The sequence below is a fragment of the Choloepus didactylus genome, chromosome 5 (assembly GCF_015220235.1).
Source record: "Choloepus didactylus isolate mChoDid1 chromosome 5, mChoDid1.pri, whole genome shotgun sequence".
Lineage (NCBI taxonomy): Eukaryota > Metazoa > Chordata > Mammalia > Pilosa > Megalonychidae > Choloepus > Choloepus didactylus.
In genome coordinates, this window is record NC_051311.1 from 129,692,553 (window position 1) to 129,836,731 (window position 144,179).

General features: G+C 36.9%; 2 protein-coding genes across 2 annotated transcripts; one reads left to right on the top strand and one right to left on the bottom strand.

Annotated features, from left to right (window-relative positions):
• Positions 1-18,472: 18,472 nt before the first annotated feature.
• Positions 18,473-21,250, bottom strand: LOC119535440. Its single transcript, XM_037837792.1, has 5 exons — positions 21,224-21,250; positions 20,931-21,165; positions 19,980-20,776; positions 19,575-19,682; positions 18,473-18,731 (listed from the first exon to the last, which is right to left on the bottom strand). Exons 1-3 carry the CDS (start codon positions 21,248-21,250, stop codon positions 19,980-19,982), a joined length of 1,059 nt encoding a protein of 352 aa, XP_037693720.1. The 3' UTR covers positions 18,473-18,731; positions 19,575-19,682.
• A 432-nt stretch (positions 21,251-21,682) lies between these two features.
• Positions 21,683-112,580, top strand: ITGB8 (integrin subunit beta 8). Its single transcript, XM_037836870.1, has 14 exons — positions 21,683-21,830; positions 53,482-53,567; positions 59,232-59,406; positions 74,051-74,297; positions 75,625-75,790; positions 76,340-76,498; positions 87,553-87,648; positions 90,829-90,918; positions 94,142-94,276; positions 96,658-97,063; positions 99,361-99,586; positions 100,739-100,845; positions 110,915-111,078; positions 111,179-112,580. Exons 1-14 carry the CDS (start codon positions 21,704-21,706, stop codon positions 111,299-111,301), a joined length of 2,307 nt encoding a protein of 768 aa, XP_037692798.1. The 5' UTR covers positions 21,683-21,703; the 3' UTR covers positions 111,302-112,580.
• The last annotated feature ends 31,599 nt before the right edge of the window (positions 112,581-144,179 follow it).

Sequence of the window (144,179 nt, forward strand, 5' to 3'; positions counted from 1 at the left end):
TTAAGTAATGGAAATGGAGTTTCTTAGGAACTAAAATGTTTACTTTCCCATTAATGTATTAGGAAACTACACCAGTTGACTCATATTCTCTTCAAAGTCTTTCTTTATTAACATCAACCCACAATCTTCCTTCTCATCTTTCTATTACCCAGAACCAATTTTTGGATTTTGTTTAGTACTTTTATCTCGTTTCTGTTCTCTTGCTCTGTTTAGAAAGCTTGTCAACTCTTTATGTACCAGGGTTTCCTTTCACTTGTTTTCTCTCCTCCATGAGGCTGGGTGTGCATACAGATGACACTACATAAAAGCACTTTAAGTGGCCAAAATGGTACTAGAAACTAGCTGCCATGACATATACCACACATACACCACCCAATGGGCTGACTTAACAACAGTAATTTATTGGCTCACAGTTACTGAGGCTAAAAGGTTTTCTTCCTCTCAAGGTCAATAATGTTCTGACTGCCTGATAAAGTTGAGGTATCTTGGCTCTCCTGTCACATGGTGATATCCTCCTCCATTCTCTTCCAGGTTCCAGTGACTTCCCGCTTCTTCTCCTCCACATGGTTTTCTCTTCATAAATCCTCCAGTAATCAGATTAAGGCCCAATCTCATTCAATAATGTCATAACTCAACTAAAAATAACATCTTCAAAGAGTCCTATTTAAAATGGTTCACACAGACAGAATGGATTAAGATAAACAGCATGTTTTTTTTCCGGGGTACATATAATTCAACTGACCACAAATTTCATTACAGAAGCCCTAATTAACTGGAAGCAAATATACAAATTTAGTCTATGTTGCCAAAAGCCTTGTGAAAAGGTGTATTTTATGAATACAAATGCTACCAGAATTATTCATCAATGGAAAACCTTTCAAATAAAAATGTCTACAAAACAATATCTAATACTGATGCTTAAAATAGTTTCTTCTAGCACTTCATTGTATATTGAAGAGAAGATCAATCAGGGAGGAAAAATAGCGCATGCTATCAAAAAGTCTCTATGTCTCTTTAAAAATATTTCATATTTCCCCCTTTTTCTGGAACTGAAAATGACATATATGGTGGATTTGGTCATAAGCTTTCATTTGAAAGAGCAATGAAAGAAGAGATGAAGACACACCAGTATTCTAGGAAACACAGCTTCTGGCAGATGTTGCAAGAATGAATTAGATAATTGACCTTTTTCTGGGGTTTTGTGTCTAATTTGAGTGGAGTTTCCAACTGCACAATGAGTATTTAGACAGTTCTGACATCTTTATTACACTCTCTGAGTTCTTAAAATGCTACCATTTTTAAAAAGATATTTTCTCTGAAGATTAGAACAAGATTAGTTATGGGACTAAGAGGAGTTAGTCCCATAACTCAACATCAATAAAATTATCTTCCCAGATCTAGTTGCCTAACTAATAATTCACAATCAAGGAACCTATTGTTTGATCAAAACTAAGATTTGATTGTTTATTTGATATTAACATTCAAATCCATTTCTTTCTCGGTCTAATTTTGTATCTTGTATTTGCTTTTGTACTGAATTACTGTGGCTTAAATAGCCTGTTTAACAGGACCACTTTCAAATAAGATCATAAATTCTCATAAAAGCAGGCTAAAGAATTCATAATCATAGCTCTTGACCGCCACCTAAAGGTTTCTTTTTTGTTTTTGTTCTACGTAAGACCTACTGTGCATTCCTTTTTGTAATAAAATTAATGCCTTAATCATTACATTTTTCTACTTAAACTTAAGGTAAAGAGATTTATTTCAGCATGTCTTTTTTTCACTTTTGTGTATTGGCATTAGCAGTCTATAAAATTATATCCACTTCTCAATCTATTTGGTACAAAAAAGCAATTTAAACTGAGTCTTCTGCGTGGCCTGAGACTTGTCAGTTCATTCACAGGTCCTAATTACGGATTCCTCCTACTCTTAGGCCTGTCTTGGAAACAGACAAATACTTAAGTCATGGTCTCTGACTTCAAGAATCATTTGCCAGTTACTGATATAGTAAGAAACAGGCTTCTCTTTTGTCATAGTCTGTATTAGATTGTTTCTCTTTTCCAACTTTCTAAGGTAAACTCAGTTAAACTTATATTTATTGAACCATGGCTGAGTGCAATATATATATTCAATTCTTCAAGTTATGTACAGAACAATAATAACAGTTGTAATCTCTTGATGATGCCTAAAAGTAAATGGGATATCAGAATTAAGGACTCCCTACTCCATCTCTTATTCTCACTCGCTTTATTTTCCTCCTAAGAAACACTTGATTGAGTCAAGCTATGTATCTTCAACCTCCTGCTTGGACTCTGAAACCCCATGTTTGGAGAACGGAATCAGTGTCATCTGTGATAACACAGTGTTGGGAAATGAATCATGCCCCCCGCAAAAGGCATGGTCAGGTCCCAACCCCTGGTCCTGGGGATGTGAGCCCATTTGTAAATAGGAAATTTGATGACATTATTAGTGAAGGTTGTGCTCAAACTGAGTGAGGATGGGCCTGAATCCAATAGGGCTGAAGTCCTTATAAGCAAAGGAAATTGGATACAGAGAGAGAAAGCCCTGAGGAATGGCCAGAAATTGGAAGTCAACAGAACCCAGAAGAGAAAGTAGAAAGTGCCAACATTTGCATTGCCATATGACAGAAAAGCCGAGCAACCCAAGGATTGCTGGTTCTCTAGAATACTACTGACCCTGGAGAGCCAATAGATTCCTGTTGTTAAGCCAACCTATTGCGTAGTATTTTTTTTTAACAGCTAGGAAATGAAAACACATAGAAAATATGTTTTAGTTATGATCTCTACAAACTTCTCATTTCAAAATCCATATGCACAGAACATTATGAATCACCCAAATTCTTGTTAAACATGTAAATTTGTTGCATTCATATATGCAGTTGACATAGTAGATTCCATGTATTTAGTCCTTGATTTATTTCTATGACCACCATTCATTCATTCATTCAAAAATATTCATAAGGCACCTACTACATACCAGGCACCCACCATTGTCAGTGTTCAGTAAAGCTGATATGGTTTTGCCCTCCTGGAGCTTATAAGGGAAACAGAAAATAAATAAAACACATTATGATATAGGCTATCAAGGTATTTAATACTGTACTGTGATAGAGAATAATTCTGAGAAAGAACAACATTGGGTAGGGGAGTCAAGAAAGGCCTCTTTGGGGAGGTGATATTTAAGCTTAGACTGAAAAAATAGAGGCAGTCCAGCCAAAAATAGAGAAAAAGAGGCAGAGGGAATTGCCAATGCAAAAGCCAGATGCTAAAAGAAGTTCAGGGGAACTAGAACGGAGTAAGCACAGGTGAGAATATAGTGAGATGAGACTGGAGAAGTAAGAAAAAAACAAAATCACGCAGGGTCTTGAAAATCACAGTGAGGGCTTTGAGTTTTATTTGAAATAGAATAAGAAGCCACAGTAGCAGATTGAAGAAGGAAGTGACTTTATCTGATGGTTGTATGGAGAATAGATTGGAGGCAGGCAAGAGATAAGGGTCTGTTGCAGAAATATAGATAAGCAAGATGATGGTGATGTGGACAAGGGTGGTGGCAAGAGGCAAAAGGGGCAAAGAGAAGTGGACACATTTGAAATGAGTTTTGGGGCTAGACTCAACAACTCTTGATGGAAGGCTAGATGATTCTCTGGTTCTGTTGTTCCTTTCCAGCTTGTTAGTATTGTTGATACCAACATACAACTTTAAAATGCTTTTATAGTTTTCATATTTGATTTAGATTTCCATATCCCATTTCATGGCACAACTAAGCTTTTAATTTGTTAAAAAATGTAATTTTAAGGAAATATCTTCATAGAATGACCAATGTATATGTCAATTATCTAGCATCCTCTGTCAATGGGGTAGTCTACAAAAAATAAATTTATTGAGAACGGAAGTTTGTCTCTTAAAAGCATGTTTTATTTTAACCACTTTAAAAGATAGCCTTCTAAAATTATTAAATATTTCCCCAATCTCTTAAACAAAATAAACTTAAAATAAGTTGAGCTTTTCAAAATATTAGGCTCACTATGATGAAATGCAATTGCTGTACCACTGTAATATAGCAATAGATTTCTTCATCTCTGAAAACTGCAAACTAATTTGCTGTAAAATAATTATTTTTTTTTCATTGCCTCAGTTGCTTCCAGTTCTCACTGTCTTCTATTAAACTTTCATGCAAGTTAATAGTAAGTAGATCCCAAATAAAGGATATAAACTTTTATATTCTATTTTACTTGTACAGAAGCCTTTTTTTTTACATTCTATTTTCTCAAACATATTTTAGGTTATTGAAGTTGCTGAATCAGCAATGTTCAAATGCTATACTAGCATTTAATTTCCCATATTTTCATGATGCTCCTTGGAAACGGAATTCACATTACCCATATACATTATCATTTTGAGTTTCTAAAATGGATCCTTCTTCAAGAAACAACTTTAATTACATCATTATGAATGTTGGATTTTCATTTGATACTTAAACTATATTTTCTAAGTGTAACATAAAAGCATATAAAAGTTGATCATAAAACTAGGCTAAAAAAAATCCCGTTTCTTGACTTGGAGTATAATATCTCTTCCCTTTTGTCATTTTGACATGTCATGGAAACTAAAACAAATCAAATGTCTACAGAACTGCAATCAGCAACACACTTTCCAAGTGTCTTTTGACAAGTAACATGTGCATATTACAAACACAAAGTAAATGTTTGAAGAGGCTCTTCAAAATAGCTACATTCCTCAAAACTATCTCTGTATCACCACCTTGTTTCTTGGAAGAAAATGTGTAAATGGATAATGGAAATGTGTAAATGATTAAACCACTTGTATAAACAAAGAACGCTCTTAATGTGCACAAGAGTCATTTATGAAAACGGCTTATTGAAAAAGCAGATACCAGACTCCCACACTGACCTGCTCAGTCAGAATCCTTTGGAGAGAGGCCCAGAAATCTGCATTTGAAACTACTGTTCAGCTCATCGATACAGGTGGCCTTTAGAACAATTATTAGGTAGCATTGTCCTAGACTCCAGATAAGTAATCCTAAATCCTCTGCCTTTTTCAACTCTGTGGCAGATTTCATTTTCCAAAGATGATGGCACCAATACATACTGCCCAATAGGCTCTTCCTATAAGGTGACATTGACATCCCTCCATCAAGAGATGGAGTTTATGTTGCCTCTTCTTGCATCTGGGCATATTTTTGACTATTATGGAAGTGATGCTCTGTGAATTCCAAGATTACTTCATACAATGCAATACAGCTTCTGCCTGGTCCTCTTGGGATCCTCACCCTTGGAGTCTACATTGTTCGAAAGCCAAGCAGCCACAAGGAAAGACCACACGTAGGTCTCTCAGCCATAGCCCCAGCTGAAGTCCCCATCGACCCCACCAGCAAACAGATGTGTGATTGAGTGAGCTTCAGATGATTCCAGCCCCCGCTTCTGGGCCCCAGTAGAGAAAGACAAGCTCTCTCATCAAGCTCTGACCAAATTTTAGATATGCAAATAAAACTAACATTGTCAAGGCTATAAGCCACTAAATTTTATAGCAGTTCATTATGCAGCAATAGATGACCATAAGAAATTACAAATACTTGTATGGTTTCTTCAGCTCAAGTGTAAGTCCTCAGATATGCCTTTGTACATTCCAGTTTGCATTTAAGGATTTCTAATTCTATACAGCCACGTCCACTCCTAGACCCACTTATGGGGCCCTACTGTAGCTAATTGCCATGATCCATGGTTCTCAACGAAGAGAAATTTTGACCCCTGGGGACATCTGGCAATGTCTGGAGTCATTTGATCATTGTCACAACTGGGGAGAGGGTGCCCCTGACATCTGGTGGGTAGAGGCCAGGGATGCCGTTCATCATTCTACAATGCACAGGACAGCCCCCACCACAAAGAATTATGGAGCCCAAATAGTGCCAAGGTTGAGAAACTGACCCAGATCTGTTCCACAGCAATGAAATACCCCATCCTTACCCATTACTATCTTCACCATCCTATGAGTCAGTGGTTCTTATCCAAGAACTGAGCAAATTAGGGGAGAAGAGGGTAATCAGAATTATCTGTGAGGATTTCAAACTACACAAGTGAGATGGTTGTGTGCAATCCTGCCTTCAAATTAGAATCCTTGGCAAGTTTTTATTCCTTATTTTTAGATATCAGTGCTCAATACCTATGTTTAGAGATACTGATTTTTAAAAAAAATACTGTATGTATTTTTAAAAAGCTCTTTAGATGATTCTAATGTGTAGCCAAGAATAAGAAACAGACACATTAGCTTCTTCACCTGGAGATTCTAGCTCCTAATTTGGGGTGGGGATGGGGGGAATATTGGTGGGTAAAATTGGAAAAGCCCATCTAGCAATCCTGCTAGCACAGTTCACCCTCTTTGACCTACAGGCTCCTCTGCCCTTAGCCCGTCAGGTTCTGGGTTTTTCTGGGATGGAAGCAAACCCTAAGAGTTAGTTGATTCTTGTCAAGCCAATGGGAAGCATTTTGGGGTGAATGCTGAACAACCAGTTCCAGTGTAATGAGCTCATTCTGCTGTGAGCCTCTCCACCAATAAAGTCAGCACTTTTTACTGGATTTTCCATCAATTACCTGTGGTGGATATGAAAATATTAGTCAAAAGTTTTAGAACTTTACCTCTGATGTATCGAGCTATGTAAAATAATTTACACGATTTACATTGCTAAAGATGATGACAAAAGTTGCCAACAGGATGTTATTCAGCTGAAGTTCATCCCTTTCTAAATCAGACTTACCTTGCCCCCAAAACAATGATCAGACAAATGTATTGCCATCCACTTCGAATCCCAAGCAGATGCAAGCCCGCTCATTAAAAAGAGAAAAATAACTTGGGTGGAGAAGGGAAGAATGTGAAATAGTTTGTTATTATAATAATTACCTGGGCAAAAAAAAAAATGTATTTCATTCTTTCATGACAATGAGCTTTTCTGAAAGTGTTACTATTACATTACATTTGTGGTAAAGAGAAAAAAAAACTATTCAAAGTGATTTGTTTAAGAAAAACACCAATTTAATGAATTAAATTTCTCAATAATGACCAAGCTGTAACTTTTTTCTGTTTTTAACTCTTTCCCATTAAAGCCTGAACCAGACAGAATCTTGAATGTCATACGTGGGGCTACACTCTGTTTGTAGTCCATACCCTCCAGGAAACGGTCAGGATTAAGCGCGTCGGCTCTCGGGTCAGATTTCCTGGGTTTAATACTAACTCCACCATTCCCAGTAAGATCTTGGGCATGTTATTTTTATCTCTTGTGACTCAGTTTTCTTTCTCTGCGAAGGGGTGATAATAATAGTACTGAGGTCACAAGTGCCTGCAGGGATTGAAAGGGAAAATGAATAGGAAATGCTTAGCACAGTCCCTGGCACATAAGATGTGCATAATGAATGTGAATTTAATGTAACTATCATGCTGCTTTGCCACTAATCAGTTGAGCAGCCTTGATTAAGTCACTTGAACTCTCTAGTCTTCAATTTTTTCATTTGTATTATAAGGGACTTAATTCCTAAAATTCAATTTAATGATTATACATTGTGCCATGTTCCTTCTATCTCTGAATTTCCAAGACTCTGGCCTCTAAGGGACCTATTTTCCCTTATCAGATTAATATGAACAAAATGTGTTTTATTTTCCCTGTTACTTTAATATAACACAAAATTATTTTCCAAGGATCTCATTTCTTTACCAAATACTGAAAGGCTTGATTATGACATCAAGTTAAGTATGTTTTGACACTGGGGCATTTGAATTTCCCTGCCAAGTGTTACAGATGTTACATGTTTCCTTCTAGACTGAAATCTAAGATGTCAATACCCTACTTCTAGGTAAACTGAGGGCAGGGTAATTATCCAATAGACACCGCTTATATTGTAAAACCAAATAAAAGTTTCTATACAGATTAGATAAACACATTAAGTACAGTGGCATATAAAAAGATTCTTTTGGAAATGTGGAAGTCTCACATTCCAGTTGCTCTTTGATCTCTGTCGTTTTCTCCTCATCTCAGCACCCTAAAGATGTCTCCAACTTGGCAGTGTGCTGCAGTCTGGCCTCTAACATACCCTTCATGGAGCATGGTCTCCCCGACAGCATCAGTGACCTTCAGTGGAGAGTTTGGAGTCTGAGTGCCTTAACTGTTGATTTGGCCATCTGATCACCACCTCTTTTGAGAAATGTTTCAGCTCTCATCTTCTATCACTGAAACCAAATGCTCCTTGTTCTCCTGCCTCTCTGAACATCCTTTCCATTGCAGTGTTTCCCAGATTCCTCTTCTTGGCCTTATTCTGTAATTATTTTATAAGTTCTCCCTTGGATGCTCATGACTTTATGTACCAGCTACCATATTTTTACTCTTAAATCTATAGTGACAGACAGTACATATTTCTCCTTTAAGCTCCAGACCCACTCTGAAATTCCTGTAGGCCATTTCTAAATTATCTTCCTCATTCTACTTCTTTTTCCTCCTATGTTCCTTAACTAATCCTAAATATCTGTGAATCTATAACCTCCCCTCCATCACCTCTTTAGATCTGGGTCTTTTTTACCTCTCATCTAAACCTGTTCCAATCTCATCCTCTTGTTGACTCATACACTAAAACCACTGTGATGTATCCAGAGTGCCAATCTGACCAAGTTATCTGACTGCTGAAAACTTCTCAGTGACTCCACTTCAATTGTAGGAGAAGGTCTAAGCTCCTTGGTCAACAGACAGGGTCCTCCAAGGTCTACCTCTGCACACTTCCCTGGCCTTATCCTTGGCTACTTTCTTCCACAGACAGGAACCCATGACAACATTTAATATTTAATACCTTGGGGCCCTTGCACATTCTTTTCCCTTGCCCCCAAAACTCCTCCCTTCATTATCCAGTTACCTATTCCTTATTCATTTTTCAAACTCTGCTCAGTCTTCTCTCATGTAAAGTCTTTCCTGATTTTCCACAGAGTAAATTTCTACTTTTGCATTATTACCCTTTATGTTCCAAACATACTGCTCATATTATAATTATGTTTAAAATGACTGTCTATCTCAGTATACTATTAAGTCTTAGGATGTAGGGACTATGTCTTATTCAGTATGGTATCCTAGTGCCTAGGAGAAAGATGGCCATGCACCAGGGCTCCATATATGTTTGTGGAATTATTAATAGAATAAGAATTTACATCCACTCACTAATGATTCAACTCAGCATAAAATGTATAAGGATAAAGACTTAGGATAAATATTGCATATAGTTAAAACTATCCTTACTTTTAACTTTAGTCCTTAAGCTGTTCTCTCTCACTTAGACTTTGGCCCACTCTAATGTCAGCCCTAATCTTTTAAACCTGCTCACTTAGATGTTCCAGCCCCTTTGAGATGTTAGCATGACCAAGCTTTGAGAGAACTTCCTGTGTTGTGTTTAAAAGGCTTTAATCACTTAATCTAACCTGTTTTACCAATGATCTTACCTATGTGAATCCTGCTTAGTCTTAGGAATCTGATTCCTGGTTGGCAGAAATTATTTTTCAACTGTCTCGAAGCATAATAGGGTGGTATATGGAAATCCTGTATTTTATACATGATTGTTCTATAAACCCACAATTTCTCTAATAAAGAAAATGATAAAAAATAAAATAAATATAAACAAAAATAGATATGTATATATTCTAATATGTCCATGCATCTTCTGTCCTGAGACCTAAAATAAATGAAAGAAAACAAAGACAGAATAAGGTTTTTGGAGTGATTTTTCAAGCTCTGGTGTCCTTCCAAACTGTATGGAAATTATGTTTCCATTTGTTATTTCTTCTTCCCTAGCAATGTATTGCTGGCCGTTTTGGCAAAATATGTCAGATGACCCTTTCAGCACTTCAAACCCTTGCTATCTTTTAGTCTTTCTCCTAAAGAGTATTTTTGAATAATTTCTTAAAGGTGCTAGGTCTAATGTCTTCCTGAACACTTTACATAAATAATAAAATCTGAGGTTGCCTGGTTGTATGGCACATCTCTCTCCAACATCTCTCTAATACTCTCCCCAGTGTGCTTGATAGGCAGCCGTATCATTATTTAGTTCCAGGACCTAATACAAACTGGGGAAGATTTTATTTTTAATTGGGATGGTAGACAATGAGCAGCAGAAAGATATTGCTGGGTAAGGCCTATGTTTTTAAGTTAAAAGCAAATTGTCATAACAGGATTTGGTGAAATTTATACACTGGCAGAAATGATAGTTGTTCTTTCAGAAAGATCAGTAATTCACATAAGTAACACTTACTGAAAATTACTTTCTATTTTTGGAAAGATCACTTGTCAGGAAACATCAGTCTTATAGAGCTACACAAGGAATAATACAGTTTGGAAGATTCAAAATCATTTGAACATCAAGTAAAAGGGAGCTCTCAAAAGATAGGAAACTTTCAGTTTCATAAAAGTAAAACTGATTTAACAGGAGGGAGGCTGTTATTATTTGAAACCACTTCCTGTAACTGAATGAAATACAGAGAGAAAAGGTACAGTGGGGAGTGAGGGACCAGGACACACAAAAAGTAACAGACTACCATTATTTGCTAAGTGGAAGGACTGTCACTAATTTTATCCAGGCTGCATGCCATTTGCCTTAAGGTAGCTCCTGCTGCACTGGTGCTAAATGTTCAGCTGATCCTAAGGAAATAAAGAATCAGAGGCTGGGCACTCCTGTGTCTTTTGCCCATGAGCCACCAGTGAAGGGGTCTCAAAATTAAATGCCTGCAGGATTTGAGCATGTAATATGTATGAGTGAACCATGCCTGGGTATAAAAGCGCAGTAACATGATCTCAATGAGAAATGGTAACTGACTTTTGGGGGTACGACAGGGTGTGGTGAGGACTATGGCAAACTGGAGAGCCTGGATCTCTGTTTCCACATGCAGCACAAAATGCAGCTCCAGCTCAGTGTCTTGCAGAAATGCAAGCCCAGCTTTGCTAAATATTCTGATTATTTGAGAGATGCTGGAAACAGGAATTTATGAAATCTCCTGCCTTTAAAAATTTGGCAAAAAATCAATACATTTTTAAATCACTGTGTGGGCTGACACTATGCAGGCCAAACAAAACATGTCTGCTGGCCACATTTGGTTCATGGGCTAATTTGCTGCTCTGCACAAGGGGTTTTTAGAGCTATGCAATGGTCTTTCTTTTTTTCTCTTCCTTCATTTTCTCTCTTCATATTTGATTTGAAGGCTTGTGTTTCCTAGTCAATCAAAAAGTTCCAGCAAGTCCAAGCAAACAGTTAGGGGTATATTTGAAAGGAAAGGGACCTTAGCTAACAGCAATATGAAACATTTAGTATTATTAGGCAGATATATGAAATTTAGACTAAGGAACAATTTTTATGGTTTGTTCTGCTAATCGTGACAAGAAATTGTGAGGTGCCATTTCCTAGGTAGATTATGGCTATTTGATAAAACTAGACCCCTTCTACTTGGCCATTTGGTCTCTTGTAAAGCTACATGAGTTGCATATTTTCCATTTGTCCCTTCAGATAACCTCTCTACCCTCTCTGTGTCCCAAGAGTCTGGCCAGTGTAAACTGCATTAATGGACTACTTTGCTTTCTGGCTCCCGTTGGGTTTGACCAATCTAGGGCACGGGCAGGGGTTTGGAGGGCGGGAAGAAATCAAAGACAGAGTGCTTATTTGCTCTGCTTTACCCCTGTTGTTTCACTGATTGGCTGCCTTCTTCCTGTAAGGAGGCCCTCTGTATACAGCTCAGTGCTCATGTGCCTGTGAACTAATTCACCATCACTTGTTCTGAACCATCACTCGTTCCCTCGCTTAAAACCTGCCCAACAGACCTCAATTACCCAGGCTGACTGTGCTGTTTCCTGCCAGGAACTTGACTTAAGAAGCAATTTCAAAAGACACAGCCATTCCTCGGGGCTGGGATCTTAATACGGGTAAAGCTTCTCTCAAGTCCTTTAATTCTTGCTTCTCAGGGTCCTTTGGCTTGTCCTGTCTTCTTCTGCTGGTAATTCTTCTCCCTGTCAAACCCACCAAACAACCCCTTCCCTTCTTAGTGGTTGTCAGAAAGACTTTTCTGATTTTTACATTCCCTAGGGTTTAGGAAATAATAAAAGAGGTATTTTCATAGCTTTCTGGAGAATTAATTGGTACAATACTTTGGAAATGCAGTGTTTTTTCAGCAGGTGTCAGGGACTTTAAAAATATATCTAACTCCAGACCTAGTAACTTCACTTTGGAAACCTGTTCTAAGAAAAGAATCTCAAATTTGGATAGAGATTTATGCAAACATGTTATTAAAATGGTCAAAATTATAAACAATTCATTTCCCATCTGTGCTGGTTTGAATGTATTATGTCCCCCAGAAAAAGCCATATTCTTTGATGCAATCTTGTGGGGCAGACATTTTAGTGCTGATTAGATTGGAATTCTTTGAGTGTTTCCATGGAGATTTGCCCCACCCAACTGTGGGTGAGGACTCTGATTGGATAATTTCCATGGAGGTGTTGTTCCGCCCATTCTGGGTGGGTCTAAGTTGAGTCACTGGAGCCATATAAACGAGCTGACGGACAGAGGGAACTCAGTGCAGCTGTGAGTGACATTTTGAAGAGGAGCTACAGTGAAGAGGGACACTTTGAAGAAAGTACAGGAGCTGCAGATGAGAGATGGTTTGAAGATGGCTGTTGAAAGCAGACTCTTGCTCCGGAGAAGCTGAGAGAGGACAAATACCCCAAGTGCAACTAAGAGTGACATTTTTGAGGAACTGGAGAAAGCCATTTTGAAACCAGAACTTTGGAGCAGACACCAGCCATGTGCCTTCCCAGCTAACAGAGGTTTTCCGCACACCATTGGCCATCTTCCAGTGAAGGTACCCGATTGTTGGTTACTTACCTTGGACACTTTATGGCCTTAAGACTGTAACTGTGTAACCAAATAAACCCCCTTTTATAAAAGCCAATCCATTTCTGGTATTTTGCATTCCGGCAGCATTAGCAAACTAGAACACCATCCTAGGGTCAGTGGTGTCTTTTGGTGGCCCCACCAGCCTCCCTCTCCACTGTGCTCTCTGTCTGGAGATGCCAGCCCTTCTAGATGCCAGCTGCGGTTCTACTGGTCTCACTGGGATGGTTTGGCCAATGGGCGTGGCTTGACAGGAAATTAGAGAATGGGCAAAGAATGAAGTAGGGATATTTATTCTCCCTGCTCCCTTCCTGCAGGTGACCTCAGGTTGGCTATGATTCTTAAACAAAGGTGACAGAGCTTGTCTGTTGGCTCTCTTCAAGCAACTCAATCTCTCTGTGTTTTGGTAACAGGGATTATGCCACATATGTCTGTAAAAGGGGATGATGATTCTTAAGGCATACTTAAAACTTGATAATCTCTGCTACATTGGTTTGAAAAGGGTTAGAGTAACCTAACATATTGGTGCCATTTTTATGGCAATTATATATCATGCTGAAATGAACATCTTTATAAATATTTTCTTATATTTCTAAATCTTCAGAGGATTAAATTCTCAGAAATGGAATGAGTATTTTAAATATTTTAAAAATTTTCCTACATGTTGCCAACTATAAGTTGGAGCCAATTCACCATTCTCCCATAAATGAGTTCTTATTTCAACCCTCTGTTGCTAGCATTGAGTATTGTCATTTTTATGTCTTGGAGTGTTTGATACCAGAGTAAAAATGGTATGTTTTTTTTTTTTTTTTAATTAGCATTTTTTGACAAATAGTGAAGCTAAATTTTTCCCATTTGTTTTTAAGCATTTGTATCTCCTACCCCTGAATCATATGCTGGTACTCTGCATACTAATCTTTTGTAGACTTACTGTTTTCTTATCCATTTTTAAGAGCATGTTATATGGTAAAGATTTTTATCCTTTACTGCAATATTTATAAATGGCTATGGTTTAAAATAATTCATCATCAAATTTATTGATTTGTTCTTTTGAAATTTATCCAATTACTTTTACATTTAGAAAGATCTTACTACCAATGCCAGAAAAATATTAATGTATCTAGTCTCCTGGTTTTATATTAAGTCCTTTAATCCATCATGAATGTATTTTGGAATAATGTAAGTTTTTAAATTAATGTTGTTTCTTTTTCCAAATAGGTATAATTGTCCCAGCACCCTTTATTGAATGATTTCTCCCCTCTTTATTGATCTATGAAGCACGTTTTAGCTATATTAAATTATTACTGTCATTGGTACTTATTTCTGAGCCATCTTATTTACCAAAGCAGTCACCTTTGCTAGTAATATATGTTAATTTAAAAGCAGATTTTAACATCTTTGAGAAAAGAGACTGGGTTTTATTGATGTTACTCTTTTCCACAAGACTCATCATTTTACACATAGTCAATGTTCAATAATTATTTACATATTTATTAAATGAATGTTGAAGTTGATTTAATGTGCCCAACTCACCAAGAATTTCCTACATGTTCAAAGGTCACATTCTTCAAGGTGAAACATGAAGTAATTTCGAAATTCAAGAAGGGGGCTTGGAATGGCAGTATTCCAAGTGTGAAAATTCCATGTGAATTTGATTAGAATAATTTAAATTTTGCAGTGACTTCACTCTCCAGAGGCTATGTGATCATGAGAAAATGCTGAGGGGAAGAATTTTAGTCGTGGGCTCCCTCTGAGTTATTGACATTCAGAAGGGCCTTCGGCTGTGTAATCATGTGCAACTCAGTGCACATACCACAGTGGCTCCACAGATGAACTATGTCGATTGTGGAATGTCTTTACAATGTCCACTGATACCTCTGTTTGGGAGATCCCACTGTGGGTCCTAAGCATTGCTGTACATTTAGAGTATTGAGCAATAAAGCAATAACATTAAAAACTTAATGCACCTTATTACCTTCCTGGATACTTATAACTTCAAACATGTTAAATTTGAAATAAAAGGCAGAATGAACTATATGGTCCCTGTCACATACAATTAAATGAAGCTTTCACAGGGTCGTATATCAAACTGTACAAGGATGACTTCAGGCTGAAAAGATTGTGGAACAATTTTGTTTGATTAAGGAGACATAAAACTAGAATGTCATAAAGAATGCTAGGATTATAGCCTTCTATATAAAGACATACTCACTACATCTCTTAATGTGGGTAAAAAAATTGTATAGTTACCAGAAAAGGAAAATTCTGTATTCAACAAAGCCAATGATATCTAACGTTATTTTTATGCCAATATGCATGTCTTGAAATAAATATTCGTGTGTTTTCAATGTTGTTTATGTTGTGAAATTAAAATATTCCAAGTTGCTATTGCAAAAGCCCTCGGGATAATATATGGTGGATTCTAGCATGTCTCCCCTTTGATTCTCATGATAGTCATATTTGGTAGTTATTTTAATGTCTTTACAAAAAATGAGTAAACTGAGACTTGGACAAGTTAAATAATGTGCCTATGATTCTATAGCTCTTAAGTAGCAAATTCAAGTTTAGTTTTCCAATCTCCAAATCCCTAGTACTTTTCTTCTTTGGGTTGCTTTAAAGTTAGACAATCATAGAATGCAAGTTCACACATGCTGGACACAAGAGATTTAATTTCCAGCAACATTTCTTACTTGTCTTTGTTTAGGTACCTCCAAAAGAGGACCCTGAGATAAGAAAATACCAGTCATTAGGCAAATGAGAGAGGGAAAGAATGCCAATGCAGCATATGTTTGAATCCAGTTGTAAAGTGGGCAACTAGAACTCACACTTACAGAAGAGCTTGGGGAAATGGAGCCCAGTATTACTCAAAATGTTATGTGAGACAGTATCAGTCCTTAAGTTGTTTGAGACTAGTCCAGGACAAAAAACCCAAAAGTTAAAAGTAAACACTTAGAAACTTTTATGGCAATTTGACATTTTTGCAACATCCAGTTTTTAGTAATTTTAAAATTATATATTTTTTATAGAAGCAATGCATGATGGAGTTTTAAAAACTGATCCAAAAATAGTGCGAGAAATACTAGTGTAGAACACAAGGTCCAAAGCGATTCTACATGAGGAGAAGAGAGCTGGGGCATTTTTCATCACTTCCCGTCAGGTCAGTCCTCAATGGAGACAGCTTCCAAAAGTGTTCATTCCCTAGCACTTGAAGCTGTGTGAGACTGGAGGGACATGAGAAGGTCATTATAGCTTCTACTACAGATTTGGTCAGCAAGGAATTTCACAAAGCTACAAAATTAATTTAAATATTATCACATCCCCATGATCATTCTGATAATGTGCTAAAGCCTAAACATAAGGTTGCTACATGCTATAAAAGAAAAACAGAAAACTAGGATTAGACTTGCTACAAATAAAATGTTTCATTCAACAGCATCCCTGAAGATAAATAATATGGCCAAAAACAAAGCATCTGCTGGAGGGAAGTGTAGCAAAATTAAAAGCTGTATAATTATCACAAATCCAATCATATTGCAAAGCAGGTAGCCAGTGGAAGCCAGGATACACTCACTAGTAATGAGCATTTACTTTGGGCATTAAGGGGCTCTGTTCATCAACCTGAAACAATTTTGTTTCATCATGTTGGGAAACAAGTGTTATACTTTCCGTCCAAAGCAGGAGTTCCTCCTCCCCTCTCTCCACCCCCAGAAAGCCAGAGTACTAGTATGTGACTTAGTTGCAGAAAATTAGATGTTCCCAACCAGGATTCTGAATCTTAAGCAAGTGGCTTAAAGATGACAGGATGGTTAGAACGCTGTTTCTTGTGTGTGGCCACTCCCTCTTCTGCTTATAACTCCCTTGGTTTCAGGCCTATTTAATCCTGGTTTCCCAGCCTCTTGCTTAATCTGCAAGCTTCCAATAAATTTCATTTTTACTTATGACAATCAGAGCGTGATTCTGTTATCTGAAACCAAAAGTTGTCACTGACATGAGGTGATCACAAAGAATCAGAGCTCTGATTCAACCCTGCTCAGTAACTTCCTTGAAGACATTAAATGGGTCTCAAGTTTCCACATTTGTCAAATGAGACAAGATCAGCAGTGTGCTTCATGGAAAATTAGTCTGTGAGATATTCTCTGAATAAAGGGTTATCCCTTTGAGAATCCAACTGTATGTTGACCTATTTAAGTTTCTGGAAATTCCTCCAGTAAAGGAATTTGTTTAACTTTAACCTAGCATTTCCGTAATTTAATTATCCAAGTCTTATTTCAGAAAACATTAACATCTCATACAATTAATCATCCACAGAATATTTTGTGAAGAGACATTTGCTCCAGCAGTTTGTTTTTCTTTGGAAATGTACCTGACACTGGAGTCTGTCAACAAGCACTCAGGAGAACGTTACAGAAGCCTCTGTGTTAACCCATTATTGCAGGAATTCTTAAACTTTAGTGTGTATATGAATCATCTGAGGAGCTTGTGAAAATGCAGGTTGTTGGGCACCATACCTCATCTCCTAATTCAGAATCTGGGGAATAGAGCTAAGGAATTAGAGCTAATGAAGGAATCACTCAAGCATAGCTCTGTTGCAAGGCTGTCTTCAGTCCAGAGTATGAGAAACATTACATTATGTAATGCTTCAGTGAAAAGTTCCTTCCAGTGTCTTCTGCTCTTTCTCATGGGAAGAAGTTAGATGTCAATCACAGTGATATATCCCACTGGCCTCACCATTCATCATTTCCTATAAGATACAGATGAAACAATCTCATAGACAATTTGAAACTATCCACTCAAAACCTATTGAATATCTCTGATCCCGATTTCAGAAAAAATATAACATTAAAATGTGAATATGGTTTTAGCTACAGCTATAAAGTCATTTGAGCAAAATCTAGTTAAAGTCTCTATACTTAAAGGAGCAGTCTCTCAGATGTCTCTCTCATGCCTGCTATCTGCCTATAACTTATTTATTTATTGCCATAAACCCAAATAGTGATAAATAAAAGTTTAAGGAGTAGGGAAGAAAGTTAGTGCATCTAATTTTACAACTTATTAGAAACTTGAAGAATTTGATGAGAAGGCTGAAATTAAGAGCTAAAATGTTATTTTTAGACTATCTGTGAATTCCATTTACTCTCATTACCGCAAATGATGAAAAATTAGCTGTCAGAAATTTCAAAGCGAGACACCAGAGTATGAATTTATTTTTTTTTTTTTAAAGAGGAATTAATCAAGTCACGATCTTTTGGAACATCTCTTTTTTCTGTGTTAGAATCTCTCAGGTAATATGAAGAAGATGACAATAATGAATTACTTCACAATATTCCTGTATATCTTCTTACAGGAAAAAAGATGCATTGCGGTTACTACTAATATTTATTGGAAAGAAGCAAACTTGTTCCAGAGCCGCTATTTACATTTATGGTAAGAAAACCCCACAGGTGATTTTCTGGGTTTCAGTAGAATTCACTTTTATCTAAATGTTGGCCAAATTATACAAGTAATTTGTAAATAACTTGCAAGGATTACAGTCTCACATCAAGGATATTCAGTCTTATTTTATTTCTATGCCAGAACTAAACTTTTAACAACTGGGAAGTGGTAATAAATGGAGATGTGCTTCACTAACTCTATAAAACTGGTATCTTGACATACATCTACACAGGTCTCTTGAAACAAAATGTAGAAATCTTTCTTTCTGAAGGGCTTCAAAACTTTCTGAAACAGATTTATAAGCTTCATCGTATTCCTCTTGCTGCACAGGTGGTCTGGCTTAGTATATGGACTACATCAGCACCTAACAAAATAGAGTCACAAAAATTAATGCATACCTCATCAATATTACAAAAGTACATCCATTAGTATTTCTCTATATTCTATTTAATACTGTCATTGTCATTTCAAATCCAGCATCGAGAGTTCAATTTTAACGTATGTCATGAAACTCTGACATAATAATGTTTAGTGGATTAACAAACATTTCCTCCTGGGGAGTGTGGTTTAACTTTTTTCTTTATTGCAGCACTGCACTATCTCAAGGGTAGCTGTGTTCCTGAGGTCTGTGAAATAATCTCTGGAAAACATAAATGCTGCCCAAAGGAAGAATCCCTAATCAGAGCTGGAATGTGTTCATCTAGTGGTCCTAGTGTCTGGTCCTCATCCCATCCTAGCCACTTTCCAGGCCCTTCATTTTAAGGCCACCAATACAAAAGCACAGCTGCTCAAACATGGAACTAAGTAAAGAAAATAAATAATGAACTGGAGCTGGATTTAATCCTGTCTATTTACAGTACATTGCCTGTAGTGTAATTGTGTTTACAAGTGTCAAGTTTTAAGGTTTGGATCATGCATTTGACCTTTCTAAAGGATCTGATTCGTAGATCCTGGGCACTTTTAATTTTCCAACTGGGTTCCTGGTTTGCTTAGCTAATTCTGTGGGCCCCAATGTGCAGTCCACACCTGAAATGGGGGAGTTTTGGATGCTGTGGTTAATTAACCAGGTACTTTCCATTCGCTCAATTAACAATTAGAAAACAGAAAGAAAAAGAGAGCCTCCTACTTGATTTTTCACTCCAAATGTGGAGACGGAAACGATTAAACAAGAAAGAAGGAAGGAAATTCCCGCATATTTCACTTTCACCTGGCTGGACCGGTCTGATAACTGCTAAGAGGCGAGTGCTCTATTAAAGAGGTCGGCTAAGCTGCTGGTGGAGGGAAGAAAGGTCAAACTTTGCAACCACTGCTGCCCCTAGAGGACAAAGAGAAGACACCAGGTGGTGGTGTTCGGTCCCGGGTGGGGGGCGGGGTTCCCTCCCGCGGCCTAGCGTGGTAGTGACAGAACCGGAGGAGGCAGGCTGCTTTCCCACCAGTTGCCCAGCAGAACACCCATTCCCCGCTTTGCACCTAAATGTCTCGGCTGAAAGCAAGCAGCAGCGTCCTCCCACCTCCTCTCTTTAGCTTCTCTCTCCCCGCTCCGCCGCAGTCTGTAACGTCTTTGTTCCGTTTATTGGGAAGGTTTCGCTTAAGGTCAGAACACGCACTGTACCTAGCAAAAGCCCAAGGCCACCTCCAGACCGGAGAAGGAAAGCAGGGCTGTCCAGCTCATCGCCAAGGCTCCGAGTACAGGAGCCGCGAGAAGTTTCGCCAGCAGCTCGGGGTACAGCCCCTGCAGACTCGCCCAAATCTCCTGGGGAGACGCCGGACGGCCTTGGGTTGGGGCAGAGGGCGAATTCCTAACTCTGCAAGCAAAGTGGGGAGCGCGCTCCCTCGGAGCAGAGGGTGTTGGGGACGGGGAGAGACCCCTAGACTCTACTTTGTATGCTGCAGATGCGGGGCAGGGAGTATCTCCGAACAAAGGAGCGCACTGCGCGGGGGTGAGAGGCTGAGGTTTGCATGCAGCTGCCACTCGTGCTGAGCGAGTCTCCATACCAGTTAGGCGAGCGATAGGGTGCAAAGATTCCGGGAAGAGAGGGAAAGAGAACCCGGCTCGCGATTCCTGTTGCGCGGCTACACATGAGGAGTTGTTGCGAACGATGGGAATGGCAACTATCAGAGCCAAGGGGGTTAAAAAGAGCCAGAGTGAGCAAAACAAAGAGCGAGTGTGGGCCGCGGTGACTTCATGCCTCACCAATGTCCCGCCCACGCTGCTCGAGCTGTTGCTGCTGCTGCTGCTGCTGCTGCCGCCTGGGCCGTCGCCGCGCCTGCCGGCCGCCGGGGCAAAGCTCTGAGTAGCGTGGGGCGGTTTCCTAGCAACTCGCGGTCCCGAGCGCGCCCAGCTACCCGTCGGTCCGAAGACCCCCGGGGTGCCGGGATAGGACCACCCCTCCCCCACCCGTCGCCAGCCTCACCTCCCTAGCATCCTCGCCCAGTGCGCCCCAGAGCGCGCCAGCTGCGGGGGCCCTGGGCGGCGGGACCGTGCACTGGGGTCAAAAGGACGAGGGCACAAAACCCCCGCCCCGCGAGGCCGGGCTCCAGCACCCCTGCGGAACCTCCCCACCCGCGCTCACGGCCGTCCCCTCCACTCCAGGCCAAGCAGTGAGCTGCGATGCCTCGCGCTGTGCCGGCGAGCGCCGGCGGGCGCTTCTAGGGCGCTCCGGGAGCCGCCTCCCCTGGCTGCTGGCACCCCGAGCTTCCTCCCTAGCCAGCCAGGACGTCGCCGCCTCGTCTTTGCCCGCTGCTCGGCTGAGGAGGCTGCAAAACTGCAACTCTGTGCAGTTGCCCTCCCTGCCCACCTGTGGAAGAAGCTCGCGCTGACTGATGCGCCATCGACCTTTTCCCCTTCGGCCTCACCGGCGTCCCCTCCCACAGATGAAGCATCACCCAGTGAATGTACTTTAGGGTGGTATTTCCCCCCGGCTTCGGGCTTTGTTTGGGTTTGATTGTGTTTGGCTCTTTGCTAAGCTGATTTATGCAGCAGAAGCCCCAGCGCCTGGAGAGAAACAAAAGCTCTTTTCTTTGTCCGGGAGCCGGCTGCCGAGTCCTCGCTCGCGTCGCGGCCGAGGGCCATAGGCAGTCTGAGGAGGTGCTTCACGCGGAGACAGCGGGGGCCGCCGGGCCGAGCTGGGAGGGTCGCGCGGGCCCTGAGATGCCGAGCGGTGCCGGGGCCCGCGTACCTGCACCGATTGCTAGGAGCTGCGGGATCCGCCCGCCGGGCCTGCGGGTAACGTCCTAGCGAGTCTCGGCTCGCGGGCCCGGAGGTGCGCCCCGGAGGCGCAAGCGCGCGCTGGGAAAGAAGCGAGGCGGCGAGCGTGGTGCTGGCTGCTTTGCATTATGTGCGGCTCGGCCCTGGCTTTTTTTACTTTCGCATTGGTCTGCCTGCAAAACTGCCGGCGAGGTCCTGCCTCGGTTCTCCGGGGAACCTGGGTGTTTTCAGTGGTTCTTGGACTGGGCCAAAGTGGTAAGTGGTTTTTGTTTGATTGATTGTTTTTGTTGTTTGTTTGTTTTTGTTTCCCCCCTCTTTTCTTCTCCAAAGGTCTCTGGGCTGGCATTGAAATCTGCCTGGCCAGAACATCCGGGCCAAGTAAGTAGCCGGTGTCAACCTCGGTCTGTCCTGGGAACTTCAGAAGCGCAGTTGTATGGCAGAGTCCGCCTTTTCAAGCAGCCCAGGGAGGCCAGGTGTCAAGCACTTCCGCCCTGGACTGACAGCAATAACTAATTATACGAGAAGACACTGTTCTTTGCTCCTGGGTTGGGGAAGCAGTAATAAAATGGAAGTTTGGAAGGAAGGTCTTATTTGCAGAACCCAATTTAGGGAGTTCAGTCAATGCTTGAGATATCTGTACGGAATTTGCTCTTCATCTGTCTAGTATTTGGAACCACTAAACACTGTCTTGCATCTGACTCAAGGTTGTGAATGAATTGGCTCTCATTTTTTTAAGTCCACAACACAAAAGGATGCAGCTTACAAGTTTCTTCTACCATACTGCTCAGCCTGAATGAATTAAGCAAACAGGAGGCATGTATATTCTTGTTTTAAGTCACCATCTTTCAGGTGTTTTGCTTGTTTGTTTTGGGTTTTGGGGTTTTTGTTATTGTTGTTTGTTTGTATGTTTAAACTTTCCTAGGTAATTGATCCCTCACAGAGATCAGTCCCTGAGACTGAAGCGAACGAACCCTTGACCGGAATTAATGGCTTTCAGTTCAGACATGCCGTTTTGGTCAGAATTACCATAGATTCGGAAGTTTACCTCTTTATAAAGTTTATTCTCATTTGTAAAATGGGGACAATACCTTCTCTCCCTAAATCACAAAGGGAAGCTCAAGTGGAATAGTGTATGAGATATTTGGGACTTTTGAATTATATGCAAACATAATGTGGTACCATTGGATCATGAACAAAAGTAAAATATACAAGCAAGGGTGATAATCATCCATTTAGGATGAGTTCTTACTGGTTTTAAATATAGATCAAACATTTATTTTTCCCAATGCAGTGGTTATTGCCATGATATCTATCCATATATCTATCTATCTATCTATCTATCTATCTATCTATCTATCTATCTATCATCTATCTTTCTTTCTTTTTATTTAATTTGACCTTATCTGTGTTTAGTGGTCATTGAGTCTTTAAACTCTATCAGAGCCTTTCTTTGCTTAATAATTGCAGTTGCTTTGTATACTTAAAATTTACTCCTACACTTTAAATTGAAGTGCCAAGATTCTGCCTGAAGCTAATTAAAACACTCAAATCATAACTTTGTAAAGAAGGGCTTAAAATGGAAACACCCAACTAGCTCCACTTAATTGTTGCCTGTGTTTGTGTCAGGGAGATTTACCCATTTATGTAAAATAGGGGCAATTACAGTAAATTTTTATCTTGTGGTTATTTTGTGGCTTATATGTTGATTTCAAAACATGAAATTCAAGGCAAAGGAAAAAGTAGCATTCACTATGATGCATTTGTTGCAGCAGATTTTCTGCAAGCATAATCCCATTCTATTCAAGAACAGGTGACATGTTTTTCTAGATCTAGCAAACATGTACACATACAATAGTAAAATGATAGGCTTGTGTTAACAGTATATTTCGTACTCAATACATATGCAAAGGAAAAAATCCTACTTACCTCTAGATGTGTCTAATAATGATAATATATTGTTTTATGCAGTATATTTTGTAGATTAGTCAAATTCTCATGTGATAGCATTGTTTGCCCATCAAGTGAATACAAATGATTTGAAGCAAATATTATGAATAGGCCTCCTTGCACCTGCAGTTGTGAAAAGGGAGTGCTTATCTGAAATCAGAACAAGCCATCTTATTCCCAGTCTCTGTCAATATGCAAAGGTTTCTGATGTACACTGGTTTGCATTGTAGTTAAAACATGCAAAAAATTTAAATTATAGCCAGTACAACTCAGAAAATTAGAGATCAGCATAAACTGTTGTACTTTTGCTATATAGCTACAAGTCTAAAATTATATGTCTTCACAGTACAAATTAGATGCTTAAAGCAGAATAGAAATTTAGGTATCAGTTACAAAGGAAACCGTGTTCCCTTGCTCAGTAGTTTACACCAAGGAAACGTTGAAGGCAATAAAGCCGTACAAAAAAAACCGTAAAACGTACAAGAATAACATAACTTTAATTTTTGAAGTAGAATGTATAGGCCTCAAATACATAATGGACTCCTAACAACAAATATATACTGAGTAGGGAGGATGTTAGTAACAAAATCTGAACATTTCTGATCTAGGAAAAGGCTTTGGAGTTTGTTTTTCAAGGTTCCCTGGTGGAAATTACCAACTAGAGAAACAATAAAAGTATAAAATGGTTAATGAGTAACTGCAAAACACTGAAGAATACCTAGCTGGTTAATATTTAAAGAGTTAATGTAGCAAAACTGTTGTTTCCACATTTTCTAATTTTGAAAGATTGAAAACCTTTGTTACCTAAATTTTTATATAGCAATATGAATAACAAATTTCAGAAATTACCATTTCTTTAAAAAGTGGTAACATATACCACTTTGTAATATCTCCCATCTTTAAAAATAAAAATAAAAAAGACAAAGAGAAAAATTTATTTCTTGACTTCACATTTGCCTACAGCATTATTAAAATGAAATGTCACTTTCTGTGTATAATCAACCATTTCCACTTTTAAAATAACAGTCAACCAGAGTAGTGTTGTTTTGTGACTGTAGTGTTACTTTATCTCAAAAGATAGTCCATAGCATAAGACCTTTCTGAAGTACTTATGAATATATTTAAGATTAAGGACACTTAAAAGAAACCAAGTTCCATTAAAAACCAAAAATCCAGTCTTCCCAATTATTTGCAAGAATAGGCATCCAAATTAATTGTCTTAAAGCAACTGAAATATCTTCTGATTAGTTAAAGAATCATCTATGCCTACAGTATATGCTCAAAAGTCAAGTAGCTGATAGGAATGGAAGAATTCCAGAAAGATTCCTGTGGTTCCAAATGGCTCCTTCACCTATTACCAAATTCTCTGAAATGTCACCATATACTAGATTCTTTTGGGTTAAGCATGGTATTAACCCTATGTTTCTTTTAATTTTTTAACTTTGTATTATGGAAATTTTCAAATGCCTACAGAAGCAGAGAGAATGATACAAGGAATGCCATGTGCCTATCACACACCGTCATAAATTATCAGTTCACAGCTAACTTCTTTTATCTCTGTCCCCACTCAAACTTTCTCCTTCTCCAACTGGATTATTTTTTTTTCCTTTATTAGAGGAGTTGAGGGTTTACAGAAAAATCACGCATAAAATACAGGATTCCCATTTACAACCCCATCATTAACACCTTGCATTTGCATTGATGTGGAACATTTGTTGCAATTGATGACAGCACATTTTTATAATTTACTCTTAACTATAGTCCGTGGTTTATCTTAGGGCCAACTGGATTATTTTGAAGCATATTCTTCATGTCATTTTAACCTAGAATATTTTAATTTAAAATACTGCTGGAGGATAAACGCACTGTCATTAACCCAAAAGCATGGATTTTTTTTAGCTGATCACTTTCATAGAAATTTAGGGCCACAAAAGTGTTCACAATATATAGAGATGAATTACAGAAGACAGGGAGAAAAGGAAAGACAAACCCAACCCAACCATTTACTTCTCAATCATTCTATTATGGTTGTATTAAAAATATTTTTCTTAAAAGAATGCATATGTAACAATTTTTGTAAGCATTTATATAAAGAAGAAAAAATAATATGAATATATCTGCTTCCCCAGACAAAAGGTTAATTGCTCTATCCCAGTGGAAACACCATAGGTATACCATGTTTGAAGTTTCCATTTTAAGGATTGCTCCTCCTTTCACATCATCAGTTTTTCACCTCTCTGCTGGATCATTACATCAAATCCATACACATTGTAATATCTTCCATCTTTAAAAATAAAAAAGAGAAAGAGAAAAATGTATTTCTTGACTTAACATTTGCCTACAGCATTTGCTCTATTTCTTTCTCTCCTTTCTAGCAAAAATCCTTGAAAGCGTGTCCATGCTTGCTGTTTCCAATTCCTGTCCTTACCTTTTCTTTGAACCCATTCCAGTTAGGCTTTCTTTATCACCTCTCCAATTGTATAACTCTTTTGAAGATCAGTGACCTCCCCATTGTCAAATTCATTGGTCAGTTCTTAGTCTTCATCTTGCTTGACCCATCATCTGTCAGTGAGCAGACACTGTTGCCCACTTCCGTCCTTCGAAACGCTTCTTTCCTTGGCTTCCTGGACACCACAGTCACCTGGTTTAAGCTCCTCCATCTGGGATGTTGGTTTTTCTTCTTCTCCCAACTTCCTAATGTAGGATTGGCCCGGGGCTTAGTCCTCAGACTTGCTCTTCCCAATATATGATCACATCTACTCTTGAGGTCTTAAATACCCTTTCTGTGTGGATATCTCCCAAATACATATCTCTAGCCTCACCTCTACTCTGATCTCCAGAGGGTACAGCAAACTGCCAACTCACATCTCCACTGGTTATCTAAAGGCAGAGTCAACTCTAACACATTTAATAACAAACCCAGTTTTCTTCTCCAAGCCTGCTTCTTCTTTCACACTTCTTCTTTCATGTCCAGACTAAAACTTTGGAGGCATCTTTGATTCTGCTCTTTTTCTCACACCCCACAGTCCTTTCTCTACCTCCACTGCTACTGCTCTGGTCCATGCTACCATTTTCTGCTCCAACTATTAAATAACTACTTACGGGCCTCCCTGCTCCTCAGTGCAGCCAGACTTCCCCTTTTAACATGTGCATCAGCTGTCTTCACTGCTTTGCTCAGTCTTCCCTATGGCTTCTCATTTGTCTTAGCTAGGAGACCAAAGTCTTTACATGGCCTTTGAGATCTTATATGAGCTGCTTACTGCCTGCTGATTTTCTGTCCTCATCTCTTTACCCTCTTTCCCTCCCTCACTTTGGTCCAGCAACTCTGGTCCTTGCTGTACCTTGGATGTGCCAAGCATAATCAACCTCCAGGCTTGAACACACTGCCTGGAATGCTCTTCCCCAGATAGCTTTCTAACTTCTTCTCCCTTGCTTCCTGCAGGTGTCTATTCTAATGACCTTCCTATCAATGTTTTTTAGCCCCCTTACCCTGCATCTTTTTCCTTTATGGCCCTTAGCATCCTCCTCACATATTTCTTTGTTTACTGACGGTTTCACCTCTTCCTAACCCCACAACTAGAATACAGCTCATGAGGGAAGGCACTTTGTTCTGTTTAGTAGAAACATGCTGGCCATGTAAAAGGCCCTCAATACACGTTTGTTGAATGAATGAATGAGTAGATTTCTTTTCAACTTTGTCATCAGAAAGATTCCCTGTTTATTCCAAGACAGGGCTTTACTTACTTTCTCCAAATTTCTCTTCTTTTTGTGAGCAACAGATGAATTTGGAAAAATCAAGTTCTGTTATATTTTAGTAGAAAATAACAGATTCTTCTACCAGAAAAAAAATTTACTTCTATATTTAGTATAAGAATGCAAAACAAAGAGATTTACCTGATAAAGACAATTTTGCTTCACTTTTTTTTGCATATTTAGATATGATGAAAGTTCATTTAATCCTATAATCTATTTTTTTTAATTTTACTTGTCTTTATTAAAAAAGGAAACAAATTAGTTACAAAGGCCTTTGCTCCAAATAGATACTAATAACCTTGCAAATTTTTTGCTTGTTTTTGAATTTTAAAGGTTACTGTAGAAATTACATCTAATATCATAAATATATGATTATTTCTTCCTTGGAGGGTTAATTTTATAGTGCACTATTTGCAAAAACTGAATAAATGAAAATGACAATTTATAAATTTGTATCATTTAGGATATAATGTTAAACTTTATGTATACGGCTTAAATAATATTAAATGAACCTATTTAGGATTATAGTTTTTACAAGAGCAGTCAAACCTTTAAGAGACCATAGCATTCATTGCATATGCCTGACTGGCATTCACATGCAAAAAACAAAGCTATTTGTCAACAGAGACTTATTATTTTCGCTCCAACCAAGTAAACATGTAAGTAGAATTCTTATTTTTAATATTAAGCTTAATTAATTAACAGCTTTGAGGGCAATCTGCTTAAAATAAAAATAAGTTAAAATGATTGTATTTAGCACTGCAACCCAAAGCTAAGTAACCTATTTTTATAGGAGAAATGTGAAAAGTATAGGAAATTGTCAGGTGGTACAACTATGTAGAGAACTCTTAAAAGTGGGACTAACTAGATAGAAACAGTTTTCAAAATAATTTTACCAGCTGATAATTTTTAAATGTATGTTTAAGTTTAAAAGTTATCATTATTTACATATGCATATACCTGCCAAGTTAATTGTGCCTTGATTTGGCTGAAAACAAAATTAGTTAGCATTTTAATAAACCAAGTGAAATCAGGGGTGCTTAGGAGACTAGGGGGAATTTTTTAATAAGATTTTATACAGGTAACTAGCAAGATAAATATAATAATCAGTCTTCATTCCACTTTGACTTTTTCATGAGGCCCAAGAAATATCTTGAAATAACAATAGTCTTATTGCCTTTTCAATTTTTTAAATTCCATTTTGAATGAAACTCATTTGCAGTAAATAAAAGTATTTGGGATAATCTAGTCTTTGTTGTTTAACAGTTTAGAGTCTTTTCATCCCTCTTGTTAAATACAGTTTGTCCAATTATAAATATTTTGGTGTTAAATTTCCCTCTTTGTTCTCTGTCCCACCAAGACCATTTCATTGATCACCTGGGTTGGTGTCATAGGGTACTGTTTTGATTTAAGGTTCTTTAAACTTCAACAAATAGGGCCTGAGCATATGCAGAGACCATCCAGCTTTCTTGAAAAGTAATAAACTTTTTGCCTTGTGATGGATTCTCTTGTTTGTCCTTATCAAGCAAAGATACTTAAAGTATCCTCCTTGAAAAGTGCCTATAATGTAACATTCTCTATCATTCATAACACCTTTTGCTGGTTTAACAAATCTCCTAGTGAGTTAATGTTGTAAAAGTCGTGTTACTTATGACTTGCTGAATCTGACATTACCAAACTGACACAAGGGACAGTGTTTTTCTATGTTCATTGAATAATCTCACAACCTCATAACCAATCCTTATTATATTTGCACAGTCCTTCTTGATCTTCAAAACTCTAGCTCCTGTTGCAGCCCAACTCCACACATTTTGTTTTGCCAACACAAGGACTGTGAGTTAAGGTGCATAGTATCTTCTCCAACCATAAATGAAATATATGCCAAAGATACTATAACTATATGTTAATTACAAAATAAAACAATCTATAGGAAAATAATATTTTATGCTAATTCATACAGTATTTTATTAACTTGAATAATTAAATATTGAGTTTTTTAAGTAGATGACCTAATCATTAATTTCTAAAACTATAACTTTTTCAATGGCATACTAGAAGATGTCATTGAAGTATGGATTCCATATATGGTGGAAAGAAAGTGTAATCATGTAATTTAAGAAATACTTGCTTATCTCTCACCCTTTGCCAGGCACTGATCTAAATAATTTATAAATATTACTTTGATCTTCATAATGACACTATGAGAGAGAGAGAATATTTATCCCTGATTTAGAAATGAGGAAACCATGACAGAGAGGAGATAAGTAATTTACCCATAGTCAGCTAGCTAGTATTTAGAAGAAATGGAATTTGAACTCTAGTATGTTCCTTCGCAATTTCTTCAAAAATTTTCTTGGATGTCGCCCTACATTATACATTCAGCGTTACTCTCAGAGGTAGAGGGTCTTGCCACACACTTACCTGGTGATGCCTTGGCCCACCCTGGCATGGAGGCAATTGTGGGGAACTTGCTGCCTGCCCAGAGTAACCGCAGAAGGGGGAAGATACAGATTTGTGGATTGAGACATGGTCAAATCATACTTTCAACCCACCTTAAGATGCACCTCATTATGAATATTTTCATATCATACTGAAAAGGGGAGAGTAGATATGTGGTCTTAACAGGAATAACCCAGAATAAAATCCAGCCGCCACAGGATCTTCTATAGGCTGAAGATGTTTATGACTTGTGGTTATGAGAGAGAGAGAAAGTGGAAGAAATCGACCTACTAATTAGCTGGTAACAGCCAGTTCAGTCAAAAATGCTCAAAGGGATAAAATCACGGTACATGAGTCATCTGATTGATCCTCATGTGGGTAAACTGCATTCCTATTTGCTCAAAGCTACTGCTACTCTATTATAATTTGATGCTCTACACTATCTAATATATTCATATCACCTTTAGGCCATGCAGTTTTACTAAGTTAGGCTGGCACATATTTGCAGTGGTTAGCCATGTCTAGTAGTATTGGTCATTTTGAGCATGGTATTTCCCATTTATGCTAGGCTAAATGCATGTTCTACTATGCTTTCTTTGGGCAGCAGTTTCATGCTAAACTATCAAAGGCTCTGCTCTAAGCACTGGGAATACAGCAGAGAGCAAAACAAAGTGTCTTTCATGATGCTGACATTCTCATTGAGGAGGGCAATTATGTTTGCATATATATAAACATATATATTAGTGATAAAAAGGAAGAGTAAAGCAGAGTGAGGGGTCAGAAATTGATGTGAGGGGGCACAGGCTGCTGTTACATCTAGGATAGTCAGAGCAGGCACTCTTGATAAGGTGGCGTTAAACTTCTTAAAAGGTTTCTTTCTATGGTCCACTTAAGGCATTCCACAGTCTTTCCTCCTGGAAAAAGGGAAGAAAAGATGTGTTAGAATTTCCAAGTTGATAATAGTAATAGGAATTTTGTTATCTTTTGCTATTAAAGGCAATTAAATTCTCACTTAGGGCCAGGTAGAAAAGAGTTATAAGGCAAGGAAGTGGTGACAAGATAAATAAGTGGGTGATGCTAGGTAAAATGAGTAGAGGAAAACGGACATTTTCTTACCATCACCTCTTTGTGCTTAATCAATATAGCCCATTAAGGTAAAGAAAGCCTGAATTATCTTTCACTATATGAGCCTCCCAACCACCTGCCTCATTTCACCCCCTCACTCAGTGCCTTTCCGTGGCTCCCCGTTGTCCTCAGGCCCCTTGGCAGGGCGTGCATCCTCTCAGCGCACCCATGGGAGCCTTGTGTCTGTCCGGCCTCCCACTGGCCTGTGACCTCTTTGAGGGGAGGAAGCAGTGCCTGTCGTTTCGGTGTCTCCAACGTCTCATACACAGTGGGTCCTAATAAATTATTTGGAGCACATGACTCGGTGGATGACATGAGGACAGTAGTGAGCCAATAAGCCCTCTTTAGTTCTAATCCTCACTGGAATTGGGACTTAGAGAAATATAGTTTTCTTTTAATGGGTTCCCCTATAAAAGGTTCAACACTCTAAAGGACACTTGTTTTTGCTTTCCCAGTCCGCTCCAGACCATATATGCAAATCCTTAGCAGAGCTCAAAAGTAGAAACAGCAAGTTTTGCTTTCAAAATTTCTGAGAGTTATTTTCATTGTTCATAAATAAGTATGAAAAATAATTCCACACTTTACTCTCAGTGTGTATTTTATGATTGATTTCTATTTAGATTACAGAAACCGGAATTTGTAGTCATTTAAACTAAAGATTAAAAATAGTAATTAAAAACAATTAAACTTTTCTAATCCATTTAATCACTTATTCATTCAGGCTTTCTTTAAGCACTACTACTTTGTGACAGGTACTATGTTGGGTTCTGGAGTTAAAAGAATAACATGGGTTAACATTTTTTGTGAAGTATTTTCTATAGGCCAGGCACCCTGCTGGACAAATGGTAGGAAAATATCATATATCCTTTTAATGCCCACAACCCTCTGAGGCCTTGTGCTGTTATTATTCCCATTTCGTAGGTAAGCAAACTAATTGAAGAGATGTTGCTCTCTTAGTTAATGGGAATGAATCCAGAAATCAAACCTGTGCGGGTTTGACACCAAGGCTGTACTCTTGGTCGCCATTATAGACTGCCCCGGGCTCTGGGCCTTGGAAGGCACGGAGTCCCCAGGCGTGCTCAGCCAGAGCATGCCACCCCCTTCTAGATGCTTCTGGAAATCTCTGCCAAACACTCCCAAGCCCACTTCCATAGTAGATTGTTCCACCCATGTGCTGAACCCTAGGCAAGTGTGGCCAAGGGCAGCTCATGCGGGGGAGGCAAACAGAGCTTGGACATGCAGGCTGCAGTGTCCACACAGGTCAGGCGCTGGCTTCTTGCCGTGAAGGATAGAGCTAGGGTTGGGAAGGGAAGACAGCCAGTTGTGGGCTGGAGGGGCAACACGTCCTAAGCTGCCAGGCTCCCACCTTGTAATCTGTGGAGTCTGATATTCTAAATTCAGACCCAGCTTTCTAGGCCATTATGAATGTGCATTTATCAAGGCAGGAGGACAGAATTTATTTTAATTAACAGTTTCTTAGCCTGGTTTGGGATTTTAAAATATTTCATCTTGGTAAGGCCACCACCATTTGTACTTTTGCTCTTGTCCCTGAAAAAAGTTAGGGGTAGGCTTCTCTGGGAGTTTACATATTAATTGTGGTTGTGGTGTGAGAGAGATAAACAATTAAAGCACCAGAGACCACCTCATATCAAGGTGTTTTCATATTTTAGTAACTGAATCCCTTTTGGTAAGCTCCAAGATGTATACAGATTACACTGAATTCTACCGTCTTGCAAATAGTGTATTAGTGAGAATCTAGTATATGCATATTTTAAGTTTAGTTTTTACTATTTCTTTCCCTCTATTTATTTAAACATGTCACAGAAAAACCAAATTGGGTTGAATTATTTGTGTCTGGCATATATTTAACATCTATAAGTGAATGAATATGTAGAAAACACACTGTCATACTGCCTTCGTGGAGTAAAAAGGACTATTTTTCAATTTAAAAATCAATCTTAATATGACCTTCTTTCTGCTTTCACTTTAAGTAAATTACTATACTTTAAACATCAAAGAAAAAATGTTTGAAAGTCAAAATGGTTTCTGTTGGGATTTATAATTTAATTGCAACAATCCTACCTTTCAACAAAAGTGTTCGGATCAATTCTTGCTAAGAAACTACTAATATTAAACTAATATGATGTTAAAATTATCTTCCCTGAATTATTTTAAAAACCTCCTAACTAAAGTTAGTCTAGAAAATAAAAATAAGATCATTCAGTTAAAGTTTCATTGTGAAATTATAGTGGGTTTATCAGATCTATTCTGTGAAGATAATATTACAAGATGCTTTGATTTTGGGTCCTGCTAAAAAAGGTGTGTAAGACACACACACACATACAAAAAATGGATTTTATATATGTGAAGTATAGATATATTAAAAAGTATATATAAAATATGTAAAAAGTGTCCTTTCATGCTGACTTTTTCAATGAATCAACCATCATTACAACAATTGTTTTGAAAATGAGTCAGTTGTCTTTCCTAGATGATTTTTTTGTTGTTCTTATTTTTTAATTCACAAATACTGTTCTTACATTTGTCAAACACAGCATCTGTTGCCATTCCAGATCTTTATTGGTGCAGTTTGGTTTTTCTAGGGAATTGCCAAAAAAATCAAAGTCCCAGATGGTAAAGAGAAAGGAACCTGCATGTGAGTTGTTGTCAAAGGCTAATTCAAGCCAGTGTCGGAGAGAGACTGAGTTTGGAAGTGAAGGGAAGGGCAGGTAATGAAGACAGGAGGATGGAAGGCTAGAAAAGATTCCACCCTGAAGAATTTTGCCAAGGATTTCTTACTGGTTATGTGAGATGTCCAGTGGCTTCGTACCCAAGTTCCTTTTAGGATAGAAAGGGCTGATTTTCACCATGTGCCAGTGGTAAAATGCAGCCACGGCCGAGTACCACATACGTGTGATGCCAGCGTCGTTTCCTTGATATTGAGCCACAAACGCTTTCTCAAGTACAGGTGTTTTTCCTGATCTCAGTGGGGGCCACAAATTTAATCTAATTCCCTAGTATGTGTTGCAGGTACCAGGTAGAGGAAGAGGCTGGGAGGAAAGCTATGCTCCAAAGGATTTTTAGAATATTATGAGATCTGACAAAGAAAAGAATAATGAAAAGAAAATTCAAATTCTGCAAGGGCTGGGTTGATAGGAGGTACCTTAAGAAATGCCGAACTAGGGAATGTCTCTCCTAATTACCTGTTGGGGTGCAGTTAGGAAGCCAAGCTGTCTGTGCCTGGTGGGTGTTACTTGTTAGTGAATAACTAACTGCAGCAGAACAAAGAATGCAAGAAAGTTTTGGGGTGGGCGGGGATTGCTGTAGAACTGGCTGTTCTAGCTGGAAACAAAGAAGTCATTGTAGCAGACCTGTATTATTGGCAGAAGAATGTCCTCCTTTTTCTCTTTTGTTAGTACAAGGCGCACCTCCTAAGGTACTGCCCCATTGTATTTTTGTGCTTTTGATTTAGTTTCTTAGTGACGAATTGAAGACAAATGGACCATAATTTGCCAAAGAGAACCCTCTAGAAATCATAGATGGGGCCAAAGTTCCAAGACAATGCATCTGGAAGGTGGTGTCACTGAAGAACACTTAAAAAGGGAGTTACAGTTTCAGGCTTCCTGAGTTTGGGTTAAAAAGGTCCGTCATCCAGTTGCTTGTATATCATAGATGATTGTATGGTGTGTGAATGTATTTCAATAAAACTGAATTTAATAAAAAAAAAAAAAAGGTCCATCGTCATGAGTGTTTCAGCCACAACCCAGCTAGTACCAGAGTCCTAAAGTGAGGGCCAGTAGCCTGATCTCTGAAGCTGATGATGGGCATAAAAGGACTGAATGTTATCAGTACCAGCCCTTAGTTCCCAGGATGTAGCATGTTTGACGGCTTGTGAAGAATCCACGGCCGTGCAATGCTCAGTCACATCTGATGGGACTGTGATGGAGGGGGAGAAGGGGAGGGTGGCTCATGCCCATGCCTGGGCCCCACTGAAGGCAGAAGAGCACACTGGCAGGTGAGAGTAGCCCTCCCTATCAGACGTTAAGGTACCTGTCCAGAGCTGTCACTTGGCTACTTGGAGGACTGCATGGCATTGATGCCAGGTGTCATTGCTCTCTGAGATCAGGGGATGCAAAGTAGGTTTTCTGGTCATGGGCATGTTGGGGCAGAGATTCATTTATGGGCATGAGTCAGTTTGCACAATAGGAGAAGTGTTTGATTTTGAACTTAAAAATGGCAAGTGTTGCTTCTGACTGAATTGCTTGGCAGTGTAGAAATGTTTGGTCAGTGAGAACTATCACTGAATGCTACACACCTCCTCCTTCCAGGACAAGCATCTCAAATACTGACCAGAAGGCATGGAGTTCTTTCTCCTACATGGGGTAACTGAATCTCCTATGTGTGGAACTAGGGTTCATTTGTTTGCTTGTTTGTTTGTTTGTTTGACTTTCTTTTTCATCAAACTTGATGTTTTTCTCCTATGTTAAATTACCCCAGAATTGGGGCTCAAGGTCTGAAAAGCAAACAGTCTATAAAATAGTCATTCCACTTTAGAATATTCATTAGGGGTCATTATTGAAAAGTGGGAAACTAAATACCCAAAAAATCCCAAGAAATGTTTAGTTACTTGAACATTTGGAAGCCTGCCTCTTCAGCATAGTGTCAGTCATATACCTGAGTTTCCTGTGAAGAAACAGGGTTCCCAAGAACTTTACTGTTAATAGAGCAAACTCACCCTTCTAGAGCTTTGAGGATTCTCAACCATCATGTCCTAGGATGGTCCAATGAGTTGGTCATACAAGGCCAGGTTGTTGGATGTTGTTCACAGACACAGTGTAGCACAGAAGATCACACACGAACACTGGGAGACTGGTGGGGCATTCCAGAAGCTGAGAGAGCACTACCAAGAATGTTTATACCCTAGCATATTTGGAAAAAGGTCTTCTATTCATCCCCTTTCTAAATTTATTGCCTTAGGGTTGCCCAGGAGGCAAGGAATCAAAGGCACTGTGAGAGCACAGATGCCTAGGAAACACAGTTAGGAGTCTGGTCATCATTTCTTTGGGAATAGAGCAGAACTTCCAGGCCAAGGCGGGGTGGATAAACTCAGCTATCTCTACATACTCGGTGGATCTGCAACATGGGACTGTTGTTATAGCCTCACTTGCAGTGAGAGGGTATCTCCTATGTTACCCACTCAAATATAATTTGGTTGTATTTAAAAAGCAGCTTGGGGGCTCCAATGGAAATGAAGGGGTAGAACCTGGAAGGGGTAGTTTAGGTGTTGGAAGACAAAAGAGATCTGAGGTCCAGGGAGAAGCTGAGTGGAAAACTGGGGTTCAGGTATCAAAGATTGGACCAGGAGATTGGACCTCCTAACATTGCACATTAGATGACTTCATTTCTCTCAGCAGGTTGCTGCTGTTTCAGCCAGCTTTTACTGATCCAGCTGGATGGGCTCGCTCTCAACAGCAACCTAATGATACTGTTGATTTTTAACAGACAGCATGCATTTGAGAGCCAGACAGAATAGAGTTGCAATCATGTAATAAGAGGGCCCAGGAAATTCCTCAAGGCAGTTTTCCCTGACCCTCCCCCCACCCTATCCAGCCTTCTCTGTCTCCCATTTAGGTGGCATCTTCCCATGGCAATTACCTGAGTGACACAAGTAAACTCATCAGGTCAGAGAGAGAGAGCACCTAGAACATTTTGGTCAGTGCAGGGGAGTCGCGCATTCATCCTCTCATTCAACAAATAGGTATTGGTGTCTATGATGTCCCAGACATTGTTCTAAGCCCTGGAGATACGGCAGTGCACAGATCAGCCAAAAATATCTGCCCTTATGGAGCTTACATTCTAGAAGGAGGGGCAGAAAAAAGAAGAAATAAAGAAATAAAATATACAGCATGCTATAAGTTGCTATACGCCTAGCACCTTCCATAGAGAAAATCAAAGCCAAGTGGGGAGCAGGGGAATGCTAGGGGTGGGGGCTGCAGTTTAAATAGAGTGGTGAATAAAGGCCTCACTGAGAAAGTGGTATCTGAGCCAAGCCCCATAGGGGACAAGAGGTTCTGGAACAGTGTTCCACATAAAGGAAATGGCAAATACCAAAAGGCCCTGTAGAGGAAAACATAAGAGAGGAACAGTATGCTAAGTTGTTTTACAGCTACCTGATTTTTTTATTTCCTTACCATGCCAATTACTGATTATTTTCATGCTTGGTGCAGTAGGCTGAAAATAGGCCCCCCAAAAGATATCCACTGCCTAATCCCTGGAATCTGTGTATGTTAACTTATATGACAAGAAGAAGGAGGAGGAGGAGGAGATGGAGAAGGTAAAGGAGAAGGAGGGAAGGGGGGAGGAGGAGGGGGAGGGAGAAGAGTAGGAGAAGAGGGAGGAGAAGACGACGATGATGATGACATAACATATATGATTAAGTTAAGGATCTTGAAATGGGGAGATTATCCCGTATTACCCCATGGGCCCTAAATGCACTCACACATGTCTTTGTGAGAGACAGGCAGAAGGAGACGTGATACTCAGAAGGGGGAGACAGTGTGACCACAGAGGCAAACTGGAGTGATGCAGCCATGAGCCAAGGGAGGCTGGCAGCCACCAATAGCTGGGAGAGGCAGGGAGCATTTGGTCCCCAGAGTCTCCAGGGGTGCAGTTGACACCTTGATTTTGGACCAGTGATTCTGAGTTTGGAATTCTGGCCTCCAGAACTGTGAAAGAATAAATTGCTCTTGTTTTAAGCCACCAAGTTTGTGGTAATTTGTTCCAGCAGCCTCAGGAAACAAATAAACATGACTTACTTGAATATAGGCAACTCTTCTTCCTTCATATTTATGAAAGATTTGGTTATCTAGATTACATTAATTTATTTCTAGGTAAGAATCAAATATTCATTCAACAAACTTGTATTCTATTCCTACCCTGTTTTAGGCCTCAGGGAGGTAAATGGAAACAGCATAGCATATGTCACTTTCTAAAGGAAGCAAGGGATACTTTGACATTTATTATAGTGTAATAAATTCTTAAGCATAAGTAAAATCTAATAAAGTGCTAATCATTGAACACATATTTATTCAACAATGACTATATGGTGAGTACTGTTCAAGATGTATAAAATACTTTAGGAAATAAAACAGACAAAAGCCATTGTCCTTATCAGGCTTATATTTTGGGGTGAGGGGAGAGAAAATAAAAAATTAAACATGGTTATAAGTAATTATAAGTATGTTAGAAGGTGATAAATGCTATGGAAAAAGTGGAGCAGGGTAAAGGGGTGAGGAGGACTGGGGGTAGGTGGGGGTTGTCATTGTAAATGGATTCGATGGGGACAGGCCTCATTAAGAAGATGATATTTGAACCAAGTCCTGAGGAGGTGAGAGAGTTTGGCTTGGATAATTGGAGGAAGGGCAGACAGAAGAGAGGTTATCATGGGGTGTGAGAGATGTCTAATAGGTAGGAGTATCAATGGACTGGAGGTGACAGATGGTTTGTGTCCAGGTCTTGGAAACAGTGAGTCATTGGAAAGCCAGGAGATGGTGTTCAGAGAAGGTGGTGTGTGAAATTGAGATCAAAGCAAGGTTGCAGTTACAAGGTCTAAAACTGACTACAGGAGTGAGTAGCTAAAGCAGGGTGGAAGACAAAATCACTGGAGGAGAAGAGAAGAAGGAATGGAGGCCTCTAGGTATTGGGAAGATGATCTGCATATACACTGAAATTGCCAATAATTGAAATACGAGTAGTGTTGGGAGAGTGTGATAGTAAGCCAGGGTCAAAATCATCTGGAAATGGGAAGCATCACACTGGGGTCAACAAATGCCTACAACAATTCATGGGAGTGGGGGATGTGACCTGCTCTCCAGAGTGTCAAATGGGGGGGGGGGTGTTTTAGGGATGAGGGAGAATGCTCTGAAAGTGCAATAAGAACTAAGGAGACCTACTGCCTCCAGGCCCAGTGCCATGAGGGTTGTGGGAGAAAAATCAGTCATGGCCCCTGAGGACAGCAGTGGGGGCCAGGGAGCCAGGTCCTCAGGGGAGAACCAGGTTTCTGTTGAGCAAGAAGGTAAAGGGAATATTCCAAGAAGAGATTGAGATAGAGACTTTTGCTGAAAATGGACTGTGACTTCAAGAGAAGGCATGGGGGAGAGTTCTGGATTTGCAAAGGAGTAGGATATGGCGAGAGAGGCTTATAGGTTCGGAACACAGTGTGTGTGGGAGTTGAGGAGAATCTGGGAGGGCTGGGCTTCTTGTAGGGACTGGTGTAAACAGAGTAAATGAGATTGGTCTTTGTGAACTCAAGGTAGACAGTGGTGATGGGGCTGTAAGTGGTGGGGGTAGGGAAAGTGGGGGGTTGGGTTGTTCTTGGTTCCTACGGAAGGAGAGGAGGAAGTCTGAGGAAGCCTGACTTAGTTCCAGTGTGTGTGGATCACTGTACCCCATCTCCTGCCAAGGGGAAGGTGGACTTTCTTAGGATGTCTTGGGCTACTGTTGACCCCAGATGACAGAATCGATTGCCTAAGGAGGTGTACAAATACCTGAAGAATATACTGAGGGTGATATAAACCAGCAATGCTTTGGAAGTGAAGGGGTTTAGGGAAGACCTTCCAAACTACCTAACCAGGTATAAACTAAACATTCTCTCCTCTCTCAAAGAATTTGCTTCTTGATAAATACATTTGCATATGTATACATACATACACACAAATGACTAAGTAACATATATACCAATAACTAAAATTCAAGGCAGATTATTAGGATCACAATGCAAATTCTATAAGGATTCAGAAGCAAATTCTCTACGGATTCACCTTTACCTCAATGGCGCAGGAAGCAGGTCATAGAGGAGATGTTTTATAAGTGAGCTAAGTATCTAAGCTGGACTCTGAAGCCTATACCTGGGGGTGATATAAACCAATGATGCTTTGGAAGTGAAGGAGTTTGGGGAAGACGTTCCAAACTACCTGATGAAATAGAAAGGATGGGTTGACTTGTAATAGAAGGAAGTGCTCTGCAGATAGAGTGGGAGGCATGTATTTTGGCCATGGCATAGGGCATCCTGGGAGAAGAACAAGAGAGAAAGGTAGAGTTAAAAATAGGTAGATACATTTGACCTTTGCTACTGAAGTAGTGGGAAATCATCAAAGGTTTTTGTTTGTTTGGTTTGTTGACCTTTTATTGATAGTAATATAATCAGACTGTATCCGGAAGTGAAGCTGGCAACAACGTGTGTATTGATTTTTAGCAGCAAACACCAGAGGAAAGAAACTGTGAGAAAGCCATTACAATCAGGCAAATGACAAATAATGAGGTCCCAAACTAGGGTGAAATCGACGGGTATGGAAAAAGGGAGTGATGAATGCTAAGGATACTGAGGTAAAAGCAAAAAGTTCTTGATGACTGACAAGATGATTGTTGGGGTTGAAATAAAGAGAGGAGTCAAGATCAACCTCAAAGATTTAAATCAGAATAACTAGGAAAATAATGCAATTAACCGAAATAGGTCAGGCAGGTCAGGAAGAAATCATGATCCTTCCTTGAGACTTGTACAGTTTAAAGTTCAACTAATGAAAATCTAACTGGGATGTCCAGCAGAGAGTTGAAAATTCAAGACAGAAACGTGGATGAGAGTTTGGTACAGAAGATAATAATTTGGTAGGCATCTGTGAGGCTGTGGGAGCTCATGAAGCTATCAAGGTGTGTTTAGAGGGGTGTGAAAATAGCCACAGTTTTAAAAAGAGGAATAGATGGGGGAATGGGAAGAGTGAGAGTCCCAACCCACTTTTAAAAGGAGGAGGGCATTAAAACATTGCTAAATTTCAGTTACTAAATCTAATTAGGAAATTATTGTTTGCCTTTGAGTGAGCAAGTCACGGGACAGGTGGGGGAAATGATCTTGTCAAGGAAGAGAACTCTTCTTCCTCCAGAAAGAGAACAAAGACAATTTTGAGTTGAAAAGAAGGCAAGTTATTTAGATATTCTAGATAATGTTAGAAGTGAGGTTAGGGTCATCTGTTAAGTTTAAGAACTTGGCAAAAATACTTGGTAATTTAAGGGGAAATATTTAGAAGAGTGAATGTGAAAAAATATGATGGAAAGTCAACAAGAGATAAATAAAAGTAGGACTAAGCTGCTAGGGAGAAGGGAATTTGGAGGAGCCCCAATCCTCACTGGGCTCATAACAGTCCTCTGTAGAGGCAAATTCAAATACTAAGATCTGAGCCATTACTTAGGGTTCATCATCCCATTTGTGTCTGACCTGCTTCTGTTTACTTTCAACTTTATGTTTTAGAACTCTTGTCTCAGGAGCCCGCCTTTTGACCCATCTTCTAGATCCTCCTGCATTTGTCACTCTTGCCACTTCTTTTTGATCTTTTTGCTTTCATGGTTTTGTGATCCTGTGGCACCCATAGTTCCTGAGAGCCCCCTGCCGGAGTCCCTGCTCCCAAGGTTTCCCAACTGCTCTGTTCATGGTGGAAGCAGTGAGGTGCAGGGAGATTTGGGGATTTCAGGTGCCACAGATGATTTCATGGAATCAGAGGGGCAGAAAATCATGAGCAAGGTGGTGAATACATTATGGAATTTAGAAAAGTGTCTGGTGATGATTACAAATATGGGGAGGGACATATTGAATAAGATATGTGGACTTTGAAAGAACAGAGGTTGATAAGTGTTTGGGGGAGGGGGTTGGTGAGGGAAAAACCCCACAATTAGCCAGTGAAAGCAAGGAAATATCAGAGCACTATTTGAATATTTCCCCCAGGAATGATGCACTCTGAATAAAGCTGAATTTTGATGAAGGGGAAGCAGTAGCTGGACCATTTGGGGGAATTATGGAGAATATGGGATAAGAATTTCATAGAACAATGTGGACTATAGATTGGTTCACAGTACCGTGTCAATATTAAAATTCCTGAATTTGCCAACTCTATTTTGGGATTGTAACAAAATGTTCTTGCTCTTAGGAAGTACACACTGAAGTACTTTATGAGGTAAAGCATGATATATGCAACCTATTCTCAAATGAGGTGGGGGGGAATGATAAAAAAAAGTTTAAAATTATTTCAAAATAAAGGGTTTTAATAAAGAGTTTTGTGGGACATCACAGAAATGCATACATGACACATAAATGGGCATTGATAGAGTGAACCCAGGAAAAGGCAGGACCGAGCTGTGTGGGGATACTGGAGTGTAAATGATGAATAAGAAGGAAGACCTTATTGTTAGGGCAACAATTTGATGATAACCTCCTGTAGACCTGGGGTTTGACCTTACTCATTGTGAACTTGGGCATCTTACTTAATCATTGTTGGCCGCAAGTTTCTTCTTCTTTAAAATAAATATAATAATAGCTTCTGCCTAATAAATTTATTAGAATGACAGTTATGCACATAAAGCACTTAGCATGGTATGTATTTCACAATAATCACTAAAATTTCAGTTTTACAATTTTAAGTAGTAAGATTTTAATAAGTTGTGGGATTGGTTGCAAGAAAGCTTTTTGGGACTACAGAAATGGAATATAGAAGAAGGCAGAATAGTGGTCTGGAGAGAACTGATAGAATTAACCTACTCCAAGTCCACTGGAATTGTTGGTTTGAAGGCACAAGACTGTAAATATACACACTCAACTTCTGTATGTAAATTATATCACTTCCACAAGGATTGCAGGGAATGGCTAATGCTTTCTCTCTGAAACTCTGCCTCAGGGGTGGTTTTGTTAGCCAATGAAATAAAACGTCGTTAACTGATTCTTCATTCAGAACATTCTGAATTGTAAGGGAATGTGACTCCATAAAAATGCTGAAAGCATATTAAGGCCATTTAAGAGATTATGGGTCATATCTTAATGCATTATTTTAACTCGGGAAAATGTGTACTCTTTCATCTACTCATACTTCTAAAGCAGTAATTACCTTATATATTGAAAGAAGTACCTAATCAAACTCCAGCCAATAAAATTAAACTGTGCAATTATTAATTGAAATAATTTAAGATAATTTAAGAATTATAGGAGGATAAATATCTATCATATAAGATTCAGTTAGCTGAAAAGCCTTTCATTATAATTCATTATAATCCTTTCATTATAATTATAATTTCATTTCTTTTGCCCCAAGCCCAAAAATAAAATGGATTTTACAGAAGACATCAAAGTATTTAGGATCATCTCTGGTATTAAGATTAGAAGAGAGTTTACTGTAGACAACAGAATATAAGATATTCTGTTAATATGGATTTCAAACTAATTATATTAATATTATTAGTGCTAATAATAGCACTAGTTGTCAAGATACTTAATCTTACCTTAGCATCATTACCTTTTCCTTTCAATTGCTCATGCTGCTGGGGGTTTGCAAGAAATCCCAAGTAGAATATAAAAAATAATTTTTGAAATTAAAAAGATTTTTATCTCACAAGTGAGCACAGTCCATTTGAAGGAGCAACAAAATAATTTACCCCTTGATCTGAATAGATGATATATAAATACAGTGTAGGGATTATTGACTTTACTTAACCACAAACTGTTCTGTAAATCAAAAGACTGCATATAATGCATCACTGGTTTACTTTTTAAAAACCACATAAAGTAATTTAATATTTTTCCATACACTGTCAGAAATATATGTCTTCACTGTAGACTGTCCTTTATTTAACAAATAATGCTCCATCTAAGTTAATTTAGAATGCTATTTCAAATCAAATTTATTGATATAGTTTAATCAATAAATTACATTCATTAAACTGCTAACTGAAGGGTTTTGACAAATGCATAGATATGTGAATGTACCACTATAATCAAGATACAGAACATTTCCATCCCCAAGAAAGTTTGCTCATGCCTCTTTGCTTACCATGCTAAAACAAAACAGTGAATTGTCTGCATTGTGGACAACTCTTTGTATAGGGTTCTTGGTGGTCCTTTCAAATAAAACTTTCATATTGTATTATGATGGGCATCTTAAAATATTCACATAAATGAATAGAACTGTAATGCTGTAAAACAAACATTCTCCCCCAAGAATGGCATTTTACATCATACTCCATGCTTGGAAGTATTTTACAGCTCAATGGGTGAGCAACGAATGGACACAACCTGTTACAAAGAAGAGGAGCATTTCTTTATCTCTTGTGGGAGGAAGCGAAGAAAACCTCAGCAAAGTTAAATCATGAAGCCAAGGTCAGAGAATAGGCAGAGTTAGGACAAGAACAAGTTGCCTTCTTCCCTCTTCCAGATTTGGGCTTCAAGTGCCTCTGCCTAATTAACACGCAGCTTGGAGCCGTCCCCTGGCAAGAGTTTGGAGAAACACTGTTGTAAAAAAAAAAACAACTCTCCCCTGTGCTGAGAAAGTACCAACCAATCCAGTGCAGAGCTGACTTGGTGAGGTTTCAGCCTGGGGCTTTCAGGTTCAAACTCAGAGTTTCCTTGAACACAGAGATAAAATGAATTTCAAAAAGGGCACCGAAGCAGTTAGGGATATCTTTGGCACTGAGGATAGAAAGGAATCTATTGGGAAGAATCTAACACCTTCATCTTGAGTGTGGAAAAATGAGACGTCCTTAGCACTGATGATGGGAAAAGTTTTGACATACAATGTATGTATTATATTTAAAAGTTGTCTTGAGCTATATGGGGATTATGAGTCATCACTCGAGGGCTAACTAACAATGGTACTAATTAGCAGGGGTTTTTCAATCATACTTTTAACTAATTTTCTTTATATTATTCTCTATTCTGTACAGACAGTGTTTAAGAAAAAACACACACATCAAACCATGGCATTTGAGGTTTCACATGAGGTGCTTTTTTAGGTGGGAGAAAGGAAATTTATACCTGCCAGGATTTGGAGAGGAAAATAGGAAGAGCCCTGGAACTCCAGTGTGTTAGATTGAAAACATTATTTAGAGAAACAGAGTGGGAAACCGGTGAATATTTTGGCTTTTATAAAAAGGGAGTGTGCCTCATAAACAGGACAGTTGGAATGTATGGAAAAGTTCCAGTTAAAACAAGACAAAAAGCACATGACTAATATTGCTTTTCCAAGTTAGACAAATGCAGCTCTAACCAGAATTCGCCTCAGAGGGGCCTCTGGAGCCCTCCTTGAATCTTGAGATTTCAATCCTTTTTGAAGTTCCAAGTCTGAAGTAGGAAAGCTCTACTGAGAAAAGCTGTTTTTTGACCATCTTTCTTCCTGAGTTTCTCTCATTTCTCCCAAATTCCCACCAGGTGTTTCAGAAGAAAAACTGATTGCTAAGGTAAATGAGTAGCTGCGGTTTCTGAGGAACTATTCTCTTGTGTTGAATGAACGCTTGGCCCACCAAATGGAAACATTGTCTAGGAAATAAAATGAACTGCAAAGTTATTTTCAAATGCCAGTGAGAGAAGTTCTTTATGGTCTTTCATTTCCTTTCCATATTGAAGAATATATGTCAAGATGTAGATAGGATATAATCTAAAAACAATCAAGACACTTTCAACAATATTTCTGCATTTTAACTAGTGTTCAAAACCAGCTTCAGACACACTTTTAAGTTAAACGATTCCTTCATTACTGATTTGCGGTGTCATCACATTTAACTGTAATCTCAGCGTTGCTTCTTGTTTGTATTTCTCACTCTGCATCACCAAAATACTGTGCATGTAGGGTGACCTTGGGTCCCAGTTTGCCTGGGGAGTCCCAGTTTGCACCTTTGGCACCAGTGTAATTAACAAGGTCCCATTTCAAATGAAAACCAGTGTCCTGATGTGGAACATAGACTACATGGTCACCCAACATGCTGCAATGAGAATGTTTTCAGAGCAAAGATGATTGCAATGTGTGTAACTGAATCACAATTAAAGGCTCCAACATGAGGCCCCAAGATCTTCTCGTGATGCCCCATTTCAACACAAATGGGAGTCATCAGTGGCTTCACCACGGTGAATTCCATTCTTCTTGTAAATTCCATCATGAACTAGAGTTTTGGTTTATGCCATCCCAACCCACTCTAAGTTCTGACTCATGTTGGGATTGCCCTAAACAGGGCAGGGAAATTGATGGAATAGAATGAATTCTTTTGACTTGTATAGGCATTGCCCTAACATCTCATAACCTGCCTAAGTTTGAAAGTGGACTTTTATTTTTCCCTTTGCTTTCCAAAAATCTTTATGTTAGCATAAAACCCTATTGTAAATGCATGACTTTTTTACTATGTAACAGGGGAGGTTGAAACTTGTCCTTGAAACAAGGATTACAGATAATAAAATCCTAATAAACCTGGTTGACTGGAAGCAAAGATAATAGTGCTATTTCCAAACACTACTATTATAAGGAAGTTCTCCTCAGTAAGAAATTACTCATCTTTATCAGAGCAAGGGGCATTTGCTGAAATGAAATTTAATTTAGATCTGAGCAATAAGGAAAAATAAGGAAATTTTGTGTTTTTGCATCAAAAATGGTAGCATTATAAGATGTTATTTCAATTAATTATCATTCCGTCATATATTCAGAAGAGTTTTTTATGAAGAAAATAGCCTTGATTTAAAATAAATCAACAGAACAGTTTCAGAAGACCAAATGCAAAGGAAAAAATTAGTTCTTATAGGTATGTTGGTTCTTTGTTTTTCATGTTTGGAAACATCAAGATGATTTCATCCAGGTATCTATCATTAAACAAAAATAGTTATATTGCCTTTTGCAAGAAATATGTTTTGGAAATAAAGATTATTTTAAAATGTAAGTGATCAAGAACTACCAAAATCCTTATTAATTAATCTGCCAAGTTAACCTCAACATAGAATATCATTTGTTACTTACTCATTATTGAGTGTGTACCATGTTCTAGGTTTGGGGCACAAGAGCTACAAAGTAATGTCTAAATACCTGTCCCCAGGAATTCACAGTGTAATAATCCAACTTTTCAAATGAAATAAAACAAGCAAAACATGAAAAAATACATCTCCCTAGCATGAATGGTCTATGTCATAAAGTGATGTTTTGCTTAAAATTTCTTTAAAAAGTAACATTTGTATTAATTCTGCTCAAATCTTTCTCTTATTGATTTATCTTTCATAACTAGGGTAAAAATGAACTAGTGGAGTTTATCCATTAGTAAGAAGACCTTTAAAAACAGTAACCAGAGTAAGTTAATTTTCCTCTTACATCAGAATCCAGTGTACTATGAGGGGCTTTGAGAAAGTTTCCCTTAAGTATGAAGGTGGCTGCTGCAGATCCAGACATCACATCCGTGTTCCGGACAGGAAGAAGCAGGGCAGGCAAAGTGCAAAAAGGGGCCTTCCAGCTGATTCAGCCCCTTTTGAGAAGCTTTCACAAAATCCCATTCAGCAACTTCTGCCTCTGTATCAGTCAATAGAACTAGTCATATGACCACCATTATTGCAGGCTGGGAAATGTGGCATTTCAGTTTTCTCAATGCCATCAGCAACAAAACTAGGATACCATTAGTAAAGAAGAGCAGGTTGGCAAATAGCAATCTCTGCCACAAAATTCTAATCATTTATCACTCTCCAGGGGTACATCATTGTAGATGTACCCAGATTCTTTTACAGAGCTGGTGCCTGCATCCCAAGCTGCTCTGAGTTAATAGCTTACCGCTACCACTTTCTCAGAAGATTTGACCTCCACCAAATAGAGCCACAATGCTTGAAAATACCTGAGAGGTTGCCCCTCACCCCCACTCCCTCACCCTGCCAATTTCTCTACAGCCAGGGGAGCATATGTATCTAAAAGCCAGGTCCCTTGCTTTGGGGTGGGACAACTTGTGCTGTCATTTGTCCTCAGAACTCTGGGTGGCATCAAGCCAAGGCCAAACCTCAGCTGTGCCAACATCTTTGCTTAGCATCTTGCCTTGTTCAGGCCTTCTTCCCTCACTTCCCTTCTCCTAAAAGCATTCCTTCAGTAAATCACTTGCCAAGAATCTCCCTCTCAGGTTCTGTCTCTGAGGTGCTAAGACAATTATTTTTTCTTATAATGTCCTCATTCTTTCACCCTTTCTCCTGAGCCACTCTATCAGAATTGATCATTTTCAGACCACCTCCTTTACCTCCAAATACCCTTGGACTATCAAACCAAATCACGGGAACACTAACATGTTCAGTGAGAAGGCAAGAAAGAAAGGAATCCAAACGGTTTCTCACTCAACATAAATACTGGTGTATGTTTTTTCAAGTAAAATTAGAGGCAACATTATTTGGACAAAATGGTTTTCTCATAGAGATACTTATTTTCATTTTCATAGGCCAAATGCCTATTTGCTACAAGTTGGAAACAAATTAGGGTGGTAGAATCAGAAGGGAGGAAATTTCTAATCTGTGCAGGGCATTGCTGCTACAGGGTAGTAGTTTCTAAATGTAAATATAGCAGCAAATATTAAAGGGATTTTTCAACTAATTCTATAGGGGCAGAGATGAAATATTCATTTGTTGCTTAAAATGTATCTTAGTAACTGCACTTTGGCCACAGATGTTTTATAATTCTTTGAACACGATCTAAAGAGTCCTGCTCCTTTGTCTATTTCAATAGTAAAATTATGTTTGACCTACTCTGAATACTAAATAAAACAGCAAATGAAAAAGGTTGTAAAATAAAGAATGCTGTTTTGTATTATATGTATATGAAGTCCAAGGATCAACCTAGGGATAAAAGATAGTGGAAGTAACAGTTCCCTATTTTCTTACTTCCTTCCCAACCTCCACCCCCACCACAGTTTTGATGTGCCATTCCAAGCAATAATTTCCTTGTCTTACACGATGTAAGACAAGGAAAGATCTGCTTTTTCCAAAGAACATTCCATGATTCTCCCTTCTCTCCTATTCCCCTTTACTAATCCCTAATAAAATTTAACCAACTTTAATTTGCTGTGCCCTGAATTTTTAAGAGCTAAGCCTAACCACCTACTCCCTCCCTAAATTTTTGTAGGGGCCTTGGGGAAACCATTCCTCAACCAAAACTTGGAATAGCTATGTATTGGTGACTAGGTATTGACAAGCAATTTACTTCTTTGTTTTAATTTTTATATCAACTGATAGCACATATATTAAATCTCTGTGTAAAAGAAGCACTTTCAATAATCAGGTCACATATTTGGAAGATTTTTGTAACACGTACATGTTCCACGTGATATATATGTGAAATAAGGAAACATGACAAAATTATACTCAAACTTTACTCTATGTGTACTCAATTTGCCTGGATTTGATTGTTAACAAAGTAGTATGTGTATTCATTGTAACAGTTTGTTTTCTTTTTAGAGGAAGTATCTTTACATAATCATCCATGTTTAATTTAATTTGTATAGTAAATGCAATTAGGAAATGGATACTTCCTGGAAAACGAAAATCAACTCTCACAAATCATGCTGTCTACGAGTAACATGAGAATCTAGAATGATTGATTTTGAATATCAAGGACTACAGTCTTTATCACTTTTATTTGTTCCCTTTTCCTGATAACTCTGGGCATCCTTTAAATTTTGTTTTGTAGATATTAGAGCAGAAAAATACTACAAAAGTTTCTTGAACTTTTCACTTGATCTGGTCACTTGGCTTATGAGAAGATCCCAATCTGACATTGAAACTTCTCTTATCTTTTGGGGGAGGGGTGGATTGATCTGTTTTCTTCACCTTCTTACTTCTTTGTATTCTCAAAATACTATGAATAGTTCGATCTGCATCACCTAAACCAAAGAATATCTGAGTGTCATGAAAATGTAGTTTCCTGATTTTTGTGTACTCTCTCCTGTTGATGATGGATATTTTATGACTAGAGGTCATTTTGCATGCGTCACAAACGTTTAATTTGGGGAAAAAAATTTATTAAAAGTATTCTGTTTAAGTCAATGTTCCTGTTTGCAAACTAAAAAAGCTGAAAGTGTTTCGAGAGATTTTTCAGTAATCCAATTCACAGTCATGCCAAATTGTATTTTTAAAAGATTGGATCGATGTGTGTATATTTAACTTTATTGGCTTTTAAGAATAATTTTTAAATGACTAAAATAAATGCAGTACATTTTCACTTAATATCTATTTTTATATATTAACTTTATTTTTAAAACTAAAATGTGTTTATATACCCACATATAATTTGTTATAATATTAGTTATGATAACTTACAACAGTTACATTATTGCATGGTTTCTCTTCCCTAAAGTCCTGTGCTTGACACCCTTTGCCTCACTTCATCCTCATCCTCATTTTGATGTAGGTATTGTTAGCTCTGTTTTACATTGGAGGGAATGCAGACTCAGAGTTTAAGTAACTAACCAAGGGGCAAATAGCTAGTAAGTAGCAGTGCTATGGAAGTTTAGAAGTTTGTTCCTGTAACTACTTAGCAATGCTACCTCATCACATCTCTTACCACCAGTTGCAACGTACTGGTAAGACTATCAGCCCCTGCTCATAGATCAAGGAGTACAATAAATAAGAATGTATACACTTAGTGGAAAAATGTTTTTAAACCCTTTACTGATTTCTGTCAAGGAAGCACCTTTTTAATGGCTTGGGGTTTGTGAGGCTCTGAGGACTAGAACAGATGGACACAAAAGAATCTGAGGGTACCTGGTTTAAAACATTATCTTTTTGCTTCCACTGGCTGAAGAATTTCCATTAGGATCCATAAAACCTATCCTTTATGAAAAGGCAATGCTATCTCATAAAGAAGAAGGTGCTTAATGCAACATCACTGGACAAATAGCTGAACAAGCAGCTACCACAATCATTGAGCAGGAAGAAGAACCACTCTGACACACCCTCTAATGAGGTGTCAGTGCCGAGGGCTGCTAGGAAACCACTGCTGGAAGGCAAGGTTGAATCAGGGATGGGAGATCTGAGCAGACCTAGAAGCTGATGACAGCCAGCCAGTGTCTGTAAGCAGCAGTTATGTATTGTTGCATATGCAGCATAAATAAGATTTCTACACACACAGGTTGTATGGTGTGTGTCTGTGTGTGCGTTTGTGTGTGTGTGTGCGTGTGTGTGTGTGTGTGTGTGAGAGAGAGAGAGAGAGAGAGAGGTTCCTAGCACATGCTAATAGCCCCCATAGTAACTTGACCTCTCCGTATAAAGAATTGCTATAATAGGTATGATATTTATGTATTAGGTATTTTACGTACTTGCATATTTTGAAATTAAAAAAAGAAGTTCCTTAAAATTCTGCTTGCCAAAGTATATCTGGCTTGTCTTCTGTGAAGTCTAACCATGACACTCTCCAGCAAGAATGTTTGACACTGTTCCCATGGAGTTCAATTTATGGCCATCCTGGAGTTCTGTGGAACCATAAGGCCCACCTCCTCCATGGCCATTTATGGGATCGTTTTTCTGTAGTTACGTGGACTCTGAGAAATGTCAGCCCTGGAACCTGGGGAATTGACAGGACCAACGTCCCTATCCCTCTTGGTCTTATCCTTATGTGTCTGAGGTCTGGGAAGAGAGGTTGGCACTAGAACTTTTTAAGGAAAACAGCCAGAAAGCATAATACAAAGAAAAAAGATTTTTGCTTGTAAATCCTTTATTTACCACATGTACTATGGAAGTAGGAGTGAACTGGGCTTGAACCTGGGTTAACTTAGGACAGAGTCAGACAACCTTCAGAAATAGAGAGCAGATTCACAGACCCTGCAGCTTCCCTTCCAAGACTGCAACTTAACTGCCAGTGCAAAAGTCCTACCTGTTGAGCTAAAGGCTTGGACAAGTCCGAACTGAAATAGTGTTAATTCCATGTTCCAGTTTGGTCAAGGCTAAGAGTTGATAAAGGTAAATTTAGGTCTCCAATGTGCTTGATTTCTAGACCTAAATTGGTTTCCTTTCTCTGAACAGAGCTAAAAAGGTCACTCACTCTTCTGCATATTTCAGGAGTAGGCAAGTTTTACATTTTTGCAGGCTAAGTCAGATGGAAGGTTTTTAGGCTAGGGAGTCTCCATGGTTAGGTGGAGGAGAGTTGGGGCAGAGCTGAGCTGATAGCAAAGGAAGCCCAAAATATTAGGGTTATTTTTAGTCCCTGGAATTCTAGGCTAGGTCTGGAAAGACCAATGAACTTTATGAAGTTTGGGGTAACATCTATAAAAAGTTGATATAAAGCCAAAGACAGAGGGTGAAGGGAGATACAGAGAGGAGCTAATAGAACATCAGAGGGTTAAGGAAGCATGGTTTTGGATTAACCCCGTTGTGTGTCTGGTAAATACAGGGGAGGTGCTCACTGCCACCCTGGGTAGGGCATCTCTGCTGGATTTACTCCCCGGACTTCCTCCCTCCTTCTCCCCACTGCTAATGCCTCTCCCATGCCCCCTCCATATCAGGACTATTTTTACCCTGTATTTCGGAATGTTGGGGGAAAGTTGGGAGAGAAGAAAAAGGAAAACCTATTAGAATGGGCAACCAGAGATTATGTGATATCTATGGCCTTAAAAACTACCATGTCCTTGCATGCTTGGGCATACACACGGACATGCACACTTTTCTTTCTTTTTTTTTTTTTTTTTTTAAAGAGGTAAGCACCGATTAGGAGAAACAACATGAGATGGCAAAGAGAGAGAAGTATCACTGCCTCTCGGGGCCATCCTTATATATGCCATCTCCCCCTACTCCTGACCATGTTCCTAAAGCAGAGTGAGAAACTTCTTCCCACATTCCCATAGCATCCTGGTAATACCTCTCTTGTTGTGCTTGTCACACTAGATTTTTATCATTTGCTTACATGGTTCTTCATTTGCTTATATGAGCTACTCTGGCCTGTCTGTCTGCTTCATTTACTGTGTGACTGGGCTCGAGATGGAGACAGTGTAATGATTTCTGGTGTCCTTGGGACATTTCATAGTGAAGGATAGACTGTAGGAACTGTGTGATTGTTCCACTAAAAATTCATGATAAAATAATATATGGCTCATTCTGTATTATATTTTATGTATGAAGTCTACTTTGATGAGTCTCTCTTTAATGGTATGAGTAGTTAGTGGCCAGAAGAATAAAGGGAAATAGTTCCAGGCACAACTATGTTATTAAAATATCACAGCCAAGTATGGGAATCTGTGGAAAGTGAATTGGTCATGATCTTAAAGTGATCCAGTCTGAGAAATTAAATTGGGTCTACTAAAACAACTCATCCATTTTAACCACTGTACTTCTAAAATATTAAATTATGCCATTATGCCTGGTTCTGGTACCCTTTGAGCCAAAACAATCAATATTAACACAATCAGAATTCCCAAGTTAATTACTTTACTTGTCCATCAAGATTGTTTCTCAAAAAGTTCTTTCACGGTGACTCAAGATGGATTTACATGTTGAGATTGATGTCTGTGTGTGATTATTTTTACAGGAAAAACTCTGAACCAAAAACACCTGCTTGTTTCAGATAATATAAATACAGCAGAATTTCAATACGTTAAAAAATTAAAATTACATTTCCATCACCCTCCTTTCCCCCAGTGTTCTGAAATGAAATAATAAGTGTTATCCAGAAAATGAAGTCTCTGTTAATTGCAGTGAGCAGGTTAACTCCTCCCAAAGCAATTATGTGCTTTCTGATGTCATGTATTTAACACTGTTGTTTGTCTTATTTCAATTTTAAAAGTCTAGAATTGTATACACTTTCCAGTATGAGAGCAAACCAGTAACCCCTCCTTTTATCCTCCATTACAGAAAACAATAGATGTGCATCTTCGAATGTGGCATCCTGTGCCAAGTGCCTTGTCCTGGGTCCAGAATGTGGATGGTGTGCTCAAGAGGTGTGGTTTTTCTGTTTTTTTGTTTGTTTGTTTTTGTTTTTTGCTTTTTTCTATTTACCTAACAGCTGACCTCCTCCCTTGCATGATTTCATTGCCCTGATGTTCTTTGCCTTGAAGGTTCTTCAGGAGAAAGTAAGGTACCGCTGAACATCAGGAAAATTTTATTTGGTTTTGTGCTTGGAAATAGCATATCTGGCTGAATAGAAAATAAAGTATAATCTTTTTATTAGGAAAAGTATCGTAATTTTGAAATGAAGTGCAAACCACTTTATGTTTTCCATCTGCTCTATAGAGAGACTTGGCAAACACAGATAGTAACTATTGACAGTTCAGTGGGCTGCAGCTTGAGGCATTATTAAGTTGTATATCCAAGTGGGATCTTGTTTTTGCTATGCTTATTAAAGAGAAGCTAGCTAATTTATTGGTTTGTTTCCTTTGTTTTTAATTGAAATGTTTGGAGTTAAGTAATTTACTCCATTTCATAACATCAATTCATTTGTTACTTATGGAAAATGTGAAGCTGTTCTTTTGACATGTGACCCTGTTCATGAGTTGTATACATTTGAATTCTGTGGCTAGAGAATAATTCAGAAAATGTTTACTGTTCAAAATTAGTGTTTTTGTATTCCACCAAGGGACACAAATCCCCAGGAACAAACTTCTTAGTATAATTCATTCTTTCTTTCTTGACTCTAAACTTTTTTGCAAATTTTTCTCTTTTGTTGGTGGTTTTCAATCAGAATTACCTGTTTATAATAGGTTGCACAAAGAAACCATCTGCTTATTTGAAGTTTCTTCTTTTATGAGTTTGCCCAAGATAGTCTACATTTACTTTCGTGGCTCCTGGTATTGGAATAAACAGCTTTAAAGGCCTTTTGCTTGATGTGGAAGAAGATCTCTAACTCCTCTCTCTCCCTCATGTTTAGCTCAAAAACTGTGCATATCATTATCTTTCTTCCCTTTTCTATTATTGCTGGTAAAAGAAAGCTGAAAAGTATCAAAGACTGATGGGCATTACTTCCTTCTATGAAGCAAGTCAGGACAGAGGCAGGGAAGGGGTTCAAGAAACAGTTGCTTCTTCTGGAATAAGCCTCCTTCTTACCAATAGCCTGAAGGCTTCTGAGATATACTCCGGGTTCCACCAGTGGGGAAATCAAGTGCCGCTCAGGAACTAGGCAGTGCATCACCAGAGCCCTTAGAGTGAGGGGCAGTGCCATAGAGAGGACTTTTCCTGTGTCTGGGTTCAATCCCATCACTCTCTTTGAGCCACATGGCAGGATGGAATTCATTCTACTACTTTCCAAGCCTCCCTTTCTTCATCTGTAAAACTTTGATGCTTCATAACTTGATGTTTCCTGGCCCTAAACCAGTGCTCCATTTTGGTTTTCACTATATCCTTTTACAACATCCTGAAGGAAGATCCCCAGACGCCTGAAGTTTGTGCTGACTTGACACCAGCTGGTCATTACATTTGTAGGGATAGTTTGAAAAGATTTTCAAAAGATTGTGCAGCAGCCCAGTTAGCCAAAAGTGACATGCCAGCCATGTAGAATGTCGGGTTCCAGAGAGAGAGAGAATCCCTCCTTCATCTCCTACCTCTGGCTGGCATGAAAATTCTGCCGCATCACAGACTTGGGAGCAGCAGAGCCAGTGCTGCCAGGGAAGGAGTATTCAGAGGAACAGGTGGTCAGATGGAAGGTGAGGAAAGGAGGAAGGCCAGCGGGGAGGAGGGCAGCTGCCAGACAGGAGGAAGCAAGCCCCTGCCCACTCCTGGCCAGACCCTTCAGCTGGGCTTCAGGGAAAACCTTCAGAAACTCACTTTGTTGTTCATGTGCCCTAATTTTCTTCTCTGTAGTGCAGTGTAGTCTAAGTTAGGTGTTGAGAAATCAGGTTCTGAAGTGAGACTGAACTGGGTTCAAATCCCAGTTCCACCAGTTTATAGTGGTATAAATTTGGACATGATACCCAACCACTCTGAACCTCAGTTTTCCATATCTCTAAAATAGAAACAATAATTGTATCTACTTCACAGTTTTGTGCAGATTAAATGAAGTATTCTGTGTGAAGCATTTGGCACACAGGTGTTGCTTAGGAAATGGGAGCTGTTCCTCTGCAGAAATTCACTGAGATGCCAGAGCAACTCATTCAGGTGTAGGCACCTGAGAGGACTGCCTCTGTGAAGAACACAGCCCCAGGAAGCAGCCAGTTTTAGGACACAGCTACTGTCCACATCATTACCAGAAGGGGCTGTCCACTCCCTGCAGGCTGACCTGACATCATCGTGAGAGGAAGAATGTGATGGCTAATTTGGAAAGAACCCCTACTGTGTAGGCAAAGCTGTGATAGCTGTCTTTCATTTCTCAACCAGCGAGGGTGGAGGGGCAGGGAAAGAAAAGGCAGCTTTCTCTGCTCATGATTAGAACCAATAAACACTAACAAACTAAAAATGTTCAGAGCTGGTAAGAAGTAAAATGTCTCTAGGAAATTTAGATAGGGTGTACTCAGTTTTCTTACATTCATGTGTAGCATGTAAATCTGCCATTCGATAGACACTGTCTTCTCTTTCCCTCCATTCGACATGAAAGTAATTGGGAAATAAATTGGAAAGAAAGGACCTTATCGCAACCACTTAGTTTACTGCCTCCTGTCCCTTTTCTAACATACACGCGAGCTACAACAACTTCTGAAGAATTTTCTTCCTCTCCTGCCTGAAATGCCTGGTGCAGGGTGTGATTGTATGGCCAGAAGTTTAAAGGGCAGCCTTAGAGCATAATTATATCAAAATAGGTTACAAAGGGGGAGATGATAGAACTCTTTTATGTCTGCGCAGGTAGCCAAGCTCGGAAGTTGTAAAGACTCAGAAATGAGTAAGTGAAAAAACTTTTCCTGTTTATACCCCCAGATTATTATATTAAATGGATGAAAGTGACAACTGATGGAGAGGCTCCTGGGGTATTTGTAACGTGAGCTTTTCATTCTCAAATAGGCCATAGATGCAGAAAGTCAGAATATGACTTTGCTTGTGTATTTCTTGTGGAAAAGTAAAACAGAAGCGTTAGAAGAAATTAAAATGGCACAGATGCCAAAAATTAAGATGGTGTGGCTTCAAAATGCTTTTCTCTTATACAAAGAGGAAAGTAGGCCACAGTGGGCAGGTGCAACGTTCCGCTCTTTATTTGGATGCTGTGGTCTTTTCTTCCATTTTCTAATCTAATTGTCAAATTGGCAATATTTTTCGAACTTAGTTTTTATGGTGGGGCTAAATAAAAGCCATGCTGATTCAGATATTGCCAAATAATTGAGACCATTTTTGCTTATCTCGGCGAAACCGTTTGACATGTAAAGGCCAAATGGCATAGCTTGATGTATAGTTATGGTGAATTAAATACACTCCCTTCATCTCCAATCTGTATTTGCAAATAACATAATCCCTAGCTAAGAAGAAAAATCAGAGCTATTTGGTTTTCTTCCCCCATGTTATGATTTGAAGTCTTCGGTTTTTATATCTGCAAAGTATGTGTGGCCCTTTGTCTGTGCCATGTCATGTGAGACATAAATGTGACACTTACCAGACCTCACATACCATCAGTCTCCCCAAACTCAGGAGAGATGGGATCCCTCTCCCCAGTTTGGGCTTCTCTGGAGCAAGTGTGACACACATACTAGCAGTTATAGACCACCTTTCTCTGAGGAACTTCAATTGCTTATACACTAAATCTCACATCAAGAACCTCCACATTTTGTTTGAGTCCACAGGATAAGTTTGGATACAAGAAATTCAAACTTTGGCATTTTAAATTTTGGGATAAAATCTAAGTGTGTGTTCAATAGCAAAGCAAATTGAATTTTTCTGTGTTACCAAATGACCCTGGAAATATTGATTGGAAAGATGTCTGGAACAGTGTATGAATGCATGGCCAGAAGTTTTGAGGGGAACTTTGGAGCATATTTATACTAAAATGTGAATATAAAATTATATTAAAGAAACTAAAATATCAATAGGAAATTTAAAATTTCTCTAAAATGCGCAGTCTTTTTGTCTTTTAATGATATTTATAAGTGTGTTCCACGCTGTAAAATAGGAGTTGGCAAAGTTTTTTGTAAAGGGCCACAGAGTAAAATTTCATGTTTTACGGGCCATGTGCTGTGTCTGTCTCACAATCTTCTTCATCGTTTTTATTTTTTTATAGTCCTTTAAAAATGTAAAAACCATTCTTTGCTTGCAGGCAATAGAAAAACAGGCCATGGACTATATTTGTCCCACTGACCCTAATATGCCAAACCCTGCTCTAAATTGAAAGAGGAATTAAATTAAAATCCTTGGGTGAATGTTTTATGTTGTTTACCACCATCCCGTCTAATTACTCACCAGTACCAGGGATGTCCCTGTTCATAATTAGTGACCTTATATTGAACTCACATGTCCCCTTAAACTTGATAATCCCCTTTCTCCACAGCCCTGTGACATTCTGGGCTTCCCCTGTGTTCAGTGCTAGCATATGTAATTATAGTTACTTGCTCAACGGTGGAATTCATGGATGGGCTGTTGGCTCTTTGACGAGAGGGACTATATCTATCTTGGTACATTCTTTATCCTCAGCACCTAACAGACTATTGACCCTGCATAAGTATATCAATCAACATTTTAAACAGAATGGTTAATTGATTGGAAATCCAACTTTCTGAAGAAGGATCAACTGAATGCAAGATCAGATCAGTCACTGCCAGGAAGATTGCTGAGCAAATATCCAGCTAATGTGTAAACAAATACACTTAAACAAATAATTCAGGGCAATATTATATCTAATAAAACACAATTCTATACTTGTCAATAAATTTCCCTTTCTTAGGAAAAAAACACATTCTAAATGGTAATAAGAAAAGTAAAAATATCAGTTTTTCCCACAGCCAGGATAAATAAATTTTAAGCTTGTTCCATTAATTCTGAAGTTATTGGATGGCTATGAGATAACCATCAATTAACGAAAGCTGAATGATATTGAAAGTTTTAGATTCAGTTGCAAAACTGGGACAATTTGAGCTGTAATACAATTTCCCCCATTTTCATTACCAACATTTAAATTGGTTTATTGAATTGTTTACAGGCTATTGTATATATAAGAAGTCGGGGATTTGTATTGTCTAAGAAATGTAGATTTCCAATTCATTCTTTTATGAATTTTCTGTCCTTAATTAGGAATGTGATTTCTAAGAACTCATTTTCATATTCCAACTATAACAGTACATAATAAACATACCAGCTGGGTTCTTTGAGAACTGAAGCGCACATTTGGAATCACTGAATGGTCTATTTTGGCTAAATTTCCTTTTTGGAGAAGTCTTTCCAAAGTAAAATATTTAGAAAGGATTAAGTTGGTATAATTTTACAGTGATCAGTTAGCAGAATTTAAAATGCTTGGTTTAAATATCCTATTTAATAATTCATTTTCTTCTTTTTAAATAAGATTTAGAAAGTGAAGTTTTATTTAAGACCAATTTGCCAGTACTCTTACTGGAAACATGTAGCTATTTGGAACAGTTCTATAATGTGTGCAGTATTGGAAGATGGCTTCTTTGTGATATGTGTTATCTGATTTTTCTTTGGTTACAATGAGATGATAGCAAGCAAAAAAAAAGTTAATGATTTTGCTTTTTTTTGAACAGGATTTTGCTTCAGGTGGATCAAGGAGTGAACGCTGTGACATTGTTTCCAATTTAATAAGTAAAGGCTGCTCAGTTGATTCAATAGAATATCCGTCTGTGCGTGTAACAATACCGAGTGAAAATGAAATTAATACCCAGGTGACACCAGGAGAAGTGGCAATCCAACTGCGTCCAGGTTTGGTGATTTTCAAATGATTTTACTATAAATCTTAATTCAAAATTCCAGTTCATTTTCTTTTGCTTATATTTAATATTATGCAGCAGGCAGCATTGTTGTATAACAGTGGGCTCAGGACCAAGAAATCAGAATTCTATTCTTTTTGGTGCCAGTAGTTAGCTGTATGGCCTTGGGAACACTCTGCAAACCTGACCACACTGTAATGTAATTTATGTGTTTACAGACCTGATCACATTGTAGTGTAATCATGTTCTTACCCCACCACAAGCTCAGGGAGAAAGGGAACATGTTTCATTCCTCTCTGTTTCTCCAGTGCCTAGCAGAATGCTGGCATGTAGTAAGCACTCCATAGGCATTTGTTTGAATTGATTGGTTGGTTAATTAATTAGTAGATTTGAGCTAAGTCCCTAGAGGCTTCATGATGCACTTTTAAAACACAACATCATCCATAATCACCATATTTATCTTGGGCTGCTTTGTGATGGGCCCTGAGAGTAACACACACCTTTCCTCCTTTGCTTCCCTTGTGTTTCTTCCCCTTCCACCACAGTTGGGCACATGTAGGCCACTGGAAAGTAATCATTTTCCTATAGTGCTATAATATCCCAGTCTACAAACTGCATAAGCAAGATGAGCCCAGCTGCAGAGACAGGCACCACTCACCAGGGGGGTATGCAGTTGGTCTCAAGATGTCATTGTTTCCTGTTAGGTGGTCTTGTTCTGTCATTAAGTTTTAAAATTATGATTCTTGACATATGCCCCTCCCCAGTACAAGGCCAAGCTATTTCTTCCAGACTCCCTGATTATCAGCAAAACAAAGTCTTTGTTTCTTTCTTGGCCATAGGCACATACCCAGCTTCCAATTAAAGCTGTGCTCCTCACCATTAACAGCCCAGTGTGTATATATAGGAACAAGAGTTGAAAAGGGATAGATAAAAATGAAAGTACTTAGATTGCTAAGATTGTGGCTTTTACCACCATTTATTGCAAAAAATTATTTAAGAGAATTCTTTTTTAGGAAAAGAATGAGAGAAATTACATGCCTTGTTCACCTAATCCTAACTCAAGATTTTTGGTAGTCTCTGCCCTTAGATACGCCTATATATCCCTCTTGCACATATGATCTTTTAAGGTTATGTTTGCCCAATTATCTTTAATGATTTCTTTTTCTTTTCTTCTTATTCTAATAGGTTCATGACCCCAGATTTTTTTTCAATCTAGATGAGCCTATCTGGATCTTCTCCTGAGACTGCTTCTAAAACCCCCAAGTTCTTATACATTTCCTATTTCCCAGGCACACTATCATCCTGGGCATTGCCCACTCTTCATCCACCAGACTCGCCAAAGCCTTACTTACCTCCAGGCCATCTCCCCTTTCAGGCCATGTTAGCATTGATCAGTAGGACAACTATAGCTCAATTATATTTCAACTTTTTGATTCAAACTAGTTTGGGACTAGTTCCTAGTTCATACTTGAATTTGAGGGCAAGTTGTTAATGTCATTTTTAATACAAATCATCCTCCAGTATTCTAGATTCCTGTGTTCCTACTCTCCAGTTTCCTCAAAAGGATTTTCAAAAGAGAATAATTTAAAAAGTCATCTTTTAATATTTGCAGATGGAGTAAGTAAGAATTATATAATGCAAAAAACAATTAAATTTTTTCCGTAAACTTGATATATACACTAATGTTTTCTAAGTCCATGGAATATTTGTAGAGATCTATCATATTTTAGGCAGGAAAAACTCAATTCTGAAAAGTAAAATCTGTTTATGTTGGCCAACATTTCTGACCACACTGCAATAAAATTTGAAATCAATACCAGAGGATTAACTAATATCAGATAACAGAGGAACTAAGAAAATCCTCTCCCAAATATATTCTAACTGCAAGAATAAATCAAAACTCTAGTTTTAGACTGTTAAATAATAACAATAATAAAAACAACAATATCAAAATACATGGATTGTGACCGAAGTTGCTCTCAAGAAAAATCAAAATTTTAGATGCTTTTATTATTAAAGAAGCCTGAGCAAAAATGAATTAGCATCCAAAAAGATACCAGAACAACAACAACAACAAAACTGTAAGGAAAACAAGAAATAATTCACAAATCAAAAAAAATTAATGAAATGCTGAAAATAAATAAAAAGTAAAATGGATATATATATCCATGAGCTGATTCATTGTAAAAACCAATGAAATAGGTAACTTGTTGACAAAGCTAATAAAAAAAGAGGAAGAGCAAATATCCTAATTATATAGACTATAATCACAGAAACAAACATTGAAAAAGAAGACTTTAAGAGAATATTAAGCATAAAAATCTTTAATAAAATGTTTCAATCTTGATAGTTTAGATACATTTCTAGGAAAAAAATATATAGCTAAAGTTGACTCAATAAGAGGGAGAACCCTAACTAACCTATTAAATATATAAGATGTTAAGAAAGTTAGAAAAGAAACATACCCTAAAAACATCAGGTCTAAATGATTTCATGGAAAGAAATGATTTAATGTTCATCCAGACATTCAAGGAATGCAGTATTCTTATGCTCTATAAAATTTTCCAAAGCTTAGAGAAAGCCTAGAAATGACTCAGTTTTTATAAGGTTAGTAAAAACCAAGTATCAAATCCTCAGTGATTTTAGGAAATCAAATTAAACTCATGTAATAAGAACAATATCCCCAAACAAGTATGCCTTAAATTAGAAAACAACAGAGCTGATTATTTTGAAATTAATGTATTTTTATAATCTCAGTTTGCCCAAAGGAGAGAAAAAGACATATTATTCTCTCAAAAGATACTGAAAAAAATCGGTAAAATTCAATGCCCACTGCTGGTAAAACCAAAATTGAAGAACACTTCCTTAATATATATTAAATTCTTCTGGGAGTTTTACATAAAAGTAATTCAATAAGAAAACTGAATAAGCATTATAAACATTAGGAATGATAAAGAAAAATTATCATTATATTTCTACCTGGAAAATCCAAACAAATCAACTAAAACACTATTAAAAATAAAGAGGAATTAAAAATAGATGGGTAGTTTTAAAAATATTCGATAATGAATAAATTTCATATGTAACATTAAATATAAGGAAAAAGGGGATTTATTCGTAGCAGCAACAAAAAAAATAAAAAGCTTTTTAAAAATCTGTAGCTGCATAAAATAAGATATGACTTAATGGAAAAGAATTTCATCTTCCTGAAGAGGAAGACAATACTGTAACAGTGATGGATCTCTATAAACATAATCTTATAAATATTACAAAATCCAAGTGAACCAATAATGTACAACAATCCCAAGCAAATTCAAATGCAGTTTTCTTAAAAAACTAAATCTCAGTGAACCTCATTATGCACGAACTCTTGTATTAATAGCTTATTTCCTTAGAATCCATTCCTAGAAGTAGATTTGCTAGGTCAAATATAAGTAAATTTATTTAGGTTTTCAGTGTATACTGTCAGATTATTCACAAGAAAATTAATGTCCAGTTTAGCTTTTCATGATCAACCTTACCTGTTCTCTCTTTTGAATCTCTTCTATTGTGTTACTAGAACATTAGCTATTCTCTTTTGCCTTTCTTCTACTAGTAAAACGTTTTTACATTTTTCCTAAATTTATTAAGCATCTGTATTTCCCTTTTTTTAAACGTGATTTGTCTTTCCATAGAAATTTGCCTATTTTTATAATTGAATGTCAATTTTCAGGAGCTTATCATATATGAAGAATATTTTTAATGCAATTTTATTGAGATATATTCCCATAACATACAGTCCTTCAAAGTGTACAATCAGTTGTTCATAGTTGTACACTGATCACCACAATTAATCTTTGAACATTTTCATTACTCCAAAAAATAAAATAAAAATTAGAATAAAAAAGAACATCTAAAACATTCCATTCCTCTCCTCCCCCCCATGTTCATTTACTTTTTTTTTTTTTTTTTTTTTGAGATTACCCTCCATAGTTTATCTGTTCTTATTAGATTATCATTCCCCCTACCCTAATTGGTATCTCTAGGTCCCCTACATTCTACAGTATAAAACATTGTACATTTTTCACAGAATTCACATTAGTGGTAACATACAATATCTCTTTTTGTGCCTGGCTTATTTTGCTCAGCATTATGTCTTTTTTTTTTTTTTTTTTTTTTTTAATCTTCATTTTATTGAGATATATTCATATACCACGCAGTCATACAAAACAAATCGTACTTTCGATTGTTCACAGTACCATTACATAGTTGTACATTCATCACCCAAATCAATCCCTGACACCTTCATTAGCACACACACAAGAATAACAAGATTAATAATTAGAATGAAAAAGAGCAATTGAAGTAAAAAAGAACACTGGGTACCTTTGTCTGTTTCCTTCCTTCCCCTATTTTTCTACTCATCCATCCATAAACTAAACAAGGTGGAGTGTGGTCCTTATGGCTTTCCCAATCCCCTTGTCACCCCTCATAAGCTACATTTTAATACAACTGTCTTCGAGATTCATGGGTTCTGGGTTGTAGTTTGATAGTTTCAGGTATCCACCACCAGCTACCCCAATTCTTTAGAACCTAAAAAGGGTTGTCTAAAGTGTGCATAAGAGTGCCCACCAGAGTGACCTCTCGGCTCCTTTTGGATTCTCTCTGCCACTGAAGCTTATTTCATTTCCTTTCACATCCCCCTTTTGGTCAAGAAGATGTTCTCCGTCCCACGATGCCAGGTCTACATTCCTCCCCGGGAGTCATATTCCACGTTGCCAGGGAGATTCACTCCCCTGGGTGTCTGATCCCACGTAGCGGGGAGGGCAGTGATTTCACCTTTCAAGTTGGCTTAGCTAGAGAGACAGGGCCACATCTGAGCAACAAAGAGGCATTCGGGAGGAGGCTCTTAGGCACAGCCATAGGGAGGCCTAGCCTCTCCTTTGCAGCAACCATCTTCCCAAGGGTAAAACCTGTGGTAGAGGGCTCAACCTATCAAACCACCAGTCCCCTATGTCTGTGGTCATGTTAACAACCATGGAGGTGGGGTAGGCGAATACCCCTGCATTCTCCACAGGCTCCTCAAGGGGGCACTGCATCTTTTTTTTTTTTCCTTGTTTTTTTTTTTTTTTTTTTTAAATTTACCTTCTTTTTTAAATCAACTGTATGAAAAAAAAGTTAAAAAGAAAACAAACATACAATAAAAGAACATTTCAAAGAGACCATAACAAGGGAGTAAGAAAAAGACAACTAACCTAAGATAACTGCTTAACTTCAAACATGTTCCTACTTTACCCCAAGAAAGTTACATAATATAGCAACATTTCTGTGAACTTGCTCCTACTATATCCATCAGAAATTAACAGACCATAGTCATTCCTGGGCATCCCCAGAACGTTAAATAGCTTATCTGTTCTTCTTGGATTATTGTTCCCTCTTCCTTAATTGCTCTCTATTGCTAGTTCCCCTACATTCTACATTATAAGCCATTTGTTTTACATTTTTCAAAGTTCACATTAGTGGTAGCATATAATATTTCTCTTTTTGTGCCTGGCTTATTTCGCTTAGCATTATGTCTTCAAGGTTCATCCATGTTGTCATATGTTTCACGAGATCGTTCCTTCTTACTGTCGTGTAGTATTCCATCGTGTGTATATACCACATTTTATTTATCCACTCATCTGTTGAAGGACATTTGGGTTGTTTCCATCTCTTGGCAATTGTGAATAATGCTGCTATGAACATTGGCTTGCAGATATCTGTTCGTGTCACTGCTTTCCGATCTTCCGGGTATATACCGAGAAGTGCAATCGCTGGATCGAATGGTAACTCTATATCTAGTTTACTAAGGAACTGCCAGACTGACTTCCAGAGTGGCTGAACCATTATACAGTCCCACCAACAGTGAATAAGAGTTCCAATTTCTCCACTTCCCCTCCAGCATTTGTAGTTTCCTGTTTGTTTAATGGCAGCCATTCTAACCAGTGTTAGATGGTATCTCATTGTGGTCTTAATTTGCATCTCTCTAATAGCTAGTGAAGCTGAACATTTTTTCATGTGTTTCTTGGCCATTTGTATTTCCTCTTCAGAGAACTGTCTTTTCATATCTTTTGCCCATTTTATAATTGGGCCGACTGTACTATTGTCATTGAGTTGTAGGATTTCTTTATATATGCAAGATATCAGTCTTTTGTCAGATACATGGTTTCCAAAAATTTTTTCCCATTCAGTTGGCTGCCCCTTTACCTTTTTGAGAAATTTCTTTGAGGTGCAGAAACTTCTAAGCTTGAGGAGTTCCCATTTATCTATTTTCTCTTTTGGTCCTTGTGCTTTGGGTGTAAAGTCTAGGAAGTGGCCGCCTAATACAAGGTCTTGAAGATGTTTTCCTACATTATCTTCTAGGAGTTTTATGGTACTTTCTTTTATATTGAGATCTTTGGTCCATTTTGAGTTAATTTTTGTGTAGGGGGTGAGGTAGGGGTCCTCTTTCATTCTTTTGGATATGGATATCCAACTCTCCCAGCCCCATTTGTTGAAAAGACCATTATGACTCAGTTCAGTGACTTTGGGGGCCTTATCAAAGATCAGTCGGCCGTAGATCTGAGGGTCTATCTCCGAATTCTCAATTCGATTCCATTGATCTATATGTCTATCTTTGTGCATTTACTTTTTTTCACACTCATTCATTGTTTTTCTTTTAACGTTATCAAAAAATTTAAAAAACAAACAATAAAAATTCAAACAAAACCAAAACAAAGGAATAAGAAAAAACAAATAACCTAAAATAACTACATTGCTTCCAACATGTTCCTACCCTACCCCAAGAAAATAGACTATAACCCAACAAAGGAATAAGAAAAGCAACCTAAAACAACTACATTTCTGCAAACTTGTTCCTACCATATCCCCCAGTTAACAAACCATAGTCATTCCTGAGCATTCCCAGAACATTAAGTTTACCCTCCATAACTTACCTGTTATTAGATTATCGAATATGAAGGATATTATTTGCCTCTAATAAATGTGAATATATCCTTAAAATGGCTTGCTGTTTTTTAAATACTTGAGATTTGAAAATTATAAAGTGCACTTTGTTCCACCAGTGTATTACATTTAAATTTATACACTTAATGAACTTAGCTTTTTCCCCTTTGTAGATATAATGGTGTTTTAATCCATCCAGTAATATAAATTCACAGTTCAAAAGCTGGGAAATGGTTTCAGTGGATAGACCAGCTGTGGCGGTGGTGATGAGGCAAAAAGAAAACTGGATGGACTTGAGAGCAATGAGGAGGCAGGATCCACGTGGGTTGGTGGTTGATGGGTGAGGCATGACATCTGGGCTCCAGCTGAGCCATTTGAGTTGAGGTACATGCTTGTCTGTGTGAGTCTAAAGTTCAGGGTCGAGGTATGGTTTGGAGATCCAGACCCAAGAGGTTTCAACAGGGATGGTAAGTGAAGGTAGTATGGATAAGATCACAAAGTTAGGCAAGTAAAAAGAGAAACACTTAATGTCTATGTCAATCATTATGGGACTTGACTTTATTTAATTTCCCACTACTATTTACATTGCTATATGCAAATTAGTATACTTGCCTACTTAAGTAAGTCATCTTTCTAATTTGGCTGTGAGCTACTTAGTGGCAGAACTATAATCCTCATAGATTTTTAAATTAACCTAAATTAAATTTAGGTAATTTTGAAATTAACCTAAATTAAATCAAAAACAATTGTCTTAGAAAAATTGAATTTTGGCATCAAAGACATGCCAGATTTGGGGCATAATATTTAAAGCTATATTTTATCAACCCCAGCTATGTAGAAACATGACTGACCCCATGGTGTAAAGATCCTCCTTTCTACCAGGAGACATGGAAGAGTTTAAAGTTTGATGTAATGCATACCTAAGTGTAAAATGCATTCAGGCCTAATGTTGATTTTGATTCATTCAAAGGTTATCACTCTATTCTTATCAGATAAAAATCTATGGCCCTCAATGTGGCATCTAATAAGAATTTTTATTTTTCATGGATATTTTTAATCTGTCATATACTCACTAAAATTTTAAAATAATGCTAGTTACTATATTTAAAATCAAATATTTTAAATAAGATTGAAAAAATGACATATTCTTTTACTTTTCACTTCTTGCACTGTATTTTCTTCTTTAATTTCACCTGTCAATCTTATGGAAAAATAATGTCAGAAATAGATTACTGATACAAGCTGATATTCCTTAAGAACAATGAAATCAAATCCTTTGAAAGGTAGAGGAAGGCAGAAACTCTCTAGTTTTCTTCAGAATTAATAAAATATATATCAGAAGGATTAGTACAACTTAAACTTCACTAATTCAAGAAAATGTTTCAAATTTGATTTATTTAAAGGAGTCCTTTAATTTGGTGTAGCATGATATACAACTTGAGATTTTTCGGGTATGCCTAACTCTTCCTCAATTCAAAATTAAAAAAAAACAAAAACAAAAACAAAAAACATAGAAAATAGAAACCGATTCATTTTTTCCCCTCAACTCCTGGCACACATCTCCTATTTTATCTCCCACAGAAATTCAGAAATGTGCTGGAGCCTATTCCTTGCTGTTTTGAACCAGGCAGTCTCCTTTCTGGAACTTCTCTTTCCCCTGCAATTACAGTGAATAGAAATTGGCTTCTCTTTCTTCCTCCTACAATTTTCCATATTTTCTTATGGTTTTTCAATTTCATCTCATGCAGAATATTTTTTTTTAGTTATCTTTCCTTAATGTAGAGTCATTTCTTTGTTGTAGTCAGTACATCAGGGATGCTCACACCATCATCTCAGTGGTATAAGAATTCATTTTAGCAACTTTTAATTTGTTGGTCTCTTCAAACCAGTTACTGGCAATAGCTCTAAGTATGTCGTCATCTTTTCTCCCAGTCCTCTTTCTCATTCTGTGTCACAGACTCCCTTCTTCCCTTTGAAATTTATTGAAGGAAGTAAGGGTGTGAGGCTTTAGAAATTGAAAACCATGATAATGAAGCTTTGCTGGATATAATTTAAATGGAGGCACAGACATTTTTTGGACCAGATGATAGTCTCTTTTCTTCTTTCACAGAGACATTGTATTTAAGCTTTCCCTACACTGGGGGAAAGAGTCACAGATACTAGTTTCCTAATGTGGTAAAGATATAGGCCTTATGAGCTGCTGTGTCAAAATGTGCTACACATATAGTTTAGTTCTGAAACATTTATTGAGTAAGTGTGCTTGTGCCAAACCCAGTTTCTTCAGAGGTAAATAAATGTAGTTCTTACCCTAAAGTTGCTTAGAATCCAATAGTAGTAATAGTAATGATTACTAACATAGATATATTTACTGTGTGCCAAGTACTGTGCTAAATGTTTCACATAAATTATCTTATTTGCTAGTTCTTACCACTGAAAGACAATAAAGATAACCAGTCTGGAATCCCGTAATAATATGGAGAACACTCTGACGGTGGTAGGATCAGTTGCCATGGAAACACAAGAGAGAAATGGTTAGCCCAGTCTGGAGAGGAGCAGACAACTGACCAGGGTCTTGAAGTGGTTGTTAGGTGAAGAAGAGGTTAGAGGACACTACAGAAAGAGGAAGGAGCGTAAACAGGGCATAGGAGCATGTCTTTGTGTAGTATATGTGGGAAATTTTTGTTGTGCTAGAACTAGAGATGTCATGGAGGCAAGATTATGGAGGCTCTTATCTGTCATGTTTGGATACTTAGACTTGAGCCATCTGATGGAGAGCCACTGACAGATTTTAAGCAGGGAGTGACATAAGTAATTACGTGCTTTCAAAAGATCAACTTAGTGGTATAGATAGTGATTACAGGAAGATGAGACTGGAGTAGAAGATAAATGAAGAGGCTGTGGAAATAACCCAGGCAAAAGACAAGAAGGGATGAAGTGTAAGGAAATGTATCTGTATGTTTTGACAAACTAAAATGAGTTTTACATTGCTGTTTTTAACTTATGAGTAATTTAAAAAAATCAACTGAAGACTAAATTACCAGACTGGATTCCCAAACTTTAAACACTTTAGGGTGTCAATGTTAATGAATTTGAAGTATAATGTTAAAAATTAACCCGATTCTGCCTTATAGTGGAAATTCTACATCCATAAAGAAAAGCAAAAAAGGGGGGAGGAGGAAATTTTATAGTCAGTCCATTATAACTTTTTCTCACTGTTGGCCCTAATCAATCATCACCTATGTTCAGTGGCAGGAATTAATTCTTTAGTGAAATTAATGAAATAATGTGATTTGAATCCCAGAAAAAACAATTGGAAAATTAGATAGCCCTGCACCCAGGAGAGTTGGAAAATATTTTAAAGATACATAAACCCACACACAAATATATTCTTCACATTTATCTGTATTAGAAATAGAAAACTGTTGAAAAGAATGAAGTCCTTGCATCATGGCAACAAAGTACATGCACAGAAAAATGACTGAGTGATCACCCGTCTCATTTCTAGTTTTGGAAAATTACTTAGTTTAAAAGAAAGATACCAAAAACATAAACTAAATAATCATCAATCCTTAGGTTCAACACCCAAACCCCCAAAATGTCAAGAGCAGCTATAATTAATTTATTGTTAAAGATAGACGGGTACATTGACTAAAGGATACCTCCTATTAAGATTTAATTTAAATTACAACCCGTGGTACTTTACAAATGAAAATATTTGGAGAGTCCATACCAGGTCGGGTATACCCTTTGTCAACAAATCCAGATGAATATGAAACTTTCTGATATTTGGAATAGTCCAGATATTTTTAAGATAATAATGGAAATGTGTTGAACATTGATAGTGAGAATTTAACAAGATCCTTTAGATGAAATTATTTTGTAAATCACATATTACCCCCCTGGGGAGGAATGATTGAATGGAAGGGGGTTACTCTAATGGATTTCATTCCAAATGAGAGGAAACATCAGGGATGGAGAACAATAACATCCCTACCTCCCCCAACATTCCCAGGCTCTTTGTTTTAAACCACTGGATATAACCATTAAACATTTGATGACCCCTAAGGGTTTTGACCCCTTCAGGGCACAAGAGGGCACAGTCTATCAGGAGAGTTCTGTCATTTTCATATAGCCATCCCCTCATACCAACTATACTTCCTTTGTTATCAATTCTGGGACTATGGGTGGGCAGTGAAGATTTGCCCTGGAGGCCTTGCAATGGATGATAATCGTTCACTAATTAAATAATTTCACACTCTATTCTATTTCTCATCCCAGAGTATGCCCAGGCACCTTGTCCAAGATCATTTCAATGAGATGACATAAAAAAGATTCATAACCAAATAAAACTCTAAGATGCCCTAAATGTCAGTGAAAAATCTTTTTATTGTGAATGTCCCCAGAAATTTGAAGTTCAAGGAATACATTTTGGGGTTTCTTTAAGTTAAAGTTCAAAGATGTCAACCCCCAAATTCTTAAGTGAATATCCAGAGCAATTCAAGTCCAATATCAAATCATCTTGCCATTTGAGTTAAAATTAAAAAAACTGAAGTCCAAAAATTTATCATCCCCAACATTTTAATCTGCTCTCTATCAGAAGGATTTTTGATGCCTGGATGGAGCTGTGGATACTTCGTCAGCTGAATCTTGGGCTCTTCTTACTGGGATGTTGTAGTTCCGTCAAGATCTTGGCAGTTGTCCCTGATGTGTCTTACTTTTCAAAGAGTTAATGGAGTACACAAGATTATCACAGCACTGGTCCATAAAGCTAAATTTAGAAAACAAGCCAATCCCAAGCACTGGGATAGTTATTCTAGGCTAAATTATGTTCCCAGGTCTGAGGACATATTCCAATCCAAAGGCAGTTGCCAAAGACCTCGGCAGAGACTCCAGTATTTTAGGAGAAGCTTGGTAGTAAGCATTTTTCTAGGTTTATCCGCTAATATATGCCAGCTGTCCAACATTCATGAGAGGAATCTTGCGTAGCTCCTCTCTCAGAGTGGCATTTGAGATATTTATGCCTTTGTTAATAAACTCACAATGTAACAGCCTCAGAGACTGTTAGTTTAGATGCCTTTCTTGCTCCTCCACTTTATTCAAAACCTCTTTAATATCATCTCCCTTTTGAGTCCTCAGTACCCCACTGTGAACCGAGGGGGTTCAGCTTAGTAACAAAGCATCCACACTGCACTCTCATGAATAGTATCTCCATTGCCTTCTGCTATGGAAATGCTGAAGCCTGAAAATCCTGCTCCAAGGGACGCTTTCTTCCTTACATGTAATTAGCCAATCCAAAGTCAGCTTGAGAGGATATTGTGGGGTGTCTTGAGTTCATGGGCAAGCCACAGCAATCCAAGCTGGGTCCCTTCAGTTTCCTTCTCAACATGCAGAGTGGGCTTTGGGGTCAGCCTATAAAGGACCACCTACCTAGAACTAGCTACTTAGAACTAGAATCTCATACTAAATTCAGGGGCCCTGCAGTTTAAAAGTAGTGATACTGTCTTCAGCAATGACTAAAAGGTTTGTGTATGCAAAGATGCTCTTTTCCCCTTTTATGACACTTCGTCTTACTGAGCCCTTTGCCTCTGCTGAGGTCATCAGCTGACCCAGGTACACAGGCTAAGGCTAACACCTATGTATTCCAACCTTACACCTGCAAACCCTGGCCATTTGTCAAGGCTTCCTCACCACCTTCTTCTTTGCTGAGGCCAGTGAGATCAGAATTTGCCTATTAGGCTATCAGCAGCTTATGTCTTCTCAGGTCCCCCATGTGGCCAGCATTTGGTTGGGGATCCCTGAATAGCCTCCAAGGACTGTGCCTTTGCTGATGCTACACAAGCTCTGCCTGTTTGCTGAGGTCCCCAACCCATACTTCTGCTGACTGTATGCTGACTATCCAGTACATTCAGCTTTGACTCCATAAAAACACAGCCACTTATCTTTGACCATTCACCACAGTGCCTCACCAAGATGAACGTACCAGTGACCAGTGCCTCAGGCCTTCAGCCAAATCAGCCTTATGTCCAAGGCACAACAGTTAAAATCCAACTATACAAGTTGTGATAAAACAAACAAAACAAAAAAAAAACAGAACAAGAGAGATATGGGCTCCATATGTCTCTGCAAACTGCCAAGATCAGAATGCCAACCCACACATTAAAGTTCAAGCCTCTGCATGGATGGCACCATCACTTCATTTCTATTTCTCATCCACCTGGGTCTGTGCACCAGATCCTAACATTCCCCTGAATTAGACTTCTCTACCCAAATTGCAGGGCACTACCATAGTGACAGGCCCTTCCACCAAACACCAGACAGCAGAGCAGAATATATGGTCTCTGAAAGCAACCCACATCCCAAGGGGATGGGTGAGAGAGTGGACTGGGCTGGGTACTCATGCCCGGTTTCTCCTTCCAAACTCTTGGGCCAAAAAGCTAGCAAAGTTACCCTAATGGGGCTTCCTCCACATAAAGGTAAATTAAGAATGAGTAAGCAGACCCCATTGTTATTACTATATACTTAGTAAAACCTTATTTCTTTGAATACATAGGATAATCTGGCCAAAAAAATCAGATTTATGAAATAATTTAAAAGAAAATATTGCTACTTTTAAGTACATTAAGATTGAAAATATGAGTTGGTAAATAGGGAAGTCCTTTACTAAGTAGTTACAACTATCAGTTATTTATACAAATTGGTGTTTATTTAAAAACAAAAACCTTTCTCCAAGGACATACAGAACATTTAATGGCATACAGAACATCTGCCTTGTTGATTAAAAAAGTAAAATTCACAATGTTTACCATACATTTAAAATTAAAAACAGAGCTCCTAATTCTGTAGGGTGCTAGGATAACAGGTCCTTCTACCAAATAGTAATAGGCAGAGAACTAAACAAAACTACATTGCAGACACTATTGTCCTGGGATTCTCCCCACGCTCCTTCTCCTTGCAGTCACCACTGCTCGCATACAGTTTTTTTGCTTAGGGAAGGGTCTCTGAGATCTTCTTCAACCTGTATCTAATGAACACATGTCCTCATTATGCAATCGTGGATTCCATTCCTTAGACTACTGGCTCATTCCTTCTCCTGGTTGACTATTGGGAAGAATCTTAGCCATTAATTCAAGAAGAGGTGCTCATTATTTTGAATAGCTTAACATACTACCATACTACCCAGTGCTAGAGTTTTCACATCTCATATGTCAATATGCCAAAAAGAATGAATTTATGCCTGCATCCAATATGAGGTCATTTTTCTTAGAGTACCATTCTGGTTTTCCTCAAATCACTCTGCTAACATAGCCACTTACCCTCTCAGGATAGAGAAGCTGCTTGCTGTTTTGTGCTGTGTTTTTTTAGATCCCAAGGGAAGAACAGGTTCATACAGTGATGAATGTATCCCCTGTTACATTTATATTGAGCTGGCTCATCTGTTATTATCTCTATCTGACTTTTGGAATTCAGAAAAATACATTGTAGAATTTGGAGACTAATAAATTGGTATGTTTTTCAAATTGCTTTAAAATTATCTAGAATATTCCTAATATCATTCATTATTGGAAAATTTGTAATCATTGTTCTACATGCTGAAATGTGACCAATTTATTGACAGCTTATCCTGAGTTATTTAAAATGAAGACAACATCAATTTTTTTCTTTCTCTGAACTAGGAGCTGAAGCTAATTTTATGTTGAAAATTCATCCCCTGAAGAAATATCCTGTGGATCTTTATTATTTGGTTGATGTCTCAGCATCAATGCACAATAATATAGAAAAATTAAATTCTGTTGGAAATGATTTATCTAGAAAAATGTCATTTTTCTCCCATGACTTCCGCCTTGGATTTGGTTCATATGTTGATAAAACCGTTTCACCGTACATTAGCATCCACCCAGAGAGGATTCATAATCAGTGCAGGTACCAAGTGTTTGATGTGGGTTTCATATTGCTAAATGAAAATGTTTTCTTATAAAATCTTACTTTGTTTTATTATGTAAAGAACTATGAGATTTTATATTTTGCCCTATTACATAAGAATCTAAAATACTTTAGGAGGAGATATGTTCCTATCTGAAAACTTCTGAGATTATCTGTAGCTTGAATTTTTAATTTTATCTTACTTCAAATATCATTCACTCAGTTTTTATCTATGAAAACCCTACATAGTATTAGTGACTTTGGATAAACCTCCAATAATCGGGTTGCCATGTATATAAATACTTCTTTGGAAATTCTGTATTTCTCCTTCTTGCTTCCTCCCAATCTGTGGAGTTGAGGTTTGTTGCATTTTAAAATATTTATTTTGCCAATACTGCATCTATGTTTCCCTTACTATATCAGGACTGTGTTTATAATTATGTTGTTTTGTGTCCTAACTACAAAGAAAGCTCAGCTGTTACATGGAAGGTGGGTCAAAGCATGAGAATTTGCCTGCTTAGAAAGAATCCTATTTCTTCTCATTGGGGAAGTGTGACTGTAAATAGCACATACCCCATCCAGAGAGGAGAACTAACCTTAAAAATACAAATTTCTCACTCAGTGTTGTCAATCAGGCTGCTGAATTGAAAGAAGAAACAAATATATATAAAACATTTTAACATCTTGCCTAGATTACCTTACAGTACATATTCCAATTTACCAAAACAACTCTGCTCTCTGTTGAAGCCTTATGAGCCTTCTCCTTATATATGAATGCACCTGAGAAATGATTCTCACTTTCTGACATATCATGAAATTCTCAAAATAATTTTGATCGTTCATTGATAATTCCATGCCCAGCATCACTTTAAAAATCAATGTGATAATTTTAAAGAAAAATCAAGTAACAATCTAGTGTTTCGAGTACATTCCCCCCAGATTTCCCAAAAAAGTGTTTCTCAGCCATTCTGTGGTCAAATGTGATAGGGAATCACTGGAAACTCTTATCCCCCACTTTGAAAACTCATAATACATATTATTACATTAAAAGCCCTTAACTGTCTTTAAAGAACCTTGTTTAATCTTGAAATTTTTGATCACTGAGCCCTTTTACTCCTATTTCTTACTACAAAGAAATACTCACTAATATTGACCTTTTTGTCTGAATTTATAGAGTACAGATTTTCCTCTTATAAAATTTCCTTGGTTAAAAAAAAAAAGGTATTCCCTTCTCACCCCACCACACTATTATACTCTTGGTAGTAGTCTGGAATTTTGCAGGCAAGCATAGCTAAATAGAATTTGCCTTTTTTCTTTTCCCATCCAGTGACTACAATTTAGATTGTATGCCTCCCCATGGGTACATTCATGTGCTGTCTTTGACGGAGAACATCACTGAGTTTGCAAAGGCGGTTCATAGACAGAAGATCTCTGGAAATATAGATACACCTGAAGGAGGTTTTGATGCCATGCTTCAGGCAGCTGTCTGTGAGGTAAAACATCTCACATCAGTGAGCACTTGCTCAGATGCCAAACTCGCAAAGAATTTAGAATTTCTATTCCCTCTTTGTTTGATAGAATGAAAACATAACTATCAAAGAATACATTCTTCTCCTATCTCTTATTAGTCACCCACATTATGCATTTGGGTGGCTAAATTGGGACAGGGATATAAATAGGAAAAGATAAAAGGAAAAGAATAACTTATGCACATGGGAAATCCTTTTCAAAAGGGCTGCTCTTTTCAGGCTCCACACTCCAAGGACAGTGCGGAAACAGCCTGTTGTCCTGGTCACATTACACTGGTAAACCAGCATGTTCCTCTTGCGGAAATCTCTAGCAACAGCTAGTGTGGTCAAATGGCTGTGGTAAAATAAAGGATAAACACTGAAAAGTCAGTGTTATTTATAAAGCAGCATTGTACTCATGCACATGATTCCACCATGACTTTGTGTTTGTTAACTTGAAGGTAAAATTATGTTCACTCAAAGGTAAAAAACAGGTTTTTTTTGTATAGGGTCTAATTATTTGTTTATTTTAAGAGTCATATTGGGTGGCGAAAAGAAGCTAAAAGATTGCTGTTGGTGATGACAGATCAGACATCCCATCTTGCTCTTGATAGCAAATTGGCAGGCATAGTGGTGCCAAACGACGGGAACTGCCATCTGAAAAACAACGTCTACGTCAGATCAACGAGCATGGTAATGTAGCAGAAACCCCCTAGTAGTTATGGTTTGTTGTTTAAATTAAAGTTTAATTGGCAATATAGGTGTTTTCTTACCTTAAAGAGCAGGATACAGAGCCAGGATTAGCCATGAGGGAGGAGTTATGAAACAATGTAACTTCTAAATGCTGCTCAATAAAAGATAATGATAAAATACTTTGACAACACCTATTAGCTGACTCTTTCATATGCTACAAAGCTCTGGATAATTTATGAAAACAAAAGTAACATAAAAGCTTACTTTTTATGCAATTGAAGGACGTTAAAAGGAAAAAGAAAAACACATGACTTTGCTTTAAACAAATAAACTAGTGCTACAGGATTGGTATCAGCAAACACATCCAGGAGTGTAAAACAAAGTGTGTCAGACCCAAGAAATCCTCCCAGTGCAATAGGTAGAAACTAAATCGAGACCAGGAAAAAAAAAAGAAAAAGAAGGAAAACAAAGATGGCTCTGTATACTCTGTACCTTACTCCTTCCCTCTGAAAGCTTATCTATATGTAGGGCCTTTTTTGAAATTAACAGATATCTGGATTGCTTCCTGAGGATTAGAATAAAGTATGAATTATATGTTTAAATACAGTCTCCCAGAACCAACTGTTAGTCAGGATTAACTAATTCTAGACATGAGAAATCAACTGTCCAAAGCATCATTCATTTCTGATACTGATATCTATTTATACATTTATGAAAATGTATTTGAGAACAAGCCTCCACACTTTCACAGTTCATGGAATCCTTAGTATCTCAGTATTTTTTTTCCACAATGCAGCTAGGCCAAAAGAAATACCTAACAGTTGTGTTTATTAAGCAGTGCACTCCAAATAACTTTATAAGTAAATATGTCTTAATAACTTAATAGCCAGTTTAAAAAAATACACGTGAATTGAAAATTACACATCCACACACATTTCTACATAAATGTATATATTTGTGTCATTCTTAAATAACAATAATGACTTACAAATTGCAGCATCCCAATTAATAACATGCAAACTTCAGATTGCACATTGCCAGCCTCATTTCCTGTTCCACAGTGATTTTTGCACTGCCCTGGCTCTTGATCAGAGCAACCTGTGAAATCACAGCCTTGCAAAGATATGATGTCATCTAAAAGAATGTAGCCAAATGTAATATTAAAACTGTGATCTACCTCCAGCTAGTAGTCCTTGAGTATCTGACAGACATTGGGTTTTCACTTCTTTCCCTTGAAAACTTAAGGTATTTCATGGCACTCTTGTGAGTTCACTGCAGTGCCCCAAGATGTCTCAGCACACAGTTTGGGATCTGAAGTATTACAAGTATATAAATTATATTGAAATCTGTTAGGTCCCCATGTGTAAAATTTAAATAGAACATCAATTAATGTAGAATATCCTATCCCACATGTGTTGAAAGTCTATTGGTGCAATTGTATCACTACACAAAACAAGTTCAACCCTTGGATGGCTGAGACTCCTGAAAAATGTTCTCAAATGTAAAGCTTTTAAAAGGTAACTAGAGTTTGAATTTAAAAATGTAGGATTCAGAGTTATTCCATTAATGAATGTCTTTCCCTTTGCTAATTCCTTTCTACTCAGCCCCATTTTCCTTTGACAGATCTAAACGCGCTTCAGCTTCGTCTTTTCTTATCTATCATTAACTTCCTTCTATTTAACCTCTTTTAATCTGAGGTAGAGTTCTAATTTATTTAGTGGGGGAGGACACAGGAGGAACTATTCTATTATAAGAGAAGGAGAAAGGAAAAACTTTTTTTAAAGAAAAATAACAATCACGTAATTCTCAAATTTAATTATTCTTTTGAAGTTTTGCCAAGTTGCCGCAGTCATCTCTCCATAATTGTATTTGAGAGCTTTCTAGAGAGGATTCCTTAGGCAAAGAAATGCTCCCTTAATTTTAGTCATATCCCATGTCATAGAAATTGTAAATCTGGTGGAAGTCTTTTTTAGGCAGTGCCTGGGTTCTTACGACGCTAGGAATCTGGGCAAGCCATCATGAACCTCTTTACCTTCTTGAATATTGTTCTACCTCTTTAAAAGAATGACCCTTCTCAGATGAGTAAATCAAGTAGCAGTATATTTATTGATATCTTAGAAGAATAATTTTATTTCAGTTATTCCAGGTCTGTTTTAAGAGAGTCCCTCCCTAAGAATTCTCATTCCTTTACTTGTAGGGACACTGCCCTAAGACAAGAGAAGTTGAAGCATTTTGATTGATCCTTTGGCCACACCTTATATTTACAAGAGGTGTTACTGCTCTGAAACTTCCAATATCTAAGGCTACCCTGACCCTGCCTCTAAGAATATCTACCTGCTCAAAGATGGGCTCCATCCTCTCTTATTTGGTTATTACAGAGGAATTTAAAAATGCATAGAACAAGTAATCAAACACTTTGTTACCTGGCCTTATGTCCAGGAGCCAATACCAGTAATGCTGAATGGTATCTGAGCTGCTTTGTCCATTTATTTATAAAAGGAAATAATTTTCAAAAGATCTTTTACATTTCTAAATTATATGGACCAGAGTTCTATGGCTTGTACATAGTCATTTCATAACGGTCAGTGTGAACCCTGGAATAACTACACATTTTTTAGCATTTATTAACCAAAAGCACTGTAGAAAACACTTTGTATATAGTGTCAAATTTATCTTTACCACAACTCTGAAAAGTAGTCATAACTGTCATCTTTTTACAAATAGAAAAACTGAGGGTCAGAAGGGTTAAGTAAGTTGCTTGGGGACATACAGCTAAAAAGTTAATAAGTGGTAGTCTGGGGTTCAATCCAGTTCAGTTTTATATCAAAATCTGTGTTCTTAACTACTTTGCCATAGTGTCTCATTTGAAGAGTGGAAGAGATAAAGCAGTGATATTCTTGGTTCAATTTCTGGTCTAACTTTCTAGTTTCATCTTACTTAATATAAACCAGATAATTGGCTTACATAAATTATAAAACCCAATATAATTAAAAATAATGTATATTTACATACCATTTCATAATCATATGTGGCTGTTATCAAATGATGTTACACTTTTGAATAAATTACACTTTCCAATGTTTTCAGTTTCATGATCAAGTTCCCACTTGAAAAACTTGAGTAAGTAGTTTTATCATTTATTCCATAAACAATGGCACTTAAAAATGTGATTTTCTAAAAGGGTAGATGTTAATTCAAGAATTGTGAATAGTATAGAAGGAATGTTATTAATACTGAGGATGTGGTGGAATCCTGCCTCCCACCCAGCTCTTCCAAGGTCATTCCCTGTTGCAGCCCAAGCGGGCCATGCCAGTCCAGAGGCCAAAGAAGACAACAAGCATTTTCTGATACATGAACTTTTATTCAGGGCTTACCCACAGGGTGAGAAGTCGTGGAGAGACCATAACAGCTCTCTCAGGCCAAGCAGGCACTGCATTAACAGGGAAGATGACCAAGCAATGCAAAAAGTGCAGAAAGCCTTTTATAAAGGTTTAAGACAAAGACCTTCCTAAGGGTGGGGGGAGCAAAGATGCAGGAACAGGTTACTCTGACCTGGGGGGTGGTGCAGGAAGGACTAGAATAACACTTGAACAATTACATTTTGCTCTTTTTGTGAGACTAAGAGCCTCTCACCTCCCGCTTGCGTCCCATAAAGTTATGTTTTAAGGTCAGTTTACCCTTTTTCTGTTTACTGGCTTAGAAAGACAACAGGTGAAACATTTAGCTGCCTAGGTCACGCAGACTGCTGTGCACCCAAGATCTGCAGGCCTGTTTTGCTCAGGCCACCAGTTGCCACATTCCCCACCTCAGAGTCCTGTTTCACCAGCCAGCCCTGCTCGCAACCACCACCACACTCCCCTTGGTGGAGGCAGAGAAGAGCCCCGGTCTCTTCAGTAACAGTGAAAGGGGGCCAAGGAGCAGGTTTGTGGTGAACCCTTTTTAATGGGATTCTCAGGCACTGGTATGACTCTGGGTCCTGGAGAGAGAGAAAGTCAGATAGGCAAGATCCTACCATAATCCTAATTTTACTGAGAGGCTCAGGCCTGGTGTTGCTTCCTTTCCACCTTTTTCAGTGCCTCTTTGCCCCTCTTACTGTATCTTCTCAGCATCCCCTTACTGCTGGCTTCATAGTTCATTCCCTCTTTTGGATAGACTAGTTGCTGAACTGATGACCATCTCAGAGGATTGAGACAGAATTACAGAAGTCACATTCAGCATCACTGATGAGTTTTGCTTTTTCATGGGAAAAAGCAATCAATATTATGCCTTTTCTCATGCAGCTTTGTCTAACATGTACTTGGCTTTTAGTAAGGCATTTGGGAAGTTTTCTTCATTTACCATGTATCTAAACTACTTGGAATTATATTCAGTTTATCTGGAACTCATAAGAAAAAACAAAGCTCAAGAATATACTTTACTAATTTAATCCAGAACTTTACTACCTTAGGCTAACAAACTTTGATAGTTAATCACTTATTTGAGTGCTCCTCTGTGTTTTTTTTTTCAGAGAGGGATATTTCTGACAATTTCAAAGTGTGGGAGACTCATTTATGATTAATGTGGATATCACACAGCATTTCATTTCAGGAGATGATTTTATTCTTTTAGTAACGAGATTTGTTAATTATTTTTGCTGCTCTGTGACTAAGAAATAACCTCTTACCAACTTTAGAAAAGTGTTGAATGCCTCTCTTTTTTTCTGTTTCTTTGTCTCTAACACATACTAATAAAAATGCAAACTCATTGAGCACTTATTTTGTGCCAGGCATTATGCTGAGCATATTGCTTATGTTATCCCATCCAGCCTTCACCACAATCCATTTTATAGATGAGGAAGCCGAAAGCTAGAGACTTCAAATTAATTTACTCAAGAACTCAGAGCTACAATAAATATCGGAGTTAGGCTCCACAGCTAAGCTAAATGACATCGGAATCCATGCGTGTGCTTAAGCCAGGTGCCGTGTGGTGCTGCCTCCGTTGACGCATTGCCTCTGAGCTGGGTGATCTGCCAGCCCCTTCACATACGCGAGCTCATTAAATCCTCGTAACACTTGGCAGGGTGGGCATCATCATCCCCATCCCACAGTGGATGAAACGGAGTGGGAGGGTACAAACCTGGCCCCGGGTATCTGATTCACAGGGCTCTAGCTTTTTACTTCACAGGCCTCAGATCAGCTGCCTTTCAGAAAACCAGGCAATGTGGGTGATTTTGGTGACACTGAAAAGTAGACACTGAAAAGACTCTGAAGAGTCTTCTCAAAGTAATTATTATTCTAAATATTTTAACTTCTTCACACACCAAAAAAAGTGTACTTCCTGGGCCTGGATTTACACAATATTCCTAACACTACACAGTTTTGTATCCTATTTCCAATGAAGAAAAAAGATTTAGAATAACCCCAAATCTGCCACTCTGGGGCACAGACTGAAGTTTAATAGCATAATAGCTATTTAAAGTCAACTGCAGAGGACAGCTAAACCAAAAACATCATTTTATGGGAAAAAAGAAAGATTAACATTTATTGAGTCTCATGGAAATTACTGAATTGTTTTTATGAGACTAATAATAACTTAGTAATTCTAATATTGCTAAACGAAAGGCTATAATAAAATGTTCACCTTATTTCTTGAGTCTTACTTTTATATTTTTCTCACTTAATACTGCATACAAAATATAACTTTGTTTTTATTAATTAAAAAGATAAAATCAGTTTAGAGAATTAACACCTTTGGGGTTTATGAACATGAGAAATCAGGAAAGTAAAGGACAAGGGGAAATTAGAGTGTGGAAGATGGAGTTTTGGCACTCAGGCAGAATGTACCTAGAAAGTTTTGAGTCTATGTGCAGATTTTTTAAATGTTGTTACATCTTTTGGGGCTTTTAAAAACTAATAAAATGCCTGATTTCAGTTTTCTGCTCTCGAAACTGTTTTAAATTGTAAATGCTGTAAGAACATTTCAAAAGTAACTTTAAAATAGACCCAATTTGAATGCTTCTCATGTTCTCAGAAAAATGCCCAGGAAATGATCTCTGCAAACAATATTTAGTTGGATAGTTTGTTTGTTTTTTTAATTTGAAAGCAAAAGTTGCATGCAGAATCACTTGCACCAAGCATAGAATAACCTGCTACTAGTAACTTTTTAACACCTCTGGAACTAGAAGAAAAAAAAAAAAATGATGTTTTGCCAAAATGGAACAATAAAAATCAAATTTGAAGGAAAATATGTATGAAATGGCATGATCTAATTAATTGGATGTTTTAGTTAAATCATATTTTAGCAGAAAACTTTGTACTGCCACTCTTGCTGAAAACTTTACAAAAATGATTAGTCCCTCTCCCTCCTTTAGTAAATAGGGTGTCATGGTTATAGCTGATCCCATGTTTGACAGGGGCCACAAACTCCCAACACCTTCAGGGGCTTATGGGTATGAAGGCTAAATAAGTGAGGCAGGTCAAGCAAACCGTGTCTGAGAACCCAACATCTAACCTTTGCCAATGGCCTCTGAAGGTCTTTTATTAAAAGCTGTCTTTTATTGCACAGCCCTGTTGTGTGTAGTCTTTTACATTAAGGTAACACCATCCAACATCTGGGAGAGGTATAGATAGTGCTATTACCTCCACTTTATAAATAAGAAAACTGTGGCCCTGAAAGTCTAAAAACCTTGTCTGCAGTCACACAGCCACATGTAGCAGCCTAGAGTAGATGTCAAGTTGGAAATCAGGACAGGAGCCGTTCATCACCATTAATCTGGACTTAGTAATTGAGAATGAGAGAGACAATTGAGAATGAGAGGTAAAAGCCTTTATATATATCAACACATTTAATCCCCTCTCTAACTCTGAGAGGTAGATAGTAATATTTATACCTGTTTTATAGATGCGGAAACCAGATCTCAGAGAGGTTAAGACACTTGACCAGTGCCAGAATTTGAAGCCCGGGTAGTCCGTTTCTAGGGACCCTGCCTTTTTTTTTTTTTTTAAGTCGGTTTTATTGAAATATATTCACATATCGTACAATCATCCATGGTGTACAATCAGCTGTTCACAGTACCAAAATATAGCTGTGCATTCATCACCCCAGCCTATTTTTTGAACATTTTCCTTATACCAGAAAAAGTAAAAATAAGAATAAAAAATAAAAGTAAAAAGGAACACCCAAATCATCCCCCCGCTCCCACCCTATTTTTCATTTAGTTTTTGTCCCCGTTTTTCTACTCATCCATCCATACACTGGATAAAGGGAGTGTGAGCCACAAGGTTTTCACAGTCACACTGTCATCCCTTGTAAGCTACATTGTTATACAATTGTCTTCAAGAGTCAAGGCTTCTTACTGGGTTGGAGTTTGATAGTTTCAGATATTCACTTCTAGCTATTCCAGTACATTAAAACCTAAAAAGGATTATCTATATAGTGCATAAGAATGTCCACAGAGTGACCTCTCGACTCCATTTGAAATCTCTCAGCTGCTGATGCTTTATTTTGTTTCATTTTGGTTCCCCCTTTTGGTCAAGAAGATGTTCTCAATCCCATGATGTTGGGTCCAGATTCATCCTTGGGAGTCATAGCCTGCATTGCCAGGGAGATTTACATGTAGGGGGGAATGCAGTGAGCTCACCTGTCGAGTTGGCTTAGCTAGAGAGAGAGGGCCGCATCTGAGCAACAAAGAGTTCCTCAGGGGGAGACTCTTAGGCACAATTATAAGCAGGTTTAGCCTCTCCTTTGCAGTAGCAAGCTTCATAAGGGCAAGTCCCGTGATAGAGGGCTTGGCACATCAAATCACCAGTCCTCAATGTTTGTGAGAACATCAGCAACAATCCAGGTGAGGATGTCCAACACTTCCGCATTTTTTCCCCCAGCTCCTCAGGGGAGGCCTGCATATATATTTTTATTTTCTGCTCAAATTACTTTGGGATTTGTCTAGAACCTCTGCTTTTGATACTAATACTGTGGCCAGATCAGTGGTTCTCACTGGGGGGTGATTTTGTTCTCCCCCAGAGAACATTTCAATGTCTGGAGACATTTTTGGGTATCACAACTGGGAGACGGGGATGTCACCAGCATCTAGTGGGTAAAGGTCAGGGATACTGCTAAACTTCCTGCAATGCACAGGACAGAGCCAACCCCCACCCCCTAAAAAAGATAATTATCCCACCTAAAATGCCAGTGATTCCACTGTGGAGAAACCCTGGTTCATGCAACTATCAGTGTACAGCCATGTAGACATAAAATAGGCTATTGAGATAGATTTGGACTGACAACACATAATTTAAATTTTTCATCTCTAAGTAAATCTCTGTTACCAGATTGATTGCATGTTGTCTTTTTCCTCTAAAAATTAAAATGTAAAAAATAATCCAAATAATTGAGTATTTTATTTAACCAAGATTTGGGGAGTTTTTGATGGCTTATTACAACATTTTCTATATTGTCTTATCAAATTTTTATTATGACTCTCACTTTTATGAAGAGAGTCCTAAACACTTTTTTCTTCATCTCCATGTGTACATTATAAAAATTCTACCAGACATCTCTACGCAGTTATCTCTTTGACCAAAATTGCTCCCAATGAATCTTTCTTACCTCCTCTTCTCTTCTGACATTTATAAGTTACTTCCCACAGGTCACGGAGAAGGTGTCAGTAAAGAAGAAAAATGTGAAAGGAGTCCCTTTGTCCTTAATTACTTAGCAGCCGTCTTGGCACATTTCTTTTGCCGCTCCTTTTTGCCCTTGAAATGTCTGTTATCTCTATTAATTATTTTCAGCGTTTAGAGAAACAATACGTAATGGATTAGATAGAGGGGGAGTTAGACTTAAGGAGCAGTGACTTCTCCAGAACAGGACAGCTGGCTGAGAGGGAGTGTGTTCTCCTGCTAGTGAAAGAGAAGACGTAAAAAACAAGATAAAACACTTAAAAGATAATATGCTTCATGGAGGAAAGGGGAAGGGGCTTCAGCAATGGGCATTAATCTACAGCTCTGCTGTCAACAGTGGTTTATTTAAACATCTGTTACACATTTGTAATTTAAAAAAAATCTGCTTTGAGATACTTGGAATTTTCTATAAAAACAATTTTCTTTCGAGGATTCAAAAAAATGTATTCTTTTAAGCTTAAAAATCCAACTGAACTTCTTAATAAGCCTCTGAACATACTAGAACATTATAGAGTTTAATTTTATGTCAGTGTGACTTCCTGTTTTGAAAAAAGGAAGGAGATAAATAAGGCCCAAAAGTTGCTTGCACTTTAGATTGTTCTTTAAAAATTGATTTTATGATGAGCTAAGTATAAGCTGTTTAAACACATATGGATTAAATTTTCCTGAAACTATGAATGGCTTTAAAAATTAAGATGGAGGAGTACTTGGCAAACTGTGACTACTTTTTGTCAAAACAAAAACGCTTGAAAAATAGTTGTTCCTGTTAAAAAAATATTCCCAGTTCAGGTAGTTTTACCCTTCCTTTACTTGTTCTCTTTAATTTACCGATATTATGCAAACTATCATAAATCTGTTTTAAGATTATGTACTTTACAGGAACAAGGAAGAAAAATATAGCTGGCAGAATTTATATTTTGGTTTTTTTTTCCCTTTTACTTTAAAATTATATTTTAAAGAATTACTCTGGGCAGAATTTTTCTTATGTAAACCCATGTGGTAACACTTTTTAAGCCTCTTTTTAAAATTAGTTTTATATCACAATTAAGTATAGTTCATGAAAATTTGATTTGTTTCTATCACAACATTTATAGATTATCATAGAAATAAAAGGACATGTTATGATTACTTGTGTTAGTGATAGTGTTTTTAAGCACAAATCTAAATCTTATATCTGTGTATATAAGTTTAATATGTAGGCCATAGAAGTTAGGCTACAAGTGAAACTAGTGAATTTAGCTCTCTTATTAAGTTCACATAATTGCCAAAATACAGAAATGCTAACCAAGATGGTATGGCAAAATTTTCCCTTAAAGAAAACTCGGTTAGCTTTGGAGGATGAAGGAGGTTGGGGATTGGCAAAAAATACAGGGTAATCTGAACTTTATTCACAAGATATTAATTAGGATCAGTGACATGATCCTTGGCTAATACAATGAGAGCCAATGAATATTGCCTGAGAGGTGTCTAGTTATGAAGTTATTTGAGATCATTAATTTCAAGAAGAGTATTTATAGAAAGAAAAAATTTTGAGTACTGTTTCTAACTATGTAACTTGAGATAGCAATTTCTGAAGTTGTCAGATTTCTCATATTTTCTAAATTAAATTCCATGGATTTCATTCCGCTACCCTATCCATCCTCAGCTGTCTCGCTACCACAAAAAAAGTCACAATCAGCTGTACATAAATTTATTTATCAAAGTAAAACCAGTTTATAATATATCATAGGACAGTTAAGTACAGTGACAATAAATTTGAGTGATCCATAACCAATACCTTTTACAGCAATTAGAAATAAATACCATAAAAATTGATATTATTTTTGAGTAGGTAGTATGTGCAGGGAACTGAATTAAATAGTTAACACATATAATCATTATCTGTTTAATCTTCCCAGCAATTGTGGCAGGTAGATGATATCAGTCTCATTTAACAGAGGATGAAACTGCAATAGAATTTTTGTCTTAAAGAAGGTTTTTGCTTCTAAAGAGAGTTCATGTTTTCATTTCAACTTTTGTTATTGAATTTCACCTCAGAATCTTAGTCACTAATGTCTTTATTTCTAAATATTGAATTACCTTTCAATTATGTCACTTTGACTCCACTGTTAATCTAAAGAGATGCTGAACGCTTTTTGTACTGTGTTGAATTCAGCCCTCCCTCTTCTTTTTTCTAAGCTATAGGTTTTTCTGGAACTATTGTCTATAATATATCCTTTATACGTTAATGTTGATGTTATTTTTGAAAAGAATTTAAATGTCTCTCATAAAACCATAATCCTTCCTAAGAAAGTACATTTTTATGCAGGTCATATGGTTTTCTTCATAATAGAGGTTTGGATATGTGTGGGATTGAGCTACTAAATTTCACTCCATTCTTTATTTTGTTATCCATTACAGGAACATCCCTCACTAGGCCAACTTTCAGAAAAATTAATAGACAACAACATTTATGTCATTTTTGCAGTTGAAGGAAAACAGTTTCATTGGTATAAGGTATGTTAATTCACAGAATATAAAAATAAAATGCTTTCCTTGATAGATGATGTTAGGACACGTCTTAGAACCACAAATAAAGGATTCTGGAGTCATCATACTTTGTGCAATCTAAATTTAATACCTTTTCATAAATGTGTACAATGCAATGTAAGTTAGCTGTAAGTATAAATTCTATCTGTGTTTTTACAACCTAGAAACAAGTGTGGACACTAAATGCTGTTTGAGAAATATATTCAGTAGACATAGGCAAAGCCTGATACACAGGGAGGTACTATGTCAATAATGGAGAAGACTTTTATCAGGTGAAATGCAGTTCATGCTCCATGTCTATACGTTTCATATAAGAGTCCTGCTTATATTCCGATCCATGTGCATATCTTTATAATAGCTTCAGGTTGGGGGATATCACCTTAGTTTTCAATAGCATTAACATACTTGGATTTGGTCTAGGTATTCCCATTAGGGACCAAGAGAAGCCATGGAAGGGGCTGTCATTCAAAGTTATCATGCATAAGAATAATCTCTTTTGTGCCCAGAATCCTTTGGGCTAGGTGAGCCCCACAAGCAGATTAGACATTCAGCAGCTATACCACTCTGGTATGGATCCCCCAGCATGGGGCTGCTCTTCTGAGACCCTGCTATACTGTTCTTTATACAATCTTTCGAGTTCTTTTTTCCTGGAAACTCTTTTATTCACTTTCATTATGCTTCACTACCCTAATTTTCATTGTGCGTCTCTGTTCACTGGGTCTTTTTCATTTCCTTTAGTGTCTTTGCTTCTTTTTTCCACTCCTCCGCAGTGGTCAGTCCCAGTGTCTTTACTTATTTTTTAATACCTCAGAGAAACTACTGTTTCTTTGAGCTTCAGCAAATGTTTGAACCCATCTGCAATTGTCACAAAGCTGGTCTCCCCTCCACCAGTTTCCCCCATACCTCATTACCATATCTAGTATCTGAAAGCACTACTTTAACCATATAACCTCTTTCCTTAGAAATCTATAGTGAGGCTTTATTTAATTCCCTGTTTCCCCAGATTTAAATACCATGAACCCCCTTTTATTGTAGCAATCATTAATATTCACAGAAATAGGACTCTGGTCCAAATTAAATGGTCCAGACCACTTTATTAAAAATAGTAACAGCTTCCATTATTGAGTATTAATAGTTTCAGGCACAGTTTTAAGCAGTTTATAAACATTAACTCATTTAATGCTTTTAACAATTTATAATAAATGAGGGCAGTATTATTAATATGCCCATTTTAAAGATGAGGAAATAATTTAAAGAGGTTAAATACTTGCCCAAAGTTATCTAGCAACCTAAGTCCTGTGCTCTTAACCTCTAAGCTAAATACTAACTTTTGAACTTGTACACAGCCTTTCATAGCTTTTGCCTCCTCTTTCTCTGCTGTTTCTTTTTTTGTTTGTTTATTATTTTTTATGGTGTTACTGGCTCTAGCAGTTTCTTTCTACTCCCTTTGAAAAGTTGCCACTGAAAGATAACTATCAAGCCCGGTTTATTATTATTTGAATCAAATGCATAATAAGAATCAAGAAGCTCCAAAAGCCTTACAGGCTCTGCTATGGTTCTATGTATGCCCTTGCAAACTGTTTGGCTGCCCAGATATCTTTTTTATAAATCACCTTTTGTCTGGGTTGTAACAGACTCCTAACTTGTCTCCCAAATCCACCCTCCACCTGGCTGCCAAGATGACCTATTTAAATCACAAGTGTGACCACAGTGCTCCCAAGCTTAAAATGCTCCCAGGGTTCCCTCTGATGTAGAGGATCAAGCCCTTAGTGTGATACATAAGGACATCTGGTCCCTGCTTGCCTCTCTGGCCTCACTGTTCACTGTCTTACACTTGTCCCTCCATCAATGCTTGTGATATCCCTGTGCACACACGCTCACCAGGCCAGTTCCTTCCCTGTGCCTTTTTCTTGCTGCTAACACCCCCACATTTAAACCCCGCCTCCCTGCACTCCTGGAAGCCCTTCTCCCTCATTACCTGGTTAACAATTACTCATCCTTTAAAACACAACTCAGAGTGAACTCGCCCAGGAAACTGTCCCTGACAACCTTCTCCAGACCCTCAGATGCTTGCTGTGTATCCCTCTCATCAGGGTCTATGCATATCTCTACTGCTTCACAGGTACATTATTCTATGAAATTTTCATTTATATACCTGTCAGATCTTTCACGATGGAAATTATGTGGCCTAGTGATTTAGCCCCTCAAAAATGGTATGCAAAAGGTGCTCAAAAAAGTTGGATAAATGAATTTTTAAAATCTGTAAGTAGTACATTTTCCTTATGGCTTGACAAATCAAATTGTTAGTGCCTAATTAATGGCTGGCTTATAGCTGGAGCTTAATGATATTTGTTAAATGGAAAAATGAGTGAATAATGGACCCCAAGATTTTTTATAATGATTCCTTATGAATATGCACCCTTAACTCCAGTCAGACTGGTTTCTTCTCTGTTCTTCACCCACTACTCTGGTAAACCTTTAAAACTTTACTCTCTAGAAATACCTAGAATCTTCTCTATAATTTTTAAGTACCATTCATCAAGAACATCCGTTCCATGAAACTTCCATTAGTGACTATGATTTTTCCTCTGGTCTGGGCCAACATGTCCTAAAAGTCATTCTATGGAACAGCAGTTCTATAAAACATGTACATGTATTATATGAGAAAATAGTTCTGTAATCAAAGAAGTGTTAGGAAATGCTGCATTAAATATGTTAAATTATTTCCAAATTGCAGGACAATCTCTGAACCTTTACTATGCAAAATTACATTTTGAGTCTCTGAGTGGAAAAAAAACCACATGCAGAACTTCCCAAACTTATTTTCACTCAGAACCCATTTTATGTTTAAAATATCTTGAAACTCTGTTCCACGGACATTTTGGGAAATGCTGGTATGTACTTTGACAAGATTTTTAGATCAGTAGGTAATAAGCATATGCCCATCTACATATATGCATGCAAATACCACTGTTTCAAGAGTATGTGTTTCAGCTGTCCAACTAGATTGCTTATATTTTTCTTGCATCATATTTTTTGATTCATGTAGTATCTCATCTTCCACTGATCACTATGAAAATATTTGATGTGTTGATTGCTGAATCACATACTGTTGTCATTATTCAAATGCAATTATATGTTTTATAGGATCTTCTACCCCTCTTGCCTGGCACTATTGCTGGTCAAATAGAATCAAAAGCTGCAAATCTCAATAATTTGGTAGTAGAAGCCTATCAGGTATGTATATATTATACACAATTTTTTCAAAATAAACTTTTAACTTCAATTTCCTATGGCAAGATACAAACTAGCACCATATCAGTCTTCAGAGGAATGTGGAAAGAACATTGGATTGGGAATCAGGAAACTGGAGTTTAGCTCTGGCTCTACTACTAACCAGCCCTGATATTTTGGGAAAGACATTTCACCTTTTTGTACTCAGTTGTTGCATCGACAATAAAGTAAGGTTGGGCTGGAGGCCGTCTAAATTTCCTTCCAAATCAAATGCTCAGTGAATCACCCAATCATGGTTATAGAATGTACCTCTTTACCAAGAAATTCCATAATCTCCTCTGTCATAAAGACAAAGAAAGAAATCCACACTGTTATTTAAAACCACAACCTGTCAGGGAAGGTGAACTATATGGGGTATAGAGATTGCCGAAAGGACTCTGTTGGAGACTCCTAGATCAATAGGAGTTCAATCATTTTAGTAATTTTATCAAACTAACTTGATTAAAATAATCACCTCAATAGATTTACTGTTTTATTGAATTGGCAGTCTTATGCCATCAACAGTCCTTTAAAGAGTGGAGAGTGTAAATGCAAAGAATTTAAAGAAACATCTGTTCTCTCAACCTGTGTCATTTGGATAGATTAATCCCAGTTAAGATGTTCTATAATAATGACTTGTATCATTTTAATACCACCAAGAGCCAACCACTTTCCACACATGACTGTACTTAATCCTCACAACAGACTTATGGGGCAGGTATTAGTGCCCCCATTGTATATTTGTAGAAGCTGAGGGTCAGAGAAGTTCAGCAATTGACCCCAGGTCACCTACCTAATAAACAGAAGCCAGATCAGAACCCAGGTGTTCCTGGCCTCCACAGCCCAGATACTTCCTCCTTGGTGTCACCACCTACTTTTCATGGTGTCAAAAGAGACACTTAATTCTACTTGGAATGTGGGGGCATTGATAGAGTCCCACTTCCCACAATGCTCTCTGATTCCCTTCTCAGTGCAAAGTTTAATAGTGTGAATCATAGCCAATGCAACTAGAAAAACCTCAGGCCTCTTGTCTAGTTTTCTCCAGTCAGCACCTGTCTTTAACTTGGGTAGCAAAGGAAAGGCAGGAAGTGGACACAGAATATAAAATGAAGAACTTGCTTAAACTTTCTTCTTTTAAAAGAAAAAGAAATCTTACCAGATTTTTTTTGGCCACAGAATTTTCTGTCTGAAAACTTACATTGGAAGAAGTAAGGAGGAGCATCTTAAATTACATTTCTTCCTCATGCCTTCAAAAGAACATTAGGACTGGGGGAGCTTCTTATGAAGGAAAATCAGACATGGGTGGAATTCATTCCCATCAGTAGGTTGCTCCCAAAACTAGTCAAAATAAGGAAGGAGCTTACAGTGTTAGAAGTCATCCTAAAATTTTAAAGTATTAACTCATTTATTACTCCAGACAAGGTAAATAAATTAACAGACTTTTACCTGCATGTCAGAAAGAAGGAAAAGGAGGCCTTTTAAAAACAGCAGCATTTGGTTTCATTTTCTTTATTTGCTAAAATACATATGTGATATTTCAGGCCGTCGTAGTTCTGAGTAACCTTAAGCAATGGAAAAATACTACTAAGTTTAACAAACTTACTCTAGCTAGTTAATCCCCTTAGGTTGGGATTCTATAACTATTATATATAGGTCTATATTTTCAAAATTTTAAAATTTTCATTTTGTTTTCACCAGAACCAATTCACAATTCATTGAAGAATTCTGCATCAGAAAAAAACATTTCTGCCCCAGTACCTTTTAGATACTAAAAAGGAAGCTTAATATTGTGTCTGGAGCTTAATTTCTAAATCCCAGAACTGAGAAAAATTTGGAAATTTGTCTTCACTCTCTGCTTGAAAAACATTGCCCTAAGCAATATAAGGTTTTTAGAGAGGCAGAATTTCAGAAGAGCAAGCTGAGAATGCTGATTGTCTTAGGTATTTCCTTCTCATCTGTCAAACTATCAGCACCATTTGTATACCACTAGAAGTTTCTATTGGTTTGCTGGAATTACTGAATTAAGTAATTAAAGTGTACTGAGCTCTCTGAGAGATTAAAAATGTGGTTGACATAGTCCTATCTAATCCAAATAAATTCACGACTTTGAGGAAAGTATCTTGTTCTGAAGGTTCACTACCAGAATTCCATTATCAGTTACTAATCAGTAAGCATGCATCTCTTTGTGGATTATACATTTATAGAAGAAAAATTACTGAGATTAAGGAAATAGAAGCCATTGGAAATTATTTTTTTCTTCATAATTGAAGAAAGATGAATATACATCCTTCATTCTTTCTCCTTGTTTGAAAGTTAAGATCTTTTGCATGTGGTAGACTCTTAGTTCTATGAGACAAAATTCACAGAGATCTGCAGAATATATTTAATGTAGCTTGATTTTTTAGAACTCAGAGATTATGAATGAAGAAATTGGCCTGTACCTGATACATGGTAGGCATTTCATAGATGCGCATTGAATGAATGTATAAATGAGTGACTAAATAAATGAGTGATTTTCTGCCCAGTAAGAGGTACTCTTTTGGTATTAAGGATTGGACCAAACTTGATCGAAGCAAACAAGCCCCAGGGATTTAACAAAGATCCTAGGCCATTCTTGGAGAATTTTATATGTGGCAGGTAATTCTTGTGCCCACAGTATAAAAATAGCCTCCCAAATATTTACCTTTCAATTCTGTATCAGTTAGGCCTGATAGCTTTTATGATAGCCTGAAGTGTTTGAAACTGAAATGTTTCTTTAGCAGCTGTAAATGTTTGTGTTCTAGATTTTTAAGCTCTCAAGATTTATCTTCCATAATGTTATAAGTATTCTACAATGTTTTATTTAAATGTTATAAAATGTAAGTATTATTGGATAACAAAACAAAACAATGATTATTTTTATAACAGGGTAAGAAATACCTTTGAAGTGATAAAAATACATGGTCATGGAAATATGAGAAAAGAGAGCAATTTAAATGCAGATAATGTAATTCTTCAGTGTTTGTTATTTATTTGAAATATAATTGGGCCATTATGTGGGAAAAATTTTTTTTCATCCTTTTGTAGAGACAGACTTTCTTTGATTTAGTTAAAAATTAAATCTTGGATGATTTAATAAACTTGACTATTGTTTTGTTGCTTAGATTTGAAACTGCTATAGTAGGTAATTAAAATGATGTCTTTGCAGAAACTCATTTCAGAAGTGAAAGTTCAGGTGGAAAACCAGGTACAAGGGATCTATTTTAACATTACTGCCATCTGTCCAGATGGGACGAGAAAGCCAGGCACAGATGGATGCAGGAACGTGACAAGCAATGATGAAGTATGTGTGTATTTTTTCCCATTTTAAATTAACTGTGTTATGTGGCAAGCTTTCTCACAAAAAAAATCAAACCGTTTTGAAAAACTTTACTTACTACTGACTTTCCAAGATCTAAATATCATAGTAACTTCCATTGTCTCTTCTGAAAGTACCTGCTTGTTTTAACTTAATTATTTTCTCAAACTCTCAAGTTAAAAGAAGTAAATAAATTAATATTATAGTCAATACTTATTTAATAATAGTAACTTTAAGCTTAGGTGTCATAGCCAGGATAGATTTGGAAATCACATCTCCTTGAAAAGGTAGTGTCTATATTTATGATGATGATAATGCCTTTTTGGTTTCAGGTCTGAAAATTCTCAGAGTAAATGTGAAATCAAAGCTAATAAGGCACAGAAAAGAACGGAAGTAATGGAGCAGTTGACAAAGACTGCAGATTCCAAATATTTCTTTCATAATGATTTGGGGGGAGGTAGGAAAAATTTTAAGAACTATATAAAAGGAGGAGCAGCACTATTTAACAAAAAAATGATGTTATGTAATTGAAAACAGCAGCCCAGACTGATCGGGGAGATAAGGATTCTCCCAGGATCAGCACAATAGGGAAGGAAACACAGAAATGTGCTTTTAAAGGTAATTCTTACAGGGCAAAGTGATTTGTCATGCATCATTTACCTCTTGAGGCATCAATTGCCTCATTTTTAAATGAATGTCTTGGACTAGAAGAGTTCTAATTCCCTTTTTCCACTTCTAAAATTCTAGGATGTTAAGCTTTTTTAAATGCCTTGCTATAAATAGAAAGATAAAAAGTTATTGAGAGAAATGAAAGATTCTAAAATTGAATGAAAGGGAGTCTTCCTCTCTGGTTAGTTATATTTTTCCCTCTTGGAAAGTTGAGAATCTGCAGGCAGCATTGTTGTTCCAACAAGCTGTACTTTTTAAGATTAAGTATTACAAGTTTCTCATTCTATAGACTCCTTTATAACTCCTTAGATTTTATTCAAAAGACATCATTTACCAGTTTATAACATACACATTTGTCTTCCACTAAATATAAAGAAAACTTTGTACTAACAATAGTTAGCAGTATGTTATTTTCTGAAAATGAGTTACCCTCTTAAATGTAGTTCCTTCACAATCTTAGTTTTGGCAGAATGGCTTTCCTTAGTTCTTATATATTTTTTCTTTTTCTTGTCTACATCCCTTTTTTCCCTCACTTTCAACCAAATAGTATGAACAGTTTGAGTGTCAGGAATAATCATATGTCCTCTTAATTATATAAACCCCAAGTTTTGCTCTACTATTATTACTGATAGGGATGACATTATGCTATACATCTGATAATCCTTAATATTCTAACAGGCAAAAAGCATTTCAAACACAGCATCACTGTATTGAGTTTAATATTATGAGACTGCCTCAAATTCCTAATGCATATATATATGCAATATATAAACCTAAATTTGGATCTTTTATATATACATATATAAAACATATATAGCAATGAAAGGGCCTAGCACAAATTATTTTTCAATTGTAATGGATCTTAGTCCAACCTGAGGAAAAAAAAAACCAAATACATAACCTTCTTATACACAAAAGTCCCTGAAGATGGTAAAGTGGGTCAACAAATACAGGTAGACATGGTAAACCAATTGTTTTGTGGGGGAAAAAAAATAGGAAAAAGGAAAAATTTGGAGAAATAAGCTACAGATTTATGAGAGAAACCAATTTCTGCCAGCCCAGCTCCTTATTTTAGGCCTGTCTTCTCCCACTGAAATAAATGTATGATCTTCTAAGATCTCAGAATGAGTGTCCCAAACCTTTTCTCTTGAGCAAGCCTCACATTGCCCTCCACTGACACCTTGAATAAACTAAAGCTTTACTTGGGTCGCTAGAAAATAGGAAAGAAATAATGTTCATTTGAACATCTCATCTCAAGGTTTTAAACCGGTAGAGAAGCAGCCCTTTACTTTGGCTTATTAGATCTATCTCCGGTGCCAACAACCCTACAAAAATTTAAGGGCCAAATCCAGAAAATGATCTGTACCCTCTTAAGTTTGCCAGGAAATTGATTCAGCACATAAATTAATCATCAGTGGTAGAGTAGACACTTCCAATAGATTTGCACCCAGCTTCACTGAATGGAGCAATTGGCAAACATTGCATCCTTTAACTTTCTAGTTCATTAATTAGGAAATAAACGACATTAAAAAGGGATGTTACATTGATGTACAAAAGAATTACGTGTATGATTTATAAATATTGTTAATTTTCCTAGGATATGGTATATTATTGATTAAAAATAGTATTAACAGAAATATTATTGGAAATAAAAGTAATCAAGACATGTAAATTTATTTCTCCCTACTCAACTTTAGGTTCTTTTTAATGTAACAGTTACAATGAAAAAATGTGATGTCACAGGAGGCAAAAGCTATGCAATAATCAAGCCAATTGGTTTCAATGAAACTACTAAAATTCATATACATAGAAACTGCAGCTGTCAATGTGATGACAGCAGAGGACCTAAAACAGAGTGCATAGATGAAACTCTTCTAGATGCCACGTGTTTCCAATGTGATGAGAATAAATGTCATTTTGATGAAGATCAATTTCCCGCTGATAGTTGCAAGTCACACAAGGATCAACCTGTTTGCAGCGGTCGAGGAGTTTGTATTTGTGGTAAATGTTTATGTCACAAAATCAAGCTTGGAAAAGTGTATGGAAAATACTGCGAAAAGGATGACTTTTCTTGTCCATATCACCATGGAAATCTGTGTGCTGGTGAGTTTAAATATATCCATGCAGTTTTACTAGTAACTATTACATTAGCATATATGTCAACATATCTTCAAATCACAGCTGAAAATTATGACACTACATCTGAATTTAAACACCAAAATTTCATAATCTATGAAATTAGGACATGACAACAGATGTAAAGCACATGAGTCTGATATTTATATTTAAACTTCTTTTGTCCTGAAAATACTTAAAATTGAAAAAGCAAAAAATAAGTGATGTTTTCATGTATTCCTTGACATTGGAAAGATGTGTACCAAAAAAGGAAATTATCAATGATATGTGATAGGTTTCTTATCATCGGTGTATTCCTCTAGAAGGAATTCATTCTAATAAACTGTCATTCCCTCCAGTTTGCTCAGAGGATTTTATTTCTGTCAGGATGATGGGAAGTGAGCAATAAAAATATACTTTTCATTCACTGGATAACTCTTAAGCAATATAAATGGTACCATAAGTTATAGAAATTTAAACTGATCCAGTTTATTTTTGGTACACTACCAGCAACAGAATTCACAAAATCAGCATTCTTCAGGAAAATACTAGTTTAATAAGTAATCTAGAAGATTTGTCCCTAAGGCCATACACAGACCAAATTTTTTTGAAATGAAATAAAATGGTTTTCAGCTAATTAGGTTTACTGCCACCTAGAGGTTAGATTGCAGAAAATCTGCACATCATTTGAAAACACAAAATATTGTTTTTAAATGAATTACATAAACTTGCTTATTTCTTATACTTGTTCAGAAAATATCCTTTTAGTATTTGCATTTTAGTAAATAATTTTTGATTAAATTATTTGAGGAATTAAAATATTTTCATTGTCATGAACATATAGAAAGTAACAGACCTATAAAAAAACTTGTCTATTCTTGTGTAAACTAAAAATTTGACCTATATTGCACATGCCTAAGTATGGCAAATTTCCTTATTCTGTTATACACACAGAATATTTTATATTCTAAACATTTATTCAGCTGTACCTGATATCATGGGTAGGATGGATTATTGGTGATTTTAGAATGAACCAGCAATTGTCTCCTACTTTTTAGAACTAATCCATTCGGGACAGGGGTGAGAAAGAATTTTGTAATCATTGCCCACAACTGTCAACCTCTCAAAGAAGGAATACATTAAATATCCCAGTCTGCTTACAGTGAAATATCAAAAATCAATGTACTGGCCTTTCTATATGCATATACTACTGTCCCACAGACAGTTGAGAATCTGCTTTGAATTGTTTGTATATAAGTGGCAAACCATAGGGCTGACCCTACATTTTGTTCCCAGTCTCCTATTAGTCTCCTTGGAACTGAAACCACATTCAAAGATCAGCTGGCTGGGATTAGGCATGGAGCCTGTGTACAGAGAACAGGATTTGGTAGACATTTGTTTGGCCTGGGCCTCATTATTTCACACTCCAGCAAATTGAGCTGGTCAGTAGATTCCATGAAACTAGCTACCATGTGAGGTGCTCAGCAATAGAGGGAAGGAGGAAGGAAGGAAAGGAAAGGATGGAGGGAGGTAAGGAGGAAGAAATAATATTTGTGGCCAAATAAGCTTGATAAACACTAAATAACCCTGTAAGATGTACCCCCTCTTGAAGAGTTCTAGTTCACATTAGCATATTAGATGTTAGACCCTTCCTGCATTTAACAATGCATGACCTGTGTTCCCTCAACTTATTTGTCTCACAGCATACTTTAGGAGATGCTCCACTAACCTACTAAATAATATAGTGAGGATGTGAAAGTATTAGTTCAATTTTCCAGGAGACCCTATCTTTAAACTTGGCACTAGCAGATCTAAAGGGCTAAAAGGCTCTGCCTCAGGTGCTTCAAAGTTATCCCAGACCTTAGCAACAATGAGAAAATAAGCATGGACATTATGGAAGCCATTAATCGAATGCTGTTATTTTTCTGATTTCAAGTCAAACAATAAACATTACTTCAGCCTTTGTAGCTTCTTTGTATCTCTGTGTTTTTTAATTTAAACCTGAATGTACAGTGAAATTGACGTAGCAACTTCAGCAGAGGCCGATTTTGTACTTTTCAGCACCTATGTTAGCATCAGGAGATTATCTGCAATAGAACAGCTTTGAAACTAGACACTTTTAAGGCCTGGCAATTGCTTATATCAGATGAATAGAAAATAATGCTGCTTCTATTCACTGGACTGTCAGTGTGTTCCCATGGAGGTAGGAGGGGAATCTGTGTGTGGAAACTCTTTGCAAAGTTCGTGGCCCCAATAACTTAAGTCCTGGAGTGTTTTTGTTACAGGTCATGGTGAGTGTGAAGCAGGCAGATGCCAGTGCTTCGGTGGCTGGGAAGGGGATCGGTGCCAGTGCCCGTCAGCATCTGCTCAGCACTGCATCAATTCAAAGGGCCAGGTGTGCAGTGGAAGAGGGACATGTGTGTGTGGCAGGTGTGAGTGTGCTGACCCCAGGAGCATCGGCCGTTTCTGTGAACACTGCCCCACATGCAATCCGGCCTGCAATGAAAACTGGTATGTTGTGTCTGTCTCCAAATGGACATAAAGCATTCCTTCATTATAGCTATTTTGTTCTTTTTATTTTCCTACCTTCCTAAATTTTGGAAGTTGTTGGATCTTCTCCTCCAGATAAATTTTTATCATCATGCCAAGAAAGGATTGAATGGGAGTTTCAGGAAGTAGGAGTCTTGGATTCCAATCTTTGGCGACTAGCTAGCTGTGGGAGCATCAGAATTTATCTAGGCATTCGCTATCTTAGCTTTTTTGAAAATGCGGGTTACCAGTTTATTACTAATAAGCTATGTGATCTAGAGCAAAGTGCTGAAATTCTCTTTGCCTCAATTTCCTGATAGGAAAAGTGAGGATAGTAATAATAATACTTCACTGTAGTTCTGCGAAATAACTAAATTAGATGATTCATGTTAAGAAAAAAAGCTCTTTGTACTTGACTATGTAGTAAACATAGAGTATTATGTTAATACTATGTTTTATTTTTAATATTGTAAAGATAAAGAATGATGGTAGCTATGAAATGCTCTAGCAGTAAGTGATATATAAATGAAAGCTATCTCAAGTGAAGGTGGCATTGTTTTATGCCAAAATCGATCTGTCAGTTACAGTTTGGGACCCGCTTGAACACAGACCACCACTCTGAACATAACTGTACTTTCCCATTGGTTTTATCCAAAACTTTCAAGACATTTCACTTTCTCAGATTAGTAGCTTACATAATTTTTTTTAATTATTCATTTATTACTGATGAGGTTATTGTTAATAAACCTGACCAAAATTTGAACTCTCTATTCATTGCTAATTCTTTTTCTAGTAATATCATAATATTCATCTTCTAAAACACCTATACAATTAACTAGTTAATTTGTGGCAAGAATACCTTCTTAATTTCCTATAGACTTTCTTCTCAATATAGAGAAATCATTAGTTTGATTTTATGCATTATTGAATTATTTTAAGTTGTTAGAATATAACTTTGCCATGATGTTAAATTCAGCCAAAGTTACAAATAAATTGCATAACTTCATTTCCTAGTTTTACAAGGCTATTGTCCTAAAACTGTACTAGAATTCTGTTATTTTGTTTTTCACAGAGAACATTAGAGGCTACAACCTTTTTAAATAATACATGTTTTTACTTCTGTTTCCCTTTTAGGAATTGTATGCAATGCCTTCATCCTCACAATCTTTCTCAAGCTATACTTGATCGATGTAAAACCACCTGTGCCTTCATGGAACAACATTATGTGGAACAAACATCAGGTAAACCAAAGCTTAATAATCCAAAGGAGTAAAGAATATCTGTAGAACATCTTGTTCCTGCAAAGGGTCCATGATTAACCATGCAAAAGAAAAGACTAATTACTTCAGTGCTTTAAATTTCCCAGAGATGGTACTCCACAAACCAGCTGAGTATGCTTGCCATGGCATGGCTGAGTTGTTAGGCCTCCCATGTTAACTACCCAGCTAAATTCCCATACTCTGGACCTCTGTGGGAGGGCATCCAAATTGACTGAGGCCTCAGTGAACCACAATGTAAATCCTACAGATAGAGTCATTTCTTACATACAAGGTGTATGGAGCCACAATCTTCCTCCATAACAAAACTTTCTTCGAGTTCTGATCTTCCTCATGTCAAACCAACATTTAATTTCATGTTTAGGTGAAGCCAAGGAGTCTAAGTACCAGAGATAACTTCAAAGGTGTTCCTTCTGAGTACTTTTCATTCTGAGATAAATGTAGTTTAAAGGTAAATGATTATAAGTGTGGCACAATGGAAAGGACATGGAACTTTTAGTTAGAAGACCTTGGCTTAAGACAAAACCCCCTTAACACTATTAGCAAAGAAATGATAGGATTCCTGCAACACTTCTCTGAACCTTGGTTTTCTCATCTGTAAAATGAACATCATAATATCAACTTCAAAGGGTTGTTGTGATTAAATGAACTGGTGAACATGAAAGAATGGTGAGATATAAACGGGGGAAACATGTGAGAGCTGTTCTCAAAGCCTGTTTTTAAACAAAGTTTATTACAACCCAAAAGCCAGCATCCTACTTCGCACAAGTGTAAGGTGTTGAACTAAACATGAATTGAAAATTAAGCTCAAAATTACATTTTCATTAAAACATTCCTACTACTATTATCTCTCAACTCCTGGAAGAATAACTCTCTTAGAGAGATTGCACAGAATTAACTTTCTCCAAAGTTTTGCTTCTGTTTTCCCTCACATCCATGCTGATCTTAACCCATAGTTTATTTGGCTCTGAAAATAACCCCATGTGCTGCCAGCTGGGGCTGCAGCAATCACTCCAGAAAGTCAAGTGCCTTTTCTAATAAATAGGGCCTTTACTGCCAACATGTCATTTATTATGTTAAGTAAACAGACCTAGTCTGATTTAAGTGTTGTTACAAAAAGTATTCCCTTAAAGCGCCTTAATAAAACCCTTGCCTGACTGAAACTAAGAGAAGAGGCATAGCATAGAGGTAAATGTTTAGCCCTCCGTAACAATATTTAAAATATCTGCAAATTTGAGCCCTGAAAATGACCTCTATCATAATCCATTAGAATATTTCTAAAATGTATCTGTAGCTAGGGGGCTCCCCTCCCCTTCACAGCTATTGTGCAAGGAGAGAGAAAGAGCACTTGTTAGCCCCTCTATTATCCACCCACTCAATCACTCTTAAAGGCCATTCTTTTGGTCTTTCTGGCTTAGCTCCTACCAGTAAGTGGGATCATGCCATGTGTCCCATTGAGGATCTAACTTAGTTGATTGAGTCATTCTGAGCCAGCCAAGAGAAATGACGCGTTCTGTCAGGACCAAAGGCCAGCACGTCAGTGTGTGAACCTATAGGTCACTGTGGAAGACTCAGAGGTTAACCCCCTTTGAATAGGGAAACTTGGACTCTCTCTGTGAGAACTGAAAGACTTGCATTTGGTGCTACCATTCCCTCAGGCCTCATTTCCACATTTTTTTTTTGTTTGCTTGTTTTCTTTTTTTTTTTCTTTTTTTTTTTTTTTTTTTTGCTACAGGATTATTTGTTGCAGGACTTCTCAGAAACTTTAATATACTATTTTATAGTGTGACCACTCAAAGGGGCAATGATATATGCAGTTTTCCCAAAGTTATTTGGCCTTTATTGATCATAAACTAAGTATTAAATCATTTTAGAAACTTTTTTTGGGGAACACCAAATTCACAAGCATGGTGTTTCACCCAGACACCCAGTGTGCAAATCAGTTTAAAATGGAGCTGCTCTGATTTAAAGAGAGTGGAAGGGTTATGTATAGAGAGAGGGGCAGTGGCCTGAGGCCTCTCCAAGGGATGGTTAAATTCCACAAATCAAGGCTTAGAATAAGACACCCTCTAAGATTCCTTCCAGTGGTGGGCTGGGGTTGCCTCCTATTCATTTGCAAGAGCCAATTCTGCTCATAAGACCTCGGCTCCACATCCAGTAATATCAAGTCAGTCATTTGAAATCAGCCAGGTTGGGGATACTCACACCACAGAAATTAGCAAACACTACAAAGATGGACTTTGTCTCCCGAAGAGTCACTTTACCAGCAGACACTGCTTGAAAACATAAGTCCAACCTAATGTAAGTTTTGAGATGAGAGAGCTACCATGGCAGGAACTGTTTTTAGAGAGACTCCATTCAATTACTGTTCCAGGACACCTTCCTTAAATTTTCAGACTATGATGATATGGAAAGCTTTCCCTAATTGCTTTGGCTACCAGGTATTTTTCTCTTCTTCTTCTTGTTTTATTAGAGAAGTTGTTGGTTACAGAAAAATCATACATAAAATACAGGGTTCCCATATACTACCCTATTGTTAACACTTTATTGGTGTGGTACCATTTGCAACAACTGATGAAAGCACATTTTAATTTGTACTACTAAGTATAGTTCATGGTTTTACTTAGGGTTCACCATGTTGTGTGGTTCCATGGATTTCGTTTAATTTTTTTCTAGTGACATATATACAATGTAAAATTTCCCCTTTTAACCACATTCAAATATATAATTCAGTGCTGTTAATTACATTCACAATAATGTGCTATTATCATCGCCATCCCTTACCAAAGCCATTCTAGTGGTTGTGAATTGGTATCTCATTGTGGTTTTGACTTGCATTTACCTAATAGCTAATGACATTGAATGTCTTTTCTTATGCTTTTTGGCCATTTATGTATTTTCTTTAGAAAAATGTCTATTCAACTCTTTTGCCCTTTTTTTTAAGTTTCTCAGCAGTTTGTTATTGAAATATTAAGTTCCAAACTCTATCAGTGTCAGGAGATATATAAACATACACTTAACATTGATAATAAGTAATAATAACACATATCTACCATTTGACCACCTACTGTGTTCCAGAAACTCCACTAAGAGTTTTATATTTGTTAACCAATCCTCACAAACCTATGCCATAAACACTTCTATTTTACACATGAGGGGGAGAAAAGTGGAGCTGCTCTGATTTAAGGAAAGTGGGAGGGTTATATATAGAGAGAGGCAGTGGTAATTTCACTTGTTTCAAGACTACGTAGCTAATAAGTAACAAACCGCTATTCAGGTCTGATTCATAAATACATGCTTTTTCTACCACATTAATGTTTTCTTATCTCGGTGCTTTGTGCATAGTAAGGATTTCTTTATATATTCTGGATATTAAACTATTATCAGACATGTGATTCCCAAATATCTCCTTCTTTGAGCAGGTTGTTTTCACTTTCATGATAAAGTCCTTTGAAGCACAAAAGTTTATAATTTGATGAGGTTCCATTGATCTAATTTTTCTTTAGTTGCTTGGGTTTGGGATGTAAAGTTTAAGAAACCATTGCCTAACCTAAATTCCTGAAGATGATTCCCTATGTTATCTTCTAGGAGTTTTATATTTTTGGCTCTTATATTAAGGTCTTTGATCTATTTTGAGTTGATTTTTATATATGGTGTGCGGTAGGGGTCTACCTTCATTCTTTTGTAAATGGAGATCCAGTTGTAGAGATTGTTCTTTCCCAATTGAGTGGTCTTTGCCTCCTTGTGAAAAGTTGGCCATAAATGTGAAGGTTGATTTCTGAACTCTCAGTTTGATTCCATTGGTCTTTATTATGTCCTTATGCCAGTACCGTGCTGTTTTGACTACTATGGCTTTGTAATAAGTTGTTTTAAGATTGGGAAGTGTGAATCCTCCAACTTCATTCTTTTTCAAGATGGCTTTAGCTATTAGGGGCACCTTACCCTTCCATTTAAATTTGATGATTGGCTTTTCCATTTCTGCAAAGAAGGCTGTTGGAATTTTTATTGGGGTTGCAATGAATCTATAAATCACATTGGGTAGAACTGACATACTAACAATATTTAATCTTCTAATCCAGGAACACAGATTGCCCTTAAATTTATTTAGTTCCTCTTTGATTCCTTTTAGCAATGTTTTGTAGTTTTACCTTCTTGGTTAGATTTATTCCTAGATATTTGATTGTTTAGTTGCCATTGTAAATATTTGTTTTCTTTATTTCTTCTTCTTATTGTTCATTACTAGTGTATAGGAAAGTGATTGATTTTTGGGTGCTGATCTTGTACCCCACCACTTTGCTGAATTCATTTATTAGCTCTAGTAGCTTGTTGGGGATTTTTCAGGATACCCCACCATTTTGCTGAATTCATTTATTAGCTCTAGTAGTTTGATGGGTATTTTTCAAAATTTTCTGTATGTAGGACCATGTAATCTGCAAACAGGAAATGTTTTACTTCTATCTTTCCAATTTGAATGCATTGTATGTTTTTTTCCTTGCCTAATTTCTCTGGCTAGAACTTCCAGTATAATGTTGAATAACAGTGGTGACAGAGGCAACCTTGTCTTGTTCCTGATCTTAAGGGGAAAGCTTTCAGTCTTTCACCATTAAGTATTATGTTACCTGTGGGTTTTTCATATTTGCTCTTTATTATGTTGAGCACGTTTCCTCCTATTCCTAGTGTTCTAAGAGGTTTTTATTAAGAAGTGGTACTACATTTTGTCAGATGCCTTTTCTGTATCAATTGAGATGATCATGTGTTTTTTTTTTCCTTCATCCTGTTAATGTGGTATATTACATTAACTGATTTTCTTATGTTGAACACCCTTTCATACTTGGATAAATCCCAGTTGATCATGGTGTATAATTTTTTAATGTGCTGTTGGATTCCATTTGCTAGCATTTTGTTAAAGATTTCTGCATCTATATACCTAAGAGATATTGGCCTGTACTTTTCTTTTCTTGTGATATACTTATCTGGCTTTGGTATGTTGGTGTCATAGAAGGGATTAGGTTGTTCCTTCCCCATCAATTTTTTAGAAGAGTGTGAACAGGATTGTTGTCAATTCTTCCTGGAATGTTTGGTAAAATTCCCTTGTGAATCCATTGGGCTCTGAGCCTTTCTTTGTTGGGAGGTTTTTGATTACTGATTTAATCTCTTTACTAGTTATTGGTTTGTTGAGATCTTCTATTTCTTCTTGAGTCAGTGTAGGTAATTTGTGTGTTTCTATAATTTGTCCATTTTGTCTAGGTTATCTAAATTGTTGGTGTACAGTTGTTCAGAGTATCCTCTTATAGTCCTTTATATTTCAATGGAGTTGGCAATAATGTCCCCCTTTACATTTCTGCTTTTAGTTATTTGTGACCTTTCTCTTTTTTAGTTCTTCAATCTGGCTAAAGGTTTGCCAATTTTATTGATGTTTTTTCAAAATACCAACTCTTGGTTTTGTTGATTCACTATTTCTTTATTCTCTATTTCATTTATTTCCACTCTAATCTGTTCTTTCCTTCCTTTGCTTGCTTTGGGTTTAGTTTTCTTTCTTTCTAGATCCTCCAGTTTTAAGGTTAGGTCTCTGATTTGAAATCTTTTTTTAATGTAAGCTTTTAGAGCTATAAATTTCCCTTTCACCATTGCCTTTGCTTCATCACATAAGTTTTGGTTTGTTGTATTTTAATTTTCATTTGTCTCAAGATATTTCCTAATTACCTTTTTGATTTTCTTATTAAACCATTCATTGTTTAAGAGTACAATGTGTAATTTCCACATATTTCTGAATATCCCATTTCTCCCTGTGTTATTGATTTCTAGCTTCATTTCCTTGTTGTAGGAGAAGATACATTGTATGATTTCAGTATTTTTGAATTTATTAAGACTTGTTTTGTGGCCTAAGGTATGGTCTTTCCTTGAGAATGATCCATGTGCACTGGAGAAGAATTGTATTGTCATTGGGTGAAGTGATGTGTGTATGTGTGTGTGTGTGTGTGTGTGTGTGTGTGTGTGTGTGTGTGTGTGTGTGTGTATATATGTCATTAGGTCTAGTTGGTTTAGAGTATCACTCAAGTCTTTTATTTCCTCATTGAACTTCTGTCTAGATGTTCTATCTGTTATTCGAAGTGGTATATTAAAATCTCCTACTATTAATGTAGAACCATCTATTTCTCTTCAGATCTGTCAGTATTTGCTTCATATATTTTAGGGCTCTGATGTTGGGTCCATATGTATTTATAATTGTTTTGTCTTCTTCTTGAATTGACCCCTTTATTGGTATATAATAACCACCTTTGTCCCTTGGAACACTTATATATTTTATGTAATATTCGTATAGCAACCCCAGGTCTCTTTTGGTTACTACTTGCATGGTATATTTTTTCCCGTCCTTTCAGTTTCAACCTACTTATTTCTTTGAATTTAAGGTAAGTCTCCTGAAAATAGCAAATAGGTGAGTCATACATTTTTATACATTCTATAAATCTCTGACTTTTTACTGAGAGTTTAATCCATTTATATTTAAAGTCACTACTGATAATGCAAGACTTTCTTCTGCCATTCTGCTGTCTAGTGTTTGTAAGTCTTATATCCCTTCTCCCTTCTCTGTCTCTCAATTCTTTTATTAATGCCCATTTCCATATATTTATTGGATTTTTTTGTATTATACCATATTAAGTCCCTTCTTGTTTCCATCTGCATATAATTTTTATGTATTTTCCTTGTGGTTACCATGGGGGTTAAGAGTTAACATCCTAAATTTATATAAACTGTCTCAGCTTCCGTTTATCTGGGAATGTCTTGTTCCCCCCCCCCCCCACCCATATTGTAAAGAAAGTCTCGCTGAATATAAAATTCTTTGTTGGCAAATGTTTTCTTTCAGCACTTTAAATATTTCAATGCACTGCCTTCTTGTTTCCATGGTTTCTGATGAGAAATTAGCACTCAATCTAATTGGGACTCCTTTTCTCATAATTCATTGTTTTACTCTTGAAGCTTTCACAACTCTCTCTTTCCTTTGCATTTTGACAGTTTGATCAGTATGTGATTGGATGTTTTTTTACTTCAATTTTATCCTGTTGGATGTTTTCTCAGCTTCTTGGATGTGCATTTTCATGTCTTTTGCTAAGTTTGGGAAGTTTTCTCATTATTTATTTGAATATTCCTTCTGCCCCCTTCTCTCTTCTCCTTCCTGGAACTCCCATAATGCATATATTGATATGCTTTATGGTGTCCCAGAGGTCTCTTATGCTATTTTTGCTTTTTATAATTCTTTTTCTTTCTACAGATCAGCCTGACTCATTTCAGTTGTCTTGTCTTCGAGTTCATCGGTTCTTCTTCCAGCTCCAATCTACTGTATAATTTTAATTTTCAGTTATTGTGGGTTTCAACTCCAGTAGTTTGGTTTGGTTCCTCTTTTAAAATATCTATCTCTTTATTGAGATTCTCATATGGGTCATTCATTGCTTTCCTTATATACTTTAGTTCTTTTCCTGTATTTTCCTTCATCTCCTTGAGCATATTGAAAATCTTTTTTTTTTAAAGTCTTGTCAGGTATGTCCACTGTTTGGTCTTCTTCACTGACGCTTTCTGGATTTTTATCTTCTTCCTTGGATGGGACATCATATCTTGTTTCTTTGTTTGGCTTGTAATCTTGCATTGCACACTGTACATTTTCATATTTTAAAATGTTAACACAGGGATTTATTCCCTGAGGTGTCTGTTGCTTGATTTGTAATCAGCCAGTGAGATGATAGATTTTCTTGAGTGTCAGGAGCCAACAAAACCAAGCAGATCTAAGGAAAAAAACACCTTTCACTGTCTTTGAAAATTGGCTTTGCATTGCCTGGTTCTCTTCATCAGAGTTCAGCTCTCCTATCAGGAAGGTAAGCCCAAAACAAATGCAAAGTGAAGAATCTTCCCTGTCTTTTCTGGGCCTATGTCTTGTCCTGGGCTTGTGCTTGCTAGAGGCCTTAGGAGTTCCCCTATTTAGGGACTTTTGAATGCCCCCTCTACTTCTCAGGAAACAGGTCTTCTTCCTCTCCTGGGTGTTCCACTGCAGGACTTGAAGCAGATAAGCCTTTGCTCCAGGCTGTCCATCGCAACTGTTTCTTACACTGCTTTAGTTGTCTCGAGCTGCTTTTGCCTGGAGGGCAAATTCTGGGGAGGTGGGGTGGGCACTCAGGAGAGGAGTTTCCCAACTCAGTCTTTCCCAGCCAGAACAAGGCCAAGGACTCACAAAGAGAGCGCTGGCTGGCTCCAGACTTCCTTGGGGAGGGGCTGAGGAAGGGGCCAGGAAGGGCACCAGGAGCTTACCCCGTGGTTCCCCAAAGCTGCACTGTCTTGACTCAGCTCCTGCACAGCCAAGGTAGCCCTTCAACTATCCTCCACAGCTCTGAGGAAGCAAATCATCTTTAAGTCTTCTCTGCTGCCTTTGTACGGAGCACAACAGTGGCTGCCTTCAGAACCAGGACCACAGTGTTCCAAAGTAGCTAGTCAAAAGCAGTAAAAAGTGACCAAAAATCAAGCTTTATCCCCCCAGTCCCCAAGCCCATCCCGGTGCCAGATGTTGGAAGTGGATTTTTATGTTCCTCTCTCTGGCACCAGCAAGCTACACCAGGGTCTGGACCCCACTGCTGCCTGATGTGACAGTGAGGGATGGGCACTTGTAACTGCCACACAGAGAGAGCAATTTACTAGTATTTACTGTAATTTACCAGCCTCTTCCTTCTGCTTTTTCCTGTGTGGTCTGAAGTATTCTACTGAACTCTGGAGTTTTGAAATATTTGATTCAGAAAGTTCCTGTTTGATAGTTGTTCTGGTGAAGGGACTTATTCCTGGACTTCCTACTCTGCCATCTTCCCACAATTCCTTCCCCTTACATCTTCTTATCACTGATCTTATCATCTACCAAAATGAAACTAAGCTGTAGTAAGTCTTCCTACTTGGGAAAGAACCCTGACCCTTGCCACAGAGTTCTTGACTTATTGAAGAGCAGACTTGGTCATCACCTGGAATTCAAACCCAAATCATCCATGGCTGGGTAATGTACTTCTCTAAGTAGCTCCCTTCCCTGGAGGCCTTTCAAGCAGATCTTCATACATTTAGGTGAGGTTCCCAAATTCTCCACAATGGGTGGAGAAGCATGCAAGGCAGCTGATGAGTTCTGTGGGATACTTGTGTGTTATGCAACCTTGCTCCTCTTAGAGTAATACCTCTGACCACAGAGCCCTGTGGCCTTTCCAGTTAGAGTTTTGCTAAAGGTCTGGGGCTAAGACAGAGACCCCGCAGGGCACTCCTCTTAAGACAGTATTTCTTTTTCTAGCTAATAATTGTTTCTTCTTGAAAGAATACAGAGTGGAATTTTTAAAGGCAAAATAGAGTAGAACTGGCTGACATTCAAGTGAAAATAAATTAATAAAAATTGAAGAAAAGCAGTATCCCAAATCAGATATTCCTAGTTAATGGAGTAGCCATGTGTAATAATAATGAAAACTTATGCCATAATTTCAAAGGAAATGTTCACTCATCTATTAGAATAGTACTGATTTTAGCTTCTGCAATTGTTTACGTTATTTTCCATTAATGGTGTACAAAAAACAAAGAAAGCATAACAAAAGAAACATATGCTATTGCCCAGAGCTATTAAAAAAAAATATTAAATCCTGTTTTTCACATAGTGAACAGCAGTGCACACCACAAAAATTGTTCCTCTGTCATGGATAAAATTATGTTTGGTTGAGGGATTTGGACATTTTCCAGTTAATACAATTAAACAATTAGGCTGCAGAGAAATAATCTTATTGAATGCCTTAATTGTGGCTATTCTCCAAAGGAGGGTTTTTGGCTGAAAATATTTCAATAATAAATACACAATAAAAATTAAAGAATTTATGTTTTGAGTAATAGTAATATCAGTCCCTTATTTTGAACATGTAGATTTGCAAATATCTGTGTTCATACAAATTGGTATGGTAAATATGGTTTACTTGTTATAATCCTTTGATTTCCTCATTCCAATTCTTTAAATTGTTAATTTGCTTCATTACAGAATGTTTCTCTAGCACAAGCTACTTGAGAATATTTTTCATCATCTTCATAGTTACATTCTTGATTGGATTGCTTAAAGTCCTTATCATTAGACAGGTGATACTACAGTGGAATAGTAATAAAATTAAGTCTTCAGCAGATTACAGAGTGTCCACCTCAAAGAAGGTTAGTGAATTCTAAAGCAGAATTACTATCAACATCTTATTATCCACTTACAATAGTTTGGTCCATCCTTAATAAATAATAATATTTCTTCTCTATCAAGGATAAGTTGATTCTGCAAAGTGTTTGTACAAGGGCAGTAACCTACCGACGTGAGAAACCTGAAGAAATAAAAATGGATATCAGCAAATTAAATTCTCATGAGACTTTCAGGTGCAACTTCTAAAAAGATGAAAAAAAAAAAGTACTTTATGGAAAACTGGATTCTTAATAATTGCTCCTAAAAATTATAATTTTAAAAGTCACAGGAGGAGCCAAATGTTCAAGGTCATACCAGTTGCTGGTACATAATCGAACGAAGACTGATAAGCATCCTCATCAAAATGTGACTCACATAGCTGCTGAATTTTTCAGAGAAAAATGTGTCTTACTACTGTTTGAGACTAGTGTCATTGTAGCACTTTACTGTAATATATAACTTATTTAGATCGGCATAGAATGTAGATCATCTGAAGAGCACTGATTACACTTTACTGGTACCTGCCATTCCTACGCTTCCCAGAGAGAGAAAATGCTGTGAGATAGTTTTAGCATTGTGTCACTACAAGGGTACTGTATTTCCTGAAATGAACTTGTGAATGAAAAGAAAATCAATCAGTTATACTCATGTTGCCAAATGATTCAGCCGTTGACAGTAAATAGACAAGAACAGCTAGATGAACAAATGGTGAATTTTTCACTTATTGTTCAAGAGGTGACCAGATAGAACCTTAATCTCACAGTAAGTGATATTGCTTTTGAAACTGTAGTTTTATGCATGTGTGTTTAGGTTCTTCTTTTTACACGATGGATACTAATTCCAATGTTCTCTATGCCTTTATATTCTGTTTTTCTTTCTTACAGGATAGGTTTATATATGTCACAGATGACTGGATTAAATAAGTGCTAAGTTACTACTGCCATAAAAACCTAATACAATGTCACTTTATTAGAATACTGGTTTTAAAGCTGAATGTTTAATAAGGGGCACTGTAAAGTAACATCACAACCTGAGGAGCTATATTGTTTGCATATGTGGAGTCTTAAATCTTCTTACCTGGTAAACTGGATAGACTGCTTCATCATTTCACTTGCCTAAATAAATTGAAATTCATGACATATTTAGAAACTCCACCATCAAGCAAAGTTACCACATTTTTGAATATTCTTTTTTAGTTTTTTACTCCAAGTAGATATCAGCATTTTTCCAATTAAAAGCTATATTATTTTTGCCCTTCAGGGCAACCTAAGGACATTCTTTCCCTGATTCACCTCACCCACACTCACCCAAAATTCATAAAAGTACCATATTGGAGGAGGGTGGAAGGATATCCTAAAAATAAGCTAATTCATCCTTTCAGTTAGTCCAGGAAATGAGGCTCAGAAAGTTTAAATGATTATGCAAAAAAAAAAAAAAAAATACCCAAGTATTAACTGGCAGCATTAGAAAAGAGCGTCTATCTCCTTACTGCCAAGCCAATGTTCACTGTACAGTATCATGCTACCTCTTGAATCTTTAAAATATTCTATTGGGCAAGTATTGTTAACCGTGATTTACTGAAGTCTTAAGTATATGGGCATGTGAAATTTTCAAAGCAAAGTAGACAAAAGTAATTCAAACTGAATTGCCCATTATCAGCTTCCAGCCATTCCTAATAATCAGCTTCTAAGAGTGGAGAGCATGGCACAACTCCAGGGGAATCCATACAGCACAGTCTGTGTTAATGTGCCTGGGAGTTATATGACATTCAACATGAGAGCTTGATACAGAGGCCCTGAGCTAGTGATTCTTCCCCAATGGAAACTTCTTCACAATTACCATTTCCTCATGGACTTATTAAATCTGAATTTACTGGCTAGCAGTCCAGTGGTCCTGTGTGCAGTACAGAGCTGTGCCTATGACAACAAAATATTTTCTTATAGTTACAACTTCCCAGATTTAATGTTTTCCAGCACTTGAATAGAAGTGCCATATATATATATATATATATATATATATATATATATATATATATGCATTTGAATGAAAATCAAACTTCACCCTATATTCTACCCTAAAGAAGAACAAAAAGCATATAATCAGTTGTTCTGGAGCCAACACACAGCAGCTACTTTGGTAGATCCCAACATCAAAGCAATTATGACACTGTTGAACTGAATTTCCTTCCCCAAATGAGATATTGGGGACATTGACATAATTCAGTACTGTGACTCAGTTGTGTAAGAAATCTTTGATCACCAAGAATAATGTAAAATCTGTATTTTGCAGCCTGTTTGTCACACATGCTATCCTTTTAAAAAAAGAGAAAGAGAAAATAAAGGGATCCTTGACAACCCCTCCCTTCCTCAAAATGGAAAATATCCATTCATTAAAATGCTGACCATTTTAGAAACAAATGTTACAATGTTCATAAACTACTTTCCATGTGAATAAATTATACAAAAGAACATGATAAAATGAACCCTTAAAAATCAAGTGTTCTAGTTTTTACACCCTTGCTAGTTTGCACTAACTTTGTAAAGGACCAAGGTTGTTATGACTGGAAGGGACAAATTTCCTGAAAGGCAATTCAATACTAGATGATGATTGTAGTTATGCTTGTGATAACTTGTGCTTTCTTGTTTTACTTAAAGATCTAATTCTTAAAAGATTTTAGTGCTTATATTTTACTTGAATTATTGGTGTTTTCCTGTGTAATGGTTTATGAGAAGAGAATTAATATTTGCCTAGTTAGAATTAATTTAAAAGATAAGGGAAAACAGGGTATTCTTAGACTAAATAATTTATGCAAATAGAGCCTATTTTCAACTAATAACCAGAGGAACTTTTGAGATTCATTGATATAAAACACAATTAATGAAATTTTAAATTGTTAACAAAATTAAGAACTTGAACAACAATTTTGGTACGACAGCATTTTTGTGCTCTAGAATATGTAATGCTTTAGAATGTCATACATACACTACAATATAATTGTATGCATTTTCATTCTCTGGGGACATATTGACACTTCAGTGTACATGTGTTTAGCATTTGATAGTTTTTGGAAATATAGTAACATTTATTAAGTCTTAGACATTCTCTGGAAGATTGAAAAATTGGCTAAGAATCTGATTATTTCCTAATGTTCAATTTAGCCTTAGCTTACATGGAGATGCAAAATTTAAATTTTAAAAAATCAGAATAGAAATATCTGGAGGAAAATTTTTCAAAACTAAAAATTGAAATTAGCAGATCTATCAGATGCAACACTTCACCAAAGAATAAATGCCAAATAGTTTTATTTCTTAATCTCCATTGAAGCTATTCATATGACAACAGGCATCTATGAGACACAGAAACATGGTTATGATAGACTATGAAGATTTTTCTCCAAAAAATTATACATATTTTTATTCCTCCTGGTACCTGGTAGAGTAGATTAGACTTAATATAACCTTTTCTTTCCTTTCTTGCTCCTATTTTTTCCACTTGTTTGTCCCAAGAATCACCCTAAAGCTCAAAGTTCAATAAGCCTAATTGTGAAAAATAACTGAATTTAATGGTATAATGAAGTTCTTTATTTTCAAACATCTTTTATTGATTTAAAATTCATTTAATCTATGTTCTGAACAAAAACAGACACATTTAAAACTAAGAATTTTAAACTTTCACAAATGTTCCAGCATCTTTCAGTTTTGAAGGATGTGAGATATACATACATTTTCATAAAAGTATAATGTGAAATATGGCTACTTGGAAGTTCAATCATGTGCATATCGTGTTCTTAATATTCAATTTGCCTATATCCTTATCTATAATGACCTTAAGAATTCCAATTCAATGCAAGGCGAAATGAGATCTATTTTTTAAAGAATTGTAGAGCTAACATTTTTTCAGCTCATTTCCATTTTCTTTTGTAGTTCTTCTATTGCAAATTTATTATGTGTTACTGATTTTACATGTCCATATTCCTATTTCATCTATTCTAAGACACCCTTTTATTGGTGTAACATCTCCAAAATTGTGATGTTTTATAGTTGTTGGCATCTTAGATACAATGTTTAAAGTTGTGCTTGAATAAATATTACACTAATTCATCTTTAACCAAATGTTCATGGATATAGGGGCGTTTCTTTTCTTATAAATATTTGAGAGTTCATTTATGATACCACATGGAGCCAATTTCCGGTATAACTGAGTCACATGCAACTCAGAATGGGGCCTGTTTGCTTATGACCTCAGACCCTGCTGATCTCTAGGTTCTAAAACCTCTTCCAGGCTCCTGTTTATATTTTGTACTAATGCTATGGTTTCAATAAAACCTAAGTTAACTGACAGGAATCAGTGCGTCTCTCCCAGTTTGTTAGTAAGTTTTTATCTTTTGATTCTTTTCTAAGAGATCCTTTAATATGACCATCTCATTTTTAAACTGATTAACTGGAAAAAATATTACATGAAACCATCATAATTAGATTTTGCAGCATCTTCTATGTTTTATGTCAATGACAGGAGAAAAACAGGATACAACCAATCAGTGCTGTGGAAAACAGCTTTCCCCTCAGGCCCTCCTACATTTTTATTATTCTTTATCATTTCTGTTCTCTCAATCAATTTTTCCCTTGGCTCTAATAAATTTATCTTCAAGCCATGCAATGACTGTTGTGTAACTGCATATATAAATTATTTGAATTATACAAAACAATTATTTAGCTGTTTGGGCAGCTGTTAGTGAAATACCCGAGAGTAAGAACACTACTCTTTTATCTACCTGGAATACTTTTCTACATAAAATTTATCTTTGTAAGCTAACTTTGTTAATCAGGTTTCTAGCCTCTGCAACCTGCTTCTTCAGCTAAAATTGTCTAAAACTACGATACAAAAAACCACTGTAATCTTCAAGGATGGAAAATGTGTGATTTGTGTAAAAGTTTTTACTGACTACACAGTCCCATGGATAAGTGTAATAATTTTGCTAAGAATTCCACACAATGACAAGTATGGTACATAGATTATACCAAGAATATTGAGTATAAAATACTATAATTATAAATTATAAATAATATAAATTTGCACACATCAATATAGAAATTCATTTTGCAAATATTTAACATACCTTTAAAACTCTATTTTACATTTACTAGCTACTTCTTTAAAGGTTTTTAAATCTCTGCAAAAAATTTTTTAAATGTTTTTAAATTATCAGTAACATAACCTTTATTTTGTTTCACTTAACATGTACTGCCCTTGTGAAAAGAAATTTAATATAGAATATTTTTAAATTAAAATATTTGAATGTAACATATAGCTCAAAGAGACAAATTCTCTTTAAACAGTTTTCTTATTATTTCTGGCTTTGAATTATAGATAAAGTTAAACTGCCTTAAATAATATGGAAGGTTGGTGAATTTGATCATTTCAAATAATATACTATGAACCAGTACATATAATTCTGACTACTAACTTCTGTTTGATGTATTTATTAAAGAGCTGACACTGTAGTTTGTTGTGAGATGTTTATTTTTCTAACAGAGCTTATAACAGTTATGACAAGGCATTTATTAATGCATCATTCTGTTAAAAAGTGGATGTTAATCAATATGAAATTTAATGTTTAAAAATAAAAATGTTACCTAAGAATGCACAGACTGCTTCTTTATTACCACTGTTTGTACACTGACCCTCTCAGCTGCCAGAGGATAGCACATTGTCCTGTTGGGAAATGAAATAGCATCCATACATTGTCGTTGGTAGAGGACAGCACATATTTCCAATATTACAATGTTCTAGGACTAGATATATACCAATGTTGTTGTAATTGAAAGTTGTAGGGCCATTGATGAATATATGGGGCCATTCTAATTGCCCTATTTTCCTTTGATCACTGCTTAACCATACAAGGAGAAGGGATATCCTGAGGACAAGCTGTTGACAGATTAGCTAAAAGTTAAAACAGGCTTCTGCTTGTCAGAGACTTCTACTATCAACTTCATAGGAATCTAACGTCTTCATGAACTTCAATTGCATCTTCTCAAGAGCCATATTTTTGAAATTTATCAAATATCCACATATTGTGATTTCCCTTTATTTAATCGTGGGAAAGAGGGTCCCTTTATTTAACCCTAGGAAAGAGGGTAACCCTGGGGGGGTAAAGGGGTAGTATGCAAAAAGTTGAATATGACATAGAGACAGATTTCCTGTGCTTCAGGAGCCTTTTACAGTCTGAAAGAAAATGTATATGGAGCGCACACACCTTTAGATAGAAGGGTTTTGCTGTAGACATGGCATGGAAACTATCAGGAAGTATTACTAAAATTTTAATTTTGAGAATTCATCCCAGTTGACTTTGGACTACTGTCTTGCAGGCTTGTAATCCTGATTTTCTTGTGAGTGTTGTTTGGCCCCATTCCTCCCTCTGCGTTTAGAAACAAGACCCCACCTCCTGAGTTTCAGCAGAGCACACAGTTGAGACTTAAATTCCCAGACTCCTTTGCATCTAAATGTGGTTACAGAACTAAATATTGGCCAGTGGGATGGAGAGGAAGCAATAGATTGATCCCTGGGTCTCACTTCCTTTTTCCCCATTCATGTTGTCTGACACATCTGTCTTGGTGACGGAAGCATCACTTTTGGCTGAAACTGTCAGAGCTTCCCGTCAGCTTTGGACTGTTCACCTTAAGACGGATTGGAAAATGATCTTAGCTAAACCACAGCATTTAGAGGGATCTGATGTTATGACAGATAGGTTGTATTCTAATGCTGTGTTCTTTATATAACTGCCTCACTGAATCCTCAAGAATACCTTGCAAGGTAAGTACTATATCCCATTTTCCAAATAAGGACAATGAGACACAGAGAGGTTAAGGACCTGGTATTCATGCAGCCAATAAGTGGCCAAGGAGGGATTCATACCACAATCTGTTTCTCTTTCCATAAATGACTGATCATACATATTGTGAGGAAAGATTTTACTAGTTCAACTTTGTCTCCATGTGCTACAAAATATGTGCAATAAATAAAGTTGAGGAGTTGATGTGTGTGCACAAATACTACACAGGAAACAATGAGAAGACTTTAAAATGACAAGCAAAATGCCAAGTGCAGTCGACTGCAGGAGTTGGGCTGAGGCATGAGAGAAAGCCTATGGGGGCAATAACATCTGCCCTAGGCCTTGGAGGAAAGGTGAGTGTGACATGAATAAAGGTGAGATAAGGGAGTTACAGAGAAAGAGTAAAACATGACTGAAGGCAAGAAAGAGTGGGGATTCCATTCAAGAACCTTGAAATTTTGTTGAGATATGAAATCAGATAATGAAAGGCAGCAATTTATAGGTGCTAAGTTATGAAGAGCTTGATTTCAGGCTAAGTAGTTTGAATTTTTTTCCTTTTTTTTTTTTCTGTTATTTCATACTTTATATTCTCTCAGTCCTTTTTTCATTCAGTTTTACTGAGATATATTCACATACCATACAATCATCCATGGTGTACAATTCACAGTACCATCATATAATTAGGCATTCATCACCCCAGTCTATTTTTGAACATTTTCCTTACACCAGAAAGAATAAGAACAAGAATAAAAAACAAAAGTAAAAACATCCAAATCATTCCCCGATCCCATCCTATTTTTCATTTAGTTTTTGTCACCATTTTTCTACTCATCCATCCATACGCTGGATAAAGGGAGTGCAGTCCACAAGGCTTTCACAATCACACTGTCACCCTTTGTAAACTACATCGTCATATAATCATCTTCAAGAGTCAAGGCTACTGGGTTGAAGTTTGATAGTTTCAAGTATTTTAAGTAATTTGAATTTTGGTTACTAGAAAACAGTAAGCCTCTGAAGTTTTACACAGAAAAAATATGATTGAAATTAAACATGGTTGGCATATGCTTGCATTTTAATTAAACAATATTTTTACAGTTTAATACTAAATTTAAATACTATTTAAAACTAGTTTGAAAAATTGCAAGTAGAGAAAAGTATACAAAAGCAGAAAAAAAAGTTCATAATCCAACACCCCAATGGCAATCATTTTAATGCCCAAGCATATTTTCATTTTCTTTTTCTTTGTACTTTCTAGCTTTTACTATACAGATAATGCATATTTATTGTAATTACATCAAAATATCTAGAAGCATAAAAATTAAATATTACTCTAATCCTGCCATCTAGCAATGAACATTGCCATATATTTTCTAGGAATGGTATACCTGTTTGTAACTTAAAAAGAAAAATGCTAATAAATAGTCTAGTATAAAAAGATTTCTTTCTTCAAAAATAGAGCAAATATATCTCCATGTCAGAATTTCTAACAGTTTTAATGGGTGAATATTACCCCATCCTTGAATGTGCCATGGTCAAGCTTTACATTTTCTGAGGAAAAAAATGAGCAGGATGTGATATCAAATATCAAACAAGGGTAACAACCTAAATATTCAACAAGAGGGAATTGGTTAAAACAATTTATAAAGAGATTCACACATTTATAAAGGCAGAGGACAAGGAGCCAGTATAGAGGGAAATGTTTGTGTTGGGTTTGAATGAGTCTAAGGAAAAATAAGAGAGCATTCCAAATTGTGACAATCAGGAGCCAGTGCAAAAAGCTTAAAGATTTTTCATGAGGAATTAAAGGTCTAGACATAAATACAAGGGAGGGAATATGAGCTACTGCTGCAAAGACGTGAGAGAACTTGGGGACTGGTAGAATGTAGGGGATAAGAAAAGGAGTTATTCGAGGAGGGATCAAATGCCAATTCACAAAGTCACTACAGACTTCTATCCAAACTGGATAAAACTCCAACCAGGTCTCACAGACCACATTGTTCTTGCCAATCCATGACTTCTAGACTAAATTGTAACTTCATCAAAATATTTGGCCAGACAAAACTAAAGCTGTGAATTTTTAAACAATGTCAAAGATCATGCTTTCAAATATTATCAAAATAAACTTAATTGAAAGACAGACAGTACCTTCTTTTAATCTAATAATTCATATATAAATATTTTAATCATTTTTACAAGTGTAAATAGAAATATAACAATAATCTTGTGCAGGTAGGCTGTGGAAACAAATGGCACCTTGGTTTTTTGAAAAGGGCAATTCTTTAGCACTTATTTGGGCTGGTACATTATTTAGTATTTCAGGCCCAATGCTGTTTAGTCTTCTTCCAGTGAATTGCCTTGAGGACTAAAAAATTCTCAGGCTAGAGTGTAAGAGGAAAACTGCTTTTATCCGACATTGGCACACTCTGCTGATTTTCCTTTGTTAGGACTTCAACATTATTTCTAGCCATGATTCTAACCTTCTCATAAAGTCATGAGAGATAATTATCCAACTGAGAAAATCTTAATTTTTGGCATAACAACAACACTTTATTTGTTTCTACATCTTCCCCTGTTAAATACAGGGTAACCTGTAAGTTAGAGGTTCTCAAACAGCAGTCCCTTGGCCACAAGTGTCAGTTACACCTAGAAACTTGTTAAAAACACAAATTCTTGGGCTCCACCCCAGACCCTCTGAATCAGAAGCTACAAGAACAGGGACCAGCAATCCATGTTTTAACAAGCTCTCCATGTGATGCTGATGCCCACCAACATTTGAGAACCACTTCCATAAAGAGTAAAAACTGGTATCAGGAGACCATGGGCATTAGATACTCACCAGTGCCCCTAGGCCAGGGCCTCGTACATAGCAGATGCTCAATAGTTGAGTGTTGAATGAATCAATGACAAAACACAGTGCTGAAAATGTGTCACTTGTCATTTATTATAGTTGAAATCAAAGTAAGTAATAAAATAATTGTATGCCACATTGTTTTAAAAAATGAGGTTTGTGTCATTACTTTTAAAACAAGGTTAACTTAATAATTCCAGTGCATATAGAGGTCTATATTAAATATTTTGACTGTCTGAGGCCAATCATTTTTCTGTCTTGGAAATCTCCTTTATTCTCCCTCAAAGCTAAATGGGTGCAGATTTTCATTTGTGAAGCAGTGAAGGTTCTCCACCATTGTTCTCGCTCATGGGGAAGCTCCTCTCTGAGTCTTTTAAGTTCCATCTTGGTCAGATAACTAGATTTTCTCTTAAAATTCTCATTTCTAGCCAAGGTATATAAATTCTCTCCTGATCCTCTGTTCAGTTACACTTACAAGTGTCCAGATCTGTTGGTTGTCTCCAGGGAATTCAAGGACAGCCACACCCAAGGACAGCTGGGTCTAGTATCCTTTCCATTCCACTCCCTGGTCCCTGGAGCAGAAAATCCTGCTTTTTCTCACCTTGAAGAGTAAATATTTGTTCCTTATTTTCTGTCAGTTCCAAGTTAACCCTTTTACCCTTGCCCCAGACCCAGTTTTATCTGCTTTTAAGAAAAAAAATAACTATGCAAGTACGCATCCAAATTTGTCTCTCTTCAACTAGATTTTGCTCTTATTTCAGTAATACTTCTGCTTTGATGTGGGCTTGGAAAAGGGAAAATGCCCCTCAGGGTACTAATGATTAGCAAAACTAAAGGTCAGTATACATATGTATACAGAAGGGTCAGTCAGAAGCAAACAATAATTAACCATTATGAAATTAAACAGTATATTTCCCATCTATGGTGGTTTGTAGCTATGTACCCCAGAAAAACATGTTCTTAAACTTAATCCATTCTTGGGGGTGTGAACCCAAGGTAGTAGGATATTTTGATGAAGTTACTTCTGTTAAAGTGTGGCCCAATTCAATCAGTGTGGGTCTTAATCCTCTTTCTGGAATCCTATATAAGAGGAATGAAATTCAGACAGACAGAGAGAAAAAGCTTTGGGAAGCAAGAAGCTGCAGGTCTACAGAATCCGGAAGAGGAGGCGGAGGCCAGAAGAGTCTGCCAGGTGCATTGCCAATGTGACAGAGGAGCCCAGGACTGGGGATCACCAGCAGCCAATCCCAGAATGCCAGTCTGTGGGAAGAAAGCATTGCCTTGATGAAGCCTTGATTTGGATTCGAGTTGGACTTCTACTGGCCTCAAAACTGTGAGCCATTAAATTCCCAGTGTTTAGGTCAAGCCATTGCATAGTATTTGCTTGAGCAGCCAAGGAAACTAAAACACCCATCAGTGGAAACAAATTAAACAAGACAGAAACTGAGAGGTCATCTATGTAATTTATATTTTGGGAGGCAGGGTATTTCTTGAATATTGATGGAACATATAAATCTAGAAAGTGTAAATTTGTCTGACGTAATTCTCCATGATTCTTTGCCTAGAAGATAAGTATCTAAGCACCTACTATGACAGACTTTTTGTGAGCTGTGATTTCTGCATGTGTTTCTGTTAACATACTAAATGGAAAATATGCCAGAGCATAATTTAGGATATAAATTGTTTTAGTAAAAGGTTACATCTTATCTTGCAAGTGTTTACTATTTAACTAGAGAAAGTGACTGGTCATTCTTTTGCCATCTTTAGTGGCTATACCTCAAATAAGAGAATGAGAAGTTTAATTTCTCTAAGGAAAAAAAACAGTTTTTAAAACATTTTAAGGTTGTTTACCAGTGTTTAGAACAAAAAAGAAAGTAAAGTGATTGCACAATCAAATGAAAATTAACATTAAAAATAGTAAAATTAAGATAATTAGGTGTCAAACAAATATTCAGCAATAGGAAATGGGATAAATATTTTGTATTCATATAGTGGAACAGTGTATAACTATCAAAATATCATAATTTAGAATATTATTGAATAACATTGGGAAATATTATAATGACAAACAAAATCCATAACAAAACTCTGTACAGTGTATACAATATTTTAAAAATAATGTGCACCCAAAAATAATTAAGGGAAGACCTCAAAATATTTAGTTATGATTATCTCTTTCTGGTGGGGTTATGGGTCATTTTATTGTTTTTAAACTTTCCCATAGAACCTAAATTTCCTTAGTCTCTAAATGAAAATGAATTTTTATAACATTTAATCTCACTCCACAGGTTAATTAGAGTATAATTTGAAATAGAATAAATAACTGACATTTGATTTTCTTTCAAATATCAAAACAATAATATCAGACTTATCTCCGGAATGATTTTGGACATAATTCCTTGCCTCCTCTCACCTGACCAGAGAACCTGAAAAAAAAAATTATTTATAACATTTGAAATTATATGTTTTTTATGTTTTTAAAAAATCACTAGACTTGATATTTTGGTGCACTTAAAATTTATGAGATTACTTTGCAAAAAAAAATTACCTCATTCTACAGATTAATTATTCAAAGACGAATTATTATTTGCTTGACAATTTCCTAGAAGTCCTTTTGTTTGACAGAGAGTTTTTCTTCTTTTTAAATAGAAATATAAAATGTTTTTCAGCATTTAAAATGACCATAGTGCTATCCTTTTGTAATTACATAGGTTGTAAAAAGACCAGTTCCTAACCCTCAAGATTCCATTGCCTTGTCCTCTGATGATATTGCCTCTATTTTGGAAAAAAAAAAAAAAAGTAGAACTCTTTGAGTCAAAATTGGATGACTAGAATGGTAACTAAATATGTCAGCTTTTTAATTTCCTCTATTATTAAAAGATAAATACATGGCTTAAGCCTCCTCCTAGCTCCTTAGTCATTTAGTAAGAATAAGCATGCATCTTAACCTTCTATTTCGGTAATGGTAGTTAATGGTCTAATTAGTTGGTAATCATTTGAAGCAAGAGCAGAATAGAAGAAACCCAGGTAGTTCAAAAGGTCTGGGGGAAAGTAAATGAGTTCTTGAAAATGGTAAGTGAAGGCGTCAGTGAGTTTTCATGATAGGTGTGGTTAGTTCAAGAATAAAAGAGAGACAAAATGGGAAAGAAAATTTTACAGCAGGAAAAACTTCCATGACATTTTCCAAACCTTACACAGACCCACACATAGACACACACACACACACACTCACTCATATTCACGATCATACACTCTATATGAGAAATCACATCAGATGATGCATCATATAGCTGCCCAGGGCACCTGTGGATTTTTTTTTCCTTAGGTATAATTTACATACAATATAAGGCACAGATCATAAGCCTGCAACTTAATGAGTTTTGACAAATATATATTCCTATGTTACTACTACTCAAATTAAGATATAGAACATTTCTGTCACTTCAGAAGGTTCTTCATGACCCTTTCCAGTCAATCCTCTCCCCTTCCAGACAATCACTGATTTTTGTTACCAAAATCAAACAGATATTTATCCAATATTTACCCTGATATTTACCCAAACCCAATTTTCCCATAGCAAAACTAAAACATGGAAGTTAGCATAATATTTAAATAAATCCCACTTGTTTCTTTTTGTAAGTCAGGTTTATTAAAGTAAATTTACTTTATAGAATTATCCACTCTTTTTAGGTGTGCAGTTTGATGATTGGAATTTTGACAAATGCACACAGTCATGTAACCACTCCTACAGTCAGCATACAGAATATTTCTATCATCCCTCAAAGTTCCCTATGCTACTTCGTAGTCAGTTCTCTCCCACTATCCCCAGCCCCTGGCAATCACTGATCTGATTTCTGTTCCTAGAGTTTCCCTATTCCAGAATGTCATATAAATGGAATCATAGACTATACAGCCTTTTTGTCTGGCTTCTTTCACTCAGCATGATGCTTCTGAAACTCAACCTTGTTTGCACATGTAAGCAGTAACTTTTATTTCTGAGTTGTAGTATTCAACTGTATGGATGTTCCACAATTTGATTATCCATTCACTAGTTGCTAGGCATTTGGTTTTCTTTCCAGTTTTTGGCAATTACAAGTAAAACTGCTGTAAGCATTCGCAAAAGGGCCTTTGTGTGTATACGTTTTTATTTCTCTGGCTTAAATATCTAGGAGTAAGATTTCTGTGTCAAATGGTAAGTGAATGATTAACTTTATCAGAAAATACAAAACTGTTTTGAAGGTGGCTATACCATTTTGCATTCCCATCTATCATGTGTGAGTGCTCCAGTGGCTCTGTGTCATTGATAGGACTTTGTAGTGTCAGGTTTGAAAGAGCCATTCTAGTAGGTGTTTACTGATCTATCAATTTGATTTTAATTTGCACAACCCTAATTATGAAATATATTGAGCTTGTTTTCATTTTCTTTGTATCAGAGTTCTCCAGAGAAACACAACCAAAAAAAAAAAAAAAAAAAATGTGAACACACACACACACACACACAAAGAGATTTAGTATAAGGAACTGGCTCTTGCGATTGTGGGGTCTGGAAAGACTGAATTCATAGGGCAGGCTGGAGGCTGGAAATTCTGGCAAGAGTCATGTTGAAGTCTTGAGTCTGAATTTCTTAGGCTGGAAACTCAAGAAGGAGTGCAGGCATAGTCCTGAGGCAGAATTCCTTCTTATCCCTGGAACTCTCAGTTATAGCCCTTAAGAACTTCAACTGATTGGATGAGCCCCACTCTCATCCAGTTGACTTAAGGTCAACTGATTGCAGATGCTAATCTCCTCTGTGAAATACCTCCGTATGAAAACTAGGGTAAGGTTTGACCAAACAACTGCATACCATAACCTAGCCAAGCTGACAACTAAAATTAACTATCACAACCTTTTTTGACATCTATAGTAACTAGTGTACAATTTGTCCCCCTCCCCTGCCAATGACCCTTACCTCCTGGCATTCACACCCCCTTGTAACACCCCCTTGTAATTCCCTCTCAGATTAAATAGAGCTGACCTATGTAGGAGGCTGCAAAAAGAATGGTGTGACTTCTAAGGCTAAGTCATAAAAGTCATTGTTACTTCCTCTTTGCTCTCACTTCACTCACTCACTTAGAAGGAAGCCAGATGATGTCAAGAGGACACACAAATGTCCTATGGAGAGGCTCATATGATGAGGAACTTGGGCCTTCTGAAAATAGCCAGCAACCATGTGAGTGAACCATTTTGGAAGGAGATCTTCAAGATTTAGTTAAGGCTTCAGATGACTGCAGCCCTAGCCAAAACCTTGACCACCACTTTGGCAGAAACCAGAACAACTCAGTTAAGTCACTTAATTTCCTGATCTACAAAAACTGTGAAATAATAAATTTTTATCATTATGTTAAGCCACCACATTTTGTGGTAAATTGTTATGTAATAATAGATAAGTAATATACTTTTTTTCTTTGATGAAATAACTGTTCAAAGACTGTGTCCACTCTTTATTAGGTTGGCTTATTATTATTAAGTTGAAAGAGTTCATTATATATATACTTTGGATATAAGTTCTTTATAAAATATGTAAGATCTTATATAAGATATTCAAATATTTTCTCCCGGTTTGTGGATTATCTTTTTATTTCCTTAAAGGTGTCTTTCAAGAGCAGAAATTTTAAATTTTGTTCAAGTCCTATTTATCTATTTTTTTTTCTTTTCTGGGGTATGCTTCTGGTGTCATATCCAAGAACTCTTTGTCTAATTGAAGGTCACAACAATTTTTTCTATGTTTTCTTCCAGAAATTTTATAAATTTAGGTTTTACATTTACATCTATGATCCACTTTGAATCATTTTTTGTATATGGTGTGAGGAATAGAATTAAGTTCATTTTTTGGAATGTCTCATCATTCCAACATAATTTTTAAAGATATTATCCTTTCTACATTAAAAAATCTTGACACCTTTGTCAAAAATAAATTGACTATGTGTGTCTGGTTCTATTCCTAGACTCTATTCCATTGATCTATATGCCTATCCTTATCCCAATATTAGATTGGCTTGATTTGCTCTAGCTTTATAGTAAATCTTGATATCAGGTAATATGAATCCTTCAACTTTGCTATTCCTTTGCAAAATTGCTAGTCTACGTATTATACTTTTCCATATATATCTTAGAATCCATTTTTCAGTTTCTTTAAAAAAGCCTGCTGGATTTTGATTGGGACTCTATTGAATATATAGATCAGTTTGGGGAGAACTGACCTCTGAACAATGTTGATTCTTCTTGTCCATGAACATGATATATTTCTCCATTTATTTAGTTGCTCTTTGATTCCTCTCATTAATGATTTATAGTTTTCAACATACAAATTGCACACATATTCTATTTTAATGCTATTTTAAATGGTACTGCCTTATTAATTGCATTTTAATTGTTCATTGCCAGTATAGAGAAATGTCATTGATTTTATGTATTGATTTTCTATTCTGTTACATTGCTAAATGCACTTATTAGTTCTAGTAGCTTTTTTTGGAGATTTTCTTTTTGGTATTTTCCATGTAAACAGTCATGTCTTCTGTTAATAAAGATAATATTATTCTTGTTTTTCAGTCTGTATGACTTTTATTTCTCTATCTTACTCTATTGCGTTGACTAGGATCTCCAGGACAATATTGAATAGGCATGTTGAGAGAAGATGTATTTGTACTGCTTTCAACTTTAGGGTGAAAGTATTCCATCTTTCACAACTAAGTTATCAGCTGTAAGCTTTTGTAAATGGCCTTTATCAGATTGAGGGAATTCCTTTCTGTTTCTAGTTTGCTGACAGTGTTTTTTCATGAGGGATGTTGAATTTTGCCAAGTGCTTTTACCACATCTGCTGATATGATCATGATTTTTTCTTTTATAGCCTGTCAATATGGTGATTTACACTGATTTTTGAAGCTGAACCAAACCATCTTTTAAAGACCTGCCATAGCATAACCTCAATCTGCATGTCCATACCTATATGTAGAAGTCTATGTGTATACTCAACCATATTTTGCACCAGGTGCAATCACAAACCCTGAGCTGTGGAATCTCACTGTCCTGCTTGACTAATGCTCATCCTTTGACCTGCTTTTTTCTCTCCACGTATCCAGATCACTGCCTCCCTTCAAGGCCTAGTTTTAATTGTACCTCCTACATGAAGCTGTCTTCAGTTACTTAAACTCACTCTCCATGGGCCAATAATCTAGATATGAAAATTTCTGCAATCTGTTTTTTATTATCAAGAAGTCATGTCAAAGAAGGGAGAAATTGCTTGGGGGCAGGAGGCAAACGTTGGGGAGGGGGGTGTGCATGTTACTGGAAGGCAGGAGAGCATAACATTTGAGTAGTATTACAATTGTTATTTCTCCTAAGTGGAACAACACAGGGAATTGCTTTTTCTAATTCTGGGGAGATTCCAGTTACGTTAAGCTCCTCCTCCCATCCTCACTGCTCTTGGAGCAATATTTGAAAGCTCTGCTCATTGTTTTGTTGGAACTGCAGAGATAAAAAGAAACTCTTGTTTCTCCCCCAAAAAACTTTTGTGACAATGTGGATACAAGAATAGTATAAAATGTTACATTTATTTATTCACCAAACACACTGTCATACTCCTTGACACACTTTGCTAAGATTTGTAGGGGACACAAATAAATTCTATTTGTCATCTCTGAATTTAAATTACACATACTATTCTGCATATACTTATTATTTCCTGTGTTGAAATCTCTACTCCATAGTAGCTCCCAACCCAGACATACACCCAGCTTCTTCTCATCGATGGGAAATTGTTACTCAACATACAAATACTAAAATATTTGGTCACACAAACACTTTATTATCAACAAAATAACACTATTTTGCATAGTTTTACACAATTTCATTTCATTATCAAACAGTCCTGAAACATAATCCCTAAATTTTAGAAATGATTTTGAATATTGTCTCATAATCTTTGAATAGCAAATCCATTAAAATACAACAAACTAGTTTTCATTAAAAATTAAAAACAAACAAACAAACAAATAAAAAACCCAGTTTAGTTAAAGCCAGCTTTTAAAATTAAACAATGTGGAAGCTCTGAATAGGGCAGCTTTGGCACTGCCAGGACTTCCTCTGAGGAAATTGGCACCTGTTTTCATGAGAGTATTTTGCTGCCTATACTTTTGCACATTTTCAGCTTTTGGCCTTAATAGCAGTCTCCAGATGACTATTAAATTACCTGGTTAAGGGACTGCAAATTGCTAAATACTCTTTTTAAAATTTATTTGTCTTAGTGTAGCAGACATACTGCAGAGTAACTGCCCAGAGAAACAGAAACTTCCAAATGTTGGATTAGCACTATCCCCTCTCAGATCAGAATCTTAAGACCCAACAGCAAAACTTTGGTGATTTCCATGATCCAAGAGGAAAAACAAAGAAGAAAGCTTTATACTGTAAATGACAGTGGGGATTTTTCTCCCTTATATTAGAATTCAGCTAATTAAAGTTCAGCTGGAATTCACAGCACTGAATAATCAGAATCAACTGTAAGACATGAACAGAAGACAGTCAATTGCAGTAGGAATTAACAGCTGGGATACTTCATGGATCCCAGTTTTATGAGCTACTCACTATCACATGCTGAATGCTGGTCTTAATTATGCCTTGAAAAATTGAGAAGCCATCTGCCTAAGAAAGTCTGTGTATTTCCCTTTCTTCTCTCCTCTGATACTTCAAATTTTGATGTGTTTTCCTAGGTAAGTCTTGTCAATCTCAGAAAATAACTCATTTCTACTGCAGATGTAATGGACAGGAGAATAAGCAGCTAAATACAGTTTATAAAAGGAATGTTTTAGAAATTAATACAGCTATGTGAAGTTTTTTTCAGTGTCTGCTCATAAATGGTCCATGAAAACCAGTACAGATAGTCTGGAATATTAGAGTGAGGAGGGAACAGAGGCCGTGCTCCAGGTGTGAGGGGTAACTTGCCCACCCATGTCCACCCTATGGAAGTAATCTTCACAAACACAGACACAAACTCTACCCTCTTTATATATGCTGAGCCCTCTCTCTCTGTTCTCCCTGCCCTTTGTGATGTGTATTCACTGTATTATTTGAGAATATCCAGTTCTTCTATAGAAAACAAGAAAGGCAAACGGAATAGATGAAACTCATAATAAACATTAAATACAGCTAGTAAGTATAAAAGTAGCTCTGCAAGACACAGGCAAAACTGGCAAAACTCATATATATGTGTTGAACACAGACAGCAAGTTAGTAACCTAATAATATACAGCTAAAGTAAGCAGAGCATTAGTGGGTTAAACCTCAGTGGCGATGGAAGGACCAAAAGGCACCAAACATTCATTTGGTACTTGAGGCACTCAAAATTCATGATCTACTAAATATTTATGAGGCAAAAGAGACAGCAAATATTCATGAGACACTTAATATTCATGAAATTTTTTTACAGTTCCGAAGTTTCCGTTGTTTCCTTATTGTGAAATGTAACATACATACAAAAAGATAATATCTTTCAAAGAATGATTTAACAAGTAGTTAATAGGAAATTTTCAAAATTGTGATGAGTTACAGTACCATAGTTTCAGTTATTTTCTTATTGTGAAATATAACACATATACAAAAAAGTGATAGCTTTCAAATTACAATTTAACAAGTAACTATAGAACAATTGTTTGCCACCCCCTGGTGATACCCATTCTGGCCCACTTGTCCTCTGCCTGAGACAAGCAGATAAGATCCAGAGGCAAGCTACAGCTGTAGCCAGGCACACTTGCCCCTGTGGCTTACCAACAGCACAAGCATAGACTGACTCCAGGCCCATCCATCCTCTGAGAACCCTTGTTTACCTTCAACTTTGCTGACAAGACAGGGAAGATGGCTGATAAAGCAGAAAGAGAGATAGGACATGTGAACATTGCACAACACAGAATTCACATGATTGTGGTTCTTCCTACCTTCGACCCTCTCCCAGTTGCATTAACCTATTCCATCGCTTTTCTCTTGCTTCTCACTGTACGTTTCAAATTGATTCAATAAACCATGAAATTTGAAGATTTTAGCTTAGTCTTTGAGCATTTCTGTTCTGTGACCTCTGGGATAGCTTGTATAAGTTGCATCCTTGGAGGCTACCATCTCATCAAGGTAATTTCCCATGACACCCATCACCAACCACCTCCAAAGTTGACTCAGCCGTGCTGTCCTGGTTGGATTCACAGAATGATGATGGGTATGTATGTATCCCAGCAGACCCCAGAGGATGCTACTGAGCTCCCGAAACTTAGAACTTCAGCTCTCATCTAAGCCTAAACAATCAAGTGCCTCCCCATACATGAAACTTTTTGATGAGATAGATTAATTTTCCTCACACAATCTCCCATTACTTCGTGATCTTTAGTTTGCCAGAACTTTCCATTTTACTTTTTGTATCATAAATAATTTTGCTATTTTAGATCATTATTGAAATTATTTTTTAATTTTGATTAAGTTATTGAAAGCATTCTTCCCACCTTTGTGTCCAGCTACCTGGTTCCCTTCTCCATAGGGAAGGGAAATAAATGTTTTCAGTTTCTCAAGTGGCAGAAATTAGATAAAATAGACTAACTCAAGTCACTCAACCAAATTTTTACACTATTCCCAAGTCTAATGGGGATGAGAGGAAGACAATTTTTATTCAAAATACATCATTAATAGTTTTATTAATAATAATTATTAAAAGTTTTTCCATTGCAGTATGCAAAGGATTTTTTCAAATTATGACATTTTCTAATACACACTGAAACTCCTTGAGAAATAAATGATACTAGCTGTGTGACCATGGGCAAGTTCTTTAACCTCTCTATGATTCAGTTTACTCATCTATAAAAATAGGAATAACAATAATATCTACTTTATGAGGTTGTTGTAAAGATTAAAATAATGAAAGCATGTAAAGTGCTTAGATACTAGATGCCTGCCTCTTAATCACTTGAATCTCTTCTTTTGTGACTTGATTATATATATTTTTTAAATTTCTCTACAACATACTCATCCCTTTTTGAAAAATAACTTTGTAAGCTTTCAGTATTTATTAAGATATAAACCAGCTTATAATTCAATAATAATTCAATAATAATTAGAATTACACTTTTGTCTTCCAATATGCCAGGGACTCTGCTACATACTTTACCTAGATAATCTCACTTATCAAAACAACCTCATAGGTAGATACTATCATTATTCTCACTTAACAGATAAGGAAATAGAGACTTAGCATGATTAATTAATTTCTCCAAGGTCATATATGTAGAAAATAGTCAGATTCCAAACCCATGAGTTCATCCACTTCTGTCTCTGTCAATAATATGGTATTTTGGTTTCCTTTGGTCAAGACTTCTGCAAATACTTCCTCACTCTGTAATTTGCCTTTTAGATTTGTTGTTTGTTAATTCTAATATAAAAATTTTTCATTTTTATGTAGTAATATCTAACAATGTTTTATAGATTTTTTCATTGCTTTTATGCCTAGAAAATTATTTCTCACCCCCAAATAAAAGAAATACTTTGTGATATTTTCTAATTACTCTAGAGTTTTTCTTAATTTACATATCTTTCATTGAATAATTTGAAAATTATTTTAGCTTTTAATATGAAGTTAAGGATTTATCTTGATTCTCATTCCCAAATAATTAACTGTCACAGCACCATATATTTTATAATTCTTTCTCTTACTAATATATGAATTTATCTTTAAACACATAGACTGAAGTTACTTTTGTTTTTTTACAAATTTGAATTATGCGAATTTGAAAAGGTACTTCACTATACCTTTATAATGTTAGTAAAACATGCAGCTTTGTGCATAAAACTTAATACCTGCACCCTAACATTAAAAATCTGTCAAGGTCATTCTTTGAGATTTGCGCTCTTAAGTACTTGTGAAATGGTGCATTGAAAGTTATCACTGTTATGCATATATGTTAAAGTGTTCACAATTTAAAAAATGGAAAAAAAAAATCTGTCAAGGTACTTCCTTCCGCAACACAGAGATAAGCGTGGCCCCTGCTCAAGGATGACACGCAAATTCGTGAACCCTACTATATTAAAAAAAGAAAAAGAAAAACTCTGTCAAGAACACCACAATTCCAACAGGGGAAGTAGGAAAAATGGTACACCGCCAGGGCCCCTGCGTTACACAAAGTGACGGCGGCCCACGAAACAACGTCGTTATGTTCTAGTAAATGACGACTTGTGACCTTGGCTGGTGTGTCAGTTTGGACTTCCCCAGAAGCCGACCCTGAGACAAGGACTCAAGCGCAGGAGGTTTCTTTGGGAGGCGATCTCAGGAAACACCGGTAGGGGAGTGAGGAATTGAGATAGAAAACAACCAGTGAAATGTAAAACACTGACAGGCAAAAACAACCAATGAAGAGTGCGCTCTCAAACCGTTGTCCGGTGTGGGTAACTGGAGTTTAAGCCTCTTGAGGGCTTTGGGAGTCAAGGCAGACCTCGTTCCTCAGAGTGGTCTACCAGAGGGGTGAAGGAACTGGAGCTTTTATTTACAGGCCACGCACATAAATACTCGGTTGGAAGCTACTTGCCACGGTGTTATTTTTCCCGTCCTTCCAGCCCGCCTCTTGCAGGCGGGACAGGCTCCCAGCAGGACAGTGCCCTCGGGCCGTTGGAGGCGGGGGTGGGCTGTGTATTACCACAGTGGGCGGGCACTGGCAGCTTCTGCTGTTAATGAAGAGAAATGCCCTTAATCGGGATTAATTTTGAAAGAGCGCTGATTTATGGGAAGTCTTCGGGAATGCAACCCTTGTGATTGCTGCGTAGGAAATTTGAATAGTACTAAGATGTTTCAGACTATGTATTTATTCTGTTGTATTTCTCTGTCAGCCTATTCTTACACTACTATACTATTTGAATGATAGTAATTATGGATTTTATTGTTTTAGACAAATCCTCTTTATATGTCTTAACAATGTGTTTAGCTAGTCTCATTTTAACAGATGAAATTCAGAATTTAGCATGAAGTCCAGCATCTCCCAAGAAAGAAATCCAAGTGGTCCTTACATAAGGATTTCAAAATTATTTTGCAAAGACTTGACCTCTTTAAAAAGTAGAGCAGTCTTTCTGAACAGATCTGCGTTCTATCACTCTGCATGTTTATCAGTCTCTCTATGCAGCCTCACAGGTTTAGATGATTGTTCCTAGGTATATTATAAAGTTTGTTTTTGCTGTTCAGTATAGAATATCTCATCCCTACCACCCACTCCTCATTATTCCTTTTAACTAGATATAAATTGTATAAAAGAAAGTTACTATATATATATATATATATATATATATATATATATATATATATACATATATAGTTTCCAATCTTTTTTTATTATTATTCTAAGCTTCCCCTATTGATTTTCTTGGGCTGTTTGGGTTATAAGAAAATTATCTGCAAAAATGACCACTAGCTCTCCTGCCTTCATGAAATCCTATTTTTGAAGATTTATTACTTTGAATCAAGTGATTTCTAGGTCATCTGCAGTTAGATATGAACAAAGCATTTAAGCTAGGCTGGAGAAATCCCAAAGATCATTCTCTCTTTTGTATCAGTGATTAGGGAGGGCCCCCATCTCCAGTTGATATCTTCCAGTTATCAACTTGGCTCCTTCCTAGGTTAGATCTAGCTACTGCTTCCACTCGATGACAAAAAAGAGAGTGAGAAATACTTTCACAAGAAGGTTGGCTCAATACTCACACATTTCCAGAATTGCCTAGGGTGCATGCTTGGGATATGAATAGTTGAATGTTCTGGGTTTGATTATTACACAACCAAAGTTTCTGGAGGTGCATTAGCACATGCAAAAATAAAGAGCTTCTTAATTGTTTACTCTAGTAGTCTAAGATATTTTTTTTTCAAAAAGTACAAAAACTTAACAGAACAAAGACAATGTTATGCAGAAAAGTCTTAACATTTTAAATAATCGTTAAGGACTAGAAGGAAGAATGTCTACTATTCTGCAAATTAAAAACTTCTCTCTCAAAAAGCACCATATAGTTGAAAATAAAGAAAAAAGGAAAGAAGGAAAGAAAGGAGAGAGGAAAAGAAGGAGGTAGAAAGGAAAGAAAAGAAAAAATGGAAGAAACTCTTAAATAACCAGCAAATTAACATGACCACAGACATAGGGGACTGGTGGTTTGATGGGTTGGGCCCTCTACCACAGGTTTTACCCTTGGGAAGACGGTTGCTGCAAAGGAGAGGCTAGGCCTCCCTATGGTTGTGCCTAAGAGCCTCCTCCCGAATGCCTCTTTTTTGCTCAGATGTGGCCCTGTCTCTCTAGCTAAGCCAACTTGAAAGGTGAAATCACTGCCCTCCCCCCTATGTGGGATCAGACACCCAGGGGAGTGAATCTCCCTGGCAACGTGGAATATGACTCCCGGGGAGGAATGTAGACCTGGCATCGTGGGACGGAGAACATCTTCTTGACCAAAAGGGGGATGTGAAAGGAAATGAAATAAGCTTCAGTGGCAGAGAGAATCCAAAAGGAGCCGAGAGGTCACTCTGGTGGGCACTCTTACGCACACTTTAGACAACCCTTTTTAGGTTCTAAAGTATTGGGGTAGCTGGTGGTGGATACCTGAAACTATCAAACTACAACCCAGAACCCATGAATCTCGAAGACAGTTGTATAAAAATGTAGCTTATGAGGGGTGACAATGGGATTGGGAAAGCCATAAGGACCACACTCCACTTTGTCTAGTTTATGGATGGATGAGTAGAAAAATAGGGGAAGGAAACAAACAGACAAAGGTACCCAGTGTTCTTTTTTACTTCAATTGCTCTTTTTCACTCTAATTATTATTCTTGTTATTCTTGTGTGTGTGCTAATGAAGGTGTCAGGGATTGATTTGGGTGATGAATGTACAACTATGTAATGGTACTGTGAACAATCGAAAGTACGATTTGTTTTGTATGACTGCGTGGTATATGAATATATCTCAATAAAATGAAGATTAAAAAAAAAAAAAAAGACATAATGCTGAGCAAAATAAGCCAGGCACAAAAAGAGAGATATTGTATGTTACCACTAATGTGAATTCTGTGAAAAATGTACAATGTTTTATACTGTAGAATGTAGGGGACCTAGAGATACCAATTAGTGGAGGGGGAATGATAATCTAATAAGAACAGATAAACTATGGAGGGTAATCTCAAGGTTATGGGAATGCTCAGGAATGATTATGGTTTGTAAACTTTCTTGGATATAGTAAGATCATGTTGGAAGCAATAGAGTTATTTTAGGTTTTTTTTTTCTCTTATTCCATTGTTTTCTTAGGGGTTGTTAATTTTCTTGGGGTATGGTAGGAACATGTTGGAAGCAATGTAGTTATTTTAAATTATTTGTTTTTCTTACTCCTCTGTTTGGACATGGTTTATTAATTTTCTTGGGGTATGGTAGGAACATATTGGAAGCAAAGTAGTTATTTTAGGTTATTTGTTTTCCTTAATCCATTGCTTTGTTTGAAATGTTGTGGGGTTTTTTTGGTTGTTGTTTGCCTGTTTTTTTTAATTTTTTGATAAACAAAGTTAAAAAATTGAAAAAAAAATCAGTAGAAAAATGGGAGTAAAAACTAAATGACAAATAGGGTGGGATGGGGGGATGGTTTGGGTATTCTCTTTTCACTTTTATTTTTTATTCTTATTCTTATTCTTTCTGATGTAAGGAAAATGTTCAGAAATAGATTGTGGTGATGAACGCATAACTATATGATCATACTGTGAACAGTTGATTGTATACAATGGATGACTGTATGGTTTATGAATATATTTCAATAAAAATGAATTAAAAAAAAATAACCAGCAATTTAAGTGATTTTTCTAATGAATCAGATCTAAATCTCACTTCTGTATTTTACTTTTTAAAAAAATTTTAATCAAAATGCCTTTATATAACTCTTCTCCCTGAATATTTTTGAGGAAAATTTATTTTGGAGGTTTTAACATGGAAGTACTTTTCTGAAATCTAGAAAAGTCTGAAAAAATTATTACTTCTAAACATTATATAAAGGCTTTGGGTGATAAATGACTGAAGCTCAAAAACTTGTTTTCAAATCCTTTGAGCTAGGAATTTAAAAAATTATTTGGGAAATACTTTCATCATTATCTTTTTAGTAAATGAAATATGATTAACACAATCCAGCATTTTGGAAATTATTAGGTAGAAAATCAAAAATCCTAAAATCTAAAGCTAGAATATATTTTTGGTTGGAACCAGTTAGTACCATCTGTGATTTTCTTATCCAGCAAAGACAAACCCTTAAAATCCCATATATTATAGAGATGGTTCTGAGAGGGGTGGGAGAAGGAATTAATCAGCATTGCTAATCTATTTATTTACAAACATTTAAATATAAGCTCACAGAGAATAGACATCACTGTCTTAATCTTAAATGGGAATCAGTTTTTCAGTATCTCTCAATGGACCGTATTCTTGTGCAAGGTGCCAATTTACACAAAATAAGACGAATTTTAATCTTGATTTACTTTCAAAAAATCAGATTAAGTTACAAAATGAGGCAGATTTTCAATGAAAATTAAAACTTTTTATCTATATTTTACAAAAACTTGCCATATTCTGTATTACATAGAACACCCTCCATGTTTTGTGCCATCCTTGGAAATTCTAGCCACTCGTGTAATGAAGCTGGACATTGGATACTTTAAACTTTCAAAAATATGAGAGCTCTTCAAAATGCATTTTGTTACCAGTCCATGTGGCGAATGCCTAGCAACACCTTCACTGCAGTTTGCTCATTAAGCACAAATAGTATTTTAGCCCCAGAATAGTTTAACAAATTGTAATTACACAAATAATCTGAAAACTCAAGTTCATTTGCTGCTAGCTAAAAATAACGACTTACCTTCTTTTCCTCATGAGGCCACTCTCCTATAATACTTTGGTTCCCTTTTGTTAGGAAAATTATTCCACATTCTAATGACATTCTTCTAAGTATCTCTTTTTTGCTTTCCACTGTCTATTAGCTAGTCTATAGACAGCTAATAGACACTCTCTATTAGCTATCTGAAGACTGAGCTAGTGCTTTTTAAAAGTATAACTAGATTAATGAGGCCAAAGCTTCCACTGTCAATTTTTCCTATTACCTTCCCAGGGGATGGGGTGATGTTCTCATCAGGATTCCTTTCTTTAAGTCATGTTGCTGAAAACCATCTCAACTTAGCTAAGGTACTACACTAACCCCCCAAAGTTTGTTTTAAAAAAACAATCCTTTATTTCTAAAAGAAACCACATTCCTTAGGATAACTATCAGAATAAAGTGATTTAAAAAGCTATTTTTTTCCTTGTGATTTAGCTCTCTTTGCTAATATTTTATTAGGTCAGTTCTGTTTTGAAGGACAAATTCTCTGGAAATGTAGGTTGCTGCCTGACAGTTGAAACAAATTTTGACAACTTTTTCTATTATTTTTATAAACACAGTCTTTAATTTGTTCTCATAATATAGGGTAATAAACAAGTCAGTAAATAGTCTAACAAATTCCTAGAATCACTTCATCTCTTTTCTCTGCTGGACCCTCAGACATTACCAAGGCAAATGTAACTGTTAAAATGGTCTCTGAGATCAACATTAAAGACCATTAAAGTACTCACGGCTGCAAGAAATAATTTACCATTGATGGGACATGCACTAGAGTCAACATGTCTTTGGTTATCTAAAGTGTTCACTTATCAAGGGATTTAGTGTTCTCAAGGAAGATTTTAAATGCAAGTTAAAAAAGTGAAATCCTGGCATTTCCCCCACTACTATCATGTTTCTGATTTCATTTTTTGCACATTATGCTTACAATGAGGAAACAGAATCAGATCAAGGAGCAGTCTATCAGGAATGCTAGCATAACATATAAGCTCACTTACTCAAACCAAAACACAGTGTCAAAAGTATTGCTTTCTGCTTGCTATAAATGATGAGTCTATGAGATTTATGAAAATGAATTGAATAAGTGTATGGGGAAATGTTCCAGTTATCTAATACCCACTCTGTTTTTGTATCTGGTAACTTTGGTTGCAACAGGAGTTTGAAAAATGAGGAACTGAGAAGCAGAATTTCTCCCTTTTTATAGAAGCAGTTTAACACTGCACACTGCTAGGGCTTTGCTCCTCGGGAGATAAATGCCTTGAAGTGGTGCAGAATCAAGACATCAGGATGAAGACATTTTATGGGCAACCAAGAGAGGAAAGAGGTGGAAGACTGACTGAACCATGAACCAGCTGCCTCCTTACTTTCCCATTTTGTGGCTAGCTTTTCTTTTCTACAGGTTGCTTCTAAGGCAAGAGGTCTATATGAAGGAAAAGACAAGTTCACTTACATCTCCTTTTTCAGCCCACCTAATGTTTCTTAAGAGTCTCTACCTTTTAATACTTACAAAACATAAACTACTTCATGGCCCCAAACTCTCTGCAATCACTGGGCTCATATAAACCATATTAATCTGCTATCTGGTAGAAAATATTAATACCTCTTAAAATCCCTACAAGAGAAGAAACTTTTCCTGGGAGGTGTTCTGTACCTGCTTTGTCAACTTCCAGATGAATAAAACTAACATTTCTTTTTGCTTCTTCCAAAAATATAATTTATTACATAACATTTACAACTTGAAAAGAATCCTGGAATATTTTCAAGGATGATAATTAGAAGAGCATAATCCATATGGTGGGCTGGAAGGAAGAGCCCCCTTTACTCTGCTGGGTGTATAGAATGTAGGTAACTTTTGCTTCAAGTAGTCATAACTGGAGGGAGAGCAATCCAGATGTCCAATATTTGGACACATCTATCTCTCTTTACTGTAAGGAATTTCCACATGCCCTAAGTAAACTTAAATCTCGGTGCTTAGTAATTTTTTTGTCTCCCAAAGAGACTATATTCCTATTTGTTTGCCTTATTTGCTCATTGAAATCCTCCTTGCTTCCCAAAGGACTTAAGGAACTTTAAAGCCAGTGCATCCACCATAAAAAAGTGCTATAATATGATTAAAATACAGAATCTGAATGGACAGATGTGTAAATAGACAACTAGACCAATCATATAAGCCAACTGAGCTTCTTTAGTGTGGTTTCTGAGTGTCCAGGCAAAGCAAAAAGGAGAACGTGATCACTCAGTCCTCATTTTGGAGAAAGAGGATGTCCTAAGACATGTTCTCTGGGAAGCAGCCTTCCAGTCACAGATTTGTATTCAGGAAATTTACTGGGAAGGGCTCTCAGGATTAGCACCTGTGGGGAAATGAGGAAACAGGATTGGGCAGAGGGAGGAGTTGGGCTATGAAGCCAGCAAAGGCTTCAGCCAAACCTACAAGAAGCTCTGGCCCTGGGGTGCACCTGAAGAGTTGCTTCAATTGGATACACAAACCCCCACCTCTCCCCACATTGAGCCATCATTGGATGCAAGCTGTTCCTGGGAAGCAGGAGTGACACTGGACAATCTCGGCAGGGGGCGATCATGGGAAGGTGGGTAGGGGGCTTAGCTGCAAGTTATTAGTTGTCAACACTGGATTATGTGGGCTTCCATCCTGAAGATGGTAGATTTGGTCTCCCCATCCATTGTGCACCCAAAAGAAAACATATTACTCTTTCTAGGAAAGCAAAGTTATTTCAAAACAAGATGAAAAATTAATTTTCATTACTTAGTATAAAGAAAACTGAATAACATAATGGAAAAAAAATCTCACCATTAGTGCTACAGGAAACAGAGTAACAAATTTCATGGAGCTGTTTACTATAGTATCCTTTGATAAGGGAATAATGTTAAAATGCCTCTCCATGAGGGTGAGTCCATAAAGGGCAAATCTAAAACAATTCTGGGACTCAGTCCTCTAGAGATCCTGCTTCATTCATTCATGTGTTCCTTTATTCAACTAATATTTATTGAACACCAGGCATTATGCTTGGCACAGGAAATATGTGAGAGTGGGTAAAGACAGAAATTATAAACTTTAATCAAAGAATCATGCAAATAAATGTGAAATCACACCTGTGACAACTGTATACAAGAGAGGCTCACTGTCCAATGTTTTGGAGCTGCTAATTAATGGAAATCAACTTGGCTGGAGTGGTCAGAGAGGCTTCCTTGAGGAAGTGATTATTAATCTGAGAGTTGAAGGGAGAGAAGGAGCTAACCATTTGAAGGAGAAAGAGGCAACAGCCCCTGTGTTAGCAGACACCATGCGAACTTCAGAAGGCCAGTATGGCTGCAGTGCAGAGAGACATTGACAGTGAACCCGGAAGAAAAGGAGACTGGAGAGTTGAGGAAGGGAAGTCCATGCAGGGTCTTATAGAACCTGTTAAGAAAAATGATCTTCTAAAGAGGAACGGGAAAATCTTTCAAGTGTTTTACATGGAGATGTGGGGTAGAGAGGTATTACTGACAAGATTCATTCAGAGAGCCTCTTGGTTTTCTATTGCTGCTGTAAGAAGTTACCACAAACTTAGTGGCTAAAAGCCACAAATTTATCATTTCACAGTTCTGTTGTTCAGAAGTTCATAATGGAATTCCTTGGGTTAAAATCAAGGTGTTGACAGGTCTGCATTCCTTTCTGGAGGCTCTAGGGTAAGAATCCATTTTCTTGCCTTTTCCAGCTTCTAGAGGCTGCCTGCATTCCTTGGCCCATGGCCCTCTCCCATCTTCAAAGCCAGCAGTGGCTGGTTGAGTCTTTCTCATACCATATCTCTCTGATACTAATTCTCCTGCACATTTAAGGGTCCTTTGGATTATATAGGATAATCCAGGATAATCTCTCTATTTTGAAGTCAGCCAATTAGCAACCTAACCATCTGCAACCATTATGCTTCTTTGCTATCTAACCTAACACATTCACAAGTTCCAGGAAGCAGGATGTAGACATCTGAGGGGAGGGCATTATTCTGTCCACTACAGAGGAGGCCAAAGCAGAAGCAAGGAAACCAATTAGACAGGCTAATGCCGTTGGTAGTGGTGAATATGGAGAGCTGTAGACAGGTTAGAGAATCACTTACAACTGAGATTGGCTGTGGGAGTGAGATCTACCCAAAGATCAATATAAGACACCTGACTTTATTCATTCAAAATTTATTTGTCTTCTAGAAACTGTTCTACTTTCTAGGGATAGAGCCTTGAGCAATATAGAACAGTTCATGCGCTTTTAAGATGTTTACTTTCAAGATGAGCTGCTTATGCCAAGAGTGATTAAATATCCTTTCTCTCAGGCAGACAAGTAGTGTCTACATAGACATACCTTCCTGAAAAGTACATAGTTGAGGCCTTATCCATATGAGTACATAGATAGTAAGCAGGTGTGGCATCTTGGAGTTATGTACCCCAGAAAAATACGTTCTTAATCTGAATCCATTCCTGTGGGTGTGAATCCATTATAAATAAGACCTTTTGAACATGCTATTTTTATTTAAGATGTTGTCATCTGAATCAGAATGGATCTTAATCCAATTACTGGAGACCTTATAGAGAAGGATAGAGAGAGAAAGCCAGGAGAGGCAAGAAGCTGGAAGTCAAGGGAACCCTGGAAGAGATACGAGAGGATGCTATCATGTGCATTGCCATGTGACAGAAAAGCCAAGGTCACTAGGATTGCAGGCAGCTGACTCCAGAACACTAGTCTTTGGGGAGAAAGCATCACCTTTCTGATGCCTCAGTTTTGGACTTCTCTTCCCCTCAAAACCATGAGCTAATAAATTCCTGTTGTTAAGCCAACCCACTGTATGGTATTTGTTTTAGCAGCTGGAAAACCAAAACAGCAGGTCATAAAGTAGGTGTCCTAAATGAAAGTTAAAAGCTATCCCATTGTCATAAGCATTGAGTAATGAGTGTGCACCTGTAGATAGAGCCAGCATTTCCTCAGGGAGTAAATTGGGGCTCATTTCAGTAGGTGAGGAAGTGCTCAACTAAGTCTCAAAACCAAAGACTAGAGTCCCTATGCTATTGACCTAGACTGTTTTTGCAATGTTTGCAAATGAAATGGAGAGAATTTTTAATGTTTGTTTTGAAGCTTCTGTGTCAGGCAAACTGCCAACAAAAGCAACTCTCATCATTTACCTAGGACTCAAATCTAATTTAAAAAGGAAACTGTGTTTAATAACTTCCTCCCAAAAGTTAGCTGTAGACTTTATAAGCATCTTTTGTGTTTTATTCACAAATAAACTGATCTAAGATTATAAAGGTTGTGATTTTTCACCCTACTTTCCTCCTGTGTTCCTTCTCTATGTCAATGATAATACCATCCTTTTAGTCACTCCGGCTAGAAACCTCTGTCAATTTTTAATCTATCTCTGTCTTATTAAATTAGGAGAAAAGTCTGTTGATTCAAAGTCAAAAACAACTCTCTAATCTGCCTACTCCACTTTCTTCCCAATGCCATCTTCCTTATGCAGACATTTATTGTATTTCACCTCCATCACTAAAACAGCCACCATGTCTTCAATCCTTTTTGGCTCCAACCCTTTCTCCAGAATACTGCCAGAGTACTGCCTTATACACAGGTCAGGCTGTTTCCTTTTCTCAAATTCTGTCTGCGTACAACATATATCAATGATCTTAGTAAGGCCTTTAAGTTTCTATAGGTTTGGAACTCAACTTCCCTTTGTCCAAATTTCTATCCACCTTCACGACTCAGCTCAAAATACCACCTTCACAATGAAATTGTTCCTGGTCCAAATTAGTCACTTTTCTTCTACCAAAGCACATATTTCTTACTGCCCTCTATTATATTATTTGTGACTCCTTTGTATATACCAACACTTCTCAAACTATTTGATCTCAGGACTCTTTTCCAACAGGGCCAGACAGTAAATATTTTTGGCTTTGCAGGCCATACAGCCACTGACTCAACTCTGTCAACTCTGCCTGTAGTGCAAAAGCAGCCACAGACAACACATAAATGAATGGGCATGGCTGTATCCTAATAAAACTTTATTTACAAAAGCAGGTGACAGGCCAAATTTGGCCCCTGGGCTGTAGTTTGCCAATCCTTGCTTTACTTCTAAAAATTATTGAGGACTACAAAGAGCTTTGGTTTATATAGGTTATGTCTAGTGAGCTATACTGTTTTAGAGATTAAAACATAAATTTTTAAAATATTTATTAATTCACTTAAAAATAATAATAATAAACTATTCCATGTAAATATAAATAAAACTTTTCATGAGAAGTAATTCTACTCTCTAAAACAAAAAAATATACTAAATGAGAAAAGGTGTACTTTTCTATATTTTTTGTGAATCTCTTTCATGTCTACTTTAATGGAACACAGCTAGATTCTCATATCTGCTTCTGCATTCAGTATGTTGAAATATGTTATTTTGGTTGAAGTGCTGAAAGAAAACCTTGCCTCACACAGATGCATAGTTGGAAAATGGAAG

What these genes read in the sequence shown, in the direction of transcription:
- LOC119535440 (XM_037837792.1), bottom strand. Translation starts at nt 21,250, where the DNA reads ATGCTTCATCTGTGGGAGGGGACGCCG. An exon ending in ATCTGTGGGAGGGGACGCCG is followed by an intron (nt 21,166 to 21,223) that starts GTGAGGCCGAAG and finishes CTTCTTCCACAG; the next exon opens with GTGGGCAGGGAGGGCAACTG. An exon ending in GGGGACGGCCGTGAGCGCGG is followed by an intron (nt 20,777 to 20,930) that starts GTGGGGAGGTTC and finishes TAGGGAGGTGAG; the next exon opens with GCTGGCGACGGGTGGGGGAG.
- ITGB8 (XM_037836870.1), top strand. Translation starts at nt 21,704, where the DNA reads ATGTGCGGCTCGGCCCTGGCTTTTTTTACTTTCGCATTGGTCTGCCTG. An exon ending in GGCAATCCAACTGCGTCCAG is followed by an intron (nt 59,407 to 74,050) that starts GTTTGGTGATTT and finishes TCTCTGAACTAG; the next exon opens with GAGCTGAAGCTAATTTTATG. An exon ending in AACAGTTTCATTGGTATAAG is followed by an intron (nt 87,649 to 90,828) that starts GTATGTTAATTC and finishes TATGTTTTATAG; the next exon opens with GATCTTCTACCCCTCTTGCC.